At 38.3% G+C, this 144,179-nt stretch overlaps 1 protein-coding gene across 1 annotated transcript; it reads right to left on the bottom strand.

Annotated features, from left to right (window-relative positions):
• Positions 1–38,208: 38,208 nt before the first annotated feature.
• Positions 38,209–139,438, bottom strand: LOC133616155 (uveal autoantigen with coiled-coil domains and ankyrin repeats protein-like). The gene is made up of 19 exons (XM_061975285.1): positions 139,232–139,438; positions 79,387–79,517; positions 70,443–70,531; positions 67,059–67,123; positions 61,151–61,208; positions 59,530–59,600; positions 59,130–59,236; positions 56,200–56,381; positions 54,257–54,294; positions 53,881–53,937; positions 51,371–51,478; positions 51,221–51,253; positions 45,988–46,077; positions 45,820–45,850; positions 45,529–45,578; positions 42,658–45,348; positions 42,434–42,586; positions 42,107–42,172; positions 38,209–40,995 (listed from the first exon to the last, which is right to left on the bottom strand). The coding sequence occupies exons 1-19, from the start codon at positions 139,436–139,438 to the stop codon at positions 40,924–40,926; spliced, it is 4,299 nt and encodes a 1,432-aa protein (XP_061831269.1). The 3' UTR covers positions 38,209–40,923.
• Positions 139,439–144,179: the final 4,741 nt, after the last annotated feature.

Below are 144,179 nucleotides of genomic sequence, written 5' to 3'. Positions count from 1 at the left end.
ATTTGTGTTAAACATGCTTGTATTATTTTTAACCACCTTTAACTTGTTAACAATATTAACTATATGTGTTAAACATGCTTGCATTATCTTTAAACACCTTTAACTTGTTAACAATATTAACTATATGTATTAAACATACGTGTATTATCATTAAACACCTTTAATGCATTAACAATATTAACTATATGTTAAACATGCTTGCATTATCATTAAACACCTTTAACTTGTTAACAAAAACCTATATTTCATAAATAAGTGAATATAAATTATATATATGAATGAGGTAGATCCCCACGACTTGATCAATTGAAAAGTAGCTCGCCTGCAGAAAAAGTGTGACCACCCCTGCTCTAACCCTTACCTTCTAACACTAACCCCAACCCTAACCCTCTAACCCTTACCCTCTAAGCCTAACCCTAACCAAATAACTCAAAATGAAGTCTTTGTTACTTAGAAAATGTTCCCCATACTAAAGTGTTACCGAATACTTTTATATATTTAGGGAAAGTAAATTAAAAATGACTTTTATCTTTAATTATGATCATGAGTTCTGGTTATGTTAGGCCAGCAGAGAAGTCCCTGCTGGCCCTGACGGCACACCACTGGTCTGATTGTATTCCACAAGATGATGAAAGTGATATTTTTAGGAGCCATTTCCTTCGAGGCACTTTTATTTTTTTCCTGTCTTCATGACCTTTAAGAACCACTTCTTTCGGGACTCTATCAAAGTTATTTCCTACGACTGGCACACCCAAGAACGGCATTTTCTGCTCGAACTCTACACTCACTCTCACTTGTTTTAATGCTATACACCAGTGGTTCTTAACCTTGTTGGAGGTACCGAACTCCACTGGTTTCATATGCGCATTCACCAAACCCTTCTTTAGTGATAAATAAAATGTTTTTTTTTTTTTTTTCAAATTCAAGACAAAGTTATATGTTTTTTTTTATTGGTGCACAAAATGAACCGTGCATGAACATCACCTTGTTCAAAGAACAAAACAAACACAGTGCATGAACTCACAACAAAATACACACCTGCAAATCAGATGGAAAATTAGAGGGAACATTGTTTGGGGGTATCCATAATACGCCGATAGGGAGAATTTTTTATTTACACGATGAGTTGGGTGTGTCTTGACCTCCGCGGCGGAGGCTCCGCCGAACCCCTGAGGCCGACTCGCCGAACCCCTAGGGCAGTGTTTTTCAACCACTGTACCGTGAGATACAGTCTGGTGTGCCGTGGGAGATTATGTAATTTCACCTAATTAGGTTAAAAACATTTTCTGCAAACCACTAATTATAATTAGCAAATAATGTGTTGTTGTTGAGTGTCGGTGCTGTCTAGAGCTCGGCAGAGTAACCGTGTAATACTCTTACATATCAGTAGGTGGCAGCAGGTAGCTAATTGCTTTGTGGATGTCGGGAACAGCGGGAGGCAGTGTGAAGGTAAAAAGGTATCTAATGCTTAAACCAAAAATAACAAAAGGCGAGTGCCGCTAAGAAAAGGCATTAAAGCTTAGGGATGGCTATACAAAACAAAACTAAAACTTAACTTAAGAAAAACCTTTCTCAACCAGCTATTGCAAGGTATTTAGAGAATTCACCATCTACGGTCCATAATATTATCAAAGGGTTCAGAGAATCTGGAGAAATCACTGCACGTAAGCAGCTAAGCCCGTGACCTTCGATCCCTCAGGCTGTAATGCATCAACAAGTGACATCAGTGTGTAAAAGATATCACCACATGGGCTCAGGAACGCTTCAGAAACCCACTGTCAGTAACTACAGTTGGTCGCTACATCTGTAAGTGCAAGTTAAAACTCTCCTATGCAAGGCAAAAACCGTTTATCAACAACACCCAGAAACGCCGTCAGCTTCGCTGGGCCTGAGCTCATCTAAGATGGACTGATACAAAGTGGAAAAGTGTTCTGTGGTCTGACGAGTCCACATTTCAAATTGTTTTTGGAAACTGTGGACGTCGTGTCCTCCGGACCAAAGAGGAAAAGAACCATCCGGATTGTTATAGGCGCAACGTTGAAAAGCCAGCCTGTGTGATGGTATGGGGGGTGTATTAGTGCCCAAGACATGGGTAACTTACACATCTGTGAAGGCACCATTAATGCTGAAAGGTACATTCAGGTTTTGGAGCAACATATGTTGCCATCTAAGCAACGTTACCATGGACGCCCCTGCTTATTTCAGCAAAACAATGCCAAGCCACGTGTTACATCAACGTGGCTTCATAGTAAAAGAGTGTGGGTACTAGACTGGCCTGCCTGTAGTCCAGACCTGTCTCCCATTGAAAATGTGTGGCACATTATGAAGCCTAAAATACCACAACGGAGACCCCCGGACTGTTGAACAACTTATGCTGTACATCAAGCAAGAATGGGAAAGAATTCCACCTGAGAAGCTTGAAAAATGTGTCTCCTCAGTTCCCAAACGTTTACTGAGTGTTGTTAAAAGGGAAGGCCATGTAACACAGTGGTGAACATTCCCTTTCCCAACTACTTTGGCACGTGTTGCAGCCATGAAATTCTAAGTTAATTATTATTTGCAAAAAAAAAACAAGTTTATGAGTTTGAACATCAAATATGTTGTCTTTGTAGTGCATTGAACTGAATATGGGTTGAAAATGATTCGCAAATCATTGTATTCCGTTTATATTTACATCTAACACAATTTCCCAACTCATTTGGAAACAGGGTTTGTAAACAAAAACAGAATGCTGAACGACAGCAAAGACTTACTGTGGAGCAGACGGCGTCCAGAAAGTACATCCGTACATGACATAACAATCAACAATGTCAAAGAAGGATAAAAACAACTTAAATAGTCTTGATTGCTAAAACAAAGCAGGTGCGGGGAATAGCGCTCAAAGGAAGACATGAAACTGCTACAGGAAAATACCAACAAAACAAGAAAAGCCACCAAAATAGGAGCGCCAGACAAGAACTAAAACAGCAAAAAACTCAAAATAAGTCACGGCGGGATGTGACAGGTCGTGACAGTACACCTACTTTGAGACAAGAGCTTTAGTGATGCATGCTTGGTTATGGTTTCAAATCATATCTAACAATTGCGACAACGACTTTTTATTGTCTACTGAGTTTAATTTTTTAATAATTTCTGCTGGTGGTGTGCCTATGGATTTTTTCAATGAAAAAAATGTGCCTTGTCCTCAAATGGGGGTACATGTACCCCTGGGGGTACTTGAAGGGGTACGTGAGATTTTTTTTAAATATTCTAAAAATAGCAACAATTCAAAAATCCTTTAGAAATATATTTATTGAATAATACTTCAACAAAATATGAATGTAAGTTCAAGTAAGGCTATTCCATTCATTACAATGCAACAATGCAATATTCAGTGTTGACTGCTAGATTTTTTGTGGACATATTTATAATTGAATCACTTGTTTATTTTTCAACAAGTTTTTAGTTATTTTTATATCTTTTTTTCCAAATAGTTCAAGAAAGACCACTACAAATGAGCAATATTGTGCACTGTTATACAATTTAATAAATCAGAAACTGATGACATAGTGCTGTATTTTATATCTTTATCTCTTTTTTTCAACCAAAAATGCTTTGCTCTGATTAGGGGGTACTGGAATTAAAAAAATGTTCACAGGGGGTACATCACTGAAAAAAGGTTGAGAACCACTGCCCCAGGGTATCGAACCCAGGTTAAAAACCACTGCTCTACGCTCAAGCTGCTTGACCGTCATGATAATTAAGCCTGGGAAGTAGAAAAAAATGGATGCGACATCGTTTATTTCCAATAAAACATTTAAAGAGGGTGAGGGAAAAGGATCATTACAATCTCCAATTCTACCCACACTCCAATGACCTTTGTGGACAAGAAAACGTTATTTATTTATTTATTTTTTAAAGTCCTAAAGTCATCTCTGCAAGCTTCCGCCCTAATAAAGCTGTTGGTGCAGGAAAGGCTTATGTTCCAGCTGACAAGGTTTCTCCTCCCACCTGACAAGGCACTAATTTGGGAGCTGTTGTTCCTTTTGTTCCTCAGAGGACGGCGGCCTCCAGGTGGCGGCTGCAGCCTGTCGACTGATGTCATGTCACGCCGAAACACAACATCACTGCGCATTAGTGCATCCTGGCAAACACACACACACATACACACACACACGGGGGAAGACACTTGTTCTTAAAAGACACTGATTTATATTCCAAAGTGCTGCGGCGTGTAAAAAGGATTTTATGACTAATAAATGAACATATTGTGTAGATCTTTTATGCAAATGGAATTTCAAACCAGGCCGTCTATTAAAATTGATGATTTATGTTATTAATAAGGTGCCGCGGAGGAGGAAGGGAAGCGAAAGTGATGAAACGGCTCCAGTCCTACCCGAGTCCCTCTTCCCCCCCCCCCCTGCGCTGGTCGTGCGGGTCCCTCGCCACTCTCCCTCGCCACGCTCTCGCGGCGACTTAATAATTGGCCCCATGCTCATTGTTATTCCGAACCCTTTAGGACCAATTATCAGCAGACCTCCTGACCTTTACTTGCTGTGTAATCGTCGTAACGAGACGAGCGAGGCAGCCGAGAACAAAGGTCTGAATAGTCTTTATGCTGATTAATTATTCTGTCAAGTGAATTCTTACTTTAACGCCACACTTTTTTTTCTTTTTTCTTTGGAACTGCTTTGATTTTTTGATTATTTTTTTTTCCAAAGATGGCGCGCGTGTTTCCAACCTGCTGGCTCGTTAAGTAAATGTTGGAGTAAAAGTGCGATGAAACCGAAGCTGTTTGCGTTTATTAATATTTTGTCTCCTTGGTACTGGTGATGGTGGTGCTGGACCACTACCATCATCTTGTTGTTGTTGTTATTGTGCCCCTTATGTACCCCTCTCAATCAATCAATCAATCAATCAAACTTCATGTATAAAGCGCTTTTCATACATAAAAGAAATGCAACACAAAGTGCTTTACAAAGTTAAAAACAATACCCCAATGACCCATATCCCCCATTATCACATACGTACGCACGGATACAGATACCAAACACAAACACAAACACACACACACAAATGCAACTACAAACCACGTTTCCATATGAGTTGGGAAATTGTGCTAGTTATACAATGATTTGCAAATCATTTTCAACCCATATTCAGTTGAATATGCTACAAAGACAACATATTTGATGTTCAAACTGATAAACTTTTTTTTTTTTACAAATAATCATTAACTTTAGAATTTGATGCCAGCAACACGTGACAAAGAAGTTGGGAAAGGTGGCAATAAATACTGATAAAGTTGAGGAATGCTCATCAAACACTTATTTGGAACATCCCACAGGTGAACAGGCAAATTGGAAACAGGTGGGTGCCATGATTGGGTATAAAAGTAGATTCCATGAAATGCTAAGTCATTCACAAACAAGGATGGGGTGAGGGTCACCACTTTGTCAACAAATGCGTGAGCAAATTGTTGAACAGTTTAAGAAAAACCTTTCTCAACCAGCTATTGCAAGGAATTTAGGGATTTCACCATCTACGGTCCGTAATACCATCAAAGGGTTCAGAGAATCTGTAGAAATCACTGCACGTAAGCAGCTAAGCCCGTGACCTTCGATCCCTCAGGCTGTACTGCATCAACAAGCGACATCAGTGTGTAAAGGATATCACCACATGGGCTCAGGAACACTTCAGAAACCTTATGTCAGTTATTACAGTTGGTCGCTACATCTGTAAGTGCAAGTTAAAACTCTCCTATGCAAGGCGAAAACCGTTTACCTACAACACCCAGAAACGCCGTCGGCTTCGCTGGGCCTGAGCTCATCTAAGATGGACTGATACAAAGTGGAAAAGTGTTCTGTGGTCTGACGAGTCCACATTTCAAATTGTTTTTGGAAACTGTGGACGTCGTGTCCTCCGGACCAAAGAGGAAAAGAACCATCCGGATTGTTATAGGCGCAAAGTTGAAAAGCCAGCATCTGTGATGGTATGGGGGTGTATTAGTGCCCAAGACATGGATAACTTACACATCTGTGAAGGCGCCATTAATGCTGAAAGGTACATACAGATTTTGGAGCAACATATTTTGCCATCCAAGCAACGTTACCATGGACGCCCCTGCTTATTTCAGCAAGACAATGCCAAGCCACATGTTACATCAACGTGGCTTCATAGTAAAAGAGTGTGGGTACTAGACTGGCCTGCCTGTAGTCCAGACTTGTCTCCCATTGAAAATGTGTGGCGCATTATGAAGCCTAAAATACCACAACGGAGACCCCCGGACTGTTGAACAACTTAAGCTGTACATCAAGCAAGAATGGGAAAGAATTCCACCTGAGAAAAAATGTGTCTCCTCAGTTCCCAAACGTTTACTGAGAGTTGTTAAAAGGAAAGGCCATGTAACACAGTGGTGAACATCAAATATCTTGTCTTTGTAGTGCATTCAATTGAATATGGGTTGAAAAGCATTTGCAAATCATTGTATTCCGTTTATATTTACATCCAACACAATTTCCCAACTCATATGGAAATGGGGTTTGTATATGGACCAATGATTGCATGGCTGAGTACAGAGGAGACACGTGAGTAAACACTATCACAGGAGCCATCTGCACCAGGAGGTCATCAGACCATGACCACCAGGACGCTGACACAAAAGCGCCCCCACAAGCACGGCCGATAACCCCTGAAGCAGTTGGCTCATCTGAGGAACGTTGAAAAATAAAAATAATAAAACTTGTAAAATAGTAACAACCATGAGTAGAGATACAGAATAAAATACAAGTAAGACATATGAAGATTAATATATATTTATTTTAAATAAAAATAAATAAATAAATAAAAATCTAAATATATACAATAAATAAATACTAAATAAATATAACTAAATAAAATCTTGCGTAACTAATAGGATAAAAAGTAAAATACAAATGACTTCAATAAAATATTATCAGGTAAAAGCCAAATCAAAAAGATGGGTCTTAAGCCTGCTCTTAAAAACATGAACATTCTCCTCTGTCCCTCAACTCCGGGGCTACTCAACTAGCGGCACCAGGGAGCCAAATCCTGGGAATGACACCACACTGGTCGCCGAAGTACAGTTCAAAACGTGGAAGAGACTTTTTAAATTATTTCAGCAAATGAAATATAATTACACACAATAAAAACACTTATTTTTTAATAATTTGATTTAATTACTTCACAATTTATGTATTTGTTCATGTAATGATTTTATTACTTCATGAAATATTTAAGTATGTTTTATTTACTTAGATAATATTCAATTAATTAAATAATACAACTCTACGAGTCCAAAAAATAATAATCACAAATTAATGGAATTCATATTTAATTAAATCATGAAATAGATAAAGTAAATAATGAAATGTATTTTCGCAAATAAATACATTCATGACCCATTTAATAACACATATATGTATATATTTCAAAATACAATTAATTTTTAAAACATTTACCATACTTTTAAAGGCTATAGTAACAAACAGCTATTTAAGCCGCACCCACCACATTTGAGAAAAAATAAAATACTTTATATTTATATGAGCCGCAGATATATTGTATATACCGATACGAAATATTTTGTAAATGTTTATTTACAAATGGCGCCTGTAACACAGCAGTAAAACGGCTGATCAAACAAAAGAGAAGTCATTGTCATGGACCCGTTAGCTGTGGAAGCTAGCTCTCCAATCAGCTAAACTGACTTAATAAGTCCACAGTGACGTTTTGGTTAATTTACAAAACTGAAACTATGCAATTGTAAGTTCATAATACTAACACAGACACTTGTAAACGTGGTAGCATATTTGCTAATGTTAACGACGCTAGCTTGATTGCATCATGATAGCCCGTACAAATATGCATGAAAACACATGAAAACATGGGACGGTTTAGTGAGTATGAATTGTTTTAGTTATATTGTAAAACTTACAAACGTTGCGTGGAGTGATAAAGGAATGAAAGGCTAATTGGGTGATTAGGACACCTGATTCCGATCATTTGGATGGGTGGCCAAATACTTTTGGCAATATAGTGTATCAGGCTGATCAAAACATATTCCCATTCCACAGAAGCGCAAAGTTATCAGCCTCCATTTAATCCCAAGGAATACAAAACCCCATCAAAAAGTGTCTTAACTTTGGCAGTAGCAGCGTGTCATACATCTGCTACTCCTAAACCGGCTCCACCTCGGCCAAGGACATCTGAGGAGCCAAGAGCTCCCGCGCCCCCGCCATCAATAAGATCTAAACACCTCCTTTCATGAGCGCCTCTGCGGCCCACCATAAATCCTTAACGACAAACTCTATAAACCTCTCGGGCTATGAATATTTAGACGTGCCGGTGTTTCTCCAGAGTGCTGTTTTCTGTCTGGGGCTCCACTCATGACATTATTTCTCTGCCAGAAAGGTTGTGGTCCATTAAAGCTGTGATACGTATAGCAGCTTGCACGTATAGACAAGGTGGGCCCTCAGCCAAAAGGACCGTGCAGTAAAAAAGCAAACATATCAGAGGCAACACGACCATCTTGACTGTTTTTGTCCAGATTCTGCGACTGTCCATCTTGTTTTTGCAGTAAAATCACTTTATTTTTACGCTCCCATGACCCGAACCCCCTCTGGTCTTTGGCCACAGTATGTTTGTTAACAAGCAGCAGAACATAAACTAACGTGTAAGACATGCTGTATACGGATATCGGATAAAAAGTATGTTTTTTGTTCGAGGACAAACATGACACAAACCTTCCCAATTGTTAGAAAGCCCACCGTTTAATAAGAAAAGTTGGTTTTGCATAATATTGCAAAAAAAAAACTCCAGATAATGTCTCCTAATAGGTGCCATTTTGCGGTCCTTATACACAAACCATAATAACACCCGTATGTTGAAGCACAGTACGTCTGACTATGGTAGCCGTAATGCACCGCGTTCCATCAAGCGGTGTGGCTTCGTAGCTTACCAAAGTCGTACTAAAACATTTTGACCGATTTTTGAGTGCCATGAGTAATGTTCTATATTAGAGGTCCCCAAACTTTTTGACTCGGGGGCCGCATTGGGTTAAAACAATTTGGCCGGGGGCCGGGTTGTGTGTATATATAAATATATATATATATATATATATATATATATATATATATAGTCTAAAAATGCATTTTCCCATCGATAACGTGACATAATCGCGCTAGTGCCACAGTGTGTATATATATATATATATATATAATATCGATAACGTGACATCAGCGCGCAAGTGCCACAGTGTATATATATATATAATATCGATAACGTGACATCATTGCGCTAGTGCCACAGTGTATATATATATATAATATCGATAACGTGACATCATCGCGCAAGTGCCACAGTGTATATATATATATAATATCGATAACGTGACATCATTGCGCTAGTGCCACAGTGTATATATATATATAATATCGATAACGTGACATCATTGGGATAGCTATATATATATATATATATATATATACACTGTGGCGCTAGCCCGATGATGTTTGGAAGCCGCAGCTGCGTACTCACGGTACCGCGTCTGCGTATCCAACTCAAAGTCCTCCTAGTAAGAGTCTCTGTTGTCCCAGTTCTCCACAGGCCAATGGTGATGCCCGATGATGTCGCGCTAGTGCCACAGTGTATATATATATATATAATATCGATAACGTGACATCATCGGGCTACCGCCACAGTATATATATAAAAATATATATATACACTGTGGCGCTAGCCCGATGATGTCACGTTATCGATATTATTGCGAAACAAAACACCAGACAATGTCTCCTAATAGGTGCCATTTTGCGGTCCTTATACACACACCATAATAACACCCGTATGTTGAAGCACAGTACGTCTGACTATGGTAGCCGTAATGCGCCGCGTTCCATCAAGCGGTGTGGCTTCATAGTTTACCAAAGTCGTACTAAAACATTTTGACCGATTTATATATATATTTATACACTGCGGCGCTAGCGCGATGATGTCACGTTATCGATGGGAAAATGCATGTTTAGGCAATAGAATTTTTCTGAGCGACGAGGAGACACCGAGAGTAAATCATAAATCCTTAAGACATGCTGTAGAAAGAAATTCGATAAAGAGTGTAAAGCACTCTATTTTGTTATCACTGGAGTGTTTAACAGCGACATGAGTATCGCTGCACCTGCATAAGCCTACACTGGTGGTCAGCAACCCGCTGCTCCCTGGAGCATTTTAAGAAAAGGATTGAAAATTGATAAAGATGGGGGGGGAAATATTTATTTTTGTTTTAGTATGTTTTTTTGTTTGAAGACAAACATGACACAAACCTTCCCAATTGTTAGAAAGCCCACTGTTTAATAGGAAAAGTTGGTTTTGCATAATATTGCAAAACAAAACACCAGACAATGCCATTTTGCGGTCCTTATACACACACCATAATATCACCCGTATGTTGAAGCACAGTACGTCAGACTATGGTAGCCGTAATGCACCGCATTCCATCAAGCGGTGCGGCTTTGTAGCTTACCAAAGTCGTACTAAAACATTTTGACAGATGTCTGAGCGCCGTGTGTAATGGGTCCCCAAACTTTTTGACTCGGGGGCCGCATTGGGTTAAAACAATTTGACCGGGGGCCGGGTTGTGTGTGTATATATATATATATATATGATGTCACGTTATCGATGGGAAAATGCATTTTTAGACAATAGGATTTTCCTGAGCAACTCGGAGACACCGAGAGTAAATCATAAATCCTTAAGACATGCTGTAGAAAGAAATTCGATAAAGTGTGTATAGCACTCTATTTTGTTGTCACTGGAGTGTTTTACAGCGACATGAGTATCGCTACATCCCTGGAGTATTTTATAAAAAAGGATTGAAAATGGAAAAAGATGGGGGAATTTTTTTTTTTTGTTTTAGTATATTTTCTGTGTGAGGTCAAACATGACACAAACCTTCCCAATTGTTAGAAAGTCCACTGTTGAATATGTATGTGTGTATGCTTCACTGACGAGAGTATTTGGTGATCGTTTTGTCCTATTAATTTTGGTGGATGTTGAACTCACCATAGTGTGGACTGTGATGCAACAGGTTTGTTTACATGCAAAATCTTCCAGTCCGTCTTTGTCTAATTTTGTCCACCAAAAGTTTTATGCTGTGCGTGAATGCACAACGGTGCGCTTTGTTGATGTTATTGACTTGTTGGAGTGCTAATCAGGCATATTTGGTCAGTGCATGACTGCAAGTTAATCAATGCTAACCATGCCATTTAGGCTAGCTGTATGTACATATTGCATCATTATGCCTCATTTGTAGGTATGTTTGAGCTCATTTAATATTCTTTACTTTTATCCTCTTTGTATATAATTTACTTTTGCATGTCTCATGATGCATTATCTGTATGTAATATTGGCTGCATTTTGTGTGCCATGTTGTTCCAGACCACAACAAACATTACTTAGCTTGCCAAAGATTGTAATAATTCTATTAAAAGAAGACAGCTTTTCCTTTAACTTGGACACACACATCTATACCTTTGGCCATTAAAAGCCAGTAATTTCCAGGAGTTATCTCACCTTCTGAGTAGCCTGTGATTTACTAATAGTTTCTAATGTTAAGTTAAAAAGTTAAAGTACCAATGATTGCCACACAGACACTAGGTGTGGCGAAATTATTCTCTGAATTTGACCCATCACCCTTTATCACCCCCTGGGAGGTGAGGGGAGCAGTGAAAAGCAGCGGTGGCCGCGCTCGGGAATCACTTTTGTTGTAAAAATGTGTAGAATAAATATTACATTTCAACATGTCTGTCAATGAAGATTTGCTTCAGGCTGCGACACAGTTATTTAGAATATTATAGCTAATATTGACACTCACGTCATGAGTTGCCTTCATTATAACATTTATATACAGCTTTTTATTTTTTGTGGCTCCAGAGAGATTAGTTTTTTGTATTTTTGGTGCAATATGGCTCTGTCAATGTTTTGGGTTGGCGACCCCTGTCCTACACAAACCCCACAGGAGCCCACTCCAAAACCAAAGAAGTTGTCAGGATTTCATCAAAGATGTGAAAAATAATCATGATTATAGATCATATTGGTGACTTGTCTTGTACACATTCTTTCTTTGCATGCTGTTCTTTAAAGGGGAACTGCCGTTTTTGTTTTTCGGGGAATTTTGCCTATCAATCTCAATCATTATGAGAGACAAGAAAACGAAAGGTTTTGTTTTTTTTACTACCATATTTTTCAAGCTATAAGGCGCATTTAAAATCCTTTCATTTGCTCAAAAGTCAACAATGCACCTTATAACCTATTATAGGTAATAATTCTGGTTGTGCTTAACGACCTCAAAGCAATTTTATTTGGTACATGGTGTAATGATAATTGTGACCAGTAGATGGCAGTCACACATAAGAGATGCGTGTGGACTGCAAGTTGACGCCTGTTCAATAAATGACGCTAGCAAGTACCCGTAACCAAGCAACAACAAAAGTTTAATATTTCATTGAGAATATAGAACATTACACACGGCGCTCAAAAGTCTGTCGAAATGTTTTAGTACGACTTTGGTAAGCTACGAAGCTGCACCGTTTGCTGGAACGCGGTGCACCATGGCTTTGATTGATTGATTGAGACTTTTATTAGTAGATTGCACAGTACAGTACATATTCCGTACAATCGACCACTAAATGGTAACACCCGAATACATTTTTCAACTTGTTTAAGTCAGGGTCCACGTTAATCAATTCATGGCTACCGTAGTCAGACGTACTGTGCTTCAACATACGAGTATTATTATGATGTGTGTATAAGGACCTCGTAATGGCACTTGTTAGGACACATTATCTGGCATTTTGTTTCGCAATATTATCCAAAAAACAATATATATTTGTGTATTTGGGATCTGCATAAGTTCCGAAAATCTGTGCACATCCGCCATTGTAGTCTGCGCTATAATCAATAAACTCCTTCTTTTTCTCTATTCTCTTGTAAAGTAGTGTACTGTTCTAACGTATATGTGTCAGTAGACTTGTTATTGAAGAGCTAAAAGCTACCGCTACAACAAAGACGACGGGAAGAAGACGCTGTCTAGGTGGAGCCACGTAAATAGGACCGCCCACAAAACAGCGAATCTTGAAGCGACTGTCAGAAAGCGACTTGAAGATGATCTGTAAAACATAATCTATGCAACATTTTGACCAAAGAACCACCATTACATGTTATGTAGACCACAAGGAAGTGTTTTACATGTAAAAAAAAAAAAAAAAAAAATCACACTATGACCCCGTGGAGGGGGGCGTGGCCTGCGAGCCTGCCACGGAACGGGGTGTGTCAGGACCGGCCTCGAAGACAGCGACAGGTGCGTAGATGGCCCAGGTGGGCCTTGTTATCTAATCACCTGTCGCCTTATTAGCAGCAGCCGTGTTATAACCTGAATCCCTGGCAGTCTCTAGTGGGTTCTTCAGACCACCACAGACTGCAAGGGATTCAGGTTATAACATGTTTTATTTTTCCGATGGTCCAAAGTCTTTTGCTTTTTGCTTTGTTTTTCCAATGGTCCGAAGTATTTTGCTTTTCAGCACAGTGTCTTTTCTAATTCAATGGTGCAAAGTATTTTGCTTTTCAGCACAGTGTCTCTCGGCAGCACCTCCAACTACCACACCACGTTTCCTCACGGCTGCTGCTAATAAGGCGACAGGTGATTAGATAAGAAGGGCCACCTGGGCCATCTACGCACCTGTCGCTGTCTTCGAAGTCGGTCCTGACACACCCCAATCCGCGGCAGGCCCGCAGGCCACGCCCCCCCTCCACAGACCCCTTTAATGCGCCTTTTGTATGAAAACAGACCTTTATGGTCCGAAAAATACGGTAATTACTGAAGTTTTTGCTAACTTGACTTCCCAGTAGGACACTACGGTGGATACAAGTCACACACAACTGACAAACAGTAAATAGAAAGCCCGCTTGTGAAACACGGCACCAACTCTGCTATTTCCAGCACAAAGCTCCAGAGAAGATCAAACATTGTCGAGTTTATTAGGACGCCGAGTACGTCCGCTAACAACCACAGCATGGATTAATAATGTATAGCTTTTTTCCGTCTGCAGCCTCACCAAAACTGCAAAACAAGTTGCCTGGGATTAGTTGGTCTCTGAAACACAAAAGTGTTGAAAATCATGAATTTGTAACAACACAAGGAGCAGTTGAATGAACAACACTGGTAAAACTCCTGACATTTAATACTAAAATTAACGTAACATTGTGATTGATAACGTGTGACTCAAGCTGGCGCGCTAATCGATAGCGAGCTTTAACGCTAACATGAATACAAGACTAATTAACGTCTTCCAAGAAAATGAACATATCTAAACACTCAGGAAACAATAATATGGCTCTCACAAAGCAAAACAATATTTGATGTATCTTCTGCCAAAAATATATTGCTTGAATGTTTATTTATCTGTTTCAAAAAAATAAAAATAATAATAATAATTTAAAACAAATCATGGATAAAATATTTTTTTAAATTTTGATCTGAATGGTCACTGCACAAATTATGCAATAAAATTTAGGTGCAACCCTTCCCGCATGTACAAAAGAAAAGAAATTTTTTTTTTTTTAATATAAGTGTTTTTTGGTTTTTTTACATAAAAGTTTACAAAAAAAACTATATTATACTGAAAAGGTCAAGGTCATTTTTTTTGTAAGTCTCACATTGAAGCATGAAGAACGAAATGAAGTTCTCAGGTCCCGGTGAATAGCATATATAAAAGACGGTGAAGATAAATACTAAGTAGTAACATTATACAGAATAAAAAACTAAAGATAAAAAACAAAACAAAATAAACTATGCAGTTTGTATGTGATGTACTTTTCAAAACTTTTTTCTTATAATATTATTATTTAATGCTCCTAATATTTTGGCATGTTTCTTGTAAAATGACTGCTTTTTTCATATCGTTTTATTTTGTGTTCTCATTTAATAGTAATTTTAGAATGTGCTGTGTACCAATAAAAAAAAAAAAAACATCCGCAGACTGCAAACATTTTGGCCACACCTGGATTATTGGCTTTCTCCACAATTAAACCGTACCATACCATACAAAAAAATGTAAAAAAGAATTAGACCATATAATGCCATAAAAATGTTTAAAAAAATAAATAGATCATACCATATCATAAAAAATATGAGTAAAAAATATTAAGAACCATACCATACCATAAAATGTAAAAAAAATAAAATAAAAAATAAAAAGGTATAAAAAATAATAAGACCATAATAAAAATAAAGAAAGAAAACATAATTTAAAAAAAATATTAGGCCATACAATACAGTACGGTAGCATAGATTAAAATAAATAAATAAATGGTTTAAAGATAATAAAAATAAGAATTAGACGATATCATACCATTAAAAGAAACCAAAAAAACCAGAACAAAGATTATTTAAAAACATAATTAGATTGTACTAGACTCTAAAAATAATAAACAAAAGATAATTTTAAAAAACAGGCCATAAAAACATAAATGCAAAATCAAAAAAAAAATACATAAACCATACTATACCATAAAAAGATAAACTAATAAAGGGTAATTAAAAATAATTACACCATACCATACCATAAAAATAAAAGATATTTAAAAACAATAATAATTAGATAATTCAGCGTTTTCAAGTTGTGAGCAGTTTTGGGTGAGGTGCACAAGAACCAAGGCCTAACCCGATGCCGTGCTGTCACTTTGCGAGGACTTGAAGGAATCACCGAGCTGGTGGATGAACAGCACAGATTGTGCAGCGATCAAACAGCCTGTGGGTTAGCAACCCTCCACTCAGGACATGAAAAGGCCAACGTTGGAGAGACGGAGCATTAAAGAGGCTGAGCAACAACGACGGCGAGGAGAGAAAACTCATCTAATTAAGATCTTCAACACTCAATTAGCCTTGAGCACGAGAAACAAATGGCAAATTAATTATTTCATTACAACAACCGGCTTAACAGCTGTAAAATGAAGCACCGTGTGTGTGTGTGTGTGTGTGTGTGTGTGTGTAGGAATTTGGCGGCCTAGCAGAGGATTTCAGTGATGAGTGTGTCTGCACTGAGCCCTGAGTCTGGTTATGAGCGTGAAAGTGTACGAGTGCAATGGAGCAGCCGCCTGGTTTCTCCATGCACACATCCCTCACGTGCACACTTTTCTCATGAGAGCGCCATGTTCACACAGGAAATGAGGTCATCCCCACTCACACCACCCCCGAGAAAAAACACAAAAAAATTGTGAAATGCAGCAGAGGACGTCGTACCATATGTCCAGCAAACAGACAAAATGGGAGGTCTCTGCAAGCACTTCCTCATGCTGCTGGCCACGGAGGTCAAAGGTCAACCCCCAGCCAGAGAGTATATGGCTGCAACAGCAAACTTGTTGTTCTATTTCTATGCTAATGTTTTTCGCTCTGATATAATAAAAGACATTTAGCACCAAAAGTAACGTGTTCAGTGTTCCCCGCAAACATAAAGTGCTTATGGAGCGCGCACGTACATATTGGATGAGCCTATGGCGCCCTCTGCTGGACAATATTAGCACACGCTAACAACGTGCAGAGTTGGCATATTATAAAACAACCAAAAAGTGCATATTCATTTATTGTGGAAATTTTGGAAGATTTGGGGAAGATTTATACACACATAAAAAATAATTTCATTATTGATTATCTTTGAATTGCTATTTTTATTACTTTAAAATATTAATTTTATAGATGATACAAATTATATGTGTGTAAAATATATAATATAATATAATTATGCATAATTTAATGCACAACATGTCTCTGTTCAAATAAAGTTGCCATAAAGGTTTTGTACTTAAATATCTTTGTAAGCTGTTTTAAAAAATTGTCTATAGTTCTTGTTTATGGAATGTATTATTTCATATAATATACAGTAATATTTTCCAAAAAGTTAGATTAAAATTCAAATGATTTAACAAAATGTATATATATACAAACATATATATACACATATACATAAATATATACATATTTACAGGTATATATATATATATATATATATATATATATATATATATATATATATATATATATATATATAAATATGTATATATAAATATATATATATATATGTGTATATATATATATATATATATATATATATATATATATATATATATATATATAAATATAAATATATATATATATATACACACACACACAGGTATATATAAATATATATATATATATATATATATATATATATATATATATATATATATATATATATATATATATATATATGTGTGTGTGTGTGTGTGTGTATGTATGTATATATATATACACATTAGAGATGTGCGGTTTGCGGACACAACCGCGGAGTCCGCGGATAGTCCACGGGTCGGGCGGGTGACATGACGAAAAAAATTGATTTTAAATAGATGCAGGCGGGTTGCGGTTGAACCATTTCGGAAATATATATACATAGTTAAATGTTGTTACCCACATACGAAAAACGTATAGATTTTATCGGCCCTTTAGGTGGAGCTGATGGTGCATCACCGAAAAAGAAAAGGATTGACTTCACAGAATGGGAGGAGGATACACCTGTACTTGTTGATGAAGTAGAGGATTATTCCTCTACAAACTTGCATCTCGACAGATCAGCAGAGGAAAATCTACTTTCCTTTTGGGGGAAACAAGGACAATCATTCCCATGAATACAACACCTTGCCAAGAGAATTCTATGCGTCCCAGCAACAAATGGCGCAAGTGAGCGCTCCTTCAGCGCAGCAGGGCGCATTTTAGAGGCCAGGCGCTCTCGCCTGAATCCTGGCACTGTAGATGCCATTTTATTCCTGCATAGTGCTAACAAAAAAAAAAGTAAGTAGATATACGGTTGGATATGTTAAACGAATTAGTCTACGTTTCCTATAGGCTATACCAAATAAGCCCATGTCTAACCTATATTGAGTTCGGTCAGCTGAATAATTTTGATGGTTACGTGTTGTTTGGGCGCACTACAATGCAAAGGAATTAAGGCAATTACGTTGTTTATTGTGTTTTTTTCTATTCGAGATATACTACTGTGTGTTAATTATTTGGCCTCGCTTTCAAGTGAAGCGCATCTCCGATTGGCTACAATGTAAGGATATTTAGCCTGCTTTGTTTGTCGCGACAGTCTATTTTCATTATAATTCAAGTTTGATGATAAAGTGCAGTCTGATGGGTTTGATTTCCCCCCTTCAGCTTTTTGCCTTGGCCAATAAGTTGCAGGCAATTTATTATTATTATTTATTTAATTTATTTTTGTTTAAATAGGGATGACATACATATGTTATTGTATAATTTAAGTTTGTGCGCGTGATTGACAGCCTAAGGCTTATGAGGCACATTATTTATTTATTTTTTGATTTCAACTTAAAAACGTATGAGCCTATGCCTATGCCTATGCCTAGAACATAGGCTATGTGTTCATCTTTATTTTCCTGCCTGTCGTTGACAATGGAGATTGTCTGATATTTTGTCATGGCTGCAGATCAATCAATAAAGGTTCATCTTTGTCGCAAAATTGTTCACTGCTTCACTGTGCACCCCGCCATCGTCCCTATTTGAGCATTATAACGTTAACAAGTTAATATTCATTGAAATAAATTCAGAAAAAATATTTTACCTAACGAAAATATAGGCCTAGTCTTTCTAAAACATTTTTTTAACTTCTTAAAAGCCTCGTTCTGCTTGCTGCACCTGCGCACACAAAGTGTGAGGAACGCACTCCTGATCTGAGGGCATTGGCAACAATAGTCAACACTTTCTTAATGGAAATGACAATAATACTATAATAATGATAAATAATATCATCACGCATTGAATGTCTCTGCTGCATTGGATCAGTCTCCTTTCTTTAACAGGCAAAAGCTTTATAACCTCACTAATGCCTTGTATCGTCTATATTAGATACATAACAACTGGCAGATGGCGGGCGGGTGTGGTTTTGATAAAATGTTGGTTCGGGTGTATGCGGATGGATGACGACTTTTGTGATGCGGTTGCGGATGAAATAATTGCCTATCCGCGCATCTCTAATATACATATACATATATATACAGATGTATGTATACACACACACATAATATATACATATACACATACACAAACATATAAACATATAGACATACATACAAACATATATACACATATATATAAATATATACAGGTATATATATTTATATATACCTATATATGTATAGTTATATATATGTGTGTGTGTGTGTGTGTGTGTGTGTGTGTGTGTGTGTGTGTGTGTGTATATATATATATATATATATATATATATATATATATATATATATATATATATATATATATATATATATCTGTCAGTCTCGGCTCTGGTCGTTGCTGGTGAGTGGTTTGCATGTGTATGTTTGGAGGCGTGTCAAATTGATCGGGGGGCGTGAGCCGCATGATAACCAGGAAACATAGAAAAGAAAAAAAAATCTACCGGCACAGCCGTGATTTGCGTCGTCGTGGGTACAGAAAAGCAAGCCCAAATAAACAACCACACATTCAAAATTTTCAGAAAATAAGGAGCATGTGTTACGCGGACTTGGCATTCGCTGCTGATAATTTAGGTGATAACTCACAGAGATGACTTTGGTGTTGTGGAGAGAGCGACCTTTCTAGTGAAACTTGCCATTTTATTTATCTTTTCTTTCGGTCTTTAGTAGTGTCCTGTCAGGTTGGGCTACAGCCAATCAATCACAAATTTGATTTGGCTTAGTTTTTACGCCAGATGTTCTTCCTGAGCTAACCCTACCACATTCCATCTATAATACAGATATAACAGTTTAATAATAGGGATATGTCTTTGACACATGTATTTTAAATTCAATGTCATTCTTTCATATTGACAACATTTCAATATTAGCTTTTATCGCTTTTTTTTTTGGCTGATTGCCGGCAAGGGAAAATAAACGAAACAGTTCTACACAGAAATCACTGTCAGTAACTACAGTTTGTCACTACATCTGTAAGTGCAAGGTAAAACTCTACTGTGCAAATCTAAAACCATTTTATCAACAACACCCAGAAACGCCGTTGGCTTCGCTGGGCCTGAGCTCATCTAAGATGGACTGATGCAAAGTGGAAAAGTGTTCTGTGGTCTGACGAGTTCACGTTTCAAATTGTTTTTGAAAACTGTGGACGTCGTGTCCTCCGGACCAAAGAGGAAAAGAACCATCCGGATTGTTATCGGGGCAAAGTTCAAAAGCCAGCATCTGTGATGGTATGGGGGTGTATTAGTGCCCAAGGCATGGGTAACTTACACATCTGTGAAGGCGCCATTAATGCTGAATTAATGTTGCCATCCAAGCAACGTTATCATGGACGCCCCTGCTTATTTCAGCAAGACAATGCCAAGCCACGTGTTACAACAGTGTGGCTTCATAGTAAAAGAGTGCAGGTACTAGACTGGCCTGCCTGTAGTCCAGGCCTGTCTCCCATTGAAAATATGTGGCGCAATATGAAGCCTAAAATACAAGAATGGAGACCCCGGACTGTTGAACAACTTAAGCTGTACATCAAGCAAGAATGGGAAAGAATTCCACCTGAGAAGCTTAAAAAATTGGTCTCCTCAGTTCCCAAACGTTTACTGAGTGTTGTTAAAAGGAAAGGCCTTGTAACACAGTGGTAAAAATGCCCCTGTGCCAACTTTTTGGCAATGTGTTGCTGCCATTAAATTATAAAATTACGTTTCTCAGTTTGAACATTAAATATCTTGTCTTTGCAGTCCATTCAATTGAATATAAGTTGAAAAGGATTTGCAAATCGTATTCTCGTTTTATTTACGAATTACACAACGTGCCAACTTTTGTACTTGCGAGAGAAAAGACACATGAATGAGTACCTTTCACTTTTGAACCAAATCATACAGATTCTCGGTACCTGGGAATCGGTACCTGTACTCAACTGTACAATGTTCGATACTTCTGTGGGTATTCATGTGTTAATGTTAATTGTTTAATAATAAAATATATTATTTTAACTTAACTTTTAGCAGTGCGCTGATTATGATAACTCTGCTGTTCCATGGTTCTATCTCATTTTTTTTTACACTTGAGTCTCATTTGCAAGTATTAAATAGTTGACTCTGCATGCAGTTTTTGTAATGTAAGTATTGTACTTACTACACACTAGCCGTTCTTAGTTGCAGTTTTTTATGATTAATTTTGGATAGGTGTTGAAATCGCCATCTAAAATTGCTGATGCTAATCAGTAACCTGTCTATGGAAAATCCAACGTAAATTAGCATTGAGCTGACACATTTTGAAAAGGGGAGCCTTACTGTGCTTTTGAGCGTATTCTATCAGGCATACTTGCTTTGTTGGCATGGAAAAGTGTAACATTACTTGGATTCAGTTTGACTGAGTCCGTGCGAATGCTTGTTTCCTCGCCAAGTGTTTGAGCTGGCTTACTCTGCAACCGGACGTGACATCACGTGCAACAAAGGTATTGAAATATGACACTTTTTGAGTTTGCATGAATCGACACCCAGTACTGCTGACGGTGTTCAGTCGGTGCCTATCAAAGTACGGAATTCGGTGCCCATTTTGACTTTAGTTGAAGGTACCAAAAATGTATTTAAGCATAAAAATAAGCTAAAAAAAAAAGTAATAAAACTGAAGCCAACAAGTCGTGCACAAGTCACACAGGGACGTGCCTGATGTTCAGTGGTCAGCAGAAACACTTGAGATATATTTGCACATTTCAAGCGAGGGCGTCCATGGAATAGCTTTCACCTTGTGGGTCAGCTTCAATATTTGCCGTGCAGACGATTCATAAATATTTCCCTCTGCTCTCACCAAGGGCAACACTTTCTGTGATGCAACGCCATAAAGCCACGTATGAAATGTGAGCACACACGCTTCACACAAAAAGAGGCCACTGGGATACAAATAACCAGAGGTGGGTAGAGTAGCCAGAAATTGTACTCAAGTAAGAGTACTGCTACTTTAGAGATGTATTACTCAAGTAAGGAGTAGTCACCCAAATATTTACTTGAGTAAAAGTAAAAAAGTATGTTGTGAAAAAAACTACTCAAGTACTGAGTAACTGACGAGTAACCTGTTCGTTTAATGATGACGGCAACAAATAATGCCTTTACGCAAACCATAAACTGATAGGTGTGGGCTGCACCTGAGAACACACTGTGCACTTCTGATTGGTGTTTGTATGCATGTGTGTGTGTATCTCTGTTTGTCTACGAGGCTGCAGTGCATTAATAAATGTCCCCACACGATGTACATTTGACAGTGATTCATAGCAGGGAAGCGAACATCAGCCTACGGTGACAGCCAAAATATCTACTAACGTTACTTACCGCGATGTGCTTCCTCAAATTTGACGTTTAGTTCATGTAAGCCAGGGGTGCCCACACTTTTTCAGCAGGCGAGCTACTTTTTAAATGACCAAGTCATATATACATATACATACACACACATATATATACATATATATATATATATATATATATATATATATATATATATATATATATATATATACAAACCCCGTTTCCATATGAGTTGGGAAATTGTGTTAGATGTAAATATAAACGGAATACAATAATTTGCAAACCCTTTTCAACCCATATTCAATTGAATGCACTACAAAGACAAGATATTTGATGTTCAAACTGATAAACATTTATGCAAATAATCTTTTTTTGCAAATAATCATTAACTAAAGTGGTTGGTTTTTGGCATCTTATTTGTCCAGCTTCCATATTGGTTTTTATACACTTTACAAGAAATACATTGGCGGCAAACTCCGTAGCTTGCCAGCTTGTTTGCGCTGGCTTTTGGAGACTCTTATTTTATTAGCGCAGGCGCGATGGAGTGGCACTTTTATTGTGAAGACAGGAACTGTGCGGTCAGTCTTTAGGCTTTTGACGGGAGGTACGGTTGAAATAAAAAAGTGTCTTTTTTTCCTTCACACTTTTGATTGATTGATTGAAACTTGTATTAGTAGATTGCACAGTACAGTACATATTCCGTACAATTGACCACTAAATGGTAACACCCCAATACGTTTTTCAACTTGTTTAAGTCGGGGTCCACGTGTGACGGTCATGCATACTTGCCAACCCTCCCGGATTTTCCGGGTGACTCCCGAAATTCAGCGCCTCTCCCGAAAACCTCCCGGGACAAATTTTCTCCCGAAAATCTGCCGAAATTCAGGCCGAGCTGGAGGCCACGCCCCCTCCAGCTCCATGCAGACCTGGCCTGTTTTCACGTTTGCTTTCCCACAATATAAACAGCGTGCCTGCCCAATCACGTTATAACTGTAGAATGATCAAGGGCGAGTTCTTGGTTTCTTATGTGGGTTTATTGTTAGGCAGTTTCATTAACGTCCTCCCAGTGCGGTAACAACACACAACAGCAGTCACGTCTTCGTCTACCGTAAAGCAGTTCGTCTGCCGTAAACAGCAATGTTGTGACACTCTTAAACAGGACAATACTGCCATCTACTGTACATGCATATGTGACAATAACATCTACGGCTTTTAGAGAGTGCAGTGCACAACTGTGCACACAACAAGGAGACGAAGCAGAAGAATGAGGAAGATACAGCCGTGGCGACGCCGACGACGAGTAAGATGAAGAAATACGCTTGTAAGTTCCAAGCCGCAGCTGCGATTGGACCTGGATAGCCTCCGGAAAGAAGTAGTGGAGTACCAAGTGCTTGGCAGTGAAGATCTTCCTCAGGAAGCAAAGATTGACCGGTTTTGGGCCATGCTAGGGAGAGATGGAAGATTCCAGACTCTAGTGCATTTGATGAAAGCACTTTTGTGCGTGCCACACAGCAATGCATCATCAGAGAGGGTGTTCAGCATGGTTAGAAAAATAGTGACAGAGAATAGAACAAGGATGGACAATTCAACCCTTAACTCAACAATGAGTAGATGAGTGTTATGTGTGTGTATATGTGTAAATAAATGAACACTGAAATTCAAGTATTTCTTTTATATATATATATATATACATATATATATAAAGATATATATACATATATATATATATATATATATGTATATATATATATATATATATATATACCGTATATTACCAAATAGTAGCCCGGGCGTTTATTCCACAAAATCGATTTTGGAGACAGGCGTTTAAAAGAAGCAGGCGGTTATTTGCACAAGGCTTTTATTTATTTTTGCACCAGCTTGCACCAGGCCATTATTTGGTTACAATGGTCACTGTCCGGTATTTTTTTTTTGTACAAAAAACTTTAAATGTAAAAGCTATTGTAAACATACAAACAAAAAAACAAGAGATCAACATGAGGTAGGCTATCAAAAGACAAGAGATCAACAAGGCCTCAACATGGCAGTAGTGCAACAATTGTCAAATAGAATATCAATACTAAAAATAAATAAACTTTTTAAAATAAAATTATGGTACCAAGTACTCAAGTATAAAATCCACCATCAAAACAGAACAATATTACTGTCACTTAAATAAAATAAAGGCTAAGTACTCCAAGTTTTAAATAAAGGAAAAATAAAATTATGGTACCAAGTACTCTATAAAACCATCAAAACAATAACACTGCAGCAAACGCAACCCCAGTAGCATTTTAATCTAAATTATGCAAATAACAGCCCATGGGCGGCTATTTGGACATAGGCGGCTATTAAGAAGAGGCGGTTAATTCACAAAATGGAGTCATACCCCGGGCAGCTATTAGGACATGGGCGGTTATTTGCCCAAGGGCGTTTAATTGGTAATATACGGTATATGAAATACTTGACTTGGTGAATTCTTGCTGTAAATATACTCCTCCCCTCTTAACCACGCCCCCAACCACGCCCCCCGACCCACCCCCGACCACGCCCCCCACCCCCGAAATCAGAGGTCCCAAGGTTGGCAAGTATGCGGTCATGTGACCGCCTGGCTCTGTTTAATTGGTCAAACGGAGTTAAATGTCACCAGTGACTGTATTTGGTGAAACGCAGGCATGCGATAGATCCTACTTTGAAGGTCTGTCTTACAAACCAAAACAAACTTGGTCGGGGGTGGGCGGGGTTGGGGCGGGGGCGTGGTTGGGGGCGTGGTTAAGAGGGGAGGAGTATATTTACAGCTAGAATTCACCAAGTCAAGTATTTCATATATATCAGTGGTTCTTAACCTTGTTGGAGGTACCGAACCCCACCAGTTTCATATGCGCATTCACCGAACCCTTCTTTAGTGAAAAACAAAATGTCGTTTTTTTTCCAAATTCAAGACAAAGTTATATGTTTTTGGTAACACTTTAGAATGGGGAACATATTCTAAGTAACAAAGACTTAATTTAGAGTTTTTTGGACACTAGGGGAACATGTTCTAAGTAACAAAGACTTAATTTAGAGTTATTTGGTTAGGGCGTTAGGCTCAGGGTTAGAGGGTTAGGGTTATAATAAGGCCATGCCGAATAAGGCATTAATAAGTACTTAATAATGACTAGTTAAGAGCCAATATGTTACTAATTTGCATGTTAATAAGCAACTAATTAATGGTGAATATGTTCCCCATACTAAAGTGTTACCATGTTTTTTTACTGGTGCAAAATGAACAGTGCATGAACATCACCTTGTTCAAACAACAAAACCAACACAGTGCATAAACTCACAACAAATTACACACCTGCAAATCAGTCTGACTTCTGCTGTTGTCGTTTCACGCCCATAGGGAGAAGTTTTTATTTACACGATTAGTCGGGTGTGTTTTGACCTCCGCCGAACCCCTGAGCCTGACTCACCGAACCCCTAGGGTTTGATCGAACCCAGGTTAAGAACCACTGATATATATGTATATATATATATGTCTATATAAATAAATAAAATAAATACTTTGAATTTCAGTGTTCATTTATTTACACATATACATGTTCTCCCCGTGACTGCGTGGGTTCCCTCCGGGTACTCCGGCTTCCTCCCACCTCCAAAGACATGCACCTGGGGATAGGTTGATTGGCAACACTAAATTGGCCCTAGTATGTGAATGTGAGTTTGAATGTTGTCTGTCTATCTGTGTTGGCCCTGCGATGAGGTGGCGACTTGTCCAGGGTGTACCCCGCCCTCCGCCCGATTGTAGCTGAGATAGGCTCCAGCGCCCCCCGCGACTCCAAAGGGAATAAGCGGTAGAAAATGGATGGATGGACACACACATAACACTCATCTACTCATTGTTGAGTTAAGGGTTGAATTGTCCATCCTTGTTATATTCTCTGTCACTATTTTTCTAACCATGTTGAACACCCTCTCTGATGATGCATTGCTGTGTGGCACGCACAAAAGTGCTTTCATCAAATGCACTAGAGTCTGGAATCTTCCATCTCTCCCTAGCATGGCCCAAAACCGGTCAATCTTTGCTTCCTGAGGAAGATCTTCACTGCCAAGCACTTGGTAGTCCACTACTTCTTCCCTGAGGCTATCCAGGTCCAATCGCAGCTGCGGCTTGGAACTTGCAAGCGTATTTCTTCATCTTACTCATTGTCTGCGTCGCCACGGCTGTATCTTCCTCGTTCTTCTGCTTCGTCTCCTTGTTGTGTGCGCAGTTGTGCACTGCACTCTCTAAAAGCCCTAAATGCTATTGTCACATATGCATGTACAGTAGATGGCAGTATTGCCCTGTTTAAGAGTGTCACAACATTGCTGTTTACGGCAGACGAACTGCTTTACGGTAGACGAAAACGTGACTGCTGTTGTTGTGTGTTGTTACCGGGCTGGGAGGACGTTAATGAAACTGCTTAACAATAAACCCACATAAGAAACCAAGAACTTGCCCTCGATCATTCTACAGTTATAACGTGATTGGGCAGGCACGCTGTTTATATTGTGGGAAAGCAGACGTGAAAACAGGCTGTCCTCACTCAGGTCCGCATGGGACTGGAGGGGGCGTGGCCTCTAGCTCCGGTTGAATTTTGGGAGATTTTCAGGAGAAAATTTGTCCCGGGAGATTTTCGGAGGGGCGCTGAATTTCGGGAGTATGATTCCTGATTAATGACCCGACCTAATTCTCACTTCAAGACAGAGAGAAAACATTGAGCATCTGTTGTTGCTCAAGTACTAATGAAGGGTAAATACAAGCGTTAGGATCGATAGAAAAACTAACCTGAGTGTTCACTACAGTGGACAGCAAGTCATAGGTCTTCATGTCAAAGTTGTGCATCCCACAATGCCACCCATTGGTCAGCTGGGGCAAGTGCAAAGAGAAAAAAACCAAGTAGGCCAATGCAGGTACAGAGCAGGGGAGGAATATATGTCCAATCCTTCTGGTATGGGAGACCCTGCAGGCTAAAAAAAAATGTGGCAGCATCAAGCAACAACTAACGACTAAAACATTTGTCAACATTTCGGATTTTGTCATTTGAGTAAATTGGGAATAACCATGTGTCCACTAAATTAGACATAATCCACCATTTGGCTATATTTTGATTGTAATTTATAATATAGCTGCCACTTTGCTGTTTAAATCAATACTTGATCAACAGTAACTTTTTGACTGCACAAAAAACTCATTTATGTTATTTGAATGTAAATGTACTTTTCTTTTTTTTTTTCAGAATCTAACACTATTTGGGTTTCGTATTTGTGGTCTAAATTAAGCATTGTTTCCAAACATAATAAAGGCTAAATGAACTAAAAAATACATTAATACTACAGTAGTATTGGCCATTAGGACCAAACCAATCACTGTTCAGTATTGTGGCCACTGATTGGCTCAGCCTCAGCCATCATCACTATATTGGATTAAAACAGTGTAAAGGTGACTAAAGGATGTTATTTCATGTGTAAAAGGATCTCATCATGTTAAAAAAACCATTAATAGAATGATGTAACGTTTTTTTTACTGCTCTAGCTATGAAAATATTTGATTTATAAATAATAATTCCTACTTCACGGACATTTCTATACCATGGTCTATACCAGTGGTTCTCAAATGGGGGTACGCGTACCCCTGGGGGTACATGAAGGTATGCCAAGGGGTACGTGAGATTTTTTTTAAATATTCTAAAAATAGCAACAATTTAAAAATCCTTTATAAATATATTTATTGAATAATACTTCAACAAAATATGAATGTAAGTTCATAAACTGAACATCAAATCAAGTAGGCTATTCCATTCATTACCATAAACCCAGAGTTTCCCCCGTGCCATGATGGTTTGACCCTCACTAAAATGTCTGTCAAAAAGAACTGTGAAAAGAAATGCAACAATGCAATATTCAGTGTTGACAGCTAGCTTTTTTGTGGACATGTTCCATAAATATTGATGTTAAAGATTTATTTTTTTGTGAAGAAATGTTTAGAATTAAGTTCATGAAACCAGATTGATCTCTATTACAATCCCCAAAGAGGGCACTTTAAGTTGATGTAGAAATCTTTATTTATAATTGAATCACTTGTTTATTTTTCAACAAGTTTTTAGTTATTTGTATATCTTTTTTTCCAAATAGTTCAAGAAAGACCACTACAAATGAGCAATATTTTGCACTGTTATACAATTTAATAAATCAGAAACTGCTGTATTTTACTTCTTTATCTCTTTTTTTCAACCAAAAATGCTTTGCTCTGATTAGGGGGTACTTGAATTAAAAAAGGGGGTACATCACTGAAAAAAGGTTGAGAACCACTGGTCTATACCAACAAAAAGAGCTGCTTTTGTATTATTCACACATGAAAAGCATCTTAACCTGTCCGCCACTAATACTGATCGTCAAGTTAGCCATTAGTCCACATCACAATAGGATGAAATGAAAAGAGTTTCGTAGCTGGAGGGTTGTCAACCTTCTACTTAGCCACCAGCAGTGTAAAGACAAGGACTTGATGGACAAGAGGAAGGTGAGAAGGTGGGGAAAGAAAAAGCAAGCAGATGAAGTCATCGACATGAAATCGTGGAAATGAGAGCCATGTTGAAGCCATTCGGGTCAAATCAGCACCATGTGTCCTCCAGAGCCTTTATATCCCATAAAGGAACTTTATTAAGGCAACAAAGTGTTTTGGAACCCTGCAAAAACATTCAAGCAGCCTCGCTTGTCTCGGCTCGGAGCCAAGAGGTTCCAATGTCTGAGTAACAGACTACTAATGAAAGGGAAAAAAAGAATGGAATTTAGCAGGAAGGATGGTCACTGAAGCCCTAATGAAGTTATATTGAATACAGAGTAGGACTGTCTTTGACTAAAGATTTTCATAGTCAGAATCCGATTAATTCGGTTTTGCCCATCGTTGACGATCAGTCAAATTCATGGTGTGTTTTTTTTTTAAGAGAAATAAACAGATGATGATATGTAGAAGTGCAGAGGTGTCCAAACGTTTTAACCCGGGGGCTGCATTGGGCTAAAAAAATGTGGCCAGTGGCCAAAAACCGAATGCATGTACATTAACAAAATATATGTGTGTGTGTGTGTGTGTGTGTGTGGCGTGGGTGTGTATAGTACAGTACAGGCCAAAAGTTTGGACAAACCTTCGCATTTCAATGTGTTTTCTTTATTTTCATGACTATTTACATTGTAGATTGTCACTGAAGGCATCAAAACTATGACACCTGTGAAGTGAAAACCCTTCCTCTTGAAGCTCATCAAGAGAATGCCAAGAGTGTGCAAAACAGTAATCAGAGCAAAGGGTGGCTATTTTGAAGAAACTAGAATATAAAACATGTTTTCAGTTATTTCACCTTTTTCTGTTAAGTACATAACTCCACATGTGTTCATTCATAGTTTTGATGCCTTCAGTGACAATCTACAATGTAAATAGTCATGAAAATAAAGAAAACACATTGAATGAAAAGGTGTGTCCAAACTTTTGACCTGTACTGTATATTATGATTTTTAGTGTATTGTATTTATTTATTTAATTTTCACTTCTTTTAAATCAAATTTTTCAAACCTGACCCGGGGAAAAAAAATCAAACATGTAATGTTATTGTTTTTGTATTATTATTTTTTGAACCTATAGAAGACCTTTCGATCAGATAATGTGACAGGTTTAAATTACTGTAGTAAAATTACTCAGTGATATAATGTGAGCAAAAGGCTTTCAAAGGGTTAAATAAAAAAATAATATTACATAGTTCGTATTATTTGTTTAGAGCTGAAGTTGATGGAGAGATTCTAACAAGAAAAGTAAAATAAATATGAATCCAAAATGTTGTTATGCCCTTTGAAAAATGGACCTGTTTGACACTGTGTTATACATACACAGTAAAAAAAATGATTTTACGTTAAAAAAATCATTTATAATGTATGTATTTGTATTTTCTGGACTGCTTTTCATCAGTAATGACGGCAACATCATGTCCTCTGAGCCAGTGTTTCTTAACCATAGGGCCGGGGCCCGTTGTTGGGCCGCAAGTATCTGTTTCTCAGCTGTGGTCCGTATGGGCCGCGGCATTCTTCAGTTGTAATACACTCTTCCACCACTTGTGGCAGTAATGAAAATATCAAACAAAACAGACAAAGTCTGGAGCTAAAGAAATAGAGAGGTTACTTAAGCGCAAAAATTATGACTCAAGTGGTAAAGGTGTAATTTCATTTGTACTTGAATTTTATTGACAATTTATTTAAGAAACATATGTATTATTATTATTTATTCACGCAACCCCGAAAGGGACTAGCAGTAGAACATAGATGAATGGATGGATTACTTTAGTTAGAATCTATTTATTTTAGCGCTGCGTAAGTAAATACATGTTTATTTATCAGTTTTTATGAGTTCCTTCTTTTGCAGTATATTTAATTAGTTATATTTTTGTAATCAGCCTGACCGAAGTCTTGATAATAATCTTGATAATTGTTGTAATGCAACAAAAGCTGCTGACAGCTCTGATGAAAATGTCTTCTACCTAAAACGTCGTGACTACCATGGCGGCCATCATACTGTACATGCTACAGGTGGCGGTTGAGTCGCGAGGTCCCAAGTTGGTGTAAGACTGATTAGGACCCAGGCTAAATTGGGGCCCTAAGCAGAATTTTATTTTGAGGCTCCTTGCCCCCACACTTTTTTATGTACATGAAATTTTTTTTTTTACTTTTTGTAATCAAACTTGAATTTGATTTGATGTATATTTTATACTACAACAAATACATTTTGTGCAAAATATACAACTTAAATAAACAAAAAGATAAAGTTGCAAACGTTCCTGGTACAACCCCGACCAGAATTCAATCTCTGTAGGTCAAAATACAAGCCCAGCCCTAACGCCATAAATAAAGACAATACAAATCTCCAGAGAAATTTGCCATTATATTCTTATCAATGACATAGCAGGAAGGGGCTAAGAATACGTTTGTGGTAAAATTTTATATATGGGCCCCTTGGACGTATGCGTGGAATCTGAAAAGTTTTTGCCACAATTACTACAAAAAAAGCAACCATTGATGAGATCTCAGATTGTTTGAAATAGTAAAAAAGTATTTGGAATATCTGAGCATCCTGTAAAAGAGCCTAAAAGGAAAAATGAGCCTTGAGATGAAAAAAAAAAAAGAGACAAATTCAATAAAAGCTCAAAGAGAAAAAAGCAAGCACTGTGTGCCAAAAAGTACCAAAGAGTTACACGTTCTCATTCCTGGGTTGATGATATTTAAAGTGAAACCATATGAAACGTGCTGCTCCCATGAGCAGAGGTTGGTTGTGTGTATTCTTGTATTCTTGAGACATCAACAAGGAAAAGTACTTTCCATATGAGGACCGGTGAACAAGTTAGGACATAAATCATGGTCCCAATACAGAAAACCATTGCATCTAATAGAGAATGTCTCATTTGCACCCCTGCTGGTGAAATCTATCAAAATTAGGGTGGTCCCAAAAAGGAGGGCTTTTTCAAATTGACTGTGTGTTGGTTTTAAAAGTGCTCCCCCGATGGTCAACATATGAAATTACAAGGGTTTGTAAAAATTTGAAGTGTTCCCCCTCTGGCCAACATATGTAATAACAAATGTGTGTAAGAAATTGAAATGTGCCCCCTTTGGCCAAAATTAATACCAAAAAATAAATAAATATGTATATAGAGACATACTGTAATAACAAAGTAAATAATGAAGATTAAAAACCAATTACAAACAAACAATTAAAAAAATAACTAAAAGCTTACCTTTTTTATATTTGCATAGTATGTTTATATTATTAATGTTGTAAATACAAATCTTTATATATCTAGAAAGGGTGGTCCTCAAGAGGTAGGCATTTTTCGGCAGTCTCGAAAAGCTAACAAATACAAGAATGTGTGTGTGCGTGTACACATGCGTGTGCATGTGTGTGTGTGTGCAAGTGATCATAAAGCTTGGAGTAAATCTTGAGACCGAAAATGAAGCATCCTTATCAATAGGTAGATAATTCCACAAAATGCCACTTGCTCTTTCAACGCTCCTAAAATAAAGTTACATTTTTGTCTTTGTTCAACTCTAAATCTGATTATACAATTTTTGAACCACTCAAAATGTGTTCCTAAGTTTGAGTAACAGGACTAAAAGTACCGTAAATTCCGGACAATAAGCTGCTACTTTTTTCCTACACTTTGAACCCTGCGGCGTATAAAACGGTGCGGCTAATTTATGGATCTTTCTTCGTTCATTGCCATAATGTTTTGTTTTTAATTGTTTTCATTAAACCCAAGCATAGGACTGAAATGGTGTGTTATTGTTTTTATTGCTTTATTTTTTTTATTACTTTATTTTGTACAATTTTCCATTTTGTCTATTATTTGTGCACTTGTATTTTTGAAGTTGTTCTTGATCACGGGCCGTGGCGGGAGGGGGAGGGGGGGTGGTGTCCTCCTGGCCGTAGTTCCTGGTTGTCGCCTACATGGACTGGACTGGGGGGGGGGGGGGGGGGGGATGTCCGGGCCCTCTACTCCTCCTACTTATAGCACACACAGTCACACATATATAAGACTTTGGGGGATTGTCCTGCGGAGAGGCATGGCGGGGGGATGAGGATGCCTCCTGTGGGGCTCCAGTCCTCCTGTCTTGTCCCCTGCTCGTCCATCCCTCAATCTTAGCTGCATATTAGACACTTAAGATTTGGGGGGCTCGGCTTGGTTGGGACCCATCATGACCTTGATGTCCCCCAATTTTAATCGCATTATTAGTTCCCACAAGCATACATATCTCACTCACGCTACAGTACACACATCTATAGGGACTGGAGGTCAGCTGTAACGGCTGACCTCCTAATTTTAACTACACAGTAGACACTCTGGGGGTCTTGTACACATGCATGGGGGGGTTGGGGTTCGGGAGTTCGGCGCACCCCTCATTGCCTCCTCGGCCGGCGCGGGTTGCGGGGACTGCGGTCTGGTGGCATGCCAGGCTTTTATTCATTTAATTTTTTAATTTTTTATTTATTTCACGGCGTGGCGCAGTGGAAGAGTGGCCGTGCGCGACCCGAGGGTCCCTGGTTCAATCCCCACCTAGTACCAACCTCGTCATGTCCGTTGTGTCCTGAGCAAGACACTTCACCCTTGCTCCTGATGGGTGCTGGTTAGCGCCTTGCATGGCAGCTCCCTCCATCAGTGTGTGAATGTGTGTGTGAATGGGTAAATGTGGAAGTAGTGTCAAAGCGCTTTGAGTACCTTGAAGGTAGAAAAGCGCTATACAAGTACAACCCATTTATCATTTATTTATTTATTTATTTATTGATATTTACTTATTTTATTTTATTTTTATTTGTTTTATTATTTTTAAAATCGTATTATTTATTTGTGGGTGGCGTCGTGCGGGTCTCGCTTCCTGTTGGGTGGGATCCGTGCCCGTGTGGCCCGACTTTGCGCTGTGGGGTCTCTGTTGGTGACTTAATGCGGTGGCGGCGCGGCCCCCATGCCTGGTCTGGATGCTGTGTCTCGGTTGTTTGGGCGGTGGCGTGTTTGTGCGGGTTTGGGTTGGGATTGTGGGGTCTTTTGGTGGGAGAGGTGTTAGTGTCTCTTGTTTGCATGTTGGCGTTTGGGCTGACTGGCGGGCTGGCGCTGGCTGGTCTCCGTGATCCTGTTGGCGTGTGGTTGCCGGTCGCAGTTTTTTTCGATCGCTTTGATTTGATTGGGTGGTGCTGGCTGTCTGGGGGTATTGCAGCTGCTGTTTCTGCTGCAGTTTGTGGTGTGGGTGCCCATGGCTGCTGGGTCTGGTGCAGGGGGGTGGCTGATGTTGTGACTGGTGGCAGCGCGCGCGCTTGGTGGTTGTCGGGGCTGACGAACTTGCCGGCCTCATACTCGTTTATTGTCGTGTTGGTTGGCTTGTCGGATGTAGGTATGTATGTGTATGTATATGTGTGTGCATGTATGAATATAGGTATGTGTGTGTTCATAGATGTGTGTGTGTATATTAGAGATGCGCGGATAGGCAATTATTTCATCCGCAACCGCATCAGAAAGTCGTCAACCATCCGCCATCCACCCGATGTAACATTTGATCAGAACCGCACCCGCCCGCCGTCCGCCCGCACCCGCCCGTTGTTATATATCTAATATAGACGATGCAAGGCATTAGTGAGGTTATAAAGCTTTTGCCTGTTAAAGAAAGGAGACTGATCCAATGCAGCACAGACATTCGCGTGCCACGCTGTCACGACCCAGACGCACACCAGTGCGCAATCATATGGGAGCCGCGCTGAGCGCACCTCCAAGCGCGTCTCGCTGCCGGCAACGGCCGGGTATGGGCCCAACGCTCCAGCGCCATCCATTTTCAGGGCTAGTTAATTCGGCAGGTGGGTTGTTACACACTCCTTAGCGGGTTCCGACGTCCATGGCCACCGTCCTGCTGTCTATATCAACCAGGGTGAGCCCCACCCCTTTCGTGAGCGCACTGCGCGCGGAGTGACCCCTGTTACGCGCCCCCGGCAACAGGGGTGGCGGGCAGGTAAGCTGCGCGGGCGGAGCGCGCGGAGTGACCCCTGTTACAAGCCCCCGGCCACGGGGGTGGCGGGCAGGTAAGCTGCTTACCTGCTGCGCGTGACGCCGGCTGCGGCGAAGGCGGACGAGGCGGGGTGTCGGTGCGGTGGGCGCGGTGGTGACCCTGGACGTGCGTCGGGCCCTTCTCGCGGATCGCCTCAGCTACGGCTACCGGTGGGGCCCTCTCGGGGGAAGGGGCCTCGGTCCCGGACCCCGGCGAGGCGTCGGGGGCCTTCTCCGCTCCGTAAAAGTGTCCATCTCTTTTCTTTTTTTTTCTTCTGTTGTGGCATATGCTGCAGGTGCCTGCTTGTTTTTCGTATGTGGGTAACAACATTTAACTATGTATATATATTTCCGAATTGGTTTAACTGCCACCCGCCTGAATCTATTTAAAATCTAATTTTTTTTTATTTCAACCGCCCGACCCGACCCGACCCGCGGATAAAATCTAATTTTTTAAAATTTCATCCGCCCGATCCGCGGATAATCCGCGAACTCCGCGGTTGTGCCCGCAAACCGCGCATCTCTAGTGTATATGTATATATGCATGTGTATATATGTATGTGTATATATGTATGTATGTGTGTGTATGTGTACACATACATATTTTTGTGTATGTATATGTATATATGTATGTATGTATATTTCTGGGGGTACGCTCTGGCCCTGCTTGTCAGGCGGGGGTCGGCGCCTCAGGCTACTGCATCCAGACTGCGTGTCTGGAGCTCCTGGGTCCCACCGTCCATCCCTTCCGGGTGCCCGTCTTGGTTGGGGCCTGCTGGGTCTAGTCCTTGCGTCTATTGTGGTAGCTTGGTGCTGCAAGGTATTCGGAAGTGCTGCGAGTCGGCCAGTTGCTGGGGTAGTGACCTTGTGTGTCAGCATGTCCGTGATCTTCTTTTAATTCTTTTTAATTTTTTTATTTTGTTTATTTATTTATTTTATTTATTTTTTAAATATACATAATAATGATCATTATTATTATTACTATTTATTTAATTATTTATTTTTAAATATATTTTATTAATATTATTTTTCCCCTCCCTCAGGGGGGGAACTCCACAGGGTGATTGCTGGTTGTTCCATCTCCATCGTTGGGGTCCCTTCGGGTGGGGTGGGTGGTTCCCGTGGCCCCGTGCTGGGTGGTCCTGCGGCGGCCAATTTGGGTGGGGTGGCCGGGGGCGGGCCTCGCTGCGCTCTCCGGGGGTGGGGGATGGGCTGCGTTCGCCTTTGTAGTCCGTGACGACACCGTAGTCGATAAGCTTCTTCTTTTTCTCTATCTTCTTGTTATGGGACATTCTTCCGCCCCTGTTGCCATTTCTAATATAAAGTAGTGTAAAGTTCTTACTTATGTCTGTCAGTAAACTCGCCATGAAAGCACTAAAACATACCGGTGTAGTGAGTTTACATTATTCACCCAAGGAACTTTAGTTATAACGGACGCTTTTTCACGCGATACATTTCCAGTGTTGTTGTTTCCGGATGAGGAGATGCTGCTCCATTATTGATTGAAGTAAAGTCTGAATGTCATTAAAACAGTTAGCGCCATCTTTTGACACTTCTTCCACACCCGTCCTTGCACGCTACACCGCTACAACAAAGATGACGGGGAGAAGACGCTGTCGAAGGTGAGCCGCGTAAATAAGACCGCCCATAAAACGACGCTTCTGTAAGCGACTGTCAGAAAACGGCTTGAAGATGATCTGTAAAACATAATCTATGCAACATTTTGACCAAAGAACCACCATTACATGTTATGTAGACCACAAGGAAGTGTTTTCCATTTAGAAAAAAATTATAATAATAATATGACTCCTTTAATCCATCCATCCATTTCCTACCGCTTGTCCCTTTTTTTGGGGTTGCGGGGGGTGCTGGAGCCTATCTCAGCTGCATTCGGGCGGAAGGCGGGGTACACCCTGGACTTTTAATTTTAATTTCAGAGAGTTCTGAGAATGTGCTTTTACCGCCATCTAGTTTCTATTTTAATTGGTGTGGTATAAAACGAGTAAAACATCACTGCATTATTTATTTTTTTGTTGAAATCCTGTGCGTTATGAGGTTAAGATAACCGTATTTTCCGGACCATAGGGCGCACCGGATTATAAGGCGATGAATGGTCTATTTTTAATCTTTTTTTATATATATATATATAAAGTGCACCGGATTATAGAGCACATAGTGTGGGTTCCCTCCAGGTACTCCAGCTTCCTCTCACTTCCAAAGACATGAACCTGGGGATAGGTTGATTGGCAACACTAAGTTGGCCCTAGTGTGTGAATGTTGTCAGTCTATCGGTGTTGGCCCTGCGATGAGATGGCGACTTGTCCAGGGTGTTCCCCGCCTTCCGCCCGATAGTAGCTGAGATAGACTCCAGCGCGACCCCGAAAGGGATAAGCGGTAGAAAATGGATGGATGGATGGACATACATATACACACATACATATATGTCTATTATTTGCTAACTATTACGTTTTTCTGCTGGTCAAATGTAGTAATTTTTAATTCCAGCATATGGCGAATGACAATTTTTATCAGTGCAGTGTCTATACAGCCAGTGGGAGTGCCACACACTGAGGCATCATGACTTCAGCTTGGATTTTAACTTAACTTTGTATTCAGGAAAATATACATATAGTTGGGAAAAGGAGTAACAAAATTATATTTAAAAAATAATTTTGAAGGATTTAAATGATTATATTACACAGTAAAAACAAATAAAGGCAACAAATGCCATTGTATTTTTCCAGTGTCCAAGATAGATTTAATAATATTTTAAAGATGTATTTATTAAATATGCAATCAGATCAATGTGCAGGACTCAAAAATATTTAACAGTTAATTTTTTTGTGCATTTCCTTCTTTCATAGAGTCCCAACTCTATTACGCATTGACAATGAGTGAGATCCTCCTGTAGGGGGCATACTTGTGTCAAAAATAGCACTCAAATGATTGTGATGATGCTCATTCCAATACATTTTTTAACTCGTCATTTATCCAAGATGAACAACAAATGAAACATCTTGGTCTGGGGGCTTGGTTGATAATATAAAAGCCCAGTACTGTAAACTGATGTGTTTGCATAATAACCGGATGTTGATTTAAAGCAGCACTCATATACTGAAATTTGCTGTACTGTTAAAATTGAAAATTTCTGTTGCGACACAACTTCTTAAGGCAGCATTAGTTTGCTTGAAACAAGGCAACAGGAGTTGAGAACACACAAGGAGCGATAGCTAGTGTGGCAAACTGCAAAAATGGACCAAACAATATTATAGTTTCTATGTTAGGCACTTTTATTGATTCAGAGTGACTCACAAACACAAATATCTTTTAGTCGAGACTTTAGATTAACAGTTGAGGGGTAGAAATATTTGTTTTCCTTACAGAAACGTCAGTAATTCCCAATTATCTGCAGAAATTTGGCCAAAGTATAAAAACAGAGCGCAACAAGCATTTTGTTAAGTGTGTTAGCTCGAAGGAAAAGACAGGAGTGCTTCATATAACACATTTTTAGGTCAACTAAAACATAAGTTGGAGGGGGATCTGCTCTATTCTTCTACTTCCAGACCTGCTGAATGTTGCAACTGTCACACTTTAAAGTCCAGTAATCAAAGTAGTACAAAGCAATGAAAAAAGTCAGTGAAAAGGCACGAGAGACTTGCTCCACAATCACAACACACACAGGTGGCTCAGGGGTTAATGCTTTTTAAAAACAATTTTGTTTTTAAATTTGTCTTGACAGCTGCAAGATTCCTCTGAATATTTTAGGTTTTCAAGTATGCAGTTTCCACAATGTGCATACATACCCCCTGGGCCACACTGCACCTGACAAATTCTATCAACTTGGCCTGCCAAGTCTGACCACTAGAGGACACTCAGGTTCCAACAAAGAGACCACCACCAGCAACCGCAAACTTAAGGACACAGCAAGAGGGCTCTTTTTCTCAAAACCTTCAGGACTCGAATCCAGCAGAACACAACAACCAACCAGTGTAAGTGTGAAATGAAAGCTCTGCTCAATGAAGCACAGTCGGGACTCGCGACCAAAATGATCATTTCAGATGTGGACCATGTCTTTCAACATACATACATACTCATAAAAAGTTGGGGATGTTCAGCTTCAGGGTGAAATTCAGGATGAGGCTTATTAGACCTCTCAACTTTTGAACGCAAATGTCCAAATGTTTCACTACTTTTTGCACAACTTCCTGTTCTCCAACAAGGAAGTGAACGGCAAAATCCCAGTCTCTATGTATAAATGTTGCACTGACACTAATGACACTCTAAGCTCAGTGGCTATTTACCTCTAAACACAATCAGTTTGAAACTTTTAATCAATTGTTAGGTGTGGTCTTGGTGTCAAAATGTGAACAACAGTTAATTTTTTCATTTTATTTTTAGCTGAACTAAAACATATTGATCCACAATGAGATCACACACCTGATGTGAATTTTGCAGTTCAGTCCCATGTTAGAGAAGAGTAAGTTGTGTAAATCGTAGTGAAACATTAAACAGTTGGACACAGTTTAGAAAAGGTCAAATTAAGTTCACCTCTAAGCAGGGATCTTCAACGTTTTCCAGGCTAAGGACCCCCAGCCTGTTTAAAACTATGTTATAAATTGAACTGGTCCTAAAGATACCTGCTTTTTGTGCAATAATAAGTTCTTCAAATAAAAAGTATGGCACCGCTAATAGCTAGCTGGCAACTAGCGTGCTAATCGCTATCTTTTTTATTCATGTTTTGTTTTAAACCTGCAAAGTACAGTTTTTCTTTACTTTATAGTGAAAGGTAGAGATAAGCTGATTGTAGAATGTTAATCAGTGGATATTGATAATAATACATTATCATTATAATTATAACCATTATTATTAGTTTATCTACTTGGCGTTAAAGTTTTTAAAAACTCGTCACGCCTCTGTTTTAAACTTTAAACAGGGTACCTTGAATACAGCACAGTTATGTTCAATGAGATGTGAAACCATACAATGGCCATGCCACTGCCATTTCTAAACTATACTACAGTGTGTTGGATCAATGTTAATGTCTATTTAAAGTAATTTATATATGTGGAAAAATGACACGGAGTATTAAGAAATTTATTTTTTTTTAAAAACCTAATCAACCAAAATTTCCCCTCTGCGGCATCGCTGCGGACCACTGCTTTTAAGTGCATTTGAGCTTCATACTGAAATTTCACCCAGAATCCAAATATCCCTAACTTTTTGGAAGTGTAAATAACTGCACTTAAACATGCATCTTCTGACTATATAGGACATCAATTGTACCTTTGATGTCCTTCTCAAAACGTCCTATTTGGCACTCCAAAAGGCACACACTTATTGATTTGAAACATTTTGTCAGCGAGGCTTCTTTCTACTAAGAGACATTAGCTGCAAATATAAGAGGATCCAGCTTATTTATACATACATACATACATACATATATATATATATATATATATATGTATATATATATATATATATATATATATATATATATATATACACACACACATACGTATGTACACACATATACAGCATATTTTTTATATTATAAATATTTTATATATCCTGTATATATGTGAGTATATATGCAGTTTGACTGTGAATCAGAGAACAAACATCCCATTTGAAGGATGACTGTCGAGTTGGAATGTGAGAAGTGGTCAGAAGAAAGAAAGAGTTTGCAGTAAAAATTATCTACAGCAATTAGTCAAATAATTCCAATTCAATTAAGTTTCATAGTTGTGATCTTGACCTAATGTAGTGTTGTAGATTTAAATGTTCGGCCTCAGTTAGCAGTGTCTCTACATGCTACAGTTAATCTGCCTCAATACTCATTTTGAGGTTATGGAACGACTATAAATTGATTTAAATAACAGTCTGTTAGAAGAATTACTGTCTGGATAATACATTGGAAGCATGACTGTGCGGCAAGGATGTGAGAATGGTGAATTTGAGTCTGCAGGTTGCCTCGTATTATTCTGAAGAAAGCTTTAACACACAAACTCTTGTCTCATGCGGATGATCTGGAGCAAAGCGGCTTGGACATCCTCATCCATGTGGCCCTACAAACAAAATACAACTTTAGAATGATTCTGTACTCTAAACCTTCAGAGTAACTACTACAATATGTACAGATTTTTATATACACAGTGTACCCTCGATTATTGCGGGAATTAAGTTCCAAACCCATTCCAATGGATTAATTTCCGCGAAGTAGGGCTATTTATTGTATATGATTATATGCATTTAACATCTTTAGAAGCCTTTTACACACAGTTATAAACACTTAAAACACTTCATACACTCTAAAACGAACATTATTTTACCATAAAACGTCAATGGGTACTCAAAGATACATTAAAATCTATGATTCACTGAGACTGCAGTAAGAGAACCACACAATGATGAGGGGACACTGTATTATTAGTCCAAAATTTACTTAAGAGACATGGGGTTTGCTGATTACATACATTTATTCATGCTATTTCATTCTCTATCTACTGTTATTTGTATCTATTCTATAGTGTCTGTAATTCATATAGTTTGACACTTTTCTAAAATTCATGTTCATTTATGTCCTGGCATGTACCATGGGTGCCCTCTACAGGTAGGGCCCCCATACTGCTAGGAGTAAGTTCATCACTGGGCCTCAGCCCTCCGGGTAATCAAAAGGTAAAACAATACATTACAAAAAAAATTGCTTAAAAGTGAAACAAATTGCGTTTTTAACATTATATAGTATTGGAATATAGCGCAGGGCAGAAGTCTCAATTATGTTATTGCACTATGCAAATGTTAGTTTTAGCTTTGACAGCTCGTTGAGGTGTTGAAGGTGAAGGATGATGATTAAGTCTCGAAAGTCAAAGCCATTGTGTGCACAATTTAGAAATAAGAAAGAAAAACAAAATAATTAATAGGCAACATTTATAGAGATGTCATCACTTTATATGTGTCATATTGATGCATAAAAATAAGCTAATGTTACTTGGTAGCTATTGCAATACAACCACTGGTGGTTTCTTAGTAACTTGTAAACTATATAATATACAACTAAGATATGGAATAAATGATTGTGGGGGGGTGTGGAGGTTGGCAGGGTGCTCAAAGATGTCTCAAACCGCCACTGTCACCAGAGTTCCAACAAACAAACCAAAACAAGTAATGAGAACTAACCTGCGCTGCACTGAGGAGATGAGTTCGATAAATGGAAACCACCTCCCTGTGTTGTCTCTCAGCATCCTTTATGAAAGAAAAACAGACAGAAGGACGTTATTTAGCGCAGCTCGCTCACCCAGCTTTTACTCCAGCCATCACATTGTAAAATGTATTAGATTATATTTATTGTTGTTCAAGTAAAAGTCAACTGTTTTGGATCTGGTAACCATGGAATAGAGAGTATAGAAGATCCTGCAATAGACCGGTCAATGTCAAAGAGTGGCTTATTGACCGTGTCCTGTGTGGTATCCACAGTACTTTAATTTGTCATGTGTGTCCACTCACAGCCAGCTGTTGCTGTAGGTTCTTGATCTGGACCTGTAGGGCATCAATATGCTGCATCTGTCTTTTATTGGGAGCGTTGCTTGTGTACGCCAACTGGGACAACCCATTCAGTGCTTGCTTCAGTCGCTCTACGTCTATCAGCAACTCTGTGATCTGATCCGAGAAGAACCATTAAGAGAACATAAAAAGGGAATAGGCATTAAAGTTGCTTTAATAATGTGTACCTTCTTGTCTTTGGATTCAGTCAGCTGAGATGATGTCTGAATCCTCTTTTGAAGATTCCCAATGGTGCCAAGTGACTCATCATAGCGCTCTTTCAGCTCCATGATTTCTCTTTCAATGGCTTGTCCCTTCTTGTGGACAACCTCCATCTCTCTCCTGGTTTTGCTCTCCCCCTCCCTTGCCTGAGTTGCCTCCCGGTGGACTTCTTTGCATTCTTCCGTTAAGCTAAAGAGCTTGTTACTGAGATTAGCAGCTTCCTCCTCAAGATGCTGCTTCTCTTTTCTCAACTGGGTCATTTGACTTTCCTTGGAGCAACGCTCGTCAAGCGCTTGAGTGGCCTGGAGAAGCTCAGATTGCAGTGCTGAAACATCCTCGGCTCTCTGGCCACTGTTCTCCTCTTCTTCTCGGAGCGCCATCTGTAGCTCTGTTACTTCAGCCTCCAGGGCTTCCTTGGCTTTGGTGTGTTGCTGCAGCAGAGAAGCCTGTTCTCTGTGGAGTTCCTGAACTTCCTTCTGCAGGACACCAACCTTCTGATCCTCCAACAGTTGAGCATCTCGTGCTTTCTTGCAATCCGCCTGGGCTTGCTGCATGGCATCATTAAGGGCCTTGAGTTCTGTGTCATACGTTGAAATCCGAGTCAACTCGGATTTCAGACGATCCTGGAGATTCTGGATTTGAGTGTTGCACAGAGCATTCTGGGCTTCAAGCTCAATTTTCTGAAGATTTACCTTGTTGTGCTTCTCCTCCAGACTGGCCAACTTCAGTGATACCTCCTCGTAGCGGCCCTTAAACTCATCTTCACACTCCTTGTGCTTTTCACCAGTGACAAGAGCGGTGTCCAGTCTTCGCTGAACAGTTTCAATCTCAACTTTCAGTTTCTCTTTCTCCAGCCTGTTGTTCTCTCTGTCAGACTTCTCGTCATTATACTTCGCCTCCATCTCCAATAGTCTAACTTTCATCTCCTTTACTTGGCAACTGTAGGCGTTTTCTTTTTCCTCAACAGCTGTCAGAGGGATGAACTTGGACTGAATGGCTTGCTGTATAGTATCAAGTTCTTTCTTCTGAGCTTCCAGCTCTTGAGTCAGTGTCACATTTTCCTTCTGGGCTGTCACATGCATTTCTGACAGTTGGTTTGCTCTGTTATCTGCCTCCACCACAGCAGCACTCAACTTTTCTGTGACACATTTGTGATCCTTTAAACTTATATAGTCGTTTTCCCTCTCCAACAGTACCTTTTCCAACTTTTCTTGTAACTTGGCTTTACCTTCTATCACATACTTTAATTCCTTTAGATTTTCATTATCTCTGCACTCCAAATCTGCCATCTCAGCTTTGACCCTCTCTAAAGTGTCAGTTAACTCCGTTCTCAGTTGATCATGCTGATGTCTTGGCACATATTCTCCCTCAAGGCTCTGTTTCAGAGTATGACTCTTTGCTGTGAGCTGCTCACACTCCTTGTCTCGGTCTTCACATGTTGTCAGTAAAAGTTCAAGCTCCTTCTTCAGCTCAGCCTTGTCCCCTCGCAGGGATTCCATTTCACTTTGCTGCTTCTCAGTGGCACTTTGCAGACTGTTTATATCCTCATGGAGTGTCACCCTCTCAGTCTGAAGCTGTTGGACCTGGGCCTCTGCTTTTCCGAAGCGTTCGCTGGCTTCCACCAGTTTGTCCTCCAGTTCCTCCACAGCTGTTACCATGACCATCCGAGCTTCCTCATGTTGCTGGATGGGTATGAATTCGGTCTCGAGTCTGTTGTTCAGGTCTTCCAGTTTTTCTTGCAGTATTTCTCTCTCTTCCTCAGTGTCCTCCATCTCATGAATGAGTGCCTGGCTTTTAGCCGTGACGTCATGTAGTTTCCTTTTCAGCGAGACGTTCTGCTCTTCCAGGGCAGCCTGTATCCTTTGTTGTTCTTCAGAGAATATTACCCCCGTTTCACCCTGAGTGGGATTATCTAACTTTCGATTGAGCTGTGCCACCTCCTCTAGGACACGATCATAGTCGTCTCTAAGTTCAGCAAGCTGTCGTTCCTTTTCATCGACCGCATTGGTGAGCAGGTTTTTCATGTTGTCAAATTTCTCAGCGGGTACCACGCTGTCTTGCTTAGACTTGGTTTCCTTCAATTGGGTTTCCATTTCAAGGACAGTTTCTGCAAGTTCATCTCTCTGTGTGATTACGGCCCCAAGTTCTTCGTTTAACCTTTCAGCCTCAGTTGCTAGCTGGCTTTCACTGTTTTTGTACTCCTCCAAAGCCTTCTCACTCTGTTTGAGGCGATTACGAACCCGGCCCACCTCGGCTGAAGCGCCTTCGTACTTGGCCTTCATATCTTGAAGCTGGGCACGCAGCTCTTCTGTGGCTTGGCCTCCTAAGTGCTCCTTTACTGCAACCACATGGGCCTGCAGCTGTTTAACCTTGCATTCCGAATCAAGCATTCTCTTTTGGACGTCCCCCAAGGCATCCTCAAGTTCTTGAATTTGCTGGTCAGCCTGTTTCTGGACAAGGTCTCTGCTCTGAACAAGTTCTTGGCATTCTCGGTTTTTCCGGCTAAGAGCAGAATGAAGTCGGGCCCTGTCCTCCTCGGTCGCTTGCTGTTTTCTTCTGAGCATTTCAAGTTCGTGTTGGAGAATGTCAGGCTCACCAGAGAGACCCTTCTCTGATGGTCTGGTCAGTGAACGTGACATTGCAGGATTCTGGAGTTTCTGCAGAGATAAACACAAATTACTAAAGACATGATTGAAAAAAAATGTTGCAGTTGTGTCTTATGGAACATATATAGGGGTTTTTGTAATGTTTTTTTTTCCTGATGGATATATTTATTATAATTTTTTTTAAATTACTGATGGTGTGTATGCTGACAGAAAATAGCAAATAAAGACTACCTGATCTAAATCCAAGCTATATGCTTGTTTGACCAAAACGTTCTCTTTGCCTGCAAAACAAGTACAAACAACATTTAATCTCAGGTCTTTTGCAAGTAAATCTCAATTTGTCAAATATTGTTGCTGCCACATGAAAAGCATGTATCTTTATTGTTATTGGGGGAAAAATCCTTGTTTTAGGTCATGCGTTAAAATACACTAAAATAAAAACATTTAGAGATACATGGTTTTCATCAGACATTGTAATTTCATGCATTTTTGGTATATATTAGAAGAGGAACCCAAGTCAACCTTTTATCACTGACTGGCCCATGTAGTCCCCCTGAAAAAAAACAATACAATTTCAGCAGATGTACATGATAATTATGATAATTAAATGCTTACAGAACATCTGAGCAAATGTAGTGTATAATAGCTTCCTATAATAGGACATAAAATGATCTGTATACAGCCACAGACCATAGTGCTTTTGAGCTGGACCTTGACAGTCTCCAAGCCTCGTGACCCTTCTTGTTCTTTGGCACTAAGTAACACCCTTAATTGCTCCTTCTGATACAATGAAAAGAACAACAAAAAAAGAACAAAAATGAGTTTAATAGAAACCATTTCCAAATTAGCATTTGCATGCGTTGAGGTAAATTGATTACGATGTAAACCTGACTTCACACAGACTGACTTTTAAGACAACAATTTGAATCAAAAAAATCCATCTGACCATGCTCTAAATTTATACAGCTTCTGCCAGTGGGATTATGTACAGGCCATCAGTGTTTTTTTAAAGGGAACTGTACTTTTTTGAGAAATGTTTCCTCCATCCATCCATTTTCTACCGCTTATTCCCTTATTTTCCTATCATTCACAATCCCCATGTACGACAATAGCACATATGTCTTTCTTTTTTTATGCATTCTAATTTGTAATATACGAGTAAGTACGAGCTGGCTAACAATGAAGCCAATGGTAGTAAACTATTGCGCCCATAAAGCCCTCTAAAAAAAACTTCCAAAAACCGCCAAACAATACTCTATTAACATGTTGTAACCTGCATATTAACCGAGTGTTAGAAATATTTTTATTATAAGTGCCAACGCAGAGGAACTACTTTTAGCGGCACCGTGATCACAGAGAGGTAACTAGCTTATGTAGCTATTGACATATTGAGCCAGTAAGATACTGCATCGCCTCTGAGTTGGTGAAAGTTAATTCCAGATTATAAATTATGCCTCCCAACTGGAAGTAGAAGGTTGTGGCCATAAACCGGGAAGTTGGTCAACTTTGCCATTAAACTTAGACCCGGAGCTCGCGAGAAACACAGAAAAGGACATCAGTTGGCAACCCTTTTTTTTTTTTTTTTTTAAACCTGCATGAGGATTATGAATAATTCTTCATCTAAATGGAAAATATATACATTCCATCTGTCAGTATCCCACTGAGAGCAGACAATGTACAATAAGTTTATCATGTTCATAGTTTGTATTTCTTGTTTAGCACTGAGCAATACTGCTACTTGCTGGATCTGCTTATCAATCAGCTTCTAAAACTTGTCTCTCATCCGGCGTATGATTCAAGCTAAAAAATACAAGGTTCTGGATCATCACCTGTCCCATAGTAGCTGTTGCTAGCTTTTTATGAAGTTTGCCATGATTAGTAGTATTTGTTATTGTTGAAGAATCACAAATTACGACCTTGTAATGCGTCCGCAAAAAATAATGTGCACACGTATAATTAAAATGAGCAAAATACGTAAATATTACATGTTATTGTGAATGTGCCTGTTACTACATTACATATATACTTACAGCATGTATAGAAAACATTGTTGGAGGTTTTTAAAGTTGTTTTTTTTTTAGAGTGGGTTAAAGGCGGAATAGAGCGAATCACATTGCTTCTATTGTTAGCTGACTCTTGCAAGCTTATGTTTAGAGTTAGAATGCATACAAACCGAAAAACATACAGTATGTGTGCTTGTATCACATAAGGATTGTGAATGATTCACATAATTGCAAAAAAGGTCCCTTTTAAGGAATAGGAATAAGCAGCTAAAATACATTACATGTTGCAAAAACATAGGTACAAGCTTAGGGATGTTTCTGTGACCAAAACTCTTTACGAATATCAGAATTTATTGTAATCATGCCACCAAATATGCTTCTGCATATAAATTCACATGAAATTTAAGTTTGTACAGTTTACCTGTACTGATGAAGTACCGCGGTGCTAATGAATAAAAAATTATACTATACTGCCTTTGAAAAATACTGGTACATATTTTTTTCATTCGCATGCTGCCGTTCGTAGGTGACATACAGAACCCAGGTGCATGTTATTTAGTGTGTTAAAACGCACACACAAATTGCATACAAGCAGAAACAGTGGGGACAGGAAGAATGGCAAAAAACAACAATTCTGCTGTTTAATAAAGAGTGAAGCGCAATATGGAGATATTTGGGCTTCAAAACTATCGATAAAGGTGACGCTTTAAACATGGAAGCGCCGCGATGCAAAGCAGTGCTTTAAAACATGACTCGCCAAAGTTGACAACTGACAAAGTATTACCACCTTTGTTTCAAACTTAGCTAAACAATTAAATAACAAGCAGTCAGATATGTACAAGCACTTTAAAGAGCAACAGGTAATGCAGTTAACATCAGCTTCCCACATATCGTTACGTAGACGCGCACACAGCTGGTTGGCTTAGTGCAAATTATTAGCGCAGTTGAAACCACCCACGTAATATAAACTAACGAAAATGAAATGACTGAATTTTGTAACAAATTTCTATAATCTTTAACAATGTGTATTTATTTTTATTTTTACCTGCCACACGCATAGGCTTCAGCCTCCCGAGTGACCCCGAAAGGGACACGCAATAGAAAATGGATGTCTTATACTGTATGTGTACTTTTAGCCATAGTATTATTTTTAGTATTTACTATTGATGGTATTTGTCTTAAAGCACAGACCAAGAGTGGCAAACATTAATCATGAAGCACTTAATACAATGTCAATAAAGCATTATATTCTTGTCTTACCTAATTCTAGATTACGGCAGTCTATACTGTACATGTGATATATACACTTGTAAATTGTTATTTGAGAGCAAAAAGAAAAGCCACCATGTGTTTAATGCCTTTTATTTTATTTTTGTTATTTTAATCTAAAACGGTTCTTTAAGTGCAATAGGAAACATTTGTTTTATGTATCGTAAACTGTTCAGAAAAAAGAAGCCAATATGAATTTTTTTGTGGCACCCTTTATTTTGAAAAGTATCGAAAAGTATCAAAAAGTATGGAAAAACATTTTGGTACTGGTACCAAAATGTTGGTATCGGGACAACCCCAATGAAATTACAAGAAAACAACATTTATTTGTAGAGGAATATATGAATGCTACTTGATAAGCACATCAGTTTGTGAGGTATTTACATTATTAAAAGTTAAATTGTTAGTTAATTTTTCTGAGAAACAGCATTTTCAAATTGATTTAAAGTGTACATTACTGTTTTACACTGGATGTTTACATTGTCACTTTAAAAATACTCCACTATAAGTTTGTGTTAATATTTGCTTGAAACAGTGGCTGTTCCTGCACAATTCTTTGCACTTAAAAATACATGTACTGTATGTACTTGTAGTAACATGTAGTAATGATTAGAAGATTTTAGCATATTCAATTACAGTAAGTGTGTCTAACTCAAACATTACTGCCACTTAATTTTACCCACAATTTTAAGTCTTTTTATTGGGACATATAGTACGATAATATCGTACTGTGGCCTTAATACAATAACATTGTACCGTGAGATTTTGATATCGTTACATCCCTAATGTGTGTATGTGTGTGTGTACATACATACATACTAGAGATGCGCGGATAGGCAATTTATCTCATCCGCAACCGCGTCAGAAAGTCGTCATCCATCCGCCATCCACCCGATGTAACGTTTGATCAAAACTGCATCCGCCCGCCATCCGCACGTTGTTATATATCTAATATTAATTAAAAAAAAAAAAAAAGGGTGAAAACTACGCGAATTGCACCTTGTGCAGACAAAATTTTTCGATCGGACACGGAGGAATTAGCGATGTAAAAGACCACGTTGGGACAAAAAAACACAAGTCTAATGCCGTTGCTAGCGATACAAGTGGAAAACTTTCAACGTTTTTCGTCGCCCAAACAGATTCTTTGGATGTGATAAATGCCGAAGTTTTATTTACGGAGGCAATAATTGAGCATGGACTTCCAATCGCACTGGCTGATCACATGGGACAGTTAATAATGTAATGCAACCTTTAAAAATCATTACGCGGTGATCGCGATCCCAAAAATAAACTTTTCTTGCATGATAATGTCCAGAAAATTTCGCTTTATATTACTATAGAGTCCTTTTAACGAATGAGTTTGATGGTTTATCACAAACCTTAAATGAAATTCCATGGCCACCGTCCTGCTCTCTATATCAACCAGGGTGAGCCCCACCCCTTTCGTGAGCGCACTGTGCGCGGAGTGACCCCTGTTACGCGCCCCCGGCAACAGGGGTGGCAAGCAGGTAAGCTGCGCGGGCGGAGCGCGCGGAGTGACCCATGTTACGAGCTCCCGGCCACGGGGGTGGCGGGCAGGTAAGCTGCTTACCTGCTGCGCGTGACGCCGGCCGCGGCGAAAGCGGACGAGGCGGGGTGTCGGTGCGGTGGGCGCGGTAGTGACCCTGGACGTGCGTCGGGCCCTTCTCGCGGATCGCCTCAGCTACGGCTCCCGGTGGGGCCCTCTCGGGGGAAGGGGCCTCGGTCCCGGACCCCGGCGAGGCGTCCCTTCTCCGCTCCGTAAAAGTGTCCATCTCTTTTCTTTTTTTCTTCTTCTGTTGTGGCATATGCTGCAGGTGCCTGCTCGTTTTTCGTATGTGGGTAACAACATTTAACTATGTATATATATTTCCGAATTGGTTTAACTGCCACCCGCAAAAAAACAAACAAAAAACAAAAAAAAAAAAAAAAAAATCTAATTAATCCGCCCGACCCGACCCGCGAGCGGATAAAATCTTATTTTTTTTAATTTCATCCGCCCGATCCGCGGATAATCCGCGGACTCCGCGGTTGTGTCCGCAAACCGCGCATCTCTAATACATACGTGTATATATATATATATATATATATATATATATATATATATATATATATATATATATATCAAGTTATTTCATACAGTATGTGCTTTTTGAGATTAGTTGTTGCACACAGCAGCGTCTGCTGCAGCTAATGGGAATCCAAATAAAAAACTAACAAGTTTGCAAGCAATGGCAGCCACAGAAAGTGTGGATGCTACCATGGCTGCAATTTTGCCAGAACTTAATTGTTTACTAAAAAAAGAGCTAAGAATAAAGCTGAATGACTTTCTTCATTAAAAAAGAATGTTGTCACACTCTTCTCTACCTGGCTTGGTGCAAGACACTGGTTGACCGTTATACATCTCACCTGCTAGGTGATCTGACTGTCCCATAATACATGACACAGGATGTTTTTGAAACTTTATCATTTCTACTTATATATCCCTTTTCAACTATTTCAATGGTTTGTTTCCACTTAAAGTCCAAGATACAACTTCTTTTAACGGGTATCAAAAGTATATGTAAACCTAATCTGTGTCAACACATAAAACAATATTTCCAAATAACATGCAGGTATTTTTTGTTTCATACCTCCTTGTGACTGTCTTCTATAATCTTCTTGTCCTGCAAGTAGAACAAATTATTTTTGATAGTCAAATGAGGGACATGTGAGAGCTTTAGCACATACAGTAGCTGGGCAGAATATATATGTATATACAGTAAGATTTGTCTTCAAGTTACCTGTGTGAGCTGTTGTCGTAGCATGTTGACCTCATCTTGCAGCGCCCTCTGCTCGAGGTGGTAATTCCTGAGACTTTCCTGCAGGGACTCTTTCTGCCTTTCCAGGTCCTGAAACACAATGCCACACAAAATTAAATTGATCTGTCACTAAAATGTTCAAGACAAAAAGTGTCCCTCCAGGATTGTTTTTTTTTGTTTTGCGGCCAAAAATTCCCGGTTTTGTTCCAACTTTTTGAAAAGGTTGCAATGTTTCATCTATTTTTCTTTTTACATTAGCTTGTGATTTTACAAATGTATTATCAATATTCTAAGTGTTCTTTGTAACTATAACACACTGTAATGTGTGGTCACATTGAGTAATGTATTTGTATTTAGAAAATCTTATTTATTGAACATATATTGAACATATTGGGAGTTGTATCTCCGTTTTACCAGTAAGTCAGTTGGTAAGGCAAGCATTCTGTTCTCGCCTTCAGTCAGTTTAAAGTGAGAAAAGAAAATGGTAGCCATTGTCCGCCTTATCATTTCGGTGTTTTTTACAGGACGAAACATAATCTTCTATGAACCTTAAGTCCGTGGCCTGTTCCATGTTTAATCTAGGGCTGCAGGTATTGATTATTAATCTTTTGATTAATTTGTTAAATAAATCGAGGAATCGAATAAAACACACTTTCTAGCCGCAATGTGTGTTTTAGGAAAAATAGTTGACATAAACAAAGGATAAATGCACATAACATTGAAATTGCACTTTTACCACAGGAGCTATACTACCATGAATCACTTCTTTATAAAAAAAAAAAACATAACTGTGTAGCCTAAAACCAGGTAATAGATGATAAAGAAACAAAAATAACTAAAAGACTCTCCGATTAAGTATAATAAATTGGGTGACAATGTATTTAACATTTTAACACACGCTAACATGTTTAAATAAAACATTTGTTACACGAGTCAAACATATATGGCTTTAGCTGCCAAAATAGATGTTTAGCTTGTTTCTGCTATTAAATGTGACTGATGCTTTCTGGTAACGTGCTGCATTATTGACGTAGTGCTATTGTAAAAAGCCAGCTCCAATTTTTGACAGTGCAAACATTTCAAATGTCTGTCTTTTTCAGTATATATAATCTCAAAACTTCTCCCTCGTCTTTATTGGGCCCTTTGCTCTCTTTCCACCTTGTTGCCGAGCCATCTTTCTTGGCATTCTGGTAATCCCACCACACATACACAGGCCACATCACGACCTACATCACCATAGGTGTACTATCATTTGCAATCTATTTGATCAGTCTTGCAGACTTGTTATTATTTAAACTATTAATCCAATTCCATTCATCCATTTTCTACTGCTTGTCCCACTCTGGGTCGCAAGGGGGCTGGAGCCTATCCCAATAAATAAATCATTGCGGCTCTTTTTCCATCTTCTTGCATTTTTACTCATGTGACAGTGGTGCAACCATGTTATTTTACCGGCGTGCTTTTCTTTTGAAGATCTGACTTTACCGGCTAGAGATGGTGTTACGCCCATGTTGACCAGTTAAAAAGTGCTCATCGGTCGCAAACCTTTCTTTACATTTTATCACACTGCATGTAGTTTACCCCCGTTTTCGTTGAGAATAATGGGAAACTGTTGAACCGGACCTACAGCAATAGTTTCGTTGGTTAATGAGAGCCCCTAAAGGGCCGCCAAAAATATCTGTTTCTCAACTGTGTAATACACTTTTACACCACTTGTGGCAGTTATGACAATGACAAAAAAAGAAGTCTGGAGCTAAAGTCATTGAGAAGTTTCTTAAGCGCAAAAAAATATGACTAAAGTGGTGAAGTCGTAATTTAATTTGCACTTAATTTTGACAGTTTATTTCAGCAACATATATTATCATTAATTTAGTTGTACCCCGCCTACTGCCCGAATGCAGCTGAGATAGGCTCCAGCACCCCCCCGCGACCCCGAAAGGGACAAGCAAGAAAATGGATGGATGGATAGTTGTAATTTATTTATTTTATCACTGAGTAATTGTATGTACATTTACTTTTACTCAGTTTTTATGAATCTCTTCTTTTGCAGTATATTTGGTAAGTAGTTATTTTTGTAATCAACCTAACCTAACCTCTATAATAATATTTGCGATTAACACATGCTTTCATATCATACAGCAAAGTGTATCCTGTTAAATTGTAAGTAGGTTGGACATAATTATTGATTACGATTAAAATAAAGAGTAAGATTACTAATTCAGCCTCGGGCCCCTCTGTAGTGTAAAAGTGGGGTCAAAATGATTAAGAAACCTTGAGTTCGACAGTAAGTCATGGACAAATCCGACAGGCGAAATGAGAGTGATTGGCCAGAATGTGGGCGAAAGTGTGGACTGGAAATAGCTGCAAGGCCACGTAAAAATTGCAGTTAATGGTTACATTTGCGTAAATTGGCCTAATTGCAACATCGCAAAATCCTGGAGGGTCTAAACAGCTTTGTGAATGTGCGTCATGTCAGAAGAGCAAATGCTTACATTTATCATGTGATCCTTTCTGTTAGACTCCATGGAGTCTGAGCGCTCCACCGACTGCTGAGGACAACACAAACATTCTAAAAATGTGCTAGAGGAAATCACTGGAACTGAAACACTCCTTACAAAATACAAGCAACAATGAACAGTCCATTCTCGAAGACAAGTTGAGAATAACAATGTGCAAAAGTTCTGTAATGTTTAATGTTTTGTCATGAATGTTGCCATTAAATGCCACTATACATCACCATAGTGGCATATGGGAAGAAAATAATGAGGATATGATAATGGATTTTGTTTTACCACACTGGTAATACTGTAATAATGCTTCTGAAATATGATGGGAAGTAGAAAAGAAAACTATCAAATTATGCCATACCTGTCGCTTCCACTGTTCTATTCTTGCAGCCTCTTTTTCTGTAAAAAGAAACGGAATTTCAGCTTGACTAATTCTTAAAATGACAAAATAATCAAAGAGTGTAAGTCTACTAAAAAAGAACATAATATAAGCACACAATGTTTACAAAAGAGGCTCAGCATGACGATGAAATAGGCCCTATTGTTATATGTTAAAGCTATTAAACTAATGTGTTGCTGAAAATGAAACAGAAAACCACACATTTCACATACACATAAATCTTCAGACAAGTCTATCAGGAAGGAGACTTTAAACATACAAACCCCGTTTCCATATGAGTTGGGAAATTGTGTTATATATAAATATAAACGGAATACAATGATTTGCAAATCTTTTTCAACCCATATTCAATTGAATGCACTACAAAGACAAGATATTTGATGTTCAAACTCATAAACTTTTTTTTTTTTGCAAATAATAATTAACTTAGAATTTCATGGCTGCAACACGTGCCAAAGTAGTTGGGAAAGGGCATGTTCACCACTGTGTTACATGGCCTTTCTTTTTAACAACACTCAGTAAACGTTTGGGAACTGAGGAGACACATTTTTTAAGCTTCTCAGATGGAATTATTTCCCATTCTTGCTTGATGTACAGCTTAAGTTGTTCAACAGTCCGGGGGTCTCCGTTGTGGTATTTTAGGCTTCATAATGTGCCACACATTTTCAATGGGAGACAGGTCTGGACTATAGGCAGGCCAGTCTAGTACCCGCACTCTTTTACTATGAAGCCACATTGATGTAACACGTGGCTTGGCATTGTCTTGCTGAAATAAGCAGGGGCGTCCATGGTAACGTTGCTTGGATGGCAACATACAGTATGTTGTTCCAAAACCTGTATGTACCTTTCAGCATTAATGGCGCCTTCACAGATGTGTAAGTTACCCATGTCTTGGGCACTAATACACCCCATACCATCACAGATGCTGGCTTTTCAACTTTACGCCTATAACAATCCGGATGGTTCTTTTCCTCTTTGGTCCGGAGGACACTATGTCCACAGTTTCCAAAAACAATTTGAAATGTGGACTCGTCAGACCACAGAACACTTTTCCACTTTGTATCAGTCCATCTTAGATGAGCTCAGGCCCAGCAAAGCCGACGGCATTTCTGGGTGTTGTTGATAAACGGTTTTCGCCTTGCATAGGAGAGTTTTAACTTGCACTTACAGATGTAGCGAACAACTTTAGTTACCGACAGTGGGTTTCTGAAGTGTTCCTGAGCCCATGTGGTGATATCCTTTACACACTGATGTCGCTTGTTGATGCAGTACAGCCTGAGGGATCGAAGGTCACAGGCTTAGCTGCTTACGTGCAGTGATTTCTCCAGATTCTCTGAACCCTTTGATGATATTACGGACCGTAGATGGTGAAATCCCTAAATTCCTTGCAATAGCTGGTTGAGAAAGGTTTTTCTTAAACTGTTCAACAATTTGCTCACGCATTTGTTGACAAAGTGGTGACCCTCGTCCCATCCTTGTTTGTGAATGACTGAGCATTTCATGGAATCTACTTTTATACCCAATCATAGCACCCACCTGTTCCCAATTTGCCTGTTCACCTGTGGGATGTTCCAAATAAGTGTTCGATGAGCATTCCTCAACTTTATCAGTATTTATTGCCACCTTTACCAACTTCTTTGTCACGTGTTGCTGGCATCAAAATCTAAAGTTAATGATAATTTGCAAAAAAAAAATGTTTATGAGTTTGAACATCAAATATGTTGTCTTTGTAGCATATTCAACTGAATATGGGTTGAAAATGATTTGCAAATCATTGTATTTCGTTTATATTTACATCTAACACAATTTCCCAACTCATATGGAAACTGGGTTTGTATTTGACTTTTCATTTGTATTTGTGTGGGAGGAGTATATTTAGTCCCTGACAAAAATAGCGTTCTCACCTCTTGTGGCTTTGTCGAGGCAGACTTTAATCAACGCAACAAGCTCGTGGTTCTTGCTGAGGCGAGCATAGTGGAAAGCATCATGGCCCAAGCTGTCCTTCTCCTTGACATCGGCTCCATTCTTTAACAACACTTCCACTGCGTCCTTGCAACCATACTCACATCCGAGAATGAGTGCCGTTCTAAGGTTGGGGGGAAAAAAGAGAATCTGTTGCACCAAGATGAAATATAAACATAAACTGTAAAACAAAAGGTCTCAAACTCAAAGTGCGGGGGCCAGATACGGCCTACCACATAATTCGATGTGGCCCGTGAAATCACAAAAATAACGCGCTTCAATAAAACATTCCTTCTATATTGCTAAGTGTATTTGTTCTTTTAATTTTGCCAGGGAAAAATATTTACATATAATTGCATATCTTCTAAACTTAATTATTTTCTGATCATGCAACAAGATATTCCAAGCATTTTTTGTTCTAAAAACAAAATACATACTTCGGGGTGTCCTGATACAACTCTTTCACGTCCAATACGAGAACGATATTAGAGTATTGGCTGATAGAGATATTAATCCGATACGGTATCAGCACAAATCATAGTACATACTTTTATTATGTTGCAGTGTGAAATGTTGGAAAAACTTTGAATAATTGAAATTACTCAGAGAATAATGGTAGCTTTGATAAACACTAACCTATTTATTATTAACCTTATGACAGACTTACGTTGTCTTAAAGGGCAACTGCACTTTTTTTTTTTTTAATTTTGCTTGTGGTTCACAATCATAAGAAACAAGAACACAGGTCTTTTTTTATTGTATTTTATTTTATAAATGATTAAAAAAACGCTTGCAAGATGCGACTAATGGGAGTCACCTTCAAATGAACATTTTATATACAACTGCAAGTCCATATATATTTGTCATAATCAAAATCATAACAATATGTAATATGTAAAATATTTACCGAATTTTGGTCATTTTATGCACAGTTGGAACGAATTCTTCAGCGCATTTATTTCCGTTTCCATAGCAGCGCACTTCCGACTTCCTGCAACAAATGTGTTCCTACTCCCGGAATGGCATGGCAGACTTGGTAAGAGACAACGAAGACAAATATTTTTGGACAAAGGAGGATTCACAATCTTATCTTTTTGAAACTAAGTATACGGAGGATGAACTGCTGCTTATAAAAGCGAGCACAAAAAAGAGGCTGAAACATTGGAGCGGACAAAAGCCGAGAGAGTGCGACATGATCACGCCACAAATTTGGAACTTTGAGCCAAGCAATGCGGAATTAATGGATCGCTTAACCAAATCAAGTGGAAACATCCCCCGCAAGTAAGTCACTATACTATTGATCATTATACATGCAGCACATCACCGTACACTACAGTGCATACACTGTCGAGCGAGCTGTGTACAAACAAAACATGAAATGTGGGCTGCCAACAAAACATGAAATGTGGGCTATACGATTGTTCATGTTTTTCAGTCAGTACAAATTGGTGTTCTATCGCAGTGTTGTACATTACATACTCAAACGCGTTTCGGTGCAGATGCAGAAGCTAGCTTTTCTCTTTCCGTAGTTAGTTTTTACGGCTAATACCGTAGCGTGTCGATGTGTTAGTACGCTAAAAAAAGAGTTTGCTCTTACAATAACAATGTCACTACAGCTTGGTTATTACACAGGTTACGAAACGTAAATGAAGTATTGTTGACGGTGTTTGAATGCATTTTAAAGTGATTTAGAGGTAGACTGGATTGCTCCCATTAGCTGCATTGCGAGCCACCAAGAACGAGACGATTTCTATATGTTAGGATGCAAAAGAATAAAAAAATAAAAATGTGTCTTGTCTTTCATAAGGATTGTGAACTATAGGCAAAATTCCAAAAAAGTGCAGTTCCCCTTTAAATAGAAGTAGAGTAGTAATTACTTTTTTGGTGACACCTAGTGGCCAATATAATTCATGAGGCAGTAAGTTGATTGATGCGGACAGGTTTGCTACTGGATACTTTCTAATATGTTTCTGCCTTGGAGACTTTGTATGTGTAAGTAATATGCAACTATAATCATTTGACAAATGTGCTGTTTTAGACTGCAATATTGCTCAATTAAGTACACTTATTATGTTTGCTTGTGTGCTATTGTGTGCTTAGCTGCTGTGAAGTTGCTAGCTCCTAGTAGCCTATAGCTGATGACTTCACTAAAATACAAGTGTGTTTATTGGAGGACATTTAGATGTTAACTGCCAGTCGAGCTTTGCACAAGTAAACGCATTGCAGGACTGCTTGTATCTGAGTTTATTTGTGGTATTTTACATGCAAGCCCATATAATTTGATACTTGTTTTTGTTTTTTGCTGATATCACACAGATAGCTATGATCAATATCGGATTGGGTTAACCCTAACTTAAGTATCTGCACTGACTTATGATTTCAAAGCAAATTATTCATCAATAAAAAAATATAATAACAATAAATTTACATATACAGTATATCTGTTACATGCGGCCCTCCGAGGAAGTCATAACTGTGATGTGGCCCTCAATAAAAACAAGTTTGACAACACTAATGTAGCAAAAAACATAGCACAGAGAAAAATGAGGTCCTTGTTGCACTCAATACTATCTGCACAAACAACAACTTCCACTTAAAGCTGCTGTATGTCACAGTTAGGCAAATGCTAAGAGAGCGCTCGCGTTCAAACCTTCGAGTAACGAACAAGCACAAAGAAAAAGAACAAAACCACAGCGCGATGACAGTGTTTTATGGTCTCGCTCACCTGTTTAAACTAAATTTAAAGCCCTTGGCCGTTCAGCATCTAACATTTTTTCCTGGCAAAGTAATGGAGAACATGAACTACATTAACAGGATTATGATATCAGCTCAGTCTTTCCCTAATTAGTTTATCCATGCGGGCAACTCCTACTTTTTTTGCTTGTCCCGGACAGAGATATTGGCCCCTCGCTCTACAAGAAGCTGACAGATGCGTGGATGACACATTTGGGTTGCCAGCACCAGAGGAGTCCTGCCATCCTAAAGAACAAAGACACAACACACAGACATATTTTCACCAAACTGTTATATACTGTACATCACTGTGTGCCCGACAATACTTGTTATTCTTTTGTGAATGCTACCATTAAGTGTACAATTTAGCAAATCGTTGTGCTGGTCAGTCCTTGTTGCCACTGACATTTGAACTGCTCTTGACAGGTACACAACACAATTTGCTTTGCAACATCAATAACTTTACAGGTGGCAAACAAGACAATGTCTTAGAAGAATGCATGAAAACACACAGTGCCAAATGAAGTGGAAGGTCTTACAAAATCACTGGTATTGACTGAAGCACCGCTGTCGCAGAGAAGTTTCACGCTGGATGAGCAGCCTGCCATAACTGTTGAGAAAATAGTCCAATTCACCTTACAAATAAAAGCCAACACATGACATTCTGTTTAAAAGCTCAACAGGAGGGCCATTTCTATCACAGTGCCATCCATCCATCCATTTTCTACCGCTTATTCCCTTTGGGGTCACGGGGGGCGCTGGAGCCTATCTCAGCTACAATCGGGCGGAAGGCGGGGTACACCCTGGACAAGTCGCCACCTCATCGCAGTGATGCCTTTAAAAATCTCAGCACTGTCCTGTTACCTAAATTGTATTTTTTATGTAGTCTTTATTTAAAAAATGTACTGGTATATTTTTTTGTTGAATCACTAAATGTACTTAATGTTAACATACTATTAGCATAAATGCCATCTGGAAATATTTCATGTGTATGCTGATTCTATTCTAAAAACTCACTTCTTTATTCAGAATCAGAATCAGAAATACTTAATTAATCCCCGAGGGGAAATTAAAATTGTCAGTCCTGTTACTAAAATATATAAAAACTTCATACAAAAATCAGGGATGAGCGATATGGGCTAAAATCTAGATTGCGATATAGATTGCTGCCTCCTGCAATAGAAATATGAATCACAATATATTATTTGTAATATAAAATATAATAAAATCATTTCCAAACGAGTTACAAAGGCTCCTTATTTGGCTGCTGAATTATGCGGTAACATATTACATAATTTACTGTTATATTATTTTGTTAAAACTATTATTAATCTATTTGCTAATTTACTGCTAATATTTGGTTACTTTCTGTTTAAATCCTTTGATTTTTCCCTTTAAGTCCTGCTGTGTTCAGGGACTTATTTACTGAATTTGTTAACAATAACAAAACTGACCAAAACTATTTCTGATTATAAAGACTATCGATCTAATGATGTAGTATCGACCATATACTAACACTATAGTCAATATTGTTACTGTTTATATTTTTATCGATCTGCCCACCGCTGTTTACATTCAAGAGCTCTAGCTTAGCGGATAGCATGGCTTATTGTATCCTCCCACAGTGTAGCATGTTTAGTTATTCATCAGCCTCCAGTGATAATGTTATTGGAAAACAAACTTTTTTCTTTTTTTTTTGACGCCATGGTGGCAGGAATTAGTTAGCTCACTCGCAAGGATGCTACATTGCTTTTAAGACTCGGTTGTTTGCTTGTCGCTGTCGGGACACAGCAAGAATGTGTCGGCCAAATTTAAGTAATTTACATTGTATATCGTCTATATTGCACAACACTAGCAAGAATTACTTAAAATTGCCTGATATACATATTCTGATAAGTTTAATATACGTATTATAAGATTTCGAGATGAAAAAAATATATAAACTTAAGTTCACATTGAGAACCAATGGCACAACTTCGGTGGAATGCCCTATACATATATACAATCTTTAAGATCACCGTTACAAAGTTTAATACAATTTTTACTGTACTGTAACAGTATAGTTAGTACTTATGACTTTCTGAACAATTAGTGGTCAACTCGAGTAAAGAATGCAGATTGCAGTATAAAGTATGGAGACCTGATCCCATAAACACGTACCAGCATCATGGAGAGCTGTTCTTCCTTGTAGGTCCACATTTCCAACTGGACAGTTATGCTATTGAAAGTAAAAAAAACAAAAACAAGCTTACTAATGCTGATAACCCACAAAACTACAACAATGCACATTCTTCTACAGCTTTCTAAAAAGCAGAGAACTCAATTGCTCTGTTGATTGCTATTCAGAATGTTGCTGGACTGGAACTGGTTTGGAATTTGAATTGTTATTTTGTTAGACTTATTATAATCAAAAAACTAAATAAAAATACATTTAAAAAAAGCAGAGAACTTGTGTGGCAACTGTTAATTGATTCTGGTTTTATTTGAACATGTGTATTGTGATACAAGTGGCAGCAGCATCTGCAATTGGCAGTAATATAACATGAAACGCGAACTCGGCATATTTTAGGAATGAATAAGAAATATTTGCAAACAACAGCTCCTTTAACAGTGTCTAAATAATTAGGGGGGCAACAATACTGGATTTTGTTCAACAGCCTTCTTTTCCCAAAACTTCATCCACCAAAACAAGGCAAAGGCTGAAGGATAGGTGCCGAATTTGGTACTTTAATAGGCACCGACCAAGTCCCGCCGGTATTACTGGGTATCGTTTCACGTGAAATAAAATGGTGCCATATTTTGATACCTTTGTAGCACATGACATCACATCGCCAAACACTTGACGGGCAACCAAACCGTCAAGCAAAACTTGGAGCGGACTCAGTCAGACTGCCTTGAGATAATGTTGCATTTTCAATGCCAACAAGGCAAGTATGCCTGATAGAAAACACTGAAAGTACAGTCAGGCTCCACTTTTCAAAATGTGTTAGCTAAATGCTAATTCACATCGGATTTGCCATAGACATGCTCATGATTAGCATTAATGATTTTACGTGGCAATTTCAACACCTCCAAATTTATGGTTTATGGTTTAGGTTTATTTCAAACATACATACTGTTACAACATGATACATCACCATTTCCAGTTTCTTTTTTCAACATGTTCGAAAAGGAGTAAGAAGAGAGTTTATTTAATCCTACACCTTTTCCATTTAATAGCAATTACTGACACATTTGATTAATTTTCTGTTTTTAATTCGTAAATAATTTACACCATAAATAATAGTTTTCAAATAAATAAATAAATACATAGTAAAATATACTGTAATTCAGAAAGTGAGATGAACAAGATTATCACATGTTCAATAAGGTTCAAAATGTTTATTAGCGTATTCTTCTTTGTACTTTGTAAACACTTTGAGTTTGAACAGTTTCTTAAATTGGATACTATTAGTACACCGTTGGATTTCTTTGCTTAATCTATTCCATAATTTAATTCCACATACTGATACAAAGGTTTTAAGTGTTGTACGTGCATACAAATGTTTTAAATTACATTTTTCTCTGAGGTTATATTTCTCCTCTTTTGTTGAGAAGAACTGTTGTACATTTTTGGGAAGCAAGTAATAGTTTGCTTTATGGATACATTTAGCTGTTTGCAAATTCACTAAATTGCTGAATTTCAACATTTTTGATTCAATAAATAAAAGATTTGAATGTTTTTAAATATCAAATATTATGTGTTATTGTAACTGACCTTTTTTGTAACATGGTTTGTAGAGTTCCCATATTCCCACACAATAATTCAGATATGGTAATACAAGCAAACAGTAATTTTTTTGTCCAATACATATTTTGCTTTATTAATTATTGATGTATTTCTTGTCACCTTGTGTTGTTTTATTTGGTAATGAAAACTACAACTAATATGCACGTTATAATCAAACAACTACTGTATAATAATTAGGGGTGTAAAAATGTTTTAAGATTAATCGTGATTGTTATTTGTAACGATTTTTAATCGATTTTTTTATTTTTTATTAAACAAAATATAAATATATATACATTACTTTTTTAATCTGTCATGTCCAGCCAATTAGACAAATCATATTGTGTTGGGTACTTCTCTTGTGGCCATAATTGTATTTGACTTCATTGGATGTTTGGGAAGCAATTTATTAAACAAAAAAATTGTTTTCTTTTAAAATGTTTTTAAGTAATATAGCAATTGATCAGAGCTGTTTATCTATTTTTTATGGAAGAATGTAGTTAATCATAGAACAGGCATCCAATGTTATTAAAAAAAGTATAGATTTTGAATGGAGAATTGTTTTGAATCGAGAATTGATTCTGAATTGAATAGTTACCCCCAAGAATCGCATCGAATCGTGTGGTGCCCAAAGATTCACAGACCTAATTTATAAGTACAATACTTACACTATGAACACTTTCTAGGGCGCAGTAAAAGACTAGATTTAGCTTTATGACAAAGACTAATCCGTGAATAGGCCACACACCATAGTCTATACACTACTGTCATCTAACATCTTGGAATTGCAGCTGCAGGCAACTCTACTATATTCTACTTACAAATTAGACTCAGTGTGATGTTAATTTGAAACAAATTAACATTTAGTAACATATGAAGTACTAAAAATTGGTACTGTTGACTACTTGCATCGATTCCCAGGTACAGGGAATTGATATTCAAATGTGAAAGGTACCCATTCCTACTAAATATTCTATTAGAAGTCACTAGTCATGGACTCTATTTTTCCTAACATATATGTAACAACCCAAAAGGTCAACTACAGTGCATTCAAATTTATAAATAAAGTTTGAATGGACAAGATACAGTATGACGTACTTCAAATATTAAGTATGTTCCAATTTTGTAGTTGCAGCACAAAATGTGCCAAAATAATCTATTTTTGGAGGGTGGCGATAAAAATAAGGAAGCAAGCGTGTCAAATTAGGCCAAGTGGGGTTATTGATACCTTGCCTGGTGCTTCTCAGCACATTCAATCGTCACTGGACATACTGTTCTACTGTGGTGATGAGGGCATGCTATGACAGACACCAGGTTTGTAGATCTAATGTTGCTGGTTAGGTATGACATGAACTATAAAAACCTACTTCTCTGTAGCAACAAGAGCCAAAAATTAGCATCATGCTCAAATGACCGTGCGAGGGGGTGGGGGGGATTAGCAGGGGGAGCTGACGTTAGAGCATCTAGGGTTGATATCCTACACGACTAGGGTTTGTGCGGAGGAAGTTGTGGCATCATCAGATCATTGGCATCAGGCTGCTACAGTATGTTGAGAGTGATGACCGCACCCAGAATCGAGGAAAAAGTTTGCAAGGGTGTAAGACTTGTCAACACTGTTGAAAATCCACCGCCACACAAATGACCTCTGTTAGATCATTGCCACATTAGAAAACGGGGTTTAAGCGGGCGCAGGGCCATAGTTGTACAAGGGGACAATACTGCTGCCTCATTGTACACACACAAATGCTTCATTGCAGCAAGCCAACAGTAAGCACTGGGCCAAGCTGCCAGGGCTGTGTTGCAAGGAATATTTAAAGGCTGCGAAAAGAAAACTGCTGTGGCGGGGATGCGTCACTGTCAATCACACATATTACACAAATTTAACAACACATTTCGCGGCCACAATGTTCAGTACACCTGCAAAGTTTAACTGAATGGAAAAAACAAGCTGCTGAAAAAAAAAAACAGCACTATACTGGCAGGTTAGTGTTACCTCTATGACCAAGTCAATTACAATTATTACATATCTAAAGACAGATTTTTTATATGTTTATATTATTTTTGCATTGCTCCCTTTTAGGCCATGTCCACACGAACACAGATAGTTTCTAAACGCATATCCGGGGTTAAAATTATCTCTGTCCACACAAGTGTAGTTTCAAAATTGTCTCTGTCTACACACATACGTATACACGCGCTGTCATGCACATTTTGTCCAATCAGAAGCCTGGAAAAGCAACCGCAGCTGACTTGGTGGCATTTCACTTCTGTTATTTTTATGTTTATTTTGATATACTAGCTAACAATGCCACGTACATTATCTTTACTGCACTTACACCGAGCCCTGAACACGTGTGGAATTATAACACATTTAATCAGCAACATGGTGATATACAGTGAAGTGCCCATTAGTTCTAAAATCAGCGCACACTAACAAAGAAAAAAATTAAGCCTTTTGACAAGTTAAGTCCTTAAAGCTGCAAAACTCTGGTGGAATTATAACGCATTTAATCGTCAATAAATGTATATCTTATATGTGCAATGACGTGTACATTGTTTTTAACATCAGTACACACTAACAAGGAGAAAGATACATAATAGGGGTGTAACGGTACGTGTTTTGTATTGAACCGTTTCGGTACGGGGGCTTCGGTTCGGTACGGGGGTGTACCGAACAAGTTTCTAAGCTAAAGTCTTAACAAGCTGCTTTGCTTCTTCTGCCTCTGTGTCAGCACCCAGCATTGCCCCACCCACACAACCATCTGATTGGTACACACAAAGCGGTAACAGCCAATCAGCAGTGCGTATTCAGAGCGCATGTAGTCAGCGCTTCAGCGTCGAGCAGATAGGTATTTATCAGGTGAGCATCAGGCAGCATACTCTCCCCAAATTATAATAAACACCTCCTAGTCAACTACTAGTAACATCACTATGAGCCTGTTGACCTTCTAGAAACTTAAACTGCAGCTCAGCCCGCTCGCAGTCCTGGCTTGAGGTGAAGGCTAATTAGCTTTTAGCGTAGCGTTTGCTCATTTTGCGGTGTGTGCGTGCACATGTGTGTGTGTGTGTGTGGGTGTAGTCTCTCCTATTGCCATTGTACTATTTTTTCAGCTATAGTTACATTAATCCTTAGTAATGGAGCAGCCTAGTTTTGAATCGCAGGGTCCCTGCTATCACATGTTGATAAAAATATAACATTCACATAATAAAAATCAACTACAGGCTTCCCAAATGCTGTAATAAATTAAGCATGATGAGTTGACTTGAAACTGTTTAATATTGCACTTTTTATTTGTAGAAGAAAAGTTTTGTCGTTCTATTTAATCTGAGCAACAACTTGAGGCAATTTAATGTTGATTAACGTGGGCAGAATTATTATAGTGTTCCCAATGTTAAAAGGATAAAGCCATTGTTTACAAATTTGGTAAATAAATAACCAAAACATTTATATTTTTTTGTTTTCTTACTGTACCGAAAATGAACCGAACCGTGACCTCTGAACCGAGGTACGTACCGAACCGAAATTTGTGTGTATCGTTACACCCCTAATACATAATGGGGTTTTTTGTCGCTCAGGCGCATTATATGCACGTGCACAGTCGCGCCCGGCTCCATTGACAAAAATGGAAGCAACACACTTAAGTTAACTTCATGATCTGTTGTTAAAGGATTAAAACCATGAGATAATCTTGATGGTCAAAGTTGTTCCATCAGCTGGAGGTTCGACAGCGATTGTATCCAAAACAGCTGACTGTCATTGACGCCGGCGGGAGTGTCGCGAGCTAATTTTGATGTGTCTTTTTTTATCAATGTTGTCTCAAAGTAGCAGCATGTTTACGTTCAAACATACAGTAAGTCTGTGTGTTTAAAGACAGTGAGGCAGTATTGTTGGGCTTCGGAAATGACAAGGCACAGCTGTGACGTCATCAGAGGAGTACAAGTCTCCATTTGAGCAGACAACACGCATACGCTGACTGGAGAGTTTTGGAACTCTATACTTTGGCCAGTGTTTGCAAAAGTCGTTTTTAAGGACAAAAGTATGCGTTTGCATGTGGACAAGAGGCCTAAACGCAGAGATAAGTATGCATTTATCAAGATTCGTGTTCATGTGGACATGGCCTTAGACTGTTTTTGTGTCATACGGTTAAGCGTTTTGTGTCTGTAAGGGTAAAAAAAAAAAAAAAAAAATAAATAAATAAATAAATAAGAAGTGCTTAGTTTTAACAAAAAAAGTTTGTCACACAGTATAAGACATTCTACTAAATTAGGACTGGAGGCGGAAAGACGAAAACACTTTACCTGAAGAAGTTTTTGCACACACAGCGAGTGTCCATTTCTTGAAGCCAGATGAAGAGCATTTTTACCTATCAGTATTACACCAGAAAGAGAAAATTAGATCACGGTCAGAAATGTTTGTATATAGAAGCAGCATAAATTAGTGCAAGTTTTACCAAGAATAATTCAAGCAACTGCAAAGAATATGTTATATCATATCAAATGTCGTCGCCATGGTATATTTTGCTTTTACCAACAGACAATACAAATATGTTTTCTAAAAAGCACACATTTTCAATAGGGGTATAGCGGTACATCCATCCATTTACTTCCTATACCGCTTATCTTCTTTAGGGTAGCGGGTAACCTGGAGCCTATCTCAGTTGACTTCGGGCGAGAGGCGGGGAACACCCAAGACTGGTCGCAAGCTAATCGCAAGGCACATATAGATAATCATACCTATGGACAATTTAGAATCTCCAATTAACCTTTAACTTCAACATATTTTTTAAAGATACATGTACAGATTGTTTTGTGTGGAACATTTGGTGTACAGAGGTGTACATCACATGGTACACATTTAGTGGGGGACAAAGTATAACTGCCCGTAGTAATGCATCAAAATATTCAATAAAGAAATACCAACTCTTTACTAATGTACAATAATAATTCAGCCTTTTTAAACTGTTACTGTTGCATTTGAAAATACATGTTAACTATTATGTATTATGTTATGTTTATTGTTTCTTATCATTTTGCTGAGGACATCGATCGTACCTGGAATATGAATGTTGTCATAGAAGATGTTTCGCCTTTTTATAGGAGCAGGATTTATCCTTTAAGATAGCGGTAACTGTAACCCCTAATAAAAAAAAAAGGGTGTGGGGTTCCACAAGGATCAATTTTAGGTCCCATTCTTTTTAATATTTACATGCTGCCTTCTGGGGATGTCATTGGGAGACACTGACGATACACAGGTGTAGATTGCTGTGTCTCCTGATGACATCAATATACTGATAGATACCCTTTTTTAACTGCATTTTAGATATCAAGTCATAGATGTGAGCGACTTTGGACAAAACAGATGTAAAAGTATATATACACAAACCTAATGTATATGAGTACCGGTATATCTGCAGTTTGATTGTGAATCACAACACAAACATCCCATTTGAAGAATGACTGTCGAGTCGGAATGTAAGAAGTGGTCAGTTTGTTAAAGATGGAGTTAGCAGTAAAAAGGATCTCCAGTAACTTGCCAAATGGGTCAGTCTGTCAAATTAAGTTCATCAATTAAGTTTCATAGATGTAATCTTGACATAATGTAGTATTAAAGTAGATTTAAATGTTTGGCTACATTTACATCTTTTTATTCAAGATTTTACTGAACATTTTAAACTCCTCTTACGTTTTAATTTTTTTATTCTGTTATTTTCTATTTATTTATTACAGCCATTATCCTCACTTTTTTGTAAACAAATATTTGTAATATATATTTCATTATTATTATTATTATTTTAATGTACATTTTTTAGTTATTCTTCAGTGTGGACACCTCAAAGGTGGTCCTCAATTCTTCCTCAACTCATTGCCATGCCATGTATTGTTATTGTTAATAGTGCCGACAGTGCGTTCATGCATGTGTCTGTGTTTTCTTTCTTCTTTTTACTGATGTAAACCACTTTGTGATGCAACATGCCTGCGCATGAACACTGTCATATAAATAAAGTTTGATTGAATGATTGAAAACAACGCTTTCACCCTTATGTGAAGAAGGACACTAAAACAATTTTTGATATGGGTTACAGTTACTGCTAACTCGCAGGACAAATACTATGAATCGGACACAATCACCTCAGACTTCAGCTGTCCTTGCTAACCTAGTATGGGAGCATGAACTGATGAAGCCAAGACAAGACCCAATACAAGGTAGAATTAAATCCACGCAAATGGCTAGGTCTTTCTTAAAAATTACTAATGAATGTGTGGCTAATTTATTACAGTAGTATGTGCCCTTAAAGGCCTACTGAAACCCACTACTACCGACCACGCAGTCTGATAGTTTATATATCAATGATGAAATCTTAACATTGCAACACATGCCAATACGGCCGGGTTAGCTTACTAAAGTGCAATTTTAAATTTTGCGCGAAATATCCTGCTAAAAACGTCTCGGTATGATGACGTCAGCGCGTGACGTCACGGATTGTGGAGGACATATTGGGACAGCATGGTGGCCAGCTATTAAGTCGTCTGTTTTCATAGCAAAACTCCACAGTATTCTGGACATCTGTGTTGGTGAATCTTTTGCAATTTGTTCAATGAACAATGGAGACAGCAAAGAAGAAAGCTGTAGGTGGGAAGCGGTGTATTACGGCCGACTGCAGCAACACAAACACAGCCGGTGTTTCATTGTTTACATTCCCGGAAGATGACAGTCAAGCTTTACCATTGGCCTGTGGAGAACTGGGACAACAGAGACTCTTACCAGGAGGACTTTGAGTTGGATGCGCAGACGCGGTACCGTGAGTACGCATGCAGCTGCGGCTTCCAAACATTTGATCGCTTGCCCGCACGTGCGTGCCACTATGTGCATGTCACGTACGTAACTTTGGGGACTTTGGGAAAATATATGTGCTGTATGAACTTTGGGGAGGTGAACGGTACTTTGGGCTGTGGGATTGAGTGTGTTGTGCAGGTGTTTGAGTAGTATTGGCGGGTTATATCGACAGGAGGGTGAAGGTGTTTGTTATGCGGTATTAATTTGTGGCATATTAAATATAAGCCTGGTTGTGTTGTGGCTAATAGAGTATATATATGTCTTGTGTTTATTTACTGTTTTAGTCATTCCCAGCTGAATATCAGGTCCCACCCGCCTCTCACAGCATCTTCCCTATCTGAATCGCTCCCACTGCCCTCAAGTCCTTCACTCTCACTTTCCTCATCCACGAATCTTTCATCCTCGCTCAAGTTAATGGGGAAATCGTCGCTTTCTCAGTCCGAATCGCTCTCGCTGCTGGTGGCCATGATTGTAAACAATGTGCAGAAGTAAGGAGCTGCACAACCTGTGACGTCACGCTACTCGTCTGCTACTTCCGGTACAGGCAAGGCTTTTTTATCAGCGACCAAAAGTTGCAAACTTTATCGTCGATGTTCTCTACTAAATCCTTTCAGCGAAAATATGTCAATATCGCGAAATGATCACGTATGACACATAGAATGGACCTGCTATCCCTGTTTAAATAAGAAAATCGCATTTCAGTAGGCCTTTAAGTTTAATACAGGGTTTATTTAATCTGCAAAAAAAAGTACAAACCCAATATGTCATTAAGGTGTCATCATGTTCATCAAGCAAAGCAAAAATCTTTGACAAGTGTAGCACATTGCAGTCACCATGCATGTACTAACCTGTGGCATCAGTTGCTGTGACATCAGGATTGTGTGATAGTATGAGATTGAGACAGTCCAGGTGTCCTCGTGTTGCAGCCAAATGGAACCTTTGACACACAGGAAGAAATAAGGAGTTTAAAATCATGGTAACGAAAAAAGCTACTTGAGCATGGTCACTTTATTAGTACAACACCATGTACAGTATAAACTGATGTATTTCACTAGGCATGTCAACTTTTTCGTTTTAGTCCAGAGAAATCCAGAAGCGATAAGGATAAAAAACTGATACATTTTTTGTAAATGATGTCTTTAATCACATCCTTGTGCAGTAGAAATTTGGGACCGTCTGCTGCCTACTTGTGTGTAACTGACCTCAGTCCTTAACATATCAAGTCACATTTATCCGTTTACATACTAACCCAAAGGTATCTGCCAAGGCGACAGCATGGCTGTCACCTCAACACCAATGTGGGTATTAAAAGCGGTGTTGATGGCCCTGAGAAGCTGGTTCTTCAGTGAGCACAGAAGGGGCCTGACCACCCAGGGGTAAACAGCCTACAGTAAAAAGTAGTACGTGGAAAAAGTCATGTGATGTAAATAGATGTGGTTTAAGACCACATTTTTAATTATCATCGCGTCATGCACAATTAGGGATGTAACAATAAACGGTAAAAATTATGACCACGGCAAAACTCGCGACTAATAGTATTACCATTTTAAATTACAATCTTTGAAAAACCCTGATTCATGACTGCACTTTGATAAACTCATGGACTGACTGGCTACAGCTAGCTAGCTTAAATGTGAACATGAAAACAAGTGATATTAACGTATTTCCCTATTAAAGTACCAGTAGAGTGGAAAAACAAGTTGACTATATATATGCTTAATTGTGTTTCATTGTATCCATTAAAGCATATCCAATTGTATTTACAATCCGCAAAGTATGTGAAAACACTGTTTAAAAATCCCAAAATGCCACCAATTCAGTCAGCTATTTTGAATATTGCGCTCCGAATATCTTCCGCTATTTCCGAAGATTGAAGTCACAGTAGTAACACTTCTGCACTCTGTGACCATGTTATCAGATCAGTCATACTAGAAGTTCGCCAAAAAATTGAAAGAGATGTGCTGTTTATCATTCAAAATCCTTGTGTAAGACATGAACACATATGTTTTTCTTTTTTTATACATTCTAAGTCATAAATGAATAAATAAATAAAAAGTTTGCTAACATTGGAGTCTACAGGGGCTCTCCATTTTACCCACAAAATCCTCTTAATAACCATCCAAAACCCGTAAACAATACTCTAGTTACATCTCGTGACCTGAATATTAACCAAATATTTATAATGTTGGCATTATAAGCGCTAACTCAGACAAACTATTTTTAGCATTGATAACCGAGAGCTAACTATAGTTTATGGTTAATTTCACCACACCTAGTGTGTGTGTGAGACTATCAGTGGTACTTTAACTTTAACTTTACTTCAATTTTATGCTGCACTGGACTCAAGGAGAGTTTTAAATGTAATTATAAAATTAAACTGAAGATGACAGTAATGCAACATATATGGATGCGAACTGCCTTAAAACTAGGAAGAAGAAGCTTATGCAGCACTGGCCAGCAGCATATTGAGCCGGTGTGCTGCTTCTGCTACCACTGCATCGTGTTCGGCTCATCAAAGTTATTCTAGATTATAAATTTTGACCGTCATTTGGATAATTGGAGGATTAAGCCATGAATCTAGAGGCTGTTCATCTGTGACATTCAGTTGATAACCAGAGGTGGAGACAAACACACACAAGCGAAGACAGTGTGACTGTCAGCAGCAACTTTTTTAACCCTTTGTCTGGATTAACATTAGTTCTTCATCTGAACAGGAAGATATGGACATCCTATCAGTCGTCATCGAAATAAGAGCAGACATTGTACAGTAAACTATAGTTGAATTATGTTAGTTTGTATTTATTGTTTGGCACTGAACAATACTGCTACATGATGCTTAGTGTTTCACTAAAGCTAGATCTGTTTAGCAGAGCTTCTAAAACTTGTAGCTCATCCTCCTTATATTCAGGATCAAAACTATGAGGTTCTGAACCATCATTTGCCCCAAAGTAGTCATTATTGGCTCCCACAAAGTCTGCATGATTTGCATTGTTGTTGGTCGGGAAGGGATCTGCGGTGCCTACGTCTAGGTCACGCGATCACGTGTCTGGCTAGCTTATTATCTCTCAAAATGGCTAGGGAATCTCTGTGAGATTGATACTATTTTGATCATATCTATTTACTCTGAAAGTTTGTAAGTCTTTCGATGTCATACATCACATGTATATGATAATAGCTTCAAAATAGAGGCAACATTTTTCCTCTCTACTGGTACTTTAAAAAAGGACATAGATCAATCTAAACTTATATGTACAAATTGCTATCTGAGCAACTAAGATATTCAATTGTGCACATTAAACCAAGCTCTCCAAGAAGAGAATGACCATTATATCATTTTATGATCGTTCGAGACGGAGGTGTTTTTACGGTGAGAGCGAGGACCGCTGAAAAGAGGACGCTACAATGCCTGCCAGAAATAATGAATAATAATAATATCAGATTTTGTTACACACTTTTCATTTTAATAAATCTTTAAGTGCTACAGTACAAACCAATATTTAAAACAATAAAAGCTTAACTACTAAAACAGATAAAATACTAAGACTAAAACACTGTTAGTGAAACAAACACAAATCGGACAAAATACTGGGTTTTCTAACAGTGTGTCAATTTGTTTTGGTTATTTTAGAAGAAAACCTAACTTTGTTAAAATATTACACTGTGTATAAGTACTTTTTGAGCACATTCAACAATATCGCGATAATAATGATAACCGTGATCATTTTGGTCACGATAACAGTAATATAACATTTTCATATCGTTACATCCCTATCCATATGTCATTTGGTTATTTTTTTAAATTGGCAGTCTATATACTGTATACAGTATAAAGACTTTATTTGTACTTGAACAATACATAAGTCTTGAGCTTAAATAATCAAAATATTCAACAGGGACTAAGAAATATGACAAAATGTACATAACCCTTGGGTTTTCTGTGAATAAGTTAGGTAACAAGGATATATACTGTACATCCTTAAGTAGAGTAAGATTTTTAATTGGAGTATGAGCGAGTCAAGTACCTTGACGCATACAGATATTTAAATTCATTTTATTAGGTTTTGACTGTTAGCTCCAAGTGGGAAAATTAACAATTATCACTAGGCCTGGGCCGATAACCAACTTTGCTCGATGATATATTGACCTACAAATTATTGCAGATAAACAATATTATTGTCAACAATATCCAAATAGTCCAAATTAACCATTGGCATAACGATACTGATATTGATGCAAGTATACTCTTTAAAATGCATTAAACTCTTAATTATCATACATTTTAACATAAACTTTTGGAATGTAAACTTAAATATCTAAATTAATGAAACCTAATAATAAAAATAAAATATACTCTGTTAGCAAAATGTTGCACTTTAATAAAATTCCCAACCAAAAAGCAATAAAATAGTTTCTGTCTCTGTTAAAGAGAAGGTGGTGGACCCTCAAAATGGCTAAATTAAGTTATTGTGACCAACATGATCACGGTTACCATTATTATCTTGGTATTGTTGTATGTGTTCAAAAATAACATAAACATACACTAAAATCTTTTCACCAAGTTGTAGTTTTTTCAGCAATTAAAATGAATAGCCACACAATATACTTGGCAGAGGAAACATATTGAAGTATTATTGTTGCAAAATTATTTGCGAACGTGTATCTTTATCTGTGCGTGTGTAATCCAATTCACATGTCTGTGTACTATTGTGTGTGTCTGTATGTCAATCTGTGTACGTGCAATAAGATCCCCGTGTGTGTACATACATACACTCGCATGTACAAACCCCGTTTCCATATGAGTTGGGAAATTGTGTTAGATGTAAATACAAACAGAATACAATGATTTGCAAATCCTTTTCAACCCATATTCAATTGAATACACTACAAAGACAAGATATTTGATGTTCAAACTCAGAAACTTTTTTTTTTTTTTGCAAATAATAACTAACTTAGAATTTCATGGCTGCAACACGTGCCAAAGTAGTTGGGAAAGGGCATGTTCACCACTGTGTTACATCACCTTTTCTTTTAACAACACTCAATAAACGATTGGGAACTGAGGAAACTAATTGTTGAAGCTCTGAAAGTGGAATTATTTCCCATTCTTGTTTTATGTAGAGCTTCAGTCGTTCAACAGACCGGGGTCTCTGCAGCCGTATTTTCTTCATAATGTGCCACACATTTTCGATGAGAGACAGGTCTGGACTGCAGGCGGGCCAGGAAAGTACCCGCACTCTTTTTTTACGAAGCCACGCTGTTGTAACACGTGCTGAATGTGGCTTGGCATTGTCTTGCATGAAAAAGACGGCGCTTAGATGGCAGCATATGTTGTTCCAAAACCTGTATGTACCTTTCAGCATTAATGGTGCCTTCACAGATGTGTAAGTTACCCATGCCTTGGGCACTCATGCACCCCCATACCATCACAGATGCTGGCTTTTGAACTTTGCGTCGATAACAGTCTGGATGGTTCGCTTCCCCTTTGGTCCGGATGACACAATGTCGAATATTTCCAAAAACAATTTGAAATGTTGACTCGTCAAACCACAGAACACTTTTCCACTTTGCATGAGTCCATTTTAGATGATCTTGGGCCCAGAGAAGCCGGCGGCGTTTCTGAATGCTGTTGATGAATGGCTTTCGCTTTGCATAAGAGAACTTGCACTTACAGATGTAGCGACAAACTGTATTTAGTGACAGTGGTTTTCTGAAGTGTTCCTGAGCCCATGTGGTGATATCCTTTAGAGATTGATGTCGGTTTTTGATACAGTGCTGTCTGAGGGATCGAAGGTCACGGTCATTCAATGTTGGTTTCCAGCCATGCCGCTTACGTGGAGTGATTTCTCCAGATTCTCTGAACCTTTTGATGACATTATGGACCGTAGATGTTGAAATCCCTAAATTTCTTGCAATTGCACTTTGAGAAACGTTGTTCTTAAACTGTTTGACTATTTGCTCACGCAGTTGTGGACAAAGGGGTGTACCTCGCACCATCCTTTCTTGTGAAAGACTGAGCATTTTTGGGAAGCTGTTTTTATACCCAATCATGGCACCCACCTATTCCCAATTAGCCTGCACACCTGTGGGATGTTCCAAATAAGTGTTTGATGAGCATTCCTCAACTTTATCAGTATTTATTGCCACCTTTCCCAACTTCTTTGTCACGTGTTGCTGGCATCAAATTCTAAAGTTAATGATTATTTGCAAAAAAAAATGTTTATCAGTTTGAACATCAAATATGTTGTCTTTGTAGCATATTCAACTGAATATGGGTTGAAAATGATTTGCAAATCATTGTATTCCGTTTATATTTACATCTAACACAATTTCCCAACTCATATGGAAACATACACAAATATAGTACATACATAAACACACACAAACAGAACATACATCCACACGTACTTTCACTGTACAAACATACATATATACATACTGAAAACACACAAGCACATATACATACATACATACACTCATACATATAAATAAGTTTCATCGAAGGGCAAACTGGGTCAAACACAGCAAGCACACTGATAAAGCTTAACCTATCTACACGATAACAATCTACAAGGTTAATATAGTTTGCTTCTCTCCCCCCATTTATCTGCCTTCTTTTGGAATTCAGGTTTTCGTTACATTTATGTATTGTTGCATTTGAAATAGTTGTATTGTTGACAATAGAGGAAGAGAGGAGAACATGTTAACTGCGGCACTAAGCAAGTTTGAATGTTAAGTAGCAACACAACAAAAGAATAAATGCTTTGTACACTTTAACAGAAGTCTAACTGGAACTGCGTTACAGCAGAGAGTAACCACCTAAGACGATGACATTAGCAAATAGATTAATACATCGGGAAATACAATAATATCCACAATGCCGCCAACACTTTCAGCCATACATATTAATGAGCAGATAAACGACACAGGTCTTTGAGCAGCAGGTTTATTGAAACTGGAGGCAAAGTGTCTGAACATTGTAGTTTTAGAAGTCAAAAACATTAAATGAAGGATACATGCTTACCAAGCAGAGACGTGTATTTAGTTTTTCCACTTTTTCCACGTCTACAGTTCTCACGTACGTAGTTTTTCATATATATTTGCTGTGGGCACTAACATCCAAAAACCTGATATGACGTAGTAGCCAAAGGAGGAACTCTTTATACATATTATTAATAATTCAATATACTACATTTATAACATATAATAATATTAATAATACTAATATTCAATATATTATAGGATATCTTGCACTTTAAGTCTATATTTCACTATAATTATTTACTTTGAGTGATAAAGTAAAACCACTAATTCCCTAGTAATCAATGTTTTTTTTTGTTATAATTTAATATAATAACTTTTGGAATTAAGTTAAAATCAAGTTGTGAACTCAACTGTGTAAAGCAGACCATATAAGAAATAATTGTACCAGCACCCCCCGTGACCCCAAAAGGGACAAGCGGTAGAATATGGATGGATGGATGTTTGACTAGTCGACTAATCGAAAAAATAATTGCCGAGTAGTTGAATATTAATCTATCAAAGTTCGTTTAGCCTAAAACCACAAATGCCTCAAAGGCCTTCACAAACCACAACGACATGCTTGGATCTAAACCGACTATTAGAATAATTGATAGTGGCAACCCTAGTTCTGAGACTACCTGCTAATGGTGAGAAGCTGTGAATAATTGAGACGACTACTCATGTAGAATCAAGCTTAACTACTGCAGTATCTCTGCAATTGCTGTTCGTCTCCAACTGCTTGATATGCAATTCAAGCGTTATCAATGTAGGGCAAATAACATGAAATGTTGCCTAAAATTAGCCTTAATATTAAAGTTGAAATCAGGAAAAAACTGTTTTTTCCTCAAACAAAAAAAAAAAGAAAGATCTGTGAATATAAATGCGGAATAGTGAAAATACGGGGATTTACTGTATAAAGGAGTCAGCTCAGGGCATTCAATCGATTGCAACTGGACTGTTTGCTTTGTCTTTGAAGACGTCGATTGCAACTGGACTGTTTGCTTTGTTTTTGAAGACGTTTCGCCTCATCAGAGTAGGCTTCATCAAAGTTCATGCTCATCGACTTAGATTGGAGGTCCCATCTAAGTTTATGAACCTGAACTGATGAAGCCTACTGAGGTATTGCCACAAGCCGCTAGACTAGATCTGACCAATCTAGTCTATGAACATGAACTGATGAAGCCTATTCGGATGAGAGGCGAAACGCGAAACGTCTTCTAAGACAAACCAAACAGTTCATTTGAGATCGATTGAATGCCCTAAGAAAATGACCTGGATGAGTAAGAACATCCATAGACAGGTATAAAGGAGCTTTTGCATAACAATTGTTATATGACTCAGCTACAACATGTGAGTGTGAGTGGGTTCCTGAAGCCCACCTGCCTCCTAAAACCTGTGAAGCAACGAGTAAACACAATTATTGTCCAACATCACATAGATCTGTGAAACTATTGTGTTGTTCTTAAAATAATAATGCTAATTATTAGTCACAATGGAAAAAATGTGTCATGAGTATGAGGTATGACAAGTGAGCATCTCAACTGCTGTCAAATTGATTTTAGCAGCTGACTTTCTCAGTTTGTTAACACATCAGGAACTTATTGAGCAGGTGTGGTGAATCAGCCAGATAATGCCATTGGCAGACACAAACTTTAAACTGTTTACTCAGCTGGAAGCCTTTGACAGTTCGAGATAAATTAACACAGTGATGATAATCCAACACGCAGAAAATTTAATTGATGGGTTAGCGGTTTGTAATTAGTGTCCCCCCTCGAGGTCTTCAATAACTAGAGGTCACCATTCAACATTCCTCTCCCAGCTTTTGCAGCAGCCAGAATACCATAGACACACGTTAGTCTGTGTGTGGCACAGTGGACTAAATGTAGACTTGCTGAGTTGCAATTGTGGTTAATTTTTGTTTTGGGCAGACCAAGCAACATCTTAAACTCTTTTCCTATATGAACATCCAGCATCTGAAGAATTGTGGCACATTACAAGAAGTTAGAGAAGAACGCCCTGCATATATTGTTTACTTTCTTTGAATATTGCCACAAAACATTTAATACATGACTGAAATACTTAGCATGTCACGATTACTTTTCAGAATACTGCAAGGCTTCAGAGAAAAATCTAACCATGCATAATGTATATTTAATATGATCATTTGGGATGTCAGCTCATCCCAATAATAGCCTCTATCTGAGCCACAATGTCTGGTTTGATGTTGTGCACACCACAGTGGTTCCGAGCTGAATTTTCAGGCAGTCATTTCCTGTGAGAACTATCCAAACAGCCCTTTGGCCAGTGTGGTCAAGCCTCGAGAGGCCACAAACATTTTTTAGACCAACTCCCACACTGACCTCCACAAGCAGATGGCTGATTTAAAGGGCCATATTGCATATATAAATCTCCGAACTAATATTCAACTGTGACACCCCTAAAATGTAAAGCAGCTGGAACGAGGTTCAAAGTTGAAATGTGACACACCTCCATAACTATGAACATTTTATTGGAATTTTTTGGAGGGTCAGGCAGGGAGATGGAGCCTTGAGGTCATAAAGGGAGGTATCAAACTATTTTTGAGTCAGCATGAGCTAACAGAAAAAGAATTCTGTATGAGAAAGGGACCTACAAACTACTACTCGGTGTATCAGTACGGACCGTTGAGCATGTTTTGTAAAGGGTCTATTTCTGTATGTCACAGCTCATCCACACACAGTAACTGGGCGTGAGCATGTTTGTGTATGCACATGTGGGTGTCCATTTACTTACGCAGATCGTCCCTCCACATCAGGTTTGGTAGGGACTATACCCTTCTTGCCAAGAACTGCAGCCACCTTGTCCACCTCCCCACGTTCCACTGCTTTCATCAGCCGATCATCATACTTGTTCCAGTCTGTGTTCTGACAAACACAACACGAAACAATCAGATTCATAATCGAAGATAATACTAATAACAATAAAAACATCTAAACTGTAAATTTGATCAGTGAATAGATTATGTTTTAGTATGTAAATTAGAAACAAAGCATGGTAACACACTATTCCTAAATCAGTAGGGAGCTTCGAAGCCAACAAGCAACTGACAGAAAACATTTTGTGCTACATTACCATGAAGCAATTATTGAGTTACAGGCAAATCCATATTCAGCCTAGCTCAGCGTTCATTGAAACACAAGTTAAAAAGATTAAATTTACTAAATGAGTACATACAAAGTGCATGGAGGTGCATTTCAGCCAGCGCCTCATCTTGGGTGAGTGGAGCTGGTCCTTGCACCGTGCTACCGAGAAGCTCGCCAGCGTTCCGGTTATAAAACAAAACAAACAAAGAGGGGGTAAAGTATACAAAGCTCCTCAGTGCACTCAACCAGTGAGCGCAGAAAAAAAAAGGATAGCAATGAGGTCCTCTTAAAAAAGGCTTATCCTCTGGAGTGTTCTGACATTGGAGGAATATTGAAGCTTACAGGCTCAACCTGTAGGTTCAGCACTGCACAGCAGTTGGCTCTTCAAGGGAGAATAAGGAGGAAGGAATGGAGGTGGAGAAGCAGTAGGGCCAGCCCCTGCCAGCCTTGGGACCTGCCCTGGCCGGCAACTGCAACTCCTCCTCAGGGGGTAAAAGTCAGCTCAGCCTGGCTACTTCTCAACCCCACCAAATGTCTTCTGCTACTCTAAATCCTTAAGCAAGTTCCCTTACTCAGTCTTCTTTATGGTATCTCTGATATCTGATGTCTTCCCCCTCTTCCCTGGACTGGTTTCAGTCTGCCTGCAGACACTGAAAGCGAGCTGCGTACTAAAGAGCCTCTCTCTTTCCCGGCTTCTTGTCCTCCGCCAGTGGTCTCATGCGTCTTAGCCCCCACCAAATGGCAAGGTCAGTCGAGCTCAATGGGGTAGATATGTGGGCTCTCCAGTTTAAAATATCACCCCCCTCCCTGGTAAATAGCAGTGGTGCAGACAGCCTGCAGACTGGCTACCTCTTTTTTTGACCTGCAAACCTTCCTGTAGTGACGGATTGGAAGACAGGAGCTAAGAATACATTCTGAACATTACTATACGGTGAGTAATGGCTGTAGATTCTCCACTCCCAGCGTGAAAGAAGGCCATCCAAAAGACATTGCTTACATTACCACCCTTGTGCCCCCTGCTTGTCTCCAACTGAAAATATTAATGTCAGAGGGAGATTAAGGTTTGCACATTTGAAGTGGTCTTGGCATTGACACCCACAGCATATCAGCGGGCCCAAGGCTGCTGTTGACTCATCTATCTAGAAAGAATGATGCTGATGCAAAGCCCCATGATCCTAAATGCACAGTAGCAAGGTTAAAAGTCAGCCTTTTTACAACCAGCTGTCTTGAGTCTGCAGCTCAGCCGCATACGAACACCAACATGGTCGGAAAGTTCAGACTTCAGAGTTCACTGATTAGGTGAAAAGTTACGCCTGAAATAAGAGTGAAAGCAAGGTTTGGCGAGAAGGGGAGTATCAAACTTGACAACATTTCTAGGTCAGGGAGGACTGCTGTTACTAGCCCCTGCAGGAGTGGTGTAAACAGAGCAGCACTGATACCCACAAACATATCCAAACCTCCTCCACATGACATGTCATATGAAGGAGTGGGTGTCAATTTACGAAAGCTGCTCAGTCTAGCATGGAGACAAAGGTGCCAAAACGGCATGTACAACATGTCACCGAAATATCTCACATGGGCTTGTGTGGATTTGTTAGTCAGTCTGTTTATGTACTAGTTAATAATAAGGAAACTTGCAAGCAAAAAACAACCACTCATGTTGTCACAATACTGACACAATATACCATTAATACTACGCCACATGCACATATATTAGACAAATCACATTAAGTTTAATTCTTCTTTTAATCAAATAAATTCCCTATCAATCCAAAATGATATTCAACTCAATCGTTTAAGATAAGGTGTTCACAGTTATGGTTAGTTAAAACCAACTGTGGTAAAGTTGCTATGCTGATGTAGTTTCTTAATTGAACGCAATCGTCTGAGCCCCGGTGCACACAACTGGATCGAGAATGTTTGGAGACAGACGGACCGCCGTTAACACAGAGTAATTACAACAGCAAAAGGCATACTTTCTTTCTCATACAGGGTCTGTACACTTTTTCATCAACGATTTTCCATGACTTCTCCAAAACACTTTACACAATTTCCATGGCCAAAAGCAACTGGACTTAATTGTACCACCGAAAACTGATTATCGCAACACCAATACTGCAATATTATGTACATACCAGTGTTCTTGTAGTACTCATTGGGCTAATTCTGGGAGTAGGTACAAAGTATGTAACAATAATAAGGATAACCGCGGTAAAACCCCTGACGGTTAGTATTATACAATATATATAATACAAAAAACATGATTGATAACAGCACTTTCATAAATTCTCGGACTGACTGGCAACAGCTTGTTAGCCTAAACGCGAACATAAAAACAAGAGACACTAAAGGTGCTGTTTGCAACTTCCTCACAGTAACATTTTTCTAAGCAAAATATATAACAAGAACACCACTGGCTAGCTTATATTACCATTAGTGGTTTAACAGAATACATTTGTTTGGCAATTGTCTAAATTGTTCGCAAATAAAAAGTTTATCTAATAAAAAATTTTGCCGGACCGAATAAAATGATTGTGGTTTACGGCGGTCACTCACCCGGTCATCCGTACACATATACAAAAGCCGTCCAAGAGAAGCAACAAACAAAGTTCCCGGAACCTGGGAAACGATACTGGTACCGTACGGATACTAGTTTTTGGTAATATTAATTTCTCTATTAATAATACATATTTTTTAATTTGACGTTTAACAATGAGCTAAAAATAACTGTGCTGAGTAGTTGTTAAATCTTCATTTTTTTAAATTAATGTTTTACTTCTGAGTCTCATTTATAGTATTTATTATAAAATAGGCTCTGCAATTTTAAGAAGTTAAATCACAGCACATATTTAAATGTTTTTTCTAAAAACTCTCTTGGGAGGTAAAAGGGTCTCAGGGACAGACATAGTAGTTCTATATCGGCCGTGCATACAGTCTGTATCAGCTGACATTCACATACAAACCACGCCCCCTCTACTGTTCGGATGAAAAGGAAATGACTTCAACACCATGAGAGAGTGCGCTAAATATCTTTATGGAGCCATGTTTCTATGAATACCATCACGTTTGATTCCCCGTACTCGAAAAAAACTTTGCTCTTCCATTTTATTTTTTAGCGATCTGACATCTGTGTGTAGCAGGCAACGACAGTGTTCCCTCTTCGTTCGGATTTTTTCACATTCTCTACAATGCATTGCCGATATCCATATTGAACAGCGGAAGTTAGTGAAACGCTAATCATCGCTGATAATTTATCCAGTAATCTTCATATTGCCAATGTCAACTGCCACAATTGAGGTGGGAGAGATATTCTTAGCTTGTATCACATTCCTAAGCGTATTTCTGGACAAATGGAAGAAGCTGAAAAAAGGAGTTTGCGGCAAAAGCAAGCATGAATTACAACAATCAACCGAGATGTGGCGTGCTGACGACGTTGTTTGTTCGGATCATTTCAGGTAAAACATTTACTAAATAAAAAAATAACCTAAAATAAATAACAGCCCCGCTTTGGATTAACTTGACGTGCTTGGTCGAAGAATTTTGATAGTAGTTGTATTGATATAAATAGTAGTCATTTCTCTTATTCGGACTGTGGTCTCCACATAAAACAAAAGTGAAGCGACATGAGAACATCATTCTCTCAATCCTGCCAGTGTGCTGAAATGCCATTATATCGGTTGTCCGTGATTATCCTGGCACCCCCCGCGATCCCGTAAGGGACAAGCGGTAGAAAATGGATGGATGGATGGATCCTGCGTGTCAAACTTGGGTTAGATCATTTCTGAGTAGAGTTGGGGGAAATAATCAATTTTTAGATGCATCACAATTCAGACATGGACAATTATAAAATCAATTAGTAAGTGTCAATAATCGATAATTGATTTCTTTATTGTAAATAAAGCAATGCAGACAGTTCTAAAATTTGGCTGACTGCAGCGAGCCACCTCACCAAGAGATCCGACCATCAAACATCAAAAATACACATTTAAAAACTGCTAATATCCAACCTGGGCCATCAAAAAAGGGGAACAACAAGTAAAAAACAAGGAAAAGAGAACAAAGAAGAAACCCAAAGAAAAACCTGAAATAAAGAACAAAGAAGTCATAACCTTACCATACATTAGGGCAGTGTTTTTCAACCTTTTTTGAGCAAAGGCAAATTTTTTGCGTTGAAAAAATCCGGAGGCACACCACCAGCAGAAATCATTAAAAAATGAAACTCAGTTGACAGTAAAAAGTCATTGTCACAATTGCTGGATATGACTTTAAACCATAACCAAGCATGCATCAATATAGCGCTTGTCTCAAAGTAGTCACGACCTGTCACATCACGCCGTGACTTATTTTGAGTTTTTTGCTGTTTTCCTGTGTGTCGGGTTTTAGTTCTTGTCTTGCGCTTCTATTTTGGTGGCTTTTTCTCTTTTTTTGTTGTTTTCCTTTAGCAGTTTCATGTCTTCCTTTGAGCGATATTTCCCGCATTTACTTTGTTTTAGCAATCAAGAATGTTTTGGTTGTTTTCATCCTTCTTTGTGGGGACATTGTTGATTGTCATGTCATGTTCGGATGTACATTGTGGACGCCGTCTTTGCTCCACAGTAAGCCTTTGCTCTCGTCCAGCATTCTGTTTTTGTTTACTTTGTAGCAAGTTCCGTTTTAGTTTTGTTCTGCATAGCCTTCCCTAACTTTCATTGCCTTTTCTTAAGGGCACTCACCTTTTGTTTATTTTTGGTTTAAGCATTAGACACCGTTTTACCTGCAATCTGCCTCCCGCTGTTTCCGACATCTACAAAGCAATTAGCTGCCGGCTGCTGCCACCTACTGATATGGAATATTACAGGGTTACTCTGCCGAGCTCTCAACAGCACCGACCACTCAACAACAACACATCAATTGCAGACTATAATTACTGGTTTGCAAAAAATATTTTTAACCCAAATAGGTGAAATTAGATAATCTCCCATGGCACACCAGACTGTATCTCACGGCGCTGCGGCACAGTGGTTGAAAAACACTGCATTAGTGGAATAACTGAAACAATACAGCGGGTCATGAAAAAACACAAAATAAACACAACAGTTAAACCTCACACAAAAACAAGACAGTACATCCAAAAGACAAAACAGAACAAGACAAGAAATGCAATGTAATTTACGAAATCCCGTGTAAATCATGCAAAAAATCATAAATCAAAGAAACAGGGAGGACATTCAACACAAGGAAGAAAGAACATCAGAAAGCCAACCAGTACACTTGACAGTTCTGCTTGGTTGGAAACGCCTATATGAACAGCTGATAGGCAACACGTCACAGTGGTCAGGTGACCCTTCTGAAGAAGACAGCAGATGATAGTCGAAACATGTCAGGTAAAGATTCCATCTAATATACCGAAAATATGGTCTGATTACAAGAACATTTAAAAGACTTTTGGACCAGTTTTGCACACATTTTCATTAATTCAATACATGTGGAAATTAAATGTACTGTTTCTTATTCCAAATGAATTGTTCTTTTTAAGTTGTAAGTGATACACGTGTAACGTGTATCACAGTGAAACTAAATGAAATGTAAAAACTGCATCAATATATACTGTACATAAATTAAAGATGCATCAATAATCAATTTTTCATCGAATTGTAGTTCCTAAATCGTAATCGAATCGTGAGTTAAGTTAAAGTTAAAGTACCAATGATTGTCACACACACTGGGTGTGGTGAAATTTGTCCTCTGCATTTGACCCATCCCCTTGTTCACCCCCTGGGTGGTGAGGGGAGCAGTGAGCAGCAGCAGTGGTCGCGCCCGGGAATCATTTTTGGTGATTTAACCCCCAATTCCAACCCTTGATGCTGAGTGCCAAGCAGGGAGGTAATGGGTCCTATGTTTAAAGTCTTTGGTATGACTCGGCCGGGGTTTGAACTCACAACCTACCGATTTCAGGGCGGACACCCTAACCACTAGGCCACTGAGTGAGGTTCCCAAAGATTCCTACCTCTATTCTATCTGAGAGTGCATTACTCGAGCCTTTCGTGACGACACAATGTCCACTGGGTTTATAGAGATAAACATAAACGTCCCAAACCCATCCACAAACAAAGCCGCCATAGCTATCTTGACTCTTACACTTTTGAAAGTCTTTCAAAGTGTGAAATAGGCTGGGTTGAACAATTAAGTAGTTCACAAAGTCCGGGAATGAGACATCGAGGAAGATGACGCTCATGATATCTGCTCCACGCAGACTTGTCGAACTTGTACAAATCCTTGCATCCAATTACGGCTGTTTGCTCTTCATAACCACAAAGGGACTTCTTATCTTATCTTACTCTCAGTATTTCTCCATCATATCACGGCCGGTGCAATGTGGAAATATTACGTGTGGGGCTATCGTGAACGATGACGCTCGCCCTTCAAAATGAATTCCGGCATGCACTTCCGGGAAAAATCAGAACCCCTCTATTCCCCCTCTTTTTCCTCCTCTGCGCCGTTGTCTTCCCCTAGCCAGTACGTCCCCGCCAGAAAAGTTTTTGTCCAAAAGTCGCCTGGTGGTCAGTCCAAGACAAACTATTATTGCAGTCGAACAACACAGAATAAAATAATACACTTAGGAAACACTTGAAAACAACACCTAAATGGCATAAGAAACGACAACAGCACAAGTAGCCAGCAAAGCAGCCTAACCAGAAGTGTGCAGGTACAATAAAAGTATCGAAACATGGCACCGTTTGGTTTTATGTGAATCGATACCCGAAGTACTGTTGGAATTCGGTCAGTGCCTATAAAAGTACCAAATTTGGTACCCGGCCATTAGAGATGTCCGATAATGGCTTTTTTGCCGATATCCGATATTCCGATATTGTCCAACTCTTAATTACCGATTCCGATATCAACCAATACCGATATATACAGTCGTGGAATTAACACATTATTATGCCTAATTTTGTTGTGATGCCCCGCTGGATGCATTAAACCAGTGGTTCTCAAATGGGGGTACGCGTACCCCTGGGGGTACTTGAAGGTATGCCAAGGGGTACGTGAGATTTTTTTTTAAATATTCTAAAAATAGCAACAATTCAAAAATCCTTTATAAATATATTTATTGAATAATACTTCAACAAAATATGAATGTAAGTTCATAAACTGAACATCAAATCAAGTAAGCTATTCCATTCATTACAATGCAACAATGCAATATTCAGTGTTGACAGCTAGATTTTTTGTGGACATGTTCCATAAATATTGATGTTAAAGATTTCTTTTTTTGTGAAGAAATGTTTAGAATTAAGTTCACGAATCCAGACAGATCTCTATTACAATCCCCAAAGAGGGCACTTTAAGTTGATGATTACTTCTATGTGTAGAAATCTTTATTTATAATTGAATCACTTGTTTATTTTTCAACAAGTTTTTAGTTATTTTTATCTTTTTTCCAAATAGTTCAAGAAAGACCACTACAAATGAGCAATATTTTGCACTGTTATACAATTTAATAAATCAGAAACTGATGACATCGTGCTGTATTTTACTTCTTTATCTCTTTTTTTCAACCAAAAATGCTTTGCTCTGATTAGGTGGTACTTGAATTAAAACATTTTTCACAGGGGGTACATCACTGAAAAAAGGTTGAGAACCAATGCATTAAACAATGTAACTTTGCCATGAATTGATTAACGTGGACCCCGACTTAAACAAGTTGGAAAACTTATTCGGTGTTACCATTTAGTGGTCAATTGTACGGAATATGTACTGTACTGTGCAATCTACTAATACAAGTGTCAATCAATCAATCAAAAACAAGGTTTTCCAAAATAAGAGAACAACTTCAACTCCAGTTTTGGAAAAAAGTGCCAACATGGCACTGCCATATTTATTATTGAAGTCACAAAGTGCATTATTTTTTTTAACATGCCTCAAAACAGCTTGGAATTTGGGACATGCTCTCCCTGAGATAATCCTAGTACCCACTAAACTTTGACTTTCACAAAGTGCATTATTATTTTATTTTATTTTAACATGCCTCAAAACAACAGCTACAAAAACAACGAAGGCACACAGTTTGAGGTGGGGGGGGGGGGGGGGGGTGTATATTGTAGCGTCCCGGAAGAGTTAGCACTGCAAGGGGTTCTGAGTATTTGTTCTGTTGTGTTTATGTTGTGTTACGGTGTGGATGTTCCCGAAAAGTGTTTGTCATTCTTGTTTGGTGTGGGTTCACAGTGTGGCGCATATTTGTAACAGTGTTAAAGTTGTTTATACGGCCACCCTCAGTGTGACCTGTATGGCTGTTGACCAAGTATGCCTTGCATTGTGAAAAGCCGTAGATATTATGTGACTGGGCCGGCACGCAAAGGCAGTGCCTTTAAGGTATATTGCCGCTCTGTACTTCTCTCTACATCCGTGTACACAGCGGCGTTTTAATAAGTCATAAAATTTACTTTTTGAAACCGATACCGATCATTTTTAAACCGATAATTTCTGATATTACATTTTAAAGCATTTATCGGCCGATAATATCGGCAGTCCGATATTATCGGACATTTCTACCGGCCATAGTCATGTTGTTGTTGTGATGGAATATACATTCAATGACAGCTAACGCTACCTATTATTTACTAACAACACCTATAGCTAATGTGCATGCATGTATTACGTACGTACGTACGTACGTACGTACGTAGTTACGTAAGAGAGCGGGATTTATTGTGTAAAATACATTGGAAAGTTGGTGCCCTTTAGGCATCAGTGTAAATGTTGCAAACAGCGCCTTTAACGTCATTTTCACACATTGAACCTACAAGCTCTGCTATGCTCTCAGATCGATCTCAGAGAAAAAGAGACAGAGGTGTTTTCACAGTGCGTTCAAGGCCTGCTGAAACAAGGAGAACCCCACAACATCCACCAGAAATAATGTGTTCAATCAGGATCTGATTTTAGTCGTATAGCCTCCCCACAATATAGAGACATTTATAGGCACGCTAAGGCTGCTTCTACACTAAGCCGGCTAAGGTTATACAGGGTATATCCTACCTAACCATGTCCCTGTCCACACACACACACAATGCCATCGTTTAAGACTCCCTGCCCCCTCCGTCCGCTGGCGCAACGCGACCTAGTACGCATGCGCGGAAAATGGCAGAGGCGCATATATATTACGTCATAGTCACCTCTGACCTGGAAGTGTATCCTTACCCTGTGTTTCAATGTAGCCTATTACCACATTTCTTTTACCAGTAAACCTTGTTTGCCTCACCATCAGCAGCTGTTAGACTATTGTAGTGAATCACACCTGAGCCATCAGACATGAATCATATATTTAATGGACATGTGAAAGTAAACAATGTTATAAAGAACATTTTACAACAATAAATCTAGAGCTCTAGATATCTGGTCAGGACACTCCTCACTCTTTTACCTTCACCTTCATTGTCCATTCTTGCAATCCTGCCTGTCCTTGGAGTCTGAAATTGGCGGTCATACTTGACGGCCGCAACCACTTCATAGCTTCACAATAGTTATGGAGTACAAAACTAGACGTTGAGTAATCGCTCGACATACATCGCGGACAATAACTGATAGTCTGCTTTGCCAGTCCAAATGCATTCGCTGTTATCCGTAGTCTACCCTCGTCCACGGGAACCCGCATTCTCGTTGTCTCCCCTTCGACAAATAGACAAAGTTTTTCGCTAAGTAGAATCACAGCTGACCTGGACATTCAAAAGTTCTCTTGCCGTTCCTCTGGCTCAACACACTCGTTGACAAACATATCCCACCAGGCTGCCGTTTTTCCAGGCCTTATCCAAAACCGTCGCTCAACATTACTATGTTACCGTGTGAGATGTGTTTTACCCGAAATAGCTGCAATCACGCGTTTCCTTCTCTTAAGGTATTCATGTGTGATTTCCACATGTACATACCTGGCCAATAAAGTGGATTCTGATTCTTAAATGGAAGAAGCTTATTGACAACAGCACCAGACTACAATGGCGGACTCGCGCAGGAATACAGTATATGGGTAACTATATATGGAGATATCCACTGACGTCTAGGGATGATACTCGAAACCGATTTTCCCGGTTGTTCGATAAGAAAAGAACCGAGTCCTCGGACTCAAATCCCTTTTTGAGAACCGGTACCAGTTATCAAGACCACTATAGTAAAGAAAAGAGTTGGTTCTTTATTCGAATCCCTGGGAACTAATCCCGTCCCGACCAGAAATGCCCCGTGGGACATCACAAGAAATGACGTCACGTAGCTCAGTCATTAGGCGCAGATAGAGAAAGCAGGAAAAACAATGAGCCGGAAAAAGCGCTCCAAGGTGTAATAAAGTTCAAAACAAAAGGTATAATCCAATGAATAACTTTACTGAGAGATTTGAGAAGGGTACAAAGGGACTGCCCAAGGGACTGATTTTATTTAACACTTTATTATTATTTATACACCTATAGTGATCACAGAGACAGGTTGTTTTTGTGTTACTGTATATATTTGTTTTTCTGAAAAATCCCACTTAATATACTTTGGGTAACAACAGTCAATATTTAATTATTTTATTTTTTTACGGGGGTAACAGTCAATATTTATTTATTTATTAGATTTTATTTTTTTCTTATATAATAAAAGTGAGCTTTTGTTAAACCAAATATTGTGTGTTTTTTTCCATATACAACAACCTATCTGGACTCGATAAGAGAATCGATAAGGAATCGGTTCGATAAGAGGATCCGATAATAGGCTCGAACTCGATAATTTCTTATCAAACATCATCCCTACTGACGTCACAACCGGGAAAAACATTACAATTTGGACAATTTTCAAACAGCTTGTTTAGAAGAAGTATGCAATAGGGCAATATTGTTTTATAAATACCTCCAAAATACCTCCTTGGTGTGATTTCAGATTTTCCGGACTTATGCAGATCCCAAATACACAAAAGCATCTACCAATAGGTCAGAAAAGTTGGTTTTGATTAATAGGTCCCCTTAAACTCCTTAGGAGAGTTTATTACATGGGATTTACAACAATACTATGACATTTTAATTTTATTGAAATTAGCTTTTTAAACATGTGAGGATGTGTTTACTTGACCTACTTGCTTAAAAAAATGTCAGTTACATATTGTACAACAACATTGTGAAAGTATGGGATCAAGACTCGAAATCTAAATCTGATCGAGATCGGAGGCAAAACATTTGTTTCTATATTATTATCTCCTGAGAAGATACACTGGCATAAAACTATTTCAGAAAAATGAGGGGTGCACTCACTTTATTAAGACACTGCATTGCTCCATTACAACATTTTACAAAATGCCCGACAGAACTTTACTTGAATTTATAAACATACACAAAATGTAACAGAGGTTCATTTGTTTAAAATATATTTATCAGTAAAATATTATACAATGACAATATGTGTATTATCTTTTCTTTGTTTTCCCCCATATTTTTTCAATTTCACCCCCTTGTGGCATTCTATGGGTTTGTTTTTTTCTTTATTTTTTGCCTTTCAGAATACTGAGGAACTACTTTCAATTTGACAACAAATAAAAAATAAACTGGAGAATGTTTGTTACAATAAGGGCAAGGTGCATCAGTTCTGTAGGACACGTGGGGAAACTATTTTACCAACACGGACATATGTTTTCACTTTATAGGTTTCATAAAGATTTACGATATCATAAAATGTATAATTTAATCAAAAAAAATTAAGATATCATAAAAATGCTAGTACAACCTACAATGAATTGTATCTGTTACTTTGATCTGGTTTCACCGGCAACCTCAAGGGCTGTGTTGTAACAAGCAGTCATATCACATGATTAATGGAGGTCATCTGCTCAACCATGAAAGCACAATTAAAAAAGGTAAAAAGTGAAACCAGCATTTCTATCATAAAAACTTGATGTTTTACAATTTAGTAGAACCGTTTTTTGATGTACTACCAATATGTTGAAATATTGGACACAGTTCAACTTTTGGTTTATCCCTAGTGATGGGACACATAATGATACTGTGGCACATGTTTATGTTGAAATTATTTTCAGTTCAGTTCAGTTCAGTTTCAGTTTATTTCGAACATGCATAAAATACAATGTAATGCATCACACGATTCCAGTTGTTTCATTACAGCAAGTCCGAAAAGGAGTAGGAAGAAGCAGATCTTATTTAATCCTACCCCTTTTCATATCATAGCAATTTTATCCAATGTCCTTGTTTTCTGTAACACAACAGTGAACAAATAAATAATATACCATAGTAAGCATACAACTATTAAATACATAAATAATCTTTGTCTCAATAAAAAAAAAAAAGGAACAAAAAAAGGGTTCAAGATGTTCATCATAATTAGTGTTCTGTGTACTTTGTGAACACTTGTAGTTTGAACGGTCTATTAAACTGAATCATATTGGTGCTTTGTTTGAGTTCTTTGGTTAATCCGTTCCATAATTTAATTCCACATACTGATGTACTAAAAGTTGTAAGTGTTGTACGAGCATACAAATGTTTTAAATTAGATTTTCCTCTAAGGTTATATTTTTCCTCTTTTGTTGAGAAGAATTGTTGTATATTCTTGGGTAGCAGGTTATAGTTTGCTTTATATATAATTTTAGCTGTTTGCAAATGCACCAAATCGTTGAATTTCAAAATTGTGATTTAATAAATAAAGGGTTTGTATGTTCTCTATATCCAACATTTAGCTTTATACTCACCCTGTTTGCACGGATCTAAAGCGAGCATGTCTCCCAAAGTTGCTATTTAAACACAGTGACCTTGGAGGCATAACATCACCTGACACGAGTAAGGTGTCGAACTATTCACACATATTTGTGTTGCCAGGAAATATTTCGGCATGAGGCTTCTGTCATCATCAGCTCAGGCTTTCAAACTCTCTGTTGCAGGCTGTAACTCTTCCCAACACCTTAGTTTCCTGTCTCGCTCTCACTCTCCTGGCTGGACTAATGGGTATCTCATGTCCTGACAGATGAAATCACTGGCAGCAAATAGAAAGTCAGTCATCTGATAAAAGCTAGCCGCCAGGACAAAAACATAAAGCTGTGTGCCAAAATGTAAACTGACACTGGTGTCCACTGCCAAACTACTGATGTTACTGATGACGACAGTGGTAAAAACGATCATAGTAGACTATGACAACAATCTTACCTATGATGCATGGTGTTGTGGTCTGAAAAGTTAGACAGCTATTTGAAAGTAGCTATTTTCAAAACGTTTATCCAACACTTTAACATAAATAACAATTGTTTGACAAGATGTTTACTATAATTTTGACATTTATTGGTTTCAAACAGTATCCTCTTACTACTGGTTCATATTTTATTACAGTTAAAAAAAAAGTCCCAACGATTTTATAGAAGTTGAAAGACTTCTGTCACCTGGGGTATAAATATATAATCAAGGCAACAGTTCATGGATCTCTAATGCATTGCTTAGAAAAACTACACGTAGCTTGCCAACTCTTTCCGAGCAGCGCGCCAGGGATACATGAATCTCAAAAGACAAATCAAATATTACACAGAAATTCAAATTCCTTGCACATGATATGGTAAGAGAAAGCACGGCTTGCCTGTGGAATGTGCTCTTTTATTTCCAAGCAGGGTTGGGCGATATTTTTAGGCTGAGTGGCGATATACGATACATACCGGTATCTAAAACAAAACGTGCACAGTGCTTAATGTTGCCCAAGTCTTTTATAGCAAGATAACCTGTGTTGAGAGTACTCACATTATTTTTGTAGTAAGTAGTAACGTAACATGTTACTTATTCTTATAAAGTAATTAGTCAGCCGTTACTACATTACAGGACTGACAAATTCCAAACAGACCATTTGGAGGAAGTAGAAAGGAAGGCAAGATTGTTTTGTAAACATCTCTGCAATTCTTCCACGGTTTGATTTAATATTTTCAGGAGCTATGCAGATCCCAAATACACATAAGCAGGTACCATCAGGTTAGAAAGGTTATTTTTCAATCAATCAGTTTACTTATACAGCCCTTAAACATGTCTCAAAAGGCTTTTGCATAATAGGGCCACTTTAAACACACAACTAATGTTTTGAGTTCGAGCAGGGATCCTTCTTTTAATCTATGTGCCTTCTAAAACCACAGAATGTTCAGACATTTTGGCCCCAGTCGCCATTAACTTGAGGCCCAAAGACATATCTATGGCTGACATACGTGTTGCCGTGCTGTGTGGATATTATTTCTGACCTATTTATCTACTTGCTAATTTCTTCTTCTTAGCTGGTTACTCTCTACTGTAACGTGGGGGTTCTTTTTAACATTCTGTTGAAGTGTACAAAGCATTCATTCTTTTTTTGTTTCACTACTTCACATTAAAGCTAGCAGAGCTTGTTCCCTATTCCTCCCTCCTCTGTGTGTGTTTGCACTAATCCAGTTAACAAATATTGTTAAAAGAATGTTAGCTAATTGTTCTACCGTGGTTACCGTAGTTAGAACCATATAATGTTTATAGAACATAAGCATTAATGCCATATTTTAGAACCGTATTACTTCATTCAACATACGCAAATAATCGATGTTTGGACATTTATCCATCGATTTATGAATCACACACGTTCTAATTGTGATGCATTTTAGAATGGATTATTTCCCCCACCTTGAGACGTGATAGCCACATATAGCTTCCTCATTGGACTAAAATGATATCTACACTTCCCCAATTTCTCATATTTTTACAAAAAAATGTCCCTGCTGTAAAAAGTCACATTTGGAGAAAAATAGCTAGAAACTAGGCAGATAACTCTAGCCAGGTGCCGCCAAACTGAAGCAGAGTTAGGTCTGGACGATTAAGCAAATTTTGATTTAGTTTGGCTTTGCACATCATAAAATCCTTACAATCAAAAAAAAAAAAAAAAAGGTTCACGGGTAGTGCGATGTACATGCAAATTCCTTATTTTGTAATGGTGAAAGGGATGAGTTAAGCTAATTAAGAATGGAAAAAAAGACCACATGCACCAGAAGTTTGGGATCTCACAATAATGGTTGCACTTCCATGTATTTGACACAGAGCCAGTATACCAAATTACTGGTTGTTCTTTTAAGCTACAGTCGCGATCAAAAGTTTACATTCACTTGTAAAGAACATAATGTCATGCTTGTCTTGAGTTTCCAATACTTTCTACAACTCTTATTTTTTTGTGATCGAGTGATTGGAGCACATACTTGTTTGTCACAAAAAACATTCATGAAGTTTGGTTCTTTTATGAATTTATTATGGGTCTACCGAAAATGTGACCAAATCTGCTGGGTCAAACGTATACATACAGCAATGTTGATATTTGGTTACATGTCCCTTGGCAAGTTTCACTGCAATAAGGCGCTTTTGGTAGCCATCCACAAGCTTCGGGTTGAATTTTTGACCACTCCTCTTGACAAAATTGGTGCAGTTCAGCTAAATGTGCTGGTTTTCTGACATGGACTTGTTTCTTCAGCATTGACCACACGTTTAAGTCAGAACTTTGGGAAGGCCATTCTAAAACCTTAATTCTAGCCTGATTTAGCCATTCCTTTACCACTTTTGACATGTGTTCGGGGTCATTGTCCTGTTGGAACACCCAACTGCGCCCAAGACCCAACCTCCAGGCTGATAATGTTAGGTTGTCCTGAAGAATTTGGAGGTAATCCTCCTTTTTTCATTGTCCCATTTAAAGCACCAGTTCCATTGGCAGCAAAACAGGCCCAGAGCATGGTGGTGGTACCACCATGCTTGACGGTGGGAATGGTGTTCCTAGGATTAAAGGCCTCACCTTTTCTCCTCCAAACAGATTGCTGGGTATTGTGGCCAAACAGCTCAATTTTTGTTTCATCTGACATCACATGGACAAAGATAAAACCTTCTGGAGGAAAGTTCTGTGGTCAGATGATACCCATAGTGGACATGGCTGTCAGTCTCAACTAGTTAGCTGGAGAGAAGTGCGATGTTTATGCACTTATTGTAACAAGTATGTTTGTTGAGTATGAAAAACTTAAAATTTACTTTTTAATTCAAATAAATTGGTTTACAAAATGTTCCTCAGTTAATGAGGTGCAGTTTGACAAATTAACATTTATCAACCCCTTATTGTGTCATAATGAACAAAACATTCACAATATAGGGATACAATTGTGATTGAAATATCACCGCTTAGCACAATATCATGACATTTGGCCAGTGACTAGGCCAAAATAAGACCCTAATAACCAGTTGTTATATTCTATCATCACTGACACCAATGATATATGGCATCAGAATAGCTGCATGCTCTTAAAAATCCCTGTGACATCCTGATTTATTGGTGCAATATACATTGGCAGGGAGAAGCTAAAACCCTAGCTCTATCAGTCATAAAATGAAGATTATATTACAGTAGCTGTGTCGCTACAATGTTTACAAAATATGTTGGTACTAATTGTAAGTGTGACCAAGTGTTAATGCATTAGAATATATACATTACAAAAGCGAGATCAGGTATTCCACAGTATATATATATATATATATATATATATATATATGTATATATATATATATATATATATATATATATATATATATATATATATATATATATATATATATATATATATATACACACACATTATTATTTTTTTTATGTCTTAATAGGTTATTTTGGGTGAACAATACCAAAGTAAAATCTGTTTGAATGTAGGGTCTTAACTGTACTTTTAATGGTTACCAGTCCATTAAAAACGGAATATTTTCTGAAACGTAATAAAAGACCCACAAAGAGTGTACCCCAGAATAACTTATCTAATAAACTTCTCCACCAGGACTAAGCAAGGGCTGAGTTTCACACCACTTATATTTTTACAGCTCAGTCCTGGCACTGTAGGGACATTCCACCTGCATGGTGGCAGGCTTTTGCTCACTCTCAACATATTCATTTAGTCTGACAGCAGCATTTTTATACAAGGGCTGATCAATTGTTCATTAAGAATTATGTTGATTGTGTGAGTGTTGATTAATATTGTGTTTTTAAAAAATACTTTACACTTCTGAGAGAACAAAGCCAGTCTTAGCGAGTTAGCTGTCTAAAGAACAGCATGACATCAGCTATGGGAAACTTAGCAACAACCATGAAGACCAATGCCTGGGGCGATAACAAAATGTGCTCGACAATATATCGACCTACAAATTATTACCGATAAACAATACTATTGCCATTAATTTTTTGAGACCAAATTAACCACTGATGTAATGAAAATAATAATAATCCTAATAATAATGCAAGTATTTCCTTTCTCGGATATGTTAACAAGGTAATTAGATTGAAAACTTTGAAATAAATTGACAAACAAAGTTGCACTTCAATAAATCACATGTCGGCATAGGTAGAGTTGTACATTACTTAACTGACAATCATAAATTAGGACCCTTTTAAACAAAAGTGCAGAATAACAATAAAAACACTACACTATAAGCAGATTTATTAAAATGTAATTTGCAAAAAAAAAATAAAAAAATTAAGTCTGGCAGATTCCGAGTGAGGAACACAATAATGACATAACATGACAAATGTTATGCAGCCTTTTTACAAATGCCAGTACCGTATTTTTCGGACTATAAGTCGCAGTTTTTTTCATAGTTTGGCGTGAGCAGTGCGATTTATATATGTTTTTTTCCTTCTTTATTATGCATTTTCGGCAGGTGCGACTTATACTCCGGTGCGACTTATACTCCGAAAAATACGGTATTTCAATTGTATCAAACGGCAGCAGGTCTATGCCGATGTATTTAACCATACTTTCTGTGGGACGCACACCATTTTGTTTGCACTGAACCTGTACACCAAACCCAAAGTGAGTGTAGTAAACTGTCGGCTGGTTGTGCTTCAAGTGGGCGTGAAGGTTTGTTGTATTCGAGCACATTGGGCAAAATGGCTCCTCTATATTAATAGACTCATCTAGTTCCAAACGTTTGAACTGAAATATTCCCGCACTTGGTATACTTTGGTATGGTTTTGTGATCATGTTCGCTACTACATACTAACTTGTTGCACTGTATGATGTTAGCTGGCCACCGGCCCCGACTCGCCACACAAAGAATCACAGATACTTAATTATGACAAGAGTATTCACCACTTCTTTTCCTTCTGTTATAGGACAAACACGCGTAGCTTCTGAAACTGATAAAAAGCGTGGAGACTCATGAAGTCCATACAGACACACCCACATGGCGATTTATCGATGCTGGAAAACGTACCGACTTAATTTTCATTTATCGTTGGTTAATTGATTTATCGATTATCGACCCAGGCTTATGAAGACCTACAGTGTTTTCCGGACTATAGAGCGCACCAGGTAAAAGCCGCACCAACTAAATGTTAGAAGACAACAACATTTCCATATATATTGCGACTTTTATTTTATTTTGTAGTAGTAGCGACCTCCTCCCGGTCAACTTCCTTTATTTTTACTTTATCAAAGTGCACATGCAAGTGACGTCGAAGCCACATTGGGGCAAGTGCGCGTTTGCACTAGAGCAGTGGTTCTTAACCTGGGTTCGATCGAACCCTAGGGGTTCGGTGAGTCAGCCTCAGGGGTTCGGCGGAGCCTCCGCCACGGAGGTCAAGACACCCGACTCATCATGTAAATAAAAACTTTTCCCTATCGGCGTATTATGGATACCCCCAAACAATGTTCCCTCTAATTTTCCATATGCGTGAGCAAACTCAAAAACTCATTGAGCATTCAGTGAAGCACATGTGAGCAACATCAGATGTGCACATGCACTGTGGCCACAGCAGCAGCACACCTGTCCCAAACCTGACTAAAAAACAAGTTAAATGTTTTATTATTATAATCAAATGACAGCAGTCTATTCCATGAGATTATTTTCTAATACAAGTGTTTTGGCCCACCTACAATGACAATAACAAAATATATTGTTTTTCATGAGCTGTGTACTAGTATTGTATAGCTGGGTGGAAAACGAAGAAAAAGAACAGACTTTGCTGTGAAAATGACTTGAGAGTGGCACTTGCCAAGGTTTAAGCCACGCATATTTGAACTGGTCTCTCAACGGCAACCGCAGAAGTCACACTGATTCGCAGGTGTGTAATTTGTTGTGAGTTCATGCACTGTGTTGGTTTTGTTAATTGAACAAGGTGATGTTTATGCACCAGTAAAAAAACATAACTTTGTGTTGAATTTGAAAAAAATAACATTTTATGTTTCACTAAAGAAGGGTTCGGTGAATGCGCATATGAAACCGGTGGGGTTCGGTACCTCCAACAAGGTTAAGAACCACTGCACTAGAGTCTGACAAAAATCCCATTTTACTTGCAGTGTAAACAGTCAGCTGGAAAAAATCAGATCTAAAAAAAATCTGATTTTGCCAACTTTGGCCTGCAGTGTAAACGTAGTCTAGCCAAAATGCCTGCCCTCTCATTTCTCAATCTTCCACGCACAATAATTTGATTCAGATAATATTGACTTTGATTGCACGAAATCCTTGAAATTACCACAAATGTGCAGGGACTGAAACCTAATAGAACTGGAGCCATGTTTAGTTCTGTAAACACTGCAGCACGTGTAACATCATGTAGGTATGCGGGTCAGTTTGCGTTCAAATTAGACATGGCATTTTTTTTTTATGTTAACAACTACATAAAAAGATCGGATTTGACAAAAAAAACAAAAACAATTTGATATCTTAAAAAAAAAGTCCTGCGACCACCAAAAAATAATTATGCTTTGAACATGTTTTGCTGAAATTATTTATTTTTGGTTGACCATACCCTGCTGTGTGAACGTAGCCATAGCCAGATACAGAGTCACTAAGTTGGAAACAACACATTATCTGGCAGACGGTTAAGTATGAGTTGCATTAAAGCAATTCCAATGCCATCTACTGTATGATTATGGAATGACAAGCTACATTCCTTAAACCTCAGTAAAACTAAAATAATGCTATTTAGTAACAGTAGAAGGGAAAGTCAAACATAAATACAAAAATAGACGGAATATAAATTGAAAGAGTAAATGAAACCAAATGTCCAGGTATAATGATTGATGATAAAATTAACTGGAAATCTCATGTAAAAAATATAGAACATAAAGTAGCAAGAAACATGTCAATAATGAATAAAGCAAAACATGTTCTAGACCAAAAATCACTCCATATTCTTTATTGCTCGCTAGTGTTACCATATCTGAGTTATTGTACAGAAATATGGGGAATTAACTACAAAAGTGCACTTCATTCATTAACGGTGTTACAAAAAAGATCAGTTAGAATAATACATAATGTTGGATATAGAGAACATACAAACCCCTTATTTATTGAATCGAAAATACTGAAATTCCACGACATAGTGAATTTGCAAACAGCTAAAATTATACACAAAGCAAACTACAATCTGCTACCCAACATATACAACAATTCATCTCAACAAAAGAGGAGAAATATAATCTTAGAGAAAAATGTAATTTAAAACATTTGTACGCACGCACAACATTTAAGACATTCAGTATATCAGGATGTGGAATTAAATCATGGAATTAATTAAGCAAAGAAATCAAACAATGTACTAATAAAATTAACTTCAAAGTACAAAGAAGAAGAACCATGATAAACATTCTGAATTTATTTCATCCATCCATTCATTTTCTAGATAATCTTACTTATCTCACTATATGAAATATAACTTACTTCACTAATTATTATTTATTGTTATTACTTATGGAGTTTATTGTGAATAAATTGAGAACAGGAAGTGAACAAAACTTTTAGCAACTGCTATGTAAAGGAAAAGGGGTAGGATTAAATAAGCTCTGCTTCTTCCTACTCCTTTTCGAACATGTTGAATAGAGATACTGGAAATTGTGATGTATTATGTTGTATGCATGCATGGTCGAAATAAACACAAACTCAACTCAACTCAACATTCGCACACTCCCATTTATAAACAGAGGCAACAGGTAGCGCCAAATGCGTTACGTTCCAGATCTATCTTTAGAGGGCTGCCACAAATATATAAATGTATGGAAAAATTATCATGTTTAATTATTTAATATAATTCACTGTTCTGACAGTAAAAGTGCCTTTGTGTCAAAATAGAGTTTTTTTTTTTTTTTTTAATAACTTAAATTATGCAAGAAAGTAATCTACAGTTTTTTATCAATTGCTCAAACTTTGACAGCACTAGTTTATTCTTAAAATAGACTTAATAGACATAAGATGATGTCTTTTTCCATCCATCCATTTTCTACTGCTTATTCCCTTCGGGGTTGAATGAGTTTAAAAAAAATCCTGTCTACAGCTAAGTTGAGGTTAAACAGTTTTGTTGTTGCACGATTGCGGTTTGTGGTCTTGTTTAATCATGCTGCAAAATATAAACTATCATTTTTTTGTGTTTGCCATAATCAATATATTGTCTGTCTATCTGTGTTGGCCCTGCATTTGGCCTTCCGCCCAAATGCAGCTGGGATAGGCTCCCGCCACACCGCGACCCCGAGAGAGACAAGCGGTAGAAAATGGATGGATGGATGTTACTGTGGCCCATGTATTGCATATATAGTATCATATCAGGTGTTTCTAATACACCAGTTAAAACAGTTGCACTCAAAATGCTTCAAACAGGCATTGTAAATTACATTTGCCATGTTTTCAATACAAAGCATGATACCTGTGTCACGATAAAATAGAGTATTTGCAATGCCCTCTTTCTCTTAAATGTCGACTTCCTTTACTGCCTGGCTCACCACTAAAGTGACACTTTGTGGAACAGAGGTGTGAAGTTGTCTATGACAGTGTTTCTTAACCATAGGGCCGGAGCCCATAATTAGGTCATGAGCACCCCCGAGATGGCCATATAGGCCGTAGCAGTAATCAGTTGTAATACATTTGTGTAGAACTTGTGGCAGTAATGACAATATCAAACTGAAGATAACAAGACACATATTATTATTTATTATTAATTTAGTTAGAATATATTTATTTTAGCACTGCCTAATTGTATGTAAATTTAATTTAAATCAGTTTTTGAGTCTCTTCTTCCACAGTATATTTTTGATTAGTATTTATTTTTTAAATTAGTCTTGATAATAATCTTTGTGATTAACACATGGTTTCATATCATTTGACAAGGTTGTAAACTGTAAGTAGGTTGGATGTAATTATTGAATACGATTAAAATCAAGAGTGAGATTACTAATTCAGTGGGCTCCTCTGTAGTAGAAAAGTTTGGCCATGAGGTCAAAAAGGTTAAGAACCCCTGGTCTATAGGTTACAATTGGCCACAAAAACATGACTTACAAAAAAAAAACAAAAAAAACAATCAATACTAAAATATTTTTAAAAAACTCCATAATATCATTCAAAAAAGTATTTTAATACATTGCTGTATCTATATTTTTCCAAACCCGTGTTTTTACATCGGCAAAGGCAGCATTTTTGAGACGGCTTGTTTTTGGGGGGGTATTAAGTGTTTGCTTGTGACGATTAAAGATATGAGGAGATGAAGAGATGGAAGGCGTTATGGACATAAAGCACACAGTGATTTTCTCAGCTTCATACACAAGACCACTGGCTGTTCAGAGTGTAGCTACTGCAAGCTGGACAGACTGATATACCCTCTAGTGGTGCAGTGTTAAATTACTACTCCCTTTCAAAAATACTGTATATATAGACAGTATTCCTGTTCATTTTCCAGGACAGACACATCTCAAATGATCTCTTATTATAAGGAATCCCACAGCTAACATTAGTGCTACTGCTTCAGCAAATGTACAGTGCCATGACATAACTGTAAACTAGAAATAGCAAGTAATATTATTTTTGCTACATACTGTATCCACCCTCTCTTTTGTTGTTGTTTAGGCATATTGGATCAAATAAAAAGATCCAAATTTGAGCTCCCTCATTCGTACTAAGACTTCTGAAGCTGTCTCTTTTCATCCTTCTCTTACACTGCCATGTGGGAATATTAGATTTCCAGTTGGCCAAGGTATGTGAACTTTGCTCCTTGCCAGTGCCCATATGAAGACACCTAAACACAATAAGGCCATTTTAACAGTATTGTTGAAAACCGTTCAGTTATACCAGACAAAAACCTTGCTCTTGATTAGTTGAGTGGGTGAAAAACAGATGACTATTGTTAAATCTACACTAAAGCTACTACTAATCTAACACTATTAACTTTGCTGACATTATCCTGAATGGATAAAGAGGATTATAGCGCTAATGTGTTGTAGGCTCTAAAGTCTTACTGAATAATAGTGTGTTTACCTAAAACTAAGAGGATTCTTTATTCATTGATTGGTGGTAAAAATGTACCACAGAAAATATCTAAATTGGATCAAAAAATAAAAACTGAAATTAGGAAGCAGGGTTCTAATGTGGAAGATCCCGGATGTAAAAGATAAAGAGGTTGATCAAAAACCAATGCAATACCCAATTATTGATCATTACTGTTTTTATTTTATAAACTTTATAACAGATCCCCAACCATGGAAATTAATTATATATATTTTTTTAATGATAAAAAAAATATAATATAATAAAATAGACATGTTTCTGAAATAATTACAACAAAGTTTTAGTTAAATATACATTTATTTTGTAAATAAGGGTGATAATTGGATTAAAAAAATAATGTAAAAAGTTGCCGCCACACTTAGTGGTTCACTTACTACAGAGTCAGTAAATCGCAGATTTAAAAAATTGTAAAATAGGTATTTTTTGTACACATGTAATATAACTAGGGGTGGGCAAGTTAATGCGTTAATTTCGAGTTAACGCATCGATCTATTAACGCCGACAATTTTTTTATCGCGCGTTATTGCGTTTTTTTTTTTACATGCTTTTATTTTGTTAACGCCTATTGCTGGCTCCTGCAGAAAACGAAGGAGAACGTGGAAAAAAACAAAACAAGCATGGAGAAGAAGGGTAACTCAACATAACTTTTACGTGGTCATTTTCATTATAAAGTACTTACAGGCGGCAGATTTGACAGAAGCTAAGTGGTTTGTAGCCACTGCCAAGCTGAATTTTCTTATCACAGGAGTACTTCCAGTCTAAAATATCACCTTAACGCGAAGCACACTGTTGATGCGAGCAAACCAGTCAACAAAGCAGAAAGTGGAGCCAGGCTTGGGCAGACTACGTTAAATGCAGCGTGCGGGAGAAGTATACTGTAGATAAACGAGAGAAAGAGAAGCTAACAAATGCCATAACGAAGTGGATAGTTACAGACTGTAGGCCCATTAGTGTTGTAGAAGACGCCGGCCTGAGTGACAGCACGTATGAGCCGCCATCAATCATCGCACGAAGAATACACGAGTTGTATGAAAGGAGAGGACTGTAAAAGGGACAACTTTACAACGTGCAGCCGTAGTTGCTCTCAGTGGGTACAACTGGACATCAATCGGTAAGCATAATTACCTCGGAGTTACAGTGCATTATATTGATGAAAAGTGGGTGCTGCATTCACATGTTCTGTCTATAATGAAAACAGAGGAGAGGCATTATGGAAAAGAAAATTAGAGGAAAATGTTTCTGCTTTTACCTCAGAAATTGCCTGTTCGGATGTTATGATTGTGGCTCAGGGATTTGTTAGTAGATTATATTTATTTTTCATAACAAACAGGATAACTTAAATACCCTGGCAGTGGCAATAAACGTATATGTTTGTATTGACATTTTTTGAATTGATTTTCATAAAATATGCTATTTAACTGCTACTGTTTAACAAGTACTGATTTAAATTGTGTTTTTACAACAAATGTTTTGGCACTTTTGTTCATATGGGAGATTATTCCAATAAAGGTGCACTACACACTACTTTTGAATTCATTATTGGGTTTTGCGTATACAATGCAGTCGTGATTAATCGGAGAAATTGTGCGATTAATTATGATTACAATTTTTAATTGTTGCTCAGCCCTAAATATAACATATTTGATATTACCAGCAAGCATTGAAGCTACTTTGTCCATTTGACATAGCACACTGCACACTATTGGCGGACCAATCACAGTTTTCTGTCCTGGCAGCTGATTGGATAAGCCACATTGAGCCTCCTGTTGTTTTCTTCAGCCGAGCTTTGTGTAGCTCTTTGTTTTTGTGTGATAATTTTAATTTATTTGCATCCCTATAATGTCGTCCAAATGTTCTCCTCCTTCTAAGGCTTCTGGTACAGAAACCAAGCCCCAAAGGAAGCTGCTTCCCTTTGGAGAAAAGGTGAACATCCTCATTGCTATACTAGGTAGCTTAGCTACTAGTTGCCATTACAATATCAATTAATCGTTTTATATAAAGGAGGAAAAGAATACACGGACAGCGGCAACAGTGTCTAATAAAAAGACTACGCCATTAACTCTCTGTAACTTTGTTCCTCAATTGGAAGAAGCCAATAGTGAGTGTCATGCGATGTCTCATCATCACGCAGTTGATTTTTTAGTCATCATTTGTTAGTACTCATAACAAATGCACTTATGTTCCTAGGTATGCATTAAAATACGTCACACTGTAAACTCACTCTCCATGCGTCCCACGGAAACACTTTATTTGTTTTCTGATGAAAAACGATACATTGTGAACAACAACTCATGCTTAGAATCACAGTTACTAGTAAGGTGCAACCATTTGTTGACATTGCGAACAAATATCGTGAACAAAATATTTTCGCCAATATATTAATTTGTCCATAATAGTCAGCTTGTGTTTTTCCTCGGTTAGATACTTACAGTATCTAGCACAATAATAAACACAACATTTGGATCGTTACAATCATGCATTGATTGTCAAATAGGTTTGGTAACATAAGCTGTGCTAATTATTATTATTTGTGGACATTACATGTCGGAGAAGTTAATTTATTTAGGTTTAGTTGGGTAGAACGATTACCTACTAAATACCTACTTTGCGGGGTTCTAACTCCCGCAATAATCGAGGGAATACCATACAAAGACATGTATTTCTCTCTGATGTCCCACTGGGGTCAAAGCTGGCCTCTCGTAAAATCGCTACTGGCAGTTGTGAAAATGAAACTATGTTAACATGCTTCCTCTCTGGTGCTCCTAAAAAACGTGACAACTACTACTCAGGATAATTGGCAGACAGGAAAGAAACTGAAAAAATGATGACAGCAGCTTCCGTAAATACATTCTGTTCATATAGCACTGTTGTGAGTTTTATCAACATTATTCTTATTAATCATCAAATTAACTTAACATAATTAATCAAAATGTGCAACTATGTATACTCTAAATTATGTCTATTTTCACTGTATTGTATTTACAGAAATATAACAAAATTATATATATTTTTGGACTAAGTGGCTAAGGACAGGGAAGTCTGGGCTTCTCTGGTTAGGCTGCTGCCCCCGCGACCCGACCTCGGATAAGCAGAAGAAGATGGATGGATGGATGGATGGATGGATGGATGGATGGATGGATGGATGGATGGATGGATGGATTTAAAAAAAACAATGTACTATACTGCTTCTTTGAACTGACTATTTATTATCAAATTAGATTATTGATCCTATACGTCAGGTGTAGACAAGTGTGGCTTGCAATGATGTGCATGTGTTAATGACATTTTGGCATAAATAGATAAATCACCATTGGTAACATGTTTTTGACAGCCTTCATTTCATCATTTTGGATTCTAGTTAAAAGAGGACTATCCTTAACGTTCTACAATGGCAGTGAAGACGTTTTATTGTCATCCAACAGTACAAGTTTGTTGAGTATTAGACAATGGTCACTAGCAACACACATGCTTCGTATTTGTAACGATTATTAATCGATTAAATAAAGAATCAAAATGTTATTTTTGAATTATTTATTTTATTTTATTTTTTATCTGTCCTGTCCAGCCACTCAGGTAAATCAAATTGTTGATGTAAATGTCCATATGTACTGTACATATTTACTTTAGAAAAGAGGAGTGTGTGATACTTCTCTTGTTGCCTTATTGCTATATGTCTTTATTAAATGTTTGGGTAGAATTTTATTAAACAAAACCAGTTTTCTTAACAATAACAATTTATTAGAACTGTTTTATGGAGGAATGTAGTTAAATCATAGAACTGGCACCCAATGTTTTTAAAAATGTATTGACCGCGACCCTGAAAGGGACAAGCGGTAGAAAATGGATGGATGGATGATTTTGAATTGAGAATCGTTTTGAATCGAGAATCGAATCGAATCGAATCATGTAGTGCCCAAAGATTCACAGCCCCAATTAATATATACGTCTATACAGAAATAGGGTTCAAATCAGTGTTGTAACGATACCAATATTTTGGTACCGGTACTAAAATTATTTCGGTACTTTTCTGTACTTTTCTAAATAAAGGGGATCACAAAAAATTTTTATTATTGGCTTTATTTTAACAAAAAATCTTAGGATACATTAAACATATGTTTCTTATTGCAAGTTTGTCCTTAAATAAAATAGTGAACATACTAAACATTGTCTTTTAGTAGTAAGTAAACAAACAGACTCCTAAGTTAATCTGCTGATGTATGCAGTAACATATTGTGTCATTTATCGTTCTATTATTTTGTCAACATTATTAAGGACAAGTGGTAGAAAATTAATTAATAATCTACTTTTATTTTTTCATTAACTGTTAATATCTTCTTACTTCCTGTTTCAATATGTTCTATCTACACTTCTGTTCAAATGTAATAATCACTTCTGTTGTTTGATACTTTGCATTAGTTTTGGATGATACCACAAATTTGGGTATCAATCCCATACCAAGTAGTTACAGGATCATACATTGGTCATATTCAAAGTCCTCATGTGTCCAGGGACATATTACCTGAGTTTATAAACATAATATACATTTTTTTTTTTTAAACGAAAGAAGATGTTGTGATGGCAAAAAATACCGACGTAATCATAGTAGTATCGACTCGATACGGGCTTGTACTTATCATTACAGTGGATGTTAGGTGTAGACCCACCAATACTAATTTAATTACATTAACTTACATTACAATTTGATGCCGTTGAGCTACGGTGTGTAGTGAAGCATGTTTAGCTATTCCTCGTCCTGCAGGGATGATACTTGTAAGACACATACATTATTTGTCGCCATGGAGGCGAGGATTAGTGATTTAGAAGTGGCTAAAACACTGCCGACGGCGGATGGACGTTAGCTGTTAGCTAGCTAGCCATGTCTTAAAGCACCTCTTCCTGAGGGTGTTTCAGTGTTATAACCTCCACCTTTATCGTTAGTTTTTAAGCCAAAATGCGTCCGTTCTCCCTTTTCTGTCGACACACGTGATTTGTGCCGCCGAACATGCGCCTCTGCTCGTAAAACCAGCAATGTCACGACGTGACTTCGACACGTGGGTTGGGTGACCGGCACGTTTCAGAGACGGTATCGTACCGAAAATGATTCATTAGTATCGCGGTACTATACTAATACCGGTATACCGTACAACCATAGTTCAAATAATGTATTCATTAAATGCATAGATTGTCATTTAAACTGCGGGAGGAAAGACAGAGCCATTTATTTCCTGTTACTACATTCCTGTGACACCAGACAACAAGCATGTGCAAACCTGTCCCAACTCAAAACAAGGCACAGTTGAGTGGGAAAGGTCTCCACACAGGATTACAGAAAGTTTGATAATATACAGAGTGACACACACACACACACACGCGCGCGCGCGCGCGCGCGCACACACACGCACACACTCACACAAACCTGCAAGTTATTACTGCAGATATAACCCTATAAAAAGCTGCTGTACAATCAAAATTCCTAGCAATAAAATATCCACAAGGAATACAAAGTTCAACTGAAATTGACCTTGTCTGTACGGGAAGTGGGTTAGTGATAGTGATATGATCTGCAAATGATTTCACAAAACCCTACTAACAATGAATACCGTTTATACTTTCAGTTATAAGAGTAGAGTGTTGCCGAAAAATAAATAAGTGATAACCTGCTTTGTAGACCTTTCCATGCAAAGTATGAGAACGGCCTAAAAGTGTTTACGTTTGACGGTCAGAACACAGCTAAAGGAGGCTTAGGCAGGGCCAGGTCACAGTTGAATGGTGCTCATCAGCAGAATCTTTTGTGTTCCTTCTGTACAGCATGTCTGATGCGCTACAAAAATGTGAGTGTCATGGTGTGTGTGGGGGGGGGGGAGGTGTGGGGGTGGAGAGATGGTATTAGCTGCAGCCCTCCCAAAATGGGTCAATAAAATTGGGCCCTCTCGCATACCAACCTACCTCAACAATCCCCATTATTGTCTATATGCATTCATACATCCTGACAAAAACCAAGATACACCTAGAATATGAAAACAAACACACATCCAAATAGTGATAGCTTCAAACATGCCGCTTCTGGCTGCACAGCATGGGAACACAGACGGGGGGTAAGACGGCAGAGATGACCTCATGGCTTCCCCCATGGAGCCAGACATTAATCCTAAAAAGACAGACTGTCACGCAACCACTCCTTCTATAGCCAAAAGTACATTCAGCCGTAAACAAACCTTTGCTCTGATGCTGTTAGCGAGCTGACCACCTACATTAAATGTAAGCATTGGGGATGCGGGACATGAACGATATATGACAATAAATGCCCGGCGATAGAGCTTTTGATACTATTGTCATATCGTGATAATGCATGTTGATACATTCTAGCTGTGTCCCGCAAATTTGACTGACAAGCGAACGACTGTGTCGTCAACGTAATGTAGAGTTATTGCTAGCGAGGCAGCGGCTAACGCCCTTCCACAATGCGAGTCACCTTGTCTCCAAGTATCAATATCACTCGAGGGCGAAGAAGAATAGCTAAACTTGCTACATTCCACACTATAGGAGGACACAATAAGCCATGTTAACTGCTAAGCTATTGCACAATGGTGGGTGGATCGATACAAACATCGACAGTAACTATACCAAGTAAAGCATCAGTACATGGTCAATACTAGGGATGTCCCGATCCAGGTTTTTGCACTTCCGATCAGATACCGATGTTTTTGCACTTCCGATCCGATACCGATACTGACCGATACTGGCCTATCCGAGCATGTATTAAAGTTTAAAGTTATTTAGCCTACTTAGTTGTCAGAATCATGTTGAAAAGGGTTTTAGTACTCTTGATAACAACTAGCCAGCTGAATTAGGGGAGTTTGAATAATACACAATGGTTGGTAACAAGAAACTGACCTGTTTATTCAAGGATGAACACAAAATAGACAAAATTATACATGACAAACAGAAATGGCATCATTGAACTAGGGCTGGGCGATATGGCCTTTTTTTAATATTGCGATATTTTAAGGCCATATCGCGATACACGATATATATCTCGATATTTTGCCTTAGCCTTGAATGAACACTTGATGCATATAATCACAGCAGTATGATGGTTCTATGTGTCTACATTAAAACATTCTTCTTCATACTGCATTAATATATGCTACTTTTAAACTTTCATGCAGAAAAGGAAATCACAACTAAAAAAAAATCACAATTTTTTTCATACGGTGTTGATCTGGAAATGTTTGCCTCGGCATTTTGATGGTGTGGACCTGTGGCACCGAATGGAGATAAGCGTCTCGACAGACGTTACAATATTTGAACAATGATGACGAAAACTGTTTTCTCTGTCGTGTCCGTGTGTCGAAAATTGTTATGCGCTTATTTTGTTATTTGATTTTGTGCGTGGCATATATTTGCCGTGCGCAGAGGACGCTTGAGCAGTGCGCAACTGCACAGGCGCGCACCTTAGAGGGAACATTGTTCGCACGGCTGCGCTAGCATCACAGCTAACGTTAGCCATGCTGCTACCTCTCTGCTCTGGGAGGACGTATACGTATGTGACGTACGACGTACGACATGACAGTATGTGACGTGTGTAAGAAGGTGCGCTTGCTGTCTGTGAGAAGGAGACACAGGAAAGAGAGAGAAGAGCCTGTCGTGTAATGCCAGCAGCTAAAAGCAACTGCGTGAGAATCCACAGACCTGTGGATGTGTTGAAGGTGTGCTGGAAAATGCGGAACGGAAATTAGGAAGCGGCAGAAAAGTGGAATGTATTATTTAAATCGGTGCGTTGGAAAACACGGACCAGAGTTTTTTTAAACTGGATCTGGTACGGCATTTTCCCATGCCTTGATGATACACATTTTTTTGCAAATATCGGCGGCCGATCCGATCCAAATATCGGATCGGGACATCCCTAGTCAATACTACGGCGATTAGATCAAAACTAAGTGGCATCAGTGCTCAAACTAATCAACAGCTTCCGTGTTCTACCCGGTAGTAATTGTAAGTACGCAGGAACACATTTGTGCAGAGCTAACGGAGTTGGAAAGATGGAGAAGTTTGTAACAAAAATAAAATAAAAATGGAAGAGTCATCAGCGGCAAGGAAAATGTGACTGAAATCATAATAAAATGACCTGGAAGCATGACAAAACATACAGTCTATAGATTCACCAGAGCTACGGTAGAAAATGCGGAAAGACCGATATGTGTTTTATACCCTTTGCCACCTCCTATCACTATGAGATGGGTTTTTCAATTGTTACTGCAATAAAAACAAAGAACAGACCCCATCTTAACATTGAGCAAAAGTTAAGAGTAACAGGATCAAGTTTGAATCCTAGATTTGAAAGGATGTGCAGTGCACAAAAGGCACTAAATACAAAGAGAATCATCTGTTTTTAGATGTTGTAAGAGATTTTCTGTGCATCTGGAACAGTGATGGCAAATTGTATTGAAGTTGACATTGCTCATATAAAACAGATTAATGCTGTGAAATAAGTTGGAAATAATTAGTTAAGGTTGATTGTGTTTCATAAATAAAAATTATCAAACTGATGTATGGTAGTTGAGTCTGAAAATGTTTCAGGGTTGAAGGTGTTTTAAAAGTGTCTTCTGGATAAATTATATGTTCAGGGAAAGTAAATGCAAATATGCAATTCCATCCCTTCTGATAAACTACAATATGAGCAATATTGCTGCAGATTTTGCACCAAAAAAACATAGCCTTTTTGGCAAAGGAAAACGCTGATAAAGCTGACAACAGATCAATGTTTATAGTTTAAAACATTTGCAATGTGACTTTATAAAAATGTATAACCCAGTGAATCATTTGCATATCTGTGATTTTGAAAATCACACAGACTGAGCAGTCTTGTTTAAATATTACAAATTGTTGCAGATGTTCTCTCAGCTCATTTTATCAATCTACTTTAACAATAAGGTGATTACCGTATTTTTTGGTCTATTAAGACACACTTAAAATCCTTTCATTTTCTCAAAAATCGACAGTGCGCTTTATAACCCGGTGCACCTAATCCATGGAATAATTTTGGTTGTGCTTACCGACCTCAAAGCTATTTTATTTGGTACATGGTGTAATAAGTGTGACCAGTAGAAGGCAGTCACACATAAGAGATACATGTAGACTGCAATATGAAGCTAGTAAACAACAACAAAACTTTAAATGTTCCATTGAAAATATAGAACATTACACACAATGCTCAAAAATCTGTCAAAATGTTTTAGTACAACTTTGGTAAGCTATGAAGTCGCATTGCTTGATGTATGGTCGGAGCATTACGGCTACCGTAGTCAGAGGTGCTGTGCTTCCACATATGAGTATTGTTATGGTGTGTGTATAAGGACCGCAAAATGGCACCGATTCGCAGACATTATCTGGAGTTTTGTTTCTCAATATTATGCAAAACCAACTTTTCTTACCTTCGGGTACCTGCTGATTTGTATTAGGGATCTGCATAAGTCCTGAAAATGTGCGCGTGTCTGCCTTTGTAGTCCTTTACGACACCGTAGTCAAGCTTCTTCTTTTTATCTTCTTGTTATGGGGCATTCATCCTCCACTGTTGCCATTTCTAATATAAAGTAGCGTAAAGTTTTAACTTATATCTGTCAGTAGACTCACTACGAAAGTGTAGTGGGTTTACATAATTCACCCACGGAACTTTAGTTATTAGAAAGTTCCAGTCGGACAGTTTTTCACGGGATACAATTCGTTGTAATTGCACTAGTGAGCTACGGATGAGGAGATGCTGTTCCGTTATTGATTCAAGTAAAGTCTGAATGTCATTAAACAAGTTAGCTCCATCTTTTGACACTTCTTTGACACCCCGTCCTTGCACGCTACACCGGTACAGCAAAGATGACGGGAGAAGACACTGTCGAAGGTGAGACACTTATAAGACCGCCCACAAAACGGCGGTCTGAAAGTGACTTGAAGACGGTTTGTAAAACATAATCTATGCAACATTTTGACCAAAGGAAGTGTTTTAAATTTAGGAAAAAAATCATAATATGACCTCTTTAGTGCACCTTTCGAATGAAAAAAGACCTGAATAGTCCCGCTCATCGACCTTGCGCCTTATAATCCGGTGCGCCCTATGGTCCGGAAAATATAGTAGGGTATGTAAAGACTAACTGCCACGGTGTGTTGTACAGATGAATTAATAAATAAAACGTTATCAATAGTGATTCCTTCCAGTGGGGTCAGGCCACGGTTAGAATTTCTGTCACAAAAGAAAATAAAAGCACCGCAATAGAGGACATAACACTTCAAGCTCTATCCTTGGTTTCAACTCTTTCCCAACACGCATATTTTCCTGAGGGAACATGACATATCCAGTACGCGTGTAAAACTATTAGCAGACTGTAACCATTAAAAGGGAACTTCACTTTTTAAAATGTTTTGCCTATCACTCACAATCTTTATGAGTGACAAGAACACATACTGTATGTTCTGGGGTTTTTTTGCATTCTAATTTGTAATAATCGACTCATTCTAGGTGGCCAGCCATGCTGCTAATGGGAGCAATCCATTCTGCCTCTAAATCACTCTAAAAATGCATCAAAAACCGGCAACAATACTACATTTATGTTTCGTAACCTGTATAATAATAAGCAAGCTGTAGCGACATTGTTATTGTAAGAACAAACACAACATTAGCCATAAGCTAGCTTCTGCGTCAGCAGCTGAATGGATTGAAGAGTGGATGACAAAAGCATTGCAGAATACTAGTAAAAAGAAAAACACATTATAAAAAAAATGACAATAGCTAAAGTAATACCAATCTACAAGATAGGACATAATCATCAATTCACTAGCAACAGATCAGTTTCATTACTCCCACAATTCTCTTAAATTCTTGAAAAATTATATCCATCCATCCATCCATTTTCTACCGCTTGTCACTTTTCGGGGTCATAAATTTCATAAATGTTATATTTTATATATGAAAAATTATACATAATATATATAAAACATATTTGACAAATGTATAAACACCTTCAAAATTACTGTCAGCTAGCCAATACATAGAAAATATCAACATTGATGGCACTAACTGAAATAACTGAAGGAATTACTAACGCAATAGATCGTAAACAATGTGCAGCAGCAGTATTTATGGAGGTGTCAAAAGCATGTGATACAATCAATCACAATATCCTGATCAACAAATTAGAACGATACAGCGTTTGGGTTGTGGTTTTGAACTGGGTGAAAAGCTACAAAACCAATAGAGAGCAATGTATGAGGCTCGGAGACCACACAGAGTTTGGATGTGTCTTGTGGTGTACTCCAGGTGTCAGTTCTGGGACCAAAATTATTAAAACATAAAAAATATCAGTAAAATCACTAAATACCTAAAGTTAACATTTGCAGATGACACAACTGCATTCAGCTTCAATTCCAGAAAGCAAAATAAAACCTATCAGACAACAGAGAACGTGCACCGCATACTTGTGGCTTTTTGATAAATCAATTACAATGTGACGGTGTACAACCTAATTAAATTGTTTGATTCTTTTGACTCCAACAAAACATTTATTAAATATGTTCTCCACATAGTGTATTGGTAAAAAGGGCAAGTATCGGTGCATTTTTTAGTCCATACATGCATACATACATACATACACACCGTACATACTTGTGTGACTGTTAGAGGTGGGGGAAATAATAGATTTTTAGATGTGTTGCAATTTCGGACATTGACGATTACAGAATTGATTGGTAAACGTCGATAATCGATTTATTTATTATAAATAAAGTAATGCAGACAGTTCTAAAATTTGGCTGACAGCAGCAAGTCTCACCGAGCGATCTGACTAGCTCCTTTATATCGGGCACTTCTGATCCAGTTTTGCACACATTTTCATTAATTTAATAAATGTGGGAAATAATTTAACTATTTCTTATTTCAAATGAATAGTTTTTTTAAAGTTGCAAGTGATAAACGCAAAAAAAAAAAATGTAAAACTGCATCAATATACATAAATTAAAGATGCATTGATGATCCAATTTAATAGAATCATAGCTCCTGAATCGTAATCGAATCGTGAGGTGCCCAAAGATTCCCACCTCTAATAACTGTACACGTGTAACTGCATCTCCATATAGTTGCAAAATATCCAACCTAAACCATTCCATTTTACAGTCAATACTTTGTTGGGATAGATTGGTCACAGAGAATTGTACCTTTCATTAAACAAAAGGGATAACCAAAATGGCAAAAACAACAAAAAGCCATAAAATAAAACATAAAAAATAAAAAGCCTATGTGAATCTGGTTTGCAAATCCTGTTAGAGGGTGTCATAAAACCGTTACTAATTTTACCTTTGACCGAAGTCATTATAATCACCTTGCTTGTGTCAATAGTGTTTGATCAACACTTGCTTTAATCTAATCTAGAGGGGGAAAAAGCTACTTTTCACACTGAAAAGTTGGCATGGCTGTCCTCCAGCTGACACTTTTCCAGAAGCACGGACTGTGGAGCAATCAAAACAGACTAATTTGCAGGTGTGGAAATCAGGTTTTTCTTGTCTACATCGCTTGGAATTAGCTGTAAGTATAGGCTACGATCACACTGCACGGTCGGATGTCCAATTTGGACTTTTGTAAAATCCGATGTTTTTAGTGGCCGTTCACATTACCACCAGCTCAGTGGTCTTGCGGTTAGAGTGTTCGCCCTGAGACTGCAAGGTTGTGAGTTAAAACCCCGGCCGAATCATACCAAAGTCTATAAAAATTGGACCCATTGCCTCCCTGCTTGGCATTTCAGCATCAAGGGTTGGAATTGGGGGCTAAATCACCAAATTATTCCCGAGCGCGGCGCAGGCTGCTGCTCACTGCTCCCCTCCCAGGGGGAGAAAATGGGGATGGGTCAAATGCATAGGACAAATTTCACCACACCTAGTGTGTGTGATGATCGTTGGGACTTCAACTTTAACATTATGAGAAGAATTTGATTTCTAATGTGAATGCAATCTGACCTGCATGCGGACATGACCTCATGACGTCGCACGCACTGCAGTGCTTACCAAAGTAAACATGGCTTCAACAAAGTAATGGCGCCTCTGTGGCAATTTCAAGGATTGTGTGCAATCAAATTCAAAATGTTCTGAACCAAGTTAATGTGTGTAGAAGATTAAGTACCGTATTTTTCGGACTATAAGTCGCAGTTTTTTTTCATAGTTTGGACGGGGGTGCGACGTATACCGTATTTTTCGGAGTATAAGTCGCACCGGTGTATAAGTCGCACCGACCGAAAATGCATAATATGGAAGGAAAAAAACATATAAGTCGCACTGGTGTATAAGTCGCATTTTTTGGGGAAATGTATTTGATAAAACCCAACACCAAGAATAGACATTTGAAAGGCAATTTAAAATAAATAAAGAATAGTGAACAACAGGCTGAATAAGTGTACGTTATATGACGCATAAATAACCATTTGAGAACGTGCCTGGTATGTTAACGTAACATATTATGGTAAGAGTCATTCAAATAACTATAACATATAGAACATGCTATACGTTTACCAAACAATCTGTCACTCCTAATCACTAAATCCCATGAAATCTTATAAGTCTAGTCTCTTACCTGAATGAGCTAAATAATATTATTTGATATTTTACGGTAATGTGTTAATAAATTCACACATAAGTCGCTCCTGAGTATAAGTCGCACCCCTGACCAAACTATGAAAAAAACTGCGACTGATAGTCCGAAAAATACGGTACTCCGGAGCGACTTATGTGAGAAATTATTAACATATTACCGTAAAATATCAAATATTATTTATCTCATTCCCGTAAGAGACTAGCCGGATGTCAGCAATCGTCACACACACACGTCAACCAATGAAAATTCGGCGGAAGCGGGTCATGGCAGAAGTGCATTGTGGGAAAAGAAGATGCTACAGCAATCGTCACACACATGTCAACCAATGAAAATTCGGTGGAGACGGGTCATGGCAGAAGTGCATTGTGGGAAAAGAAGATGCTACAGCAATCGTCACACACATGTCAACCAATGAGAATTCGGCAGAGGCGGGTCATGGCAGAAGTGCATTGTGGGAAAAGAAGATGATACCTGCTACGGTACTACTTCCACCATTTCAACATTGGCGGTAACTTATAAAAACAAAGGGCTGAACAAAAATGGCACCAAAAAGGAAAGCATATACTGCAGGTTACAAGCTGGAAGTAGTGAAATACGCAGCAGGAAACGGCAATCGAGCAGCAGAAAGAAAGTTTGGAGTAAACGAGAAACTTGTAAGGGACTGGCAAAAAGCGGAGACTACAATTACTGAAATGAAGAAAACTAAAAAAGCTAATCGCGGGCTAAAAGCTAGGTGACCACAGCTCGAGGAACGAATTCACAAATGGGTGCTTGAACAACGTGATGCCGGGAGAGGCTTGTCAACCGTACGGTTGCGTCTCCACGCCCAGGTAGTTGCCAAGGAGATGAATATAAATTACTTTGCGGGAGGACCTTCTTGGTGTTACCGCTTCATGCAACGCAATCGCCTCTCTATCAGAGCAAGGACAACCATGTGCCAAAAACTGCCAGCAGCCTTCCAATACAAGGTAGACATTTTCCGCAAGTTCATTGAAAAGCATGAAAGTGAGCACAACGTGACACCGGATCATATTATTAACATGGATGAGGTCCCCCTCACGTTTGACATTCACATGGGTCGAAGTGTTGCAGAGAAAGGGCAAAAGAGTGTCAATATTGTAACAACTGGTCATGAGAAATCACCATACTTGCCAACCCTCCCGGATTTTCCGGGAGACTCCCGAAATTCAGCGCCTCTCCCGAAAACCTCCCGGGACAAATTTTCTCCCGAAAATCTCCCGAAATTCAGGCGGAGCTGGAGGCCACGCCCCCTCCAGCTCCATGCGGACCTGAGTCCGCTTTCCCACAATATAAAGAACGTCTACAGTAAAGCAGTCCGTCTGCCGTAAACAGCAATGTTGTGACACTCTTAAACAGGACAATACTGCCATCTAGTGCATTTCATGAAAGCACTTTTGTGCATGCCACACAGCAATGCATAATCAGAGAGGGTGTTCAGCATGGTTAGAAAGATAGTGACAGAGAATAGAACAAGGATGGACAATTCAACCCTTAACTCAACAATGAGTAGATGAGTGTTATGTGTGTGTATATGTGTAAATAAATGAACACTGAAATTCAAGTATATATATATATATATATATATATATATATATATATATATATATATATCTAGAATTCACTGAAAGTCAATTATTTCTTATATATATATATATATATATATATATATATATATATATATATATATATATATATATCCATCCATCCATTTTCTACCGCTTATTCCCTTCGGGGTCGCGGGGATATATATATATATATATATATATATATATATATATATATATATATATATATATATATATATATATATATTAGGGATGTCCCGATCCAGGTTTTTGCACTTCCGATCCGATACCGATATTGTTTTTATAATTTCCGATCCGATACCGATACTGACCGATACCGATACTGACCGATACTGACCGATACTGGCCTATCCGAGCATGTATTAAAGTTTAAAGTTATTTAGCCTACTTAGTTGTCAGAATCATGTTGAAAAGGGTTTTAGTACTCTTGATAACAAGTAGCCAGCTGAATTAGGTGAGTTTGAATAATACACAATTGTTGGTAACAAGAAACGGACCTGTTTATTCAAGGATAAACACAAAATAGACAAAATTATACATGACAAACAGAAATGGCATCATTGAACTAGGGCTGGGCGATATGGCCTTTTTTTAATATTGCGATATTTTAAGGCCATATTGCGATACACAATACATATCTCGATATTTTGCCTTAGCCTTGAATGAACACTTGATGCATATAATCACAGCAGTATGATGATTCTATGTGTTTTGATTGATTGATTGAGACTTTTATTAGTAGGTTGCACAGTGAAGTACATATTCCGTACAATTGACCACTAAATGGTAACACCCCAATAAGTTTTTCAACTTGTTTAAGACGGGGTCCACTTAAATTGATTCATGATACAGATATATACTATCAGATATATACTATCATCATAATACAGTCATCACACAAGATAATCACATTGAATTATTTACATTATTTATAATCCAGGGTGTGGAGGGGGGCGCCTGATGTAAGTGTCAAAAAGACAGCCAAAAGAGTTTGATATGAGAATAAATCTAAAGTTAAAATATAGGGTAGAAATGCACCCATTTGCAGGAAATGGAGATAAGCGTCTCGACAGACGTCACAATATTTAAACAATGATGACGAAAACTGTTTTCTCTGTCGTGTCCGTGTGTCGAAAATTGTTATGCGCTTATTTTTTTATTTGATTTTGTGCGTGGCATAGATTTGCCGTGCGCAGAGGACGTTTGAGCAGGCGCGCACCTTAGCGGCTGCGCTAGCATCACAGCTAACGTTAGCCATGCTGCTACCTCGCTCTCTGCTGGGAGAGGACGTATACGTATGTGACGTATGACGTGACAGTATGTGACGTATGACGTGACAGTATGTGACGTGTGTAAGAAGTTGCGCTTGCTGTCTGTGAGAAGGAGACAGAAGAAGGAGTGAGAAGAGCCTGTCGTGTAATGCCAGCAGCTAAAAGCAACTGCGTGAGAATCCACAGACCTGTGTGTGGATGTGTTGAAGGTGTGCTGGAAAATGCGGAACGGAAATTACAGAGCAGCAGAAAAGTGGAATGTATTATTTAAATCGGTGCGTTGAAAAACACAGACCGTAGTTTTTTTTTTAAACTGGATCTGGATCGGCATTTTCCCATGCCTTGCCGCTACGCAATTTTTGGCAAATATCGGCAGCCGATCCGATCCAAATATCGGATCGGGACATCCCTAATATATATATATATATATATATATATATATATATATATATACACACACATATATATATATATATATATATATATATATATATATATATATATATATATATATATATATATATATATATATATATATATATATATATATATATATATATATATATATATATATATATATATATATGAAATACTTGACTTGGTGAATTCTAGCTGTAAATATACTCCTCCCCTCTTAACCACGCCCCCAACCACGCCCCGCCCCAACCACGCCTCTCGCACCCACCCCCCGAAATTGGAGGTCTCAAGGTTGGCAAGTATGGAAATCACATTTCACAGTGGTGCTGGCATGTTGTGGAAATGGATCAAAATTGCCACCAATGGTCATTTTCAAATGAAAAACCATGCCAAAAATTAACTCCCCCTCAGTTGCAGTCACCGTGAATGAAAAAGTGTGGATGAATGAAGAAATGATGAACCTATGGCTTACAAAGTGCTACATTAAGCTCTGCTTGTGATGGATAGCATGCGTGCGCACATCACGCCGCAGTTAAAAAATAAATTAAAAGTTTTAAACTCCATACCTGCCATCATCCCCGGAGGCTTAACCAAAATACTCCAGCCACTTGACATCTCTGTGAATAGGAGCTTTAAGGCAGTCCTGCGTAACCTGTGGTAGCAGTGGATGATGGAGGGAGAGCACAGCTTCAAGGCAACAGGGAGAATGCGACATGCAACTTTTCTGTATGTCATTGGATGGAACGACAAAGCATGGGCTTCAGTGACAACCGAAACCATCCTGTCCGGATTCAGAAAGGCTGGAATAATTGGAAGTGCAGCTGACGATGACTCTGACGTAAGCGACGTACCGATAGAAGAGGAAGCGGCACATTGTCTTCCTTTGGAGTTGGCAGAATTGTTAAGAAGCGACACCGAGGAAGGGATTTCGCGATCATGAGTGACAGATTGTTTGGTAAATGTATAGCATGTTCTATATGTTATAGTTATTTGAATGACTCTTACCATAATATGTTATGTTAACCTACCAGGCACGTTCTCAGTTGGTTATTTATGCGTAATATATCAGTCTGTTGTTCACTATTCTTTATTTAATTTAAATTGCCTTTCAAATGTCTGTTCTTGTTGGATTTAATCAAATAAATTTCCCCCAAAAATGCAACTTATACTCCAGTGCGACGTATATATATGTTTTTTTCCTTCTTTATTATGCATTTTCGGCAGGTGCGACTTACACTCCGGTGCGACTTATACTCTGAAAAATATGGTATGTGGGTGAGCAGTCGGAAACAGGAGTGGTTAAACTTTTACGTAATTTGCTAAAACATAATTTTTTACCTGTTTTCTGCTTCGTGGTCAACTATTTTTTTTTATAACCGTCTATTTTGGCGATAATCTATCGCTTTTTGATTACCTTCTGGTCGGATAAATGCGACCTAAGCGGGGGAGAGCCATGTTTGTTGACAGAAGTCACTGATTCTTCTTTTTCTACTTTTGTTCAAGATGTGTAATCCGCATGTCAAATAAAGTATTCCAATTTAAGGTGTGATGCAAGAAAATGCTTGTCATAATCATATACAAAGTAACACTATAATCCAAATCAGAGCTGTACAATGCGAGCAATTCAGTCGCATTTGCGACTAAAAATACATGGTGCGAGTAATGAAAAAAGGTTTTACCCCTAAGTAGCGTTTTGCTGCTGAAATAAATCCATCCAAACTTGATCCACCTAGAGTAAAATGTTCACCCATCTGTCTAACATGTTTGAAATACACATAAACCATAACGGTTAACCAACCAAATGGAGAATTGATTGACGAGGCGGAGGTGTCACTGCTGACAGCTGTGTGTGTGTGAGTTTGTGTGTTTGTGGGGAGTCTGTGGTGGGCTCTCCTATTTCTGGGGCTGAGGTTGCTGAGGTAGTTAAAAAGCTCCTCGGTGGCAAGGCCCCGGGGGTAGATGAGATCCGCCCGGAGTTCTTTAAGGCTCTGGATGCTGTGGGGCTGTCTTGGTTGACAAGACTCTGCAGCATCGCGTGGACATCGGGGGCGGTACCACTGGATTGGCAGACCGGGGTGATGGTTCCTCTCTTTAAGAAGTGGAACCGGAGGGTGTGTTCCAACTATCGTGGGATCACAATCCTCAGCCTTCCCGGTAAGGTCTATTCAGGTGTACTGGAGAGAAGGCTACGCCGGATAGTCGAACCTCGGATTCAGGAGGAACAGTGTGGTTTTCGTCCTGGTCGTGGAACTGTGGACCAGCTCTATACTCTCGGCAGGGTCCTTGAGGGTGCATGGGAGTTTGCCCAACCAGTCTACATGTGTTTTGTGGACTTGGAGAAGGCATTCGACCGTGTCCCTCGGGAAGTCCTGTGGGGAGTGCTCAGAGAGTATGGGGTATCGGACTGTCTGATTGTGGCAGTCCACTCCCTGTATGATCAGTGCCAGAGCTTGGTCTGAATTGCCGGTAGTAAGTCGGACACGTTTCCAGTGAGGGTTGGACTCCGCCAAGGCTGCCCTTTGTCACCGATTCTGTTCATAACTTTTATGGACAGAATTCTAGGCGCAGTCAAGGCGTTGAGGGGATCTGGTTTGGTGGCTGCAGGATTAGGTCTCTGCTTTTTGCAGATGATGTGGTCCTGATGGCTTCATCTGGCCAGGATCTTCAGCTCTCACTGGATCGGTTCGCAGCTGAGTGTGAAGCGACTGGGATGAGAATCAGCACCTCCAAGTCCGAGTCCATGGTTCTCGCCCGGAAAAGGGTGGAGTGCCATCTCCGGGTTGGGGAGGAGATCTTGCCCCAAGTGGAGGAGTTCAAGTACCTCGGAGTCTTGTTCACGAGTGAGGAAAGAGTGGATCGTGAGATCGACAGGCTGATCGGTGCGGCGTCTTCAGTAATGCGGACGCTGTATCGATCCGTTGTGGTGAAGAAGGAGCTGAGCCGGAAGGCAAAGCTCTCAATTTACCGGTCGATCTACGTTCCCATCCTCACCTATGGTCATGAGCTTTGGGTGATGACCGAAAGGACAAGATCACGGGTACAAGCGGCCGAAATGAGTTTCCTCCGCCGGGTGGCGGGGCTCTCCCTTAGAGATAGGGTGAGAAGCTCTGCCATCCGGGGGGAGCTCAAAGTAAAGCCGCTGCTCCTCCACATCGAGAGGAGCCAGATGAGGTGGTTCGGGCATCTGGTCAGGATGCCATCCGAACGCCTCCCTAGGGAGGTGTTTAGGGCACGTCCGACCGGTAGGAGGCCGCGGGGAAGACCCAGGACACGTTGGGAAGACTATGTCTCCCGGCTGGCCTGGGAACGCCTCGGGGTCCCACAGGAAGAGCTGGACGAAGTGGCTGGGGAGAGGGAAGTCTGGGCTTCCCTGCTTAGGCTGCTGCCCCCGCGACCCGACCTCGGATAAGCGGAAGAAGATGGATGGATGGATGGATGGATGGATGGATGGATGGATGGATGGATGGATGGGTGTCTCCCTCCTGCGCCAGGCGCCATGCACAGAAGGGAGCTGGGCTGTAGTTGTAGCGGGACTTGTTGTGAGCTCCAAGTCTTGCAACATGCAAGAAAACAAGGTCTTCGTTGGAGGAACTGGTCAGTAAAAGGCAACGTTTTTTTCACCACCTTACAACTTGACACAAACTGCGCTGCACGTTTGCAGAAATTTCCAGAACACTGCCTGACACACAGCATCATGAAGCAGTTGGCAGTTTGGTGTTCCTGGCTAACATCTTTGTGTTTATGTCCTATAATAATGTTTACTTATAAAAACACCATTGTTATAGGTCAATTATGTTCATATTTCTGCTGATGTTTAAACATGCCCTCTTTAACCAGGGCACTTTATTTCACATTTTGTTCATTTGTGTTTTTATTAGCTGAAGAATGGAGCATAGTTAAATGTTTGTTTTGTTTTTTTTAAATACGATTGGAGATTATATTTGACTTTTATTATATTAATTTCAAGGCTTTTTCTTATGTCAAAATACATCTTAAGTTAGGATCCTATTATGCAAAACCTATTTTTCTTATTTGTCGGTACCTTGTTTTTTTGTATTTCGAATCCCAATCAGTCTCGAAAATTTTAATCAAATCATGTTACATCAACGGATATTTCCATTTGTAGGTCAGTTTAGGGGCCAAACTCTATCGCTATATGAGTTTTGATCCATATCGCCCAGCCCTACACTCGTGTTAGCCACCATGCTAGCACAGTTTAGGGTTGTTTTTCTTCCACTCAAACGCCTTATGATTTGCCGTCTTTATATGTATGAGGGCACACGTGCACGTCGTTTGAGTGTAAATATTGAAATTGTGATATTTGAGACATTTCATATTGCTACTACATTTTTTCTGTGCTACAAAAACTTTTCTGTGTTACTATTTTTTTTCATTTAGTAGCACTAGTACTACAAGTGAAAAAGCTAGGCGTACAGCCTTGCAAATTATGATGTGAGTAAATACATTTTGCCCATGTACACGGGGCTACAGTTAGCTGCTGATTGGTGGCTGATCAATTGGCGCACTACTCGTTTTCTCAGTGCGCTGCCATATTTCCTCGATGCAAAGCCTGTAAATCGATATATTTACAGTACAGGCCAAACGTTTGGACACACCTTCTCATTTTGATGAGTTTTCTTTATTTTCATGACTATTTACATAGTAGATTGTCGCTGAAGGCATCAAAACTATGACACCTGTGAAGTAAAAACCCTGCCAGGTGACTACCTCTTGAAGCTCATAGAGAGAATGCCAAGAATGTGCAAAACAGTAATCAGAGCAAAGGGTGGCTATTTTGAAGAAACTAGAATATAAAGCATGTTTTCAGTTATTTCACCTTTTTTTTGTTAAGTATATAACTCCACATGTGTTCATTCATAGTTTTAAAGCCTTCAGTGACAATCTACTATGTAAATACCGGTAGTCATGAAAGTAAAGAAAACACATTGAATGAGAAAGTGTGTCCAAATTGTTGGCCTGTACTGTACGTCATTGAAGAAGTCGACAAATCACCCCAGCTTTAATATCAACTGATGTGAAAAAAATAACATCATTTTTTTCCATATCACCCAGCTCTAGTTACCTCCCATGGAAACATTTACAATAACATTACTGTCTATCTAGATGATTTGTGTTTGATTAACAACAAAAGCTTTGAATTACATGTCAACAGCAAGGGGGTCCAAATACTATAGAGGGTCCCACATTGAAAATAAATCAAAAGCATGAGGGGGCCATTATAATTGTTATGTAGCTTTAAAGACAAAACATTGTTAGGAATATAACAAAATAAAATGTTAATATCAAAATATGGGACCATGGTAATTGTTATCATCATGGTATAGTTCAGGGGTCGGGAACCGTTTTGGCTGAGAGAGCCATGAAAGCCAAATATTTTAAAATGTATTTCCGTGAGAGCCATATAATATTTTTTAACACTGAATACAACTAAATGTGTGCATTTTTAAGTAAGACCAACATTTTTAGAGTATAATAAGTCTCTTATTCTTTTTAATAACATTGTTATTCTGAAGCTAACCAATAATAAATAAAATACTTCTTACCATTAATGCGACTTCTTGAACAGGTGCGGTAGAAAACGGATGGATGGATTAAAATGCATGAGAATGTTTTATATTTTGAACATTATTTTTAACACTGTGATTACCAGCTGAATTATTCATTACTTATCGTGTTAAGCAATATCAGCTAAGATTTATCTGAGAGCCAGATGCAGTCATCAAAAGAGCCACATCTGGCTCTAGAGCCATAGGTTCCCTACTCTTGGTATAGTTGAATGTGCTCAAAAAACACTAGATGTATATTTTTAAATTTTAAAAAAACCATTGTGATTCTTATTTATAAGATTCTGAATCAATGTATACCTGTATATATATGTTTTTATCATGTTTTTCAAATATATATATTTTAGGCCTTCTCCAAGAGGAGCTTTTGTAACCTGTGACCTGTTTTGAAAATGTTTTATTAAAATTCATATTACAAATAATATATTGCCATATTCGGTTTGAAACGATAACTTGATTAATTAGTTAGCACGGTGCTTGCTACTATCGCTATCACCGATAAATCACCATGCTGAGAGTTTATCAAAGTGCGGTAATCGATCACGGTTTTAAGATAATTAACGTTTGAAACGGTAATAATAAGTGTCTGGAATTTTAACATGTTTTATAATTAATACTGCTAATTGTTACATCCTACCTCATAACAGCCTTGTGGTATCGGTGGCAAAACATATTATTCTTAGCTTTATTAGAGTCAACATTTAAATAATTTCTCGTTATATTGTTTCCTTTTGTTCTTTTATTCTTTCCTGATTTTATTTCGACAAAGTGCCAGTAAAAGACAAGCTGTGTGCCACACTTTGGACACCCTTGGTTAACAGGATATAATGATAAAGTCTAATGAATGATGTTTTACCTCTTTTCAATTACAATTGCTTATACGTAGCTCGGTTGGCAGAGCAGCCGCCGGCCAAGCCAGCAACTTGAGGGTTCAGGTTCAGTTCCTGCTCTTGCCATCCGAGTCGCTGTCGTTGTGTCCTTGGGCAAGACACTCTACCCACTTGCTCGCCATGCCACCTACACTGGTTTAAATATAGCTTAAAGATGAAGATAATGGGTTTCATTATGTAAAGCGCTTTGAGTCCCTAGAGAAAAAGCGCTATATGAATATAATTCACCTCACAATTAACTAATATCTAGAACACAAGTGTCAAACTCAAGGACCGGGAGCCAGATCTGGCCCGCAACATAATTTTATCTGGCCTGCAAACACCTGGAAATTATAATTTAATAATTATAAATTAATATGGAAGTTTAATTGTAATATGACCCGCGAGTTTTAAATGAATGGCGCTTGACAGCGTTGTGTGCGAGGCAGAAGGAATCCACCAATCATGGTGTAGAATAAAGCTCTCAACGATCAAGTGCGTGCCGTGATGGCACTACCTTTAATGTCCTCTAGAGACTGTCTCCGCATCATCTTTTTCTCCATACTAACAATGTATTCTACATGTAAAGCGACTTTGGGTACTTAGAAAAGCGCTATATAAATCCCAGGTATTATTATTATTATTATTATTGGCCCATGCACATGTTGTATGAGGCTTTTGCAGACACACACAAGATATTGCAAGACATACATGTCACAATGAGGGTGGTCATATTTTATTTTATTTATTTTTTAACACTGTTACAAATATGCGCCACACTGTGAACCCACACCAAACAAGAATGACAAACACATTTCGGGAGAACATCTGCACCTAAACACAACATAAACACAACAGAACAAATACCCAGAATCCCTTGCAGCCCTAACTCTTCCGGGCTACAAAAACACCCCCGCTACCCCTAACCCCGCCTACTCCCAACCCCGCCTCCTCCCAAACCCCCTACACACACCTCAAGACCCCCCCCCATCTCCCGAATTCGGAGGCCTCAAGGTTGGCAAGTATGCATTGACGTCACTTGCGTGATGCAAGCAGAGAAACATTTTGCCGCTTTTCCACAACACCCACACACGCTCTTCCTCCCTCCCTCCTTGCCTCCCTCACTCGCTCGCCCGCCTGCTCGCTCCCGCCCCCGCTGTAAACAGTCCGGGCCGGGAAGACGAGCGGTCCGGTAGCTTCCAAAGCACTCCGCCGAAGGACCAAGCGACAATACAATACTGTGGTGCACTGGACCCCAGCGCTGATACTCCGACAGAGAGTCGCTGGGCGAATCAGACGTGTAACACGTTAGTGGTGATGTTAGCCCGTTCGGGGCTAATTGTGCTACTGTAACTGTAAACTCCACGGCGAGCCGCAACCCCCCCCCCCTCCCGTTGGCTCCAGACAGAGACGATTTTTGATGCAATATTTCTTTGTTGAGCACAGGGGCACCCCGACGTGTCTTATTTCAATTAATTTCATTTCATTTTTATTTATCTCCTTCATTGATGTGCATCTTTGATCGATATACAATTATACCTCAATTATTCAATTATACATTTACACACCAATGCCTGAGAAGGAGCAGGATGAAGAAAAATCTTATATTTTTCTGCCCCCTTCAACATAATACGTAGTCTTACTTAATGATATCATATAAACCAACAATTACATCCAAATATAATGAAAACAAACAAAAAAAACACAAAAAAACACAAGAAGTGCAAAACTTCATGATGTACAAACCGTCCAAAAAAACAAAAGAAGTAATATACACCTCACGGGATGATACAATACAAATACAAAACCAGACAAAAAATAAGTAAAATAATAAATATAAAGCAAAATGTAAACACTTATGGCTGTCCATACGATCTTATTGTTCTGTCTTTATATACTTTTTTTTAATTGGAATATATTTTTACAATCTTTTATCTCATTGTAAAGAGAATTTCATAGTTTAACCCCCACCACTGATATGCACATTTGTTTTAAAGTTGTCCTTAAATACTGATGTTGGAAATGACCTTTTCTTCTATGCTCTTCATTCTCAGAAGTGATGAAAAACATTTTTTGTAAATTTGCTGGTAATGTTTTACTTTTAGCCTTAAACATGACACATAATGTATGTAACTTTACTAGCTCCTGTAATTTCAATAAACCCGAATTAATAAATAATATGTTAGTGTGTTCTAAGTAATCTACTTTATGAATAATCCTAATAGCTCTTTTCTGTAGTTGATACGGAGAAAGTTGCGGTGCACAAGGAATACAATTTGAAACGTCGTTATACAACTAGACATGCTGAGGAGTATGCAAAATACCAGGGAGATGAGAGAGTGAACCAGGTTGCAAATTTTAAAACCAGTCTACTGAGGCAACAAGATTTTGTCAAGAAAGAAAGCGAAAAGAGGGATGCAGCAGTCAAAGCTAGCTACATGGTGAGTGAGATGGTTGCTAGGGCGGGAAAGCCATTCAAAGAAGGTGAATTCATTAAAAAGTGCATGTTAGATTTTTTTTCAGAAATCTTTTCTGGCGGCTCAGCCTCACCCAGTTTCTGCATCCAGTGGCCCACCGGTAAATTGAGTTTGAGACCCCTGTTTTAAACTTTAATAGTATCCATTATTTCAAAAAATATAACAGTATATTATCATACTTTCCAAACATGTTTTTGTCTAAATAAAAATAAACAAAAATACTTAACTTTACAGCAAACTACCCATCAAATTAATAAAAATGACAATACATTTTCCGTTGTTCTTTACAGCATATTACTGTAAATTGAAAAAAAAACACTACTGTTTTTTGCGTTAAAATTGTGTTGACTGACCTGCCAGTTTTTGGCTGTAAAATCTACGGTTGTTGTTTTTAACGGTGTATTACTGTAAATGGAAAAACTATACATCTGTTTTTGCGGTAGAAAAACTGGCAGCGAAGTTGGCAGAATAAAAAAAATGTTTTACTGTTTTTCCTTTCACATTATAATGTTGTAAAAACCAATGTAAATTTAACACAACAATTCTGGCAATTCTGGCCGGCTTTTTCCGTAAAAAAACAAAACCAGTGGTATTTACCGTAAAATATTGTAAAAAATAAATTAAATAAAAAAATGGACTATTTTACAGTAAAATGTTGTAAATGTAAAGTTTTTACTGTAAAATCGACAGTCTACTTAAAACAATTGATATAATTAATAATGAAATCTAGAGGCAAATTCATACATTATTTACAGTTACAAGCGGCCCTCTGATGGCAGCCATAACTGTGATGTGGCCCTCAATAAAAAACAGTTTGACATCCCTGATCTAGAATGTCTCTGTTAATTTTGCTGTCTCCGAGCAGAGATAAAAGCAAATGAAATCGCAACATAAAAATCAGTAAATGTCACACATTCTTCCTCAACAAAACTTTGTTTGAGACAAACAGGTTTTTTAAGTATCAGAACAAACACGCTGCAAGGCAGAACAACGCATTGCGCTCAAATCCTCCCTGGGAATCTCGGCAAAAAGGGGGAAAAACTTCCAGTGTGAATACAATTGGGCTTCAACCCTGAAAGGCTTTTTTTAGTCCACATGCACAGGCTAGATAGTTTACCACACACAGATCACTTGGCTTCGTGCCTTTTGTCATGGTAATTGCTGGGAGCTGACAACAGTGCCAAACAGCCACTCCATCTTGAGCTGTGCAGAGTTGTAAAGACCAAGCATTGGGTACGGTCGAACTGGTAGAATTTATTTTACACAGTGGCCGAGACAGGGTTTTGACCAGTAGAAAAATCCACTATAGAGGGGAAACAAATCAATCATCCCATGCTGTTCATCTTTAATAGTGTTTGATTTACTGCTTGTAGACTAGCAGTGTTTCCCATACATTTGGACCGCCAGATTTGGGACTACCTGTCCAAACTTGCTCACCAACACATTATGATGGGAAGGTCTTTAAATGTTGTTCGAATTATGTACAGTAGGTGGCAGAATGCATAGTGACTGGGCATCTTAATATACTTCTTACACACCTGCTTTGCCAGAGATAAAGACGATATAGCAGGAATCATCAGTGTTGCCAACTTAGTGGGTTTGTCGCTGTATTTAACGAGTAAGCAAATAGGGATAGGGCTGATCCGATCACGTATCGATATCGGGTTCCAACACCAGTGGGATCACGGATCTGATATTTCTTTGTACAACTTGCGGAGATTCCCAACCCTTCAGACATGTCTTCGCATTAAGGTCTAAAATTATTCCAAATGTGATTCTCTCCCAGATGCTCTGCTAGCCAGCTAAAATTTAGCACATTTAACAAAAAAAGTGGTTAGTCAAGGCCCACAATGCTCTTCAATATTTGCTTGGTCATAAATAACAACTGTTTTACATTCTTAAAAAAAATCAGCAGTGGCTTGGATCCTTCACGTACCGTATTTTTCGGACTATAAGTCGCACTTTTTTTTCATAGTTTGACCGGGGGTGCGACTTATACTCAGGAGTGACTTATGTGTGAAATTATTAACACATTACCGTAAAATATCTAATAATATTATTTAGCTCATTCACGTAAGAGACTAGACGTATAAGATTTCATGGGATTTAGCGATTAGGAGTGACAGATTGTTTGGTAAACGTATAGCATGTTCTATATGTTATAGTTATTTGAATGACTCTTACCATAATATGTTACGTTAAAATACCAGGCACGTTCTCAGTTGTTTATTTAAGCGTCATATAACGTACACTTATTCAGCCTGTTGTTCACTATTCTTTATTTATTTTAAATTGCCTTTTAAATGTCTATTCTTGGTGTTGGCTTTTATCAAATAAATTTCCCCCAAAAAAGTGACTCCAGTGCGACTTTTTTTTTTTTTTTTCCTTCTTTATTATGCATTTTCGGCCGGTGCGACTTATACTCCGGAGCGACTTATACTCCGAAAAATACGGTATATAAAACAAACAATATTGTTCTTAATACACTTTAAATATGATGTAATGAAGATTTTTTTTATTTAAATGGGCTTTTAAAAAGACTAAAATATGTGTTCAAAGACAGATCTTTGTTTTTTTCATGATTAGTATTAACATTTTAGCCTCTTCTCATTACGTGATCCATTAGACGAGGGATGTCAAAAGGATCAGTGCCACGAACAATTTTTATCCGGCCCGTGAGATGAATTTGCCAAGTATAAAAATGAGCTACCATTTTTGGATGAAAGATACTGCAGTTCTAACTGTGTCCACTGGATGTCGCAATAGTAATTACCGTATTGTTCGGACTATAAGTCGCTCCAGAATATACGTCGCACCGGCCGAAAATGCACAATAAAGAAGAAAAAAAAACATATATACGTCACACTGGAGTATAAGTCGCATTTTTGGGGGAAATTTATTTGATAAAATCCAACACCAAGAATAGACATTTGGAAGGCAATTCAAAATAAACAAAGAATAGTGAACAACAGGCTGAATAAGTGTACGCCATATGACGCACAAATAACCAACTGAGAACGCGCCTGGTATGTTAACGCAACACATCATGAGTCATTCAAATAACTATAACATATAGAACATGCTATACGTTTACCAAACAATCTGTCACTCCTGATCGCTAAATCCGATGAAATCTTCCTCCTCTGTGTCGCTCCTGGTATGCGCCGCTAGCGTCTATTCTTTCTGCTGCTCGATCGCCGTTTTCTGGTGCATATTTCACTACGTCCAGCTTGTAATCTCCAGTATATGATTTCCTTTTCGGTGTCATTTTAGTTCAGTCCTTCTCAGTTTTTATAAGTTACCGCCAATGTTGCTGTGATCCATTTTAATAGCTCCGGCAGTAGCGTAAAGCATATAGCAGTTAGCATTCCAAAACCCACAATGCACTTCTGCCATGACCCGCCCCTGCCAAATTCTTATTGGTTGGCGTGTGAGGGACGATTGCTGACGTGTGTGACGATGGCTGCCATTTGCTTCGTCTCTCACGCGAATGAGATAAATAATATTATTTGATATTTTAAGGTAATGTGTTAATAATTTCACACATAAGTCGCTCCGGAGTATACGTCGCACCCACGGCCAAACTATGAAAAAAACGTCGACGTATAGTCCGAAAACTACGGTATTTGTATCCCTCGCCACCATAGCGCGCATTCCTTCAGAGGGGGTGGAGCTATGCACTGTGTTAAGATAAGGGCAACACTTCCGTGTTTGTAACCAACATACTTACGCTGCTTATTAGTGATAGTATAGAACATGTATATTGTTACATTCATGCCTTGATTTTCAAAGTTGTTGTTGGTAATGTAACCCGTCACATTTTAACCTAAAAAAATTATTTTGATAATCTGTACATTTTGTGTTGTACTTATGAATAGGGACACCTTTTTTGGGCACACACATGCTGAAAAAATAATGTATCCCCTTCTAACTTCTAAGTATGATAAATTAAATGAGTCCAAATTCATAAGTTGTGTTGTAGATCAGTGAAATCAATTCCACCGAATTGACTGATGAAAACGATTACATAATTTATTCAGAAAGTATAAATAACAACAAATGAAGATAAAATACAAATAACCGCAACATGTAAGTGTAAAAAAATAAATAAACACATTATTATTTGGACATTTTTTAGAATGTGCTTAGTCTATTTTTAAACAAACAATATAATCCGAAGTTGTCTTTATTTTTAAGTTATCATGCCATGATTTTAACAGTCCGGCCCTCCTGAGAATAGATTTGTGGCCCCTGAGCTAATAATTGAGTTTGACAACCCTTTTTTAGACTCTATTTTCACATTTACAATGTTTTTTTTATCTCAACAATGTTCTATGAGCCCATAAAAAAGAGCTTCTTTCAGCAAATGGCCACGCTTTGCCACGCTGGCGTAATAAGTAAACCAGTGGTGTTCAAAGTGTTGCCAAACTGTTTAAGCTGTTTCTTAGCACTTATAGAATGATAAAGGTTAGATTGTACTAGGGCTGGGGGGTATACCAGTATTTTAGTTAATACCGGTATATTTTAGAAAGAGATATACATTTGAGACAATATGACAACAGAATGATAGATCTATACTTTAATTAATATTACACAAAGATGTTTACAACAGGAAGTGATTCCAAACACTCTAAAACCATTACACATTAAAACAAAAGAAGGCAAACATATTTAAACACTCAAATTAAATAAATACCTTTTTTTTTATACAAAACTTGTTTATATGGTTTTAGTGTATAATTGTGTATATAAGTACTTTTTGAGCACAATCTACAACACCATGGTAATAATGATAACGTGATCATTTTGGTCACAATAACTGTGATATGATTTTTTTTTATTGTGTTACATCCCTAGTGCACATACACAAAAACTTGGGGACCTATTATGCAAAACCAACTTTTCTTCCCAATAGGTTGCATTTAAATGACTTCACGTCCGGCTCATTAACTGTGCGAGGCACAAAGTGGTCGGCCAATGTCGCATTCTGGGCGACATTTTGCCTTTTTCCAGGAAAAATGCTCTATGCTTGTGTGGTTTTAGACTGGTGAGACCGTTCAAATCACAGAAAGAATAAAAGTTTCTTCAAAGTTCCTCGAGAGGTAATCAAGAAGGGTGAAAGAGTGCAATATTTCATATACTTATATCGTTTAGTATTTCTCATTTAAATATAATCTAGTCTAAATAAAATAAAACAAATCTAAGCAAAACCTAAACATCTTAAGCTTTTACCAAAGGCAGCAATCATAAATGAAGCCTGCAGCACAAACAATGTTGACACCTATAATTATATTTTGATAAAGACGGGGGAAAACCATGTGTACTTATAAATGCCACATACAACACAAACAAACCAACAAACATGGCTGTAGACACAAATTTAAATCATGAAATGCAACCTTACCCGAGCAAGAACGATGCATGATTTATCCGGGAGAGTCTTGAAAGTTGATTCCGATTTCTTTGACCCAGCCACATATAAAGAAGTTGTAGACGTCCATGCTTTTCCAAGTTTTCATCTGTTTTGTCGTGTAGAATGATGTCTGGAGCACCAGATAGTTCGACATGTTTGGGAACGCGATAGACGGATAATCCTTCATATCACTCGAGAAATATTATTTTGATAACGTATAGGGATGGATTATATTGCATAATTTGTATTTTTTGCTCGTATCTGCTTTTAGTAGTAAGATCTAGGCCCCTTGCGTACTCATATAGTTCGTACTCTGTTTGCTACAAAGTAGCCATGTTGGTTTGGTGGTCCACCACTTTGTTCATTTCCGTTCTAAAGCCACATGTTCGAATACAACCTACTGGTACCTGTTTTTGTGAATTTGGGATCTGCATATACGTCCTGCAGATTTGAAACCAAACCATGGAGGCATGGCGGAAATATTTATGACATCCTTGCCTTTTTTCATACTTCCTCCAATTGAGCAGTTTGGAATTTGCCCAATATGTGACATTTTTCCAAAGTGTGACGTCAGCTGATATCTCCATATATGGTAAAGTTTTACCCAAAGTGCTTCACACGAGTCCGCCATTGTAGTTTGACGCTGTAGTCAATAAGCTCCTTCCTTTTTTCTATCCTCTTGTCATGGGGCAGACTGGCTCGTACATGCACATGCATCTTCCGCTGTCGCCATTTCTAATAAAGTACCATATAATTTAAATGTATACCTGTCAGTAGACACCATATGGCAGTGGTTGAGGCACGTAAATAAGACCGCCCACAAAACAGAGAAAGCGGCATGAAGAGGTCTGTAAAACATAATCTATGCAAAATCCCGTCCACAGAACCACCATTACACGTTATGTAGACCGGTGTTTTTCAACCCAAGGCATATTTTTTTAATTGAAAAAACCCGGGAGGCACACCACCAGCAGAAAACTTTAAAAAATTAAACTTAGTTGACAATAAAAAGTCGTGGTCGCAATTGTTGGATATGAATTCAAACCATAACCAACCATGCATCACTATAGCTTTAGTCTCAAAAATCACGACGTGACTTATTTTGAGTTGTTTGCTGTTTTCCTGTGTGTAGTGTTTTAGTTCTTGTCTTGAGCTCAGATTTTGGTGACTTTTCCTGTTTCCTGTTGCAGTTTCATGTCTTCCTTTGGGCGCTATTCTTTGTTTTTGCAATCAAGAATATTCAAGTTGTTGCTATCCTTCTTTGTTAGGACATTGATTGTCATGTCATGTACGGACGTACTTTGTGGACCCCGTCTCTGGTCCACACGCTGTAAGTCTTTGCTGTCGTCCAGCATTCTGTTTTTGTTTACTTTGTAGCCAGTTCATTTTCAGTTTCGTTTTGCATAGCCTTCCCTAAGCTTCAATGCCTTTTCTTAGGGGCACTCACCTTTTGATTATTTTTGGTTTAAGCATTGGATACCTTTTCACCTGCACGCTGCATATTGTGATCACGACAAACCATCTACAAAGCAATCAGCTACCTGCTGCCACCTACTGATATGGAAGAGTAAGGCTGATACGACGCGTCGACGTAGTCGACGTCATCGATTACGTAAATTCGTCGACGCCGTTTTTGTGCGTCGACGCGTCGCATACCATATTTCCTTGAATAGCCGCCGGGGCGCTAATTAATTTAAAACCTCTTCTCACTCCTGCGCTTACCAAAAGGCGTGGGGTAAATTTAGGCCTGCGCTTATAAATTTGAGTGATGTAAGGTTACCATCATGAAAAGCACATTTAATAAAAAAATGTTATTATGGTCTTACCTTTACTTATGAGTCCATGTGCAGCTGCTTCTGATCAAAAGCATCGATAACTTGTTTATAGAAGTCTTCCTTATCTTTCTTCAGTTTTAAAAGTCTCTCTGTCTCGATGGAAATATTCCTTTAAGTATTACCTCCTGCATCGATTGAAAGTCCAGTTTAGAAAACTGTTTTATTTTAGATATGTAATCCTCCATGCTAAAAGTGCAAGCAAACGATCGCTGCTCACTCTTGTGGCTTGTTGTCTTCTTCTGCAGCACCGGTCTTCTGCAGTACCGGTAGTCGCAAGAAGGATCACTAGCGCCCTCTACCACCAGGAGGCGGGAGTCATTTAATGACTCATATTTGACACACGCAGCTATGGTATATTAATAAAACATAGCTGCTTACTGTTCTTTTTAGCATATTCAATAGCTTGGACCTTAAATCCTAAGCATTGGATACCTTTTCACCTGCACGCTGCATATTGTGATCACGACAAACCATCTACAAAGCAATTAGCTACCTGCTGCCACCTACTGATATGGAAGAGTAAGGCTGAAACGACGCGTCGACGTAGTCGACGTCATCGATTACGTAAATGCGTCGACGCATCGCATACCATATTTCCTTGAATAGCCGCCGGGGCGCTATGTAATTTAAAACCTCTTCTCACTCCTGCGCTTACCAAAAGGCGTGGGGTAAATTTAGGCCTGGGCTTATAAATTTGAGTGATGTAAGGATACCATCATGAAAAGCACATTTAATTAAAAAAACGTTATTATGGTCTTACCTTTACTTATGAGTCCATGCGCAGCTGCTTCTGATCAAAAGCATCGATAACTTGTTTATAGAAGTCTTCCTTATCTTTCTTCAGTTTTAAAAGTCTCTCTGTCTCGATGGAGATATTCCTTTAAGTATTACCTCCTGCATCGATTGAAAGTCCAGTTTAGAAAACTGTTTTATTTTAGATATGCAATCCTCCATGCTAAAAGTGCAAGCAAACGATCGCTGCTCACTCTTGTGGCTTGTTGTCTTCTTCTGCAGCACCGGTCTTCTGCAGTACCGGTAGTCGCAAGAAGGATCACTAGCGCCCTCTACCACCAGGAGGCGGGAGTCATTTAATGACTCATATTTGACACACGCAGCTACGGTATATTAATAAAACATAGCTGCTTACTGTTCTTTTTAGCATATTCAATAGCTTGGACCTTAAATCCTACTGAATAGCTCTTAATCTTCTTCCCTTTATGCGATTTCAAATTATTGAAATCAGCCTCCCCCATTTTGAAAATGATGACAGGTGAAGTGTCACTCGTGACGTGACGAGTTTGACCCGGCGGAAGTTCTAGACATATGCTAATTATTTTGCGAAACGAGTTTGACCCGGCGAAAATTCCAGACATGCGCTAATAAAATTAATATTTTGCGAAACGAGTTTGATCCGGCGTTAATCCTGAGCCGGCGGTAAGGCCAAGCATGCGCTAATTATTTTGCGAAACAAGTCTGACCCGGCTGTAATTCGAGGCATGCGAATTCAAGGAATTACGCACTTTTTTGTATTGGATGTTTATCTTTATTTTTGCACATTTTAAAGGCAATACTTTTACTTTTGAAATGCTTATACTATTGCAGAATATTAAGATTTGCACTGTATGTTAATTTTATATTTGTACATTAAAAAGCAAAAAAGCTACTTTTAATTTTGTTAAATGTTAAAAGTTTTAAATATTTACATTGTTACAGAATATTTTGTCATGTTGTTGTCAATGTTGACTGAGTGGCCATACCTTTTTTTTTGTAAATAAAAGCCATGCCTTTTGAAAAAACTGGCCTACATTTATTTTTTCATCTTCTTTTTAAATAAATAAAAACAATCGGTAAAAGGAAAAATAATCTATAGATTAATCGAAAAAAAATAATCTATAGATTAACCGATTAATCGAAAAAATAATCTATAGATTAATCGATAGAAAAATAATCGTTAGCTGCAGCCTTATGGAAGAGTATGACATGGTTACTCTGCCGAGCTCTAGACAGTACAGACACTCAACAACGGCACATTATTTGCAGACTATAATAACTGGTCTGCAAGAAAAAATGTTAACCCAAATAGGTGAGTGCGTCTGCCTCACAATACGAAGGTCCTGGGTTCGATCCTGCGCTCTGGATCTTTCTGTGTGGAGTTTGCAAGACCTCCCTGTGACTGCGTGGGTTCCCTCCGGGTACTCCGGCTGGTAAAGGTTGATTGGCAACACTAAATCGGCCCTAGTGTGTGAATGTTGTCTGTCTATCTGTGTCAGCCCTGCGATGAGGTGACGACTTGTCCAGGGTTTAATCCGCCTTCCGCCCGATTGTAGCTGAGATAGGCTCCAGCGCCCCCCGCGACCCCGAAGGGAATAAGCGGTAGAAAATGGATGGATGGAGGTGAAATTACATAATCTCCCACTGTATCTCACGGCACACCAGACTGTATTGCACAGCGGCACATTGGTTGAAAAACACTGATGTAGACCACAAGTGTTTTAAATCAATCAATCAATCAATGTTTATTTATATAGCCCTAACTCACAAGTGTCTCAAAGGGGTGCACAAGCCACAACGACATCCTCGGTTCAGATCGTAATGTAGAAAATGTAGAAAAAATCCTTATATGACCCCTCTAAGGATATAAAAATGAATGCTATAATGGTTGCTATATTCTTGTGAGTATAGTAAAACACTTTTGTAACATGTTATCTTCTGTTGCTTGTATGTGTATTAGTGGGGCGAAGTGAACATGGTCGGACCAGGACAAGGCCAGGATTGAAGTTTGTGACAAAGAGCAGCTTTCATAATGAACTAATTCTCCTTTTAGATTATGAAGGGGGACAATTAAAAAAGGAGCACCGTGCCGGAAATGGTCCCAGCGCCCTACTTTGGACCCCCTCTGTATACAACAAGTGACTCGAAGCTACTGCAGGTGCTTGCTTCTAACTTCCACCGGGACCACCGTGGCAACAAGGCGTGGATATGAAAGAGGACAATACAAATTGTACATTTGTATCAGAAAACGTGTAACTTCGTTCACCTACACAAAGCTAAAGCTAATTCAAGTATAACAAAACGCCGCCGACCTCGTCACCAACAACAACATTCTACTCACAGTGATGTTAACTTCGTGCTTTTTCAGTCGGTTCTTGAAGCTCTTCATTTTCCAAGTGTTGGTTTGTGTCGTCAATTTCCTTTTATCTATGAAAACATTCGCCGACTGTTCCAAAATAACTTCCCGATAGACTGAAACCAAGTTTGTATCCCGTTCTCCCACGGGGCGAGTTTCCACCTGACGCTGAAAGGCAAAGCCTGATCGCATTAGATGAGCGGCTGGTGCAGCCAATCAGAGTCGCGAACGCGCGGTCGGTTTTGTTCTCGTCCAATCGGTTGCGTTGAAGGGCGGGACTTCCTTGTTTAGGGTCGAAGGGGGAAGTTGGAGACATCCTGGGACGAGGCGGGGGTGACGTCAGACTTACCTGAACACCAAAACACCTGGAAAACCACCCCAAAAACTTTAAATTTATTGGGAAAATATATATTATTATTAATAATGTATATAACTCAGCTGAATGTGTTTGTGATTAAATATTTACTGTATGGCACAGGGGCCAAATTTGTGCATCAATAAACTTACTTACTAAATGTATTCACTCTTACAATTTTGACAGAAATATTGAATGTCCTGCATGCAATCGCATATCTTTTTAACTTTAATATCATCTCACCATGCAAACAAACATATATTCCAAACATTTTTAAATACTTAAATATCTGCTTGTCACCCTGACTTATTTCAAATCAAGTTTGTGTGTAAAAAAATCAAATCAAATCAAATGCAAAGGAATTTTTGTGATAGCATTATGAGACAAATATACAAACCCTGTTTCCATATGAGTTGGGAAATTGTGTTAGATGTAAATATAAATCGAATACAATGATTTGCAAATCCTTTTCAACCCATATTCAATTGAATGCACTACAAAGACAAGATATTTGATGTTCAAACTCATAAAATGTATTTCTTTTTTGCAAATAATAATTAACTTAGGATTTCATGGCTGCAACACGTGCCAAAGTAGTTGGGAAAGGGCATGTTCACCACAGTGTGACATTGCCTTTCATTTTAACAACATTCAGTAAACGTTTGGGAACTGAGAAGACACATTTTTTAAGCTTCTCAGGTGGAATTCTTTCCCATTCTTGCTTGATGTACAGCTTAAGTTGTTCAACAGTCCTTCATAATGTGCCACACATTTTCAATGGGAGACAGGTCTGGACTACAGGCAGGCCAGTCTAGTACCCACACTCTTTTACTATGAAGCCACGTTGATGTAACACGTGGCTTGGCATTGTCTTGCTGAAATAAGCAGGGGCGTCCATGGTAACGTTGCTCGGATGGCAACATATGTTGCTCCAAAACCTGTATGTACCTTTCAGCATTAATGGCGCCTTCACAGATGTGTAAGTTACCCATGTCTTGGGCACTAATACACCCCCATACCATCACAGATGCTGGCTTTTCAACTTTGTGCCTATAACAATCCGGATGGTTCTTTTCCTCTCTGGTCCGGAGAACACGACGTCCACAGTTTCCAAAAACAATTTGAAATGTGAACTCGTCAGACCACAGAACACTTTGTATGAGTCCATCTTAGCTGAGCTCAGGCCCAGCAAAGCCGACGGCGTTTCTGGGTGTTGTTGATAAACGGTTTTCGCCTTGCATAAGAGAGTTTTAACTTGCACTTACAGATGTAGCGACCAACTGTAGTTACTGACAGTGGGTTTCTGAAGTGTTCCTGAGCCCATGTGGTGATATCCTTTACACACTGATGTCGCTTGTTGATGCAGTACAGCCTGAGGGATCGAAGGTCACGGGCTTAGCTGCTTACGTGCAGTCATTTCTCCAGATTCTCTGAACCCTTTGATGATATTACGGACCGTAGATGGTGAAATCCCTAAATTCCTTGCAATAGCTGGTTGGGAAAGGTTTTTCTTAAACTGTTCAACAATTTGCTCACGCAAATTGACAAAGTGGTGACCCTTGCCCCATCCTTGTTTGTGAATGACTGAGCATTTCATGGAATCTACTTTTATACCCAATCATGGCACCCACCTGTTCCCAATTTGCCTGTTCACCTGTGGGATGTTCCAAATAAGTGTTTGATGAGCATTCCTCAACTTTATCAGTATTTATTGCCACCTTTCCCAACTTCTTTGTCACATGTTGCTGGCATCAAATTCTACAGTTAATGATTATTTGCAAAAAAAATTGTTTTTATCAGTTTGAACATCAAATATGTTGTCTTTGTAGCATATTCAACTGAATATGGGTTGAAAATGATTTGCAAATCATTGTATTCAGTTTATATTTACATCTAACACAATTTCCCAACTCAAATGGAAACGGGGTTTGTACAATAACATTCATATGTATTCACTGTTGAACTGAGGTGTGGCCCTCATTGAAAAATGAGTTACGCACCCCTGCTGTCTGGTGTCACATCTGCCACTTGTTAAGTTAGTCTTGCAGCTACAGTATGTGCTAACTGTAATATTTAATACAGTTGCATCTCAATAACATTTTCATGTTTTTTTGTTTTTTTTAAATAATTAAGTTATTTGATTTGGGGAGTTCAATCTGGACTAAGAGACCAATTTAGGGCTCAGGGAGTTGATTAGAGTGAGAACCATGCAGTAGTTTACAGAATGTAAATTTGATAATTTTTCACATTTTATAAAAAGACATGCACCTGGGGATAAGTTGATTGGCAACACTAAATTGGCCCTAGTGTGTGGATGTGAGTGTGAATGTTGTCTGTCTATCTGTGTTGGCCCTGCGATGAGGTGGCGACTTGTCCAGGGTGTACCCCGCCTTCCGCCCGATTGTAGCTGAGATAGGCTCCAGCGCCCCCCGCGACCCCAAAGGGAATAAGCGGTAGAAAATGGATGGATGGATGGGATATAAAATTTGAAGCTTGGAATTTTTATTAGCTGTAAAATTTTTAAAATGATAAATGAACACATTCTTGAAATATTTTACTGTGTATGAAGTAAATCTACAGAATGAAATATTAATTCGTTTTTCAAAGATATAGTCTATTCTAAAGTCTATATTCTAAATGTAATACATTTGATTTGCCATGTAAACTATTACACTGTAAATTAAATGTAGTTATTTTATGTATTTCTCCTAATGCTCACAGTAATGCTTCTTCGTTCTTTCCAGTGTTGATTGCAATGACCCGAATGGTAAACACACAGCACCAGGAAGCAAATGCAGCGGGGAAAATGCTGCAAATAAAAAATGCTGCTACCACATAAATGCCGCAGGACCAAAAATAAATGCAAAATAAAAAATGCTGCAAATGCCAAAAGAATACAAAAACAACTGCATGAGAGAAAAGCTGCAAGTCCATGAAACAATATGGAAGTCAGCCATGCTGCCAGGGGCGCCAGATGACTGTCTTTAAAATATGAGGTACATTTTTTCTTCATGTATTTGTAAAAAAAAATGGTTGCTCTAAATTAACACTGTAAAACACATATGGCCCGCCACATCATTTCAAATGGCCCGTGAAAGCCTGGAAATTATATGAAAAAAATATATGTACTGCATGAAATTGCATACATTTTTCAACTTTAATAGTATCCAATAATGCAACAAATATTATATTACCATAATTTGCAAATAATTGTTTTGACAAAATAAAAATAAATACTCAAACATCTGCTTGACTTATGATTTCAAAGAAAGTTATCTATTGAATTGTACACCGTAAAAAAAAAATCGAGAAAAAAAAATCCACTTTTATTATGGTAAAATTCTGTCGACTGAGTTGCCATTTTTACCGCAAAATCTATGGTTGTTGTTTTCACGGTGTATTACTATTACCGTATTTTTCGGACTATAAGTCGCAGTTTTTTTCAAAGTTTGGCCGAGCTCCAGTGCGACTTATATATGTTTTTTTCCTTTTTTATTATGCATTTTTGGCAGGTGCGACTTATACTCCAGTGCGTTTTATACTCCGAAAAATACGGTAAATGAAAACAACTGTACCAAATGTTTTTACTGCAAAAAAATGGCAATTTAGCCAGAATTAAAAAAAGACAGCAGTATTGGTTTCCCAATTACCAACATATGTTGTAAAAAAAATAAAAAAAACACTAACTTTTACAGTAAAATTCAGTTTTTAACTGTAAAATCTACAGATGTTTTTACAGTGTACAAAAATATATACTAATCAAATCATAGGTAAATTCATATATTATTTGCTGTTACAAGGAGCCCTCTAATGGCAGCTATAACTGTGACGTGGCCCTCAATGAAAACACGTTTTGAAATATTACGTTTAAAGTCTTTCAAGATGGTAGCCTGGCAAAATTTAGTTTTGTTCTGTGAACTTGCTGTATCCATGTCATGCGTATTTGTTAGGGATGTTTGTATTTGTCATTATCGTCATTTTTCTTTTTCATTTTTTGCTGTCTTGCAGCGTGTCATTGCAGAATTAAAAAATAAATCTAGTATTTTTTAATTCCATACCATCCATCCATTTTCTACCACTTGATTTTAATGACATCTATTTAATGGATTTTCATCTTTCCCACCACCTTACAGTAATCCCCTCTCCTACAATATCCATTGCAATCAATTTTGCAAATGAGGAAATCCAGTACTTTTTAATTGCATCTGTTTAATGGTGTTTACCAACATATCCTCAAATTACTTAATTTGATTAACAATGGCAACAGAATGGTGGCACCACCAGGGGCACCGAAAAGGGGGGGTAAAGGAGACGGATTCTAGGGGCCCATGATGGAGGGGGGCCCAGAGAGGCCCCTAATGATGATGAAATTATAATACAGAAAAAATAATGACACTGTGTTGGGGGCCCTGTAAAGATTCTTTTCATGGGGCCCAAAATCCCTAGCAGCGCCCCTGGGCACCACTATAATGGTGTTGAAAATAAATCACTTTATTTAAAACAATTACCTACTATCTGATGGTATAAAATAGTGTAATAAATAATTAAAATAAATAAATAAAATAACAAATAAATTAC

Source organism: Nerophis lumbriciformis, linkage group LG15 (genome assembly GCF_033978685.3).
Source record: "Nerophis lumbriciformis linkage group LG15, RoL_Nlum_v2.1, whole genome shotgun sequence".
Classification (NCBI taxonomy): domain Eukaryota; kingdom Metazoa; phylum Chordata; class Actinopteri; order Syngnathiformes; family Syngnathidae; genus Nerophis; species Nerophis lumbriciformis.
This window is presented reverse-complemented; position numbering and strand designations above follow the sequence as displayed.

Excerpts from the sequence above, each read along its gene's own strand:
- LOC133616155 (XM_061975285.1), bottom strand. The coding sequence starts at position 139,438 with ATGCGATCAGGCTTTGCCTTTCAGCGTCAGGTGGAAACTCGCCCCGTG. Across the intron at positions 59,237-59,529 it reads CAGTCAATACCAGTGATTTT|GATGGCAGGACTCCTCTGGT; the intron begins GTAAGACCTTCC and ends TTTGTTCTTTAG. Across the intron at positions 54,295-56,199 it reads CCTCGACAAAGCCACAAGAG|AAAAAGAGGCTGCAAGAATA; the intron begins GTGAGAACGCTA and ends TTCTTTTTACAG.